The sequence below is a fragment of the Lepeophtheirus salmonis genome, chromosome 6 (assembly GCF_016086655.4).
Source record: "Lepeophtheirus salmonis chromosome 6, UVic_Lsal_1.4, whole genome shotgun sequence".
NCBI lineage: Eukaryota > Metazoa > Arthropoda > Copepoda > Siphonostomatoida > Caligidae > Lepeophtheirus > Lepeophtheirus salmonis.
Genome location: NC_052136.2, coordinates 10,557,944 through 10,702,122, shown reverse-complemented (window position 1 = coordinate 10,702,122; position 144,179 = coordinate 10,557,944). Strand labels below are relative to the sequence as shown.

The 144,179-nt window shown below is 28.7% G+C and overlaps 1 protein-coding gene across 1 annotated transcript; it reads left to right on the top strand.

Annotated features, from left to right (window-relative positions):
• The first annotated feature begins 30,811 nt into the window (after window positions 1–30,811).
• Window positions 30,812–93,158, top strand: LOC121120870 (FMRFamide receptor). The gene is made up of 7 exons (XM_040715765.2): window positions 30,812–31,006; window positions 63,335–63,453; window positions 75,832–75,964; window positions 78,512–78,659; window positions 87,121–87,312; window positions 88,956–89,380; window positions 92,168–93,158. The coding sequence occupies exons 2-7, from the start codon at window positions 63,361–63,363 to the stop codon at window positions 92,482–92,484; spliced, it is 1,308 nt and encodes a 435-aa protein (XP_040571699.1). The 5' UTR covers window positions 30,812–31,006; window positions 63,335–63,360; the 3' UTR covers window positions 92,485–93,158.
• The last annotated feature ends 51,021 nt before the right edge of the window (window positions 93,159–144,179 follow it).

The window sequence follows — 144,179 nt, the reverse complement described above, 5'->3', positions numbered from 1 at the left end:
CCTCTCAGAATGTAATTTTAATGGATATCATTTTCAGTTTTGCTAGATGCTTTAGGTACTTATTTACAACTAATTGCTATATTTAATATTTTTTAAAAGGAACAAGATGCAATCAAGTCACTCAATTATCACCTTCTCGAAAACATAAATCAAACGACTTATTAGGAGAGTCAATGTATGTCGGCAAGGATAACAAAATCTAGCACTAACAAATAGAAAATCGAAAGAGTTCTGCCCTTCTTAGACAAACACATTTCGAAAGAAGTACAATATCTCCCATCATTTTTAAGAAGTAAAATAATTGCAGATAAAATATTATCAGCTTTTGAACTCTTGATCAATAATTATATTATTGATCACATTGTAAAATGTACAATAACTGAGGCTCTTTCTAAACTTTTGTATGACGAAAAACACTCCAACTAATTGCTTTAATGTAGACAACAGTAATTTGGTCAAGAAAAATGGGGATTCATCTCTTTTGGAACACTATGCCTCGCGACCAATATGATTGGCATTTATCCGATTTAATATTCGTTCCAAAAGATACCAAAGACTCCAAAACAACAAGTTTGCTTTGTTTTCAATTATGTGGGATCGACTCGTCGAAAATTGTAAGTCAGTGTACACAGGCCAGGTTGATGAACAATTAATCCAAAAATGAGCTAGGTATCTCTTTCTTCTATATACGGCAATAAAGAATTATAAATTTGGTATCAAATCTTTGTTACGGTTGATGCATCGTCCAAATACTTGTAAATTGATATCCTTACTAGGAAAAAGGTTATCAAAAACCAACTTATACATCTCTATCAGAATATATATGTAAAGCAAGAAATGTTACAATAGATAATTTCTTTATGGTAATGTCTCTTGCAAATGAATCTCATAAAAATAGGACGAGTATTTTAGGAATTATAAATCGTTCATTACTGATTTCAGATAAAAAATCAAAGGCATTAATTATTTAATAATTACACATTTCTACTCACTCAGTAATGTTTTGCCCTGATTACATTATAAATATATTATTACTGAAATTTAAAAAAAAATGCAATATCATTTTTACATACATATATGTATGTATTACTTGAAATTGAAGTTGGATTGTAACAAATAAATTATTTAAAAATTTATCGGCTTTCAAACGCGTTAAAACAACAAATACAACATAGGAGAACTAGAAGGTTATGAATTAAGTTGTGGATACTAACTACCACCAAAGGAATTATTGTTGGAAATTATAGTCAGCACCTGGCCGTAATGGACTAATATCTCAAGCTTATTGTTGGGAAAACCTCACCAAATGCATCCTTACAAATTTGTGGCCCTGCTTCAACCGATATTCTCGCCACTGTACTATAAAATATGGGTTTTTGTTTAGAGAAAAGCCTACAAAGTCACCCAGTGAAATGTTGATTCCTGGAAAGCCTCTGTTGAGAAGGGGTGGGCTGATATGTCAAACTACTTTGTCATTGAGGTGTGAAAGGCCTTTTAGCCCAGATTGGAGTCCATGGTAGCAGCAAAAGAATACTATTTTGAGATAAACATGTCGATATTATAAGGTATAGTTGTAAAAAAATAAATACTCCTGATTGTATGTATATGTTGTTCCTGATAACATAAGCTTTGATTTTTCTATCTAAAATGGTGTTACTTGCTTAAGCAAACTGTATTACTAGGTAAAACATAATAGTTATTATTTGGTTAATATTGAAAGCACTAAAAAAACCCAAAAAGAAATAGAATTGCATTTTTCATTGAAATTGTTGTATACATGGTAATCTTATATGTTGTAAAATGATTAAAGAAGGTAGAGTTTAATTTACAATTCTTGATGTATCATTAGAGTATTTTTAATTTGAGGTACAAAATGTCAAAATTTCTCTCTTGTTTGCAGATTTTGACCCATTTGCTCTTTTTTCGTTACTTTTTTAATTCTCAGTTATGTATACAGGTTGCGTAGTTAGTTTTATATTTACGTAAAACAACTATCAAAGTGTATATTTTCTCTATAGTTTTTTTAGTAAGTTAATAAAAAAAATATATCCGTGACTATTTTATGTTTTTTTTTGCAAAACATGCTCAATATGCTTTAAATAAAAATTTCATAATATTTAAAAAAAAACCCTTAGTAGCTACAATTTAAAAAAAAAATGGAACCTTTGACATTTTTAAAAGTAGTTTAACAAAGTTTGTTATTATTTCTTTATATTATCCGACATATAAAAGAACAACAAGAGATAAATGTTCAAATTTTAATACTTGTAGACATATTTCGATATCACTGATAAAAATTTTATCATGTATAATAGAGAATTTTATTTCTTCTTTAATTTTTTTAGTCATTCTCTTTGGTATGTCGTATGTGTTGTTTTAGTAGTAGTCAAGGAATAAATGTACTATTTCTCAAATTTGCATATATATATTTTTTTAAACTGATCATTTCTATAAAAGGAAGTACTCAAAGGAACTTATTTCTTAAACTTTCGAAATTAATGGTTTTGTCAAAATCACCCAAAAATAATAAAATCTTTTTCATATTCTTGATGTATTTATAAAACAATTTTGATCGTTTAAACCTCCACTAGTTAACATCTTTTTTTTATATAGTTAGTGAACACTATAAAATGATACCCCATGGGACAAAATAGATATAGATTCAAAATTACGGTATTTAAATTTGTAATATTTCCAAAATATTTTATATATTTTGCATGTTTAAATGTCAATGAACACGCTTAAAAACATTCTTTCTACAATTAGACTTAATAAAAAGATTTAATTTGTTTAACCAAACTTTCAGTTTCACAATCTCTTCCTTAGAATCTTTTAGCTCAACCGCACCACAATATTTGAAGATGCTCCTAAATGTGGTTCCTTGTCTTGTCTTCCGGAAGGATTGTTTTCTTTCTCAGTATATACCTCGAAATTATAAAAATATCCTGAGGAACCACATAATAGAAAAAGTTTATTGTCCCATTTATGAGGTTTTGCTGGGATATAAGGTTTGAAATAGCATTTACATTTATTGCCGCACATCTTCTTATCAATACGAAGGCTCTTTTCAAATGGAGTCTGAGACTTAAGTTTCTCTGAAATGTTCAACGACTGGGCGGATTTTATATAATCTGGCATGATTTTCATAACAGGCATAAGTGACATTTTGGTTTCTTGCGAAGTGAAGATAACGTCTTATTTTATAAATGAATTCATCATAAATGTTTGTGGTTAACAACAGTATATAGGTTTGAGCTCCAATACATGTATTTTTTTCATATTTGAAACAAAATAGAGAATTGTTGCACATGTACAATATCTAGTCTACTTAAAATCCCTCTAATTGATTTTGTTGCACATTTGTTACATAAGAAAAAAGGCCATTAAAATATTATATATATAACAAAGTACTAAAATAATTAAATTTAAATAATTATAATAGAATAGATAATCATAATTTTTTTTTAATGATTATTATGAATATAATTTAAAATTTAGAGTTAAGGAAAGTGTTATTTTTCTTTTGAACTTAAAAAAAACAACAACTCTAAAGTTCCAAATGAAAAAATATTGACAAATAATCGAAAGGAATTGTTTATGGCTGAAAAAGAAATCTGATTTTATTTCATTCAATCAACGTTAAGAACACTGATTAGGAAAAAAGAAGCCGAAATATTGAAAGAGGACAGCAAAAAAAATTTCCTAAATTTATAGTAGGGAGGTAACTGCCGTGATAATGACATATTCTTAGTTAATATTATGGTCTGATAAATAATAAAATTAGGCATTAAAAGAATAAATTTTTTAGAAGAAAGTAAAATTAAAGTCTTTTATTTGTTGGTGCCATTTCAACATCCAAATACACAGGAGATGTATACTATTTTCCTTAATATTAATAAAATTTGGGGTTTATTAAAACAACAAAAAAAAATACATAGTTGTTTATGCCCTCAAAATGTGTAAAATAAACTGATGTATAAAAATATGTTGTTTTAAGAAATGTAAGAGAAGAAAAAAACAATTAATGAAAAATTAAGAATGATATAGAAACATAAGCTAGATTAAATAAAAAAAGTTTGTTCTGAAAATATAGAGATATAACAATTAAACTTTAATTATTTAAGTTATAGACATTTTAATTAAGTTTTCACTCCTTTTGCATTTTTTTATTGGCTCTTGTACTGCCTTTACTGCCCTTACTACAGAGCAGACTCAATTTTTCTCTAAATATCAAAGTGGCACTGTCCTTTTTACATAATTAAACTAGACGAATCACTTAGTCATTTCATTATCATGAGCGAGCACCAAGCACAAAGACAACTCATCTCAAAAGCGCTAGATGCTGTAATTGGTGTTATGGACATTTGTAAATATTTTAAGAGACTGGTTTTGAAATTGGCCAAGGTGAATATAAATGGAAAATACCTCTCTAGGATAACAGAAAATGGAGTGCATAATGGAATACAAAGTTCTTGTTAAGTTTGGAGAGGAATATAAAAGAACATTACACTAAGTCGACGAATCATGTCGCCGGGATTAGTTTCTTTCACAAGGACCCCACGCCACCTTCTAAAAGAGAGCATGAAAGCCAGGAGGCTCAAGAGGTGCCAGAAAAGCCTCTAGAGGGTCAAAGTTAATGGATAGGTTATGAAAATTTTATAGGATAAGAAGATCAACTCTACAACTGCCGGAACAACCGCTGGCTTGTAGAAACAAAAGAAGAGGTCCAAAAGGTTTACCATGCCAAATATCTGGTCCAAAAAGACAACTATATGGAGGGTAACTACGTTTGAACTCAGAACGGCGCCCCCTCACACGTCCACCAAATATCAAAAGCTGTGCATATAACATGGCTCTATTATGGTCTAAAGTTATATGAACCTTTTCCTCACAATATTTGAACCCACTGGACATTTCTCTAAAGGGAACTTTGGAGAGCGAAACTACCAGGGCTTCACAACCAAATTTGGACATACTGAAGTCCTCCATAGTGGTTACATGGTACAACATGTCATAGGAGATTATCATTAACTTCTACATGGCATTTTTTATTAATTTTCCTTTTATTGGTTAGATGGAGTTGCACTGATTAAGTTTACGTAAACACTACATTAATTCATTTACTCAATCTAATATAGGAATCTTGTCTGAAATCCATGTATATAAATTATAATTATTTCTTTCGGAATGACCTGTGTGCAAACTTAAGCACATTCAGTTCAAGAGAATGATTCTCTTTCAAGTGCATTCATAATCTATTGAGCTATGTTAATTCTATAAAATATAATTAAATTTTATCATTTTAATTTAACCCTTTACAATAATACATTTAGAGAATACAAAATGAATAAAGTAAATTTTAAAACATTCAAAGTTATTTATCACCAGGTATTCGTATAAATAGAGTTATAAAAGGTATGAAGAGTGTAATACTTTTTATTGTTGCAACCCAAACAGTGTTGTCAAAAATCATTATTTTGAGAAATTATCGAGTATTTGTCATTTAAAAATTGTTTTTCCCTTCTTTAACCTATGTATTGCTAAGTTTATAGTTCCGTATAAATGTGTGAAAAACAGTCACACGTATAAATGTCAAAATCAAACCGGATCCAAGAAAATGAGGATCAATCGTGCCCTTATATTGGAGTAGATAATTAATAAAAAAACATATAAATAACATTTTTTGAAACCTCAATACTTAATTCGAAATTTTATGAATAAGGACCTAATTTTTAAAGCAGTTATCATTACTATTTCATTCTTGAGAAGATAATATTAAAGTATAGAGTACGTGTACTTATAAATGACTGAGAGTAACTTAGACAATTTGGGCGAGTTATAAGTGTAAGTCCATGTTTGTGATTTTTGCCTAAGCATCGTTGCCTGTCTCCAATAATCTGCAATAATTTTCGTTTATTTTCGTACATCTTTATGGTAAACTGAACAGATTAAATACAAAAATGGGTTGTTGTGAATGGAGAATATTTTCAGGCAAAGTTAGAGCTTCACAAGATATAAGCACATGACTATTTAAATATATATGTATATATATCTGGATACTTCTAGCCACACCTGCAAATAAAGTGTGTGAAGGGTTTGTTTGGTAAAAGCTTGCGATCTAAGTGGTAGGAAGCAGTTTTACGATCCAAAAGATCGAATCCCTCAATGCCTCTGTTATAGAATTTACAATTGTTAGACAAATTTTTCGTTAACCTTTTGTTCAGTTAGACTATCAATGGTATTATGTCACTCTTATTATCTTTCAAATTATCATCAAAGCGAAAATTTGGAAGGACCATTACTTTGGTAACCTCTTCATCACCTATAAATTAAGTATCACAGTATGTTAATAAATAGTTTTAGTCCTCTTCATCAGGTCTGTCTATTTCGTCTGAAATGCTACAAATTTGGTCGCTATTAGTGTTTTTAAGAATATCTAAATATCTTGTTCGTTATTTTCTATAATTTATCTAGCTTATGAACAACTCTATATTGAATAATCAAGTATTCATAAAAAATATATATGTGTATATGTTTTACTTCCTAATATGTCCACAAAAAAAGTGTACTTTAATATGAATGCTTCTAAAAACAAAAGATATATGTTTTTCTGAAAAAGTATTTAAGCCTGATAAAAAAGAGAGAAAAATTTCGTTTCAAACCTAGAGAAACATTATTATTCAAACAATTTTTAACTGGCATAACTTTTTTGTTTTTTAATTAAAACATAGCGAAATTTTCAACTTTTATCTTTTATGCTATACAAACATTAAAAAAACAATAAAATATAAAAATATCAATACATGATGAGAATATCATGTATAAAAGGACTGCGGACGATGTAGTGAGTTAACAGATCTTCCAAACTAGCCATTCGGAGTGCGTTCTTCTAAGGGTGGCTTTGCCCTTGGAATATTTATTCAAAAAGTTGACTATGGATATTCAAGGATTGAGAAGATTTTTACGATCTGGACAACACCGGATCGCTATGGACGAAGTTTATTGTGTATACACATAAGAAACGAATATAATATAGAATTGTACATAATACATTGAAAACAACTCTAACCTACTACTCTTGATAAATATCAGAGACACGAACCGAACCTTCGATGATTATGAAGATTTATAAGTGGTTTTAAATATTAGATGAATAATTTATTGGGCAAAGGAACTTGTATATCAAATAAATGACTTCTATCTAATAGGACTTACAATACTTGTAAAATGACCATCTTTATGCATATTATTAATTTGTTCTACTAATGTAACCTAAAGCCTTAAGCACATTTGCATTTTCTCTATTTTCATGGTTTTCTTTGTACTACTGTTCTAACATATGTGTATAGTTATTTGAATAAAAAAATGATGGTGTAAAAATAAAATAAAAGAATATCATGGGCTTGAAAACTTATATAGAACGAATATAAAGTCCCCTGATGAAATATTTCTTATCAATTTTAGAGATATACTATTACTATTTTAAAATGCAAAAAACATCTCAAATATCATGAAAAATAATGGAATAACGATTAAATGAAAATATGGGACACTAATCTCCCGTCGATGCAAAATGTTGAAGGTCTTACAATTTTCTTAATCTGTAAAGTAACTAACCAAACGATCCATAGATTGTGAAACTGAAAGTTTGTTAAAGCAAATTAAATCTTGTTAATAAAGTGTAATTAAGACGAAAACAAACATTTCATGCATTTTCATCCATATTTAAAATTTGCAAAATATATGAAATATTTTGGAAAATATTACAAATTTAAAAAGCTTAATTATGAGTGTATGTATTTTAATTTTGTCTCATAAGATAAATTTTGTTTCCTATTTTGATTGTCATTTTACAGTGTTCAAAAACTACGTAAAAAAGTTGTTCACTAACGGAAAGTTAAACGATCAAAATTGTTAAATATATACATCAGGGAATATTAAACAGACTTAAATGTGTTTGGACAATTTTAACAGATCCCTTTAGATCGAAAGTTTAAAAAAAAGTTAATTATAATATTTCCTTTTATTTAAAAAAAATAAATTTATAATTTTCAAAAATTGTACAAATATTCCTTGGCTATTAGTAAAAAAATAAAAACAACATACCAAATAGTATGACTAATTTAATAAAAGAAGAAATAGATTTGTTTATTAAATATGACAAAGTATCCCTTTCATCAAAATAATATTTTTTTAAACGAGAAAAAATGGATCCCCAAGTATCAAAGTTTGTACAAATATCTCTTGTTATTCTTTTATATGTCGTAAATCATAAAAAAAGAATTACAAATGTCGTTAAACTAAGTTAAAAATGTAAAAGGTACCGTTTTAAAAAAAAATTATAGCTACTAATGATTATTTTTAAAATACTTCATATTCAAAATAAAATTTTATTTATATCATCTTAAGAATAGTCTGCAAAAACAAAAACAACTAAAACTTCAAATAAATAAAATATACTCTTAAACATTACTATATACATTTTTTTTATTACATTAATGTAAAACTAGCAGCGCAACCTGTAAGATTAACTGAGGATTGATGAAGGAACAAACAAAGAGGAAATGGGTCAAAATCTGCAAACAAGAGATAAATTTAGACATTTTGTACCTCAAGTTAAAAATACTGTACTGATACATCAATAATAATATATGAAATTCTATGTTTTTTCATCATTAACAACATATAAGATGACCATGTATACTACTACATTTTCCATGAAAAATGTAATTCTATTTATTTTTAGTTTTTTTACGTGCTTTCCACTCAAAGTGTACATACTAACCAAATAATAACTATTATATTTTACCTAGTAGTACAGTTTACTTAAGCCAGTCGCACCATTTTGGATATAAATATCAAAATTTACTTCAGCAGGAACAACATATACATAAAGTTAGGAGTATTTATTTTTTATGATTATACCTTATAATAGTGGCATGTTTGTCCTAAAATAGGATTCTTCTGCTGCTACCATTGACTCCTGCCTGGGCTTAAAGGCTTTGCACACTTCGATGACGTAGTAGTTTGACATATTAGCCCACCCCTTCTCAACGGAGGCCTTCAGTGAACCTACATTCCAATGGGTGACTTCGCATGCTTTTCTCTACACGAAGCATCATATTCTATTCACCAGATCAGATAGAGATCGGTTAATGCAGGGCCTCGAGTTGGTAGGGATGCATTCGGTGATGGTTTTCCAACAAAAAACTTGATTTGTTAGTCTATTATGGCCAGTTGCTGACTCTTGTTTCCGACAATAATTCCTTTGGTGAAAGTTAGTATCCAAAACTTATAGTTCCCCTTTATTTCACTTTAACAGACCACACTAGTCAGGAAGTATTTTGTGATGATTTTGGCGTGTCCTCCACTTTTTGTCTTCCTATAAAGGATTTTGCCGCGGTTAATGCCCCTATTGGCCTTTCAGAGAAGTTCAACAGAGCAATTCACAATTCCTGTTAACTCCTTTACATAGTGGTGGTCACGGCGAAGATTTGCAATTTGTTGCCCTCCCCAAACCCATATGTCTCTATTGTTATTATATGTTGTTTTAACGCATCAATAATAAAGTTGAAATTTTTTGAAATAATTTATTTGTTAGAATCCAACATCAATTACATGTAATACATACATACATATATGTATTTGAAATAATATTGAAGTTTCCCCTAAATTGCACTACTAAAATATTTTTAATGTAAACAGGGAAAAAAGTAACCGAATGAGTAGACATGTGTAAATATTAAATAATTAATTCATTCGATTTTCCCCTGAAATCAGTAATGAATGTGTCTCAAAGTGACAGTTGTTGCAACTAAGATAAAGGGATGATTCGTGTTTCTAGTAATGTTGTCACGACCCCACATTTTTGTAACGGATCAGGTTCGAAAATAGATATTTCTGCTATGGTACTTTTCGATACTTTTATACTCTAACATTTAACAATGTGTAAATACTAAATAATTAATTCCTTCGATTTTTCATCTGAGGTTAGTAATTAATTTGTCTAAAAGTGACAGTTGTTACAAACAAAATAGAGGGAGAATTTGTGTTTGTATTAGTGTTGTCATGATACCAACATTTTTGTACTGGTTCAGGAACAAAAATAAGTAACTTTGCTATGTTACTTTTCAAAACTTTTTTACTATAAACATTTAACAAAAAGATCCGTTAAGACCTATTCATTTCAGGGGGCGTTTGAAGGATTTTCGTATGAATGGGATATATTTTATAAGTTTGATGATTTTTTCTATAAGAACAGTTTCATTCTGGGCTGGATCATAAAGGAGAACACTTTTTCGACTGGGGGGAATGTTCAGATATTCGAATGGTGACGTTATGTGTGAATAAACTGTTTTAGGAAATTGTGATAGTGAACTAATAAAAATTTACATTTTTTATTAACTATGGTCACAATTGATAAGAAATGGCATATGATAGACATTTTTCATAAGACAAAACGCTTGAGAAAAAGTATTCTTTCAAAATCAATGTGTGAGAGTTGGATACCCAGTCGCTCCCTGAGAAGGGAATTTACGTATAATTTGTATATTGACCTCAATTTCATAGCCATATGGATTCATTGATTTACTGAAATTTTAACCTATACTTAATTTGTGCAACTCATTCTTAGCAATAGGGGGAAAATGACATATCAATTATTTAAAATAGCATCTTTTTTTTACTTTAAAAAAAGTCACTCGAAAGAAAAAGGGGCGGGGCCTCACATTTCGTTTTTAAAAGGAAAAAAAATTTTTTTTTGAAGCCTTTCAAAAAATATAATTGACAAAAAGGACTCCTCATATTAATCTTTGGACATTCCATGCTCATCTCCAAACTTTCTGTCACTACATTAACAGCAAAAATAGTAAATTTAGCCTTCCATTTTTTAAAATAGTTTTGCAGTAATATATATTTTTTAACCTGTTAGAAGTGATAGGTTAACTACACATAATAATCAATTCTTTAGTCGACATACAATATTTATTAATTAACTTCAGTTAATCTATCATTCTTTTTAGTGTAGTTAGTTCTATATAATATATAAAACTACAAAATATTTACGTAGGCACTCCAATACTCAAGGCTCTAGCTTCAATCGAGAGTTTTCTTCAATTCATAATTATGGCTTCCAGTAAAAGGCAAATATTTCGAAAAGTATAAGACTTTCATACTAAATTTAAATTAGAATTGTTTTTGTGATACTTCATGCTACTCAAGATTAATTTTTAAGTATATCTATTAATTTTTTTTTTTATTTCATTTTGAAATTAGCTGGATAAAAAAATGATCCTCTCGTCGATTGAGTGATTAGTGATTTTTATTTTTTTTCATAGTGATTTTTACGAATATATTGATTTCATATAAATTATCATACTTTCTACGAAATTTTAGAGACAATTATCAAGCTATTCTACTTATTAAGGCAAGAGGGTAAAATAAAGTTGAAAAATGAATATTAACCTGATATTTCAGATAGTTTTTCTAAATATAACAAGAACATAAGAGGACATGATGTTTTTGATACAATAACAGCTGTCTATGAAGTGAAAATTAGATGAAGAAGAGGGTAGTAGCCTATATGTAACAGGTCAGTAGTGTTTCTACTTTTCAGGTCTGGTCACTCGAGAAAACTAAAACAAATCCATATCAGTCTTGTTTATAATTTATCCATCATATTACCTGGTCTCTAAATATGTTTGAAAGGTGAGTATATACAACGTTGTGAGAAACGTCTTAATTTCAAGGGAAAGAAGACATTTAGATGTGCAATATACAATGTAAGCAACGTTAACCTTATTTCAATATGTTTTCATAATTAATAGCTATTATAAAAGGATTAATTAAATTCTTTCTTGAAATTTTGTTTATGTAAATCCAATTAACCATATCCGAATATGTTAAAACATTTTTTCAAGATTTATTCTAATAAGTTGATAACAATGTTGTCTCCGAATCTTTTATCTCTTCTAAAATCTAAAAGCTAATGCTATTGCATATAGATTAATCAATAAATTTCATCCTATTGGGGTCCCCGTGATTTTTTATAAATGTAATTTTACTTGAGTCATATATATTATATAAACTAAAGTCTAAAATTATAACTGTAAAATTATAAAAAAGTTTTTTAAAAGTATCATATCTCGTGTTTATTATTACTTTATAATTTAGTCTACCACATAATCTAATGATAAAAATAAATTTTTTTAATCAGGAGCTTACTTTTCAACTTCATTTTTTACCAATAATACAAAAGTAAAAAGTCTTATACAAAAGAAATAAATAACTAATAGAAACAAAGTTTGTATAATTATTTTATCAAAATAACCTCCATATTATAAATGTTCTAAATAATTATGACCTGTAATACGTTGATACAATTTTTGTCTCTGGAGTAAATAAAGGAAGTAGTGATTATCGATAACTAATAATGGAAAAAAAAAATACTGTTTCGTCTATATTATAAAAAATAAATTGAGGAAAAATATTTTCAGCGTCCAACCTCTATTTATCAAAAAAAAAAAAAACGGAATATTTTAAAATGAATTTTATCCTAAACTAATGATATGACTTTATTAAAAAACTATGCCAGAGGAAAGGTGAATAACAATAAATTTGTATGATTCAATATTATAGCCACTACTCGACTTTGGAAGCAGGAGCAGGTCTTGATAAAGAATCTCCTTTGCAGATTCTGGAATTCTGAACTATGGACATCATATCGGATTTTGTGTTGCAGGAAGATTTGTTTGTGTGTCACTCAACTACACCCTACATAATGAAGTCAATGGGTTGAAGTCTGATGATTTGGAGGCAAAACACTGGATCCAACAAAGTCTAAAAATATTCTTAGATAATCTTATGATCTGCACTTTAGACTCTTTTTAAGTTCCTTCCTGACTCTTCAGACAAAGGAACTTGTGTTGTCAGATCCTATCTCGGATATATTCTTAGAATGATGACGGAATACATACGAAATACTTCTACCAAGGTACGAGCGTTTTACATATCTATTTATATTCTAAACTCGGACAGAAATATCTCACTATAACAATAACATATTAAATAGATACATATATAACAATCCCTCTTCTCTTCAAATAACAAACAAATATTAACATGTCAGTGTGTACAATCCAATATCTTTCTTCCTTTTTCCTTCTTCCCCCCGTTTCGCGCGTCTACGTTTAATTTATTATACAAACAACAAACAAAAATCATACTCATAATAAATTAACTATGTTGGAACATTACTCTCTGTCTCGTGTTCTCTCGGAGTCTCCTTTCCTTGTGAGGTTCCATATGATTTGAGGATGTTTCATCTTTTATTTTTAGGAATTTCCTGTTCCTGACATAAATATGAACATTTTCTAGACGTATTTAGTATCTGTCTTTTAATAATCTTTCCAAATTTATCCCACTACTTTGTTGTAGGATTCTGTATTCGAACTCGACTCCCAACATTCAATGTACATAATTCCTTAGTACGGATGTGGTAATAGAATTTGGATTTATTGTGGATGTTATGCAATATATTTGGAATATCATGTAACGATTTCTTCAATACACTACTGTGTGCTTGAATTTTTGATCTAAGGTTCTGTCCATGAACTGCAGGGTGTATTTCTATACTCTAATAGCCCATCTCTAAACTCTTCTAAATCAATTGTTTTTGTTCCACATTTATTAAGGAGGTTCTTCATATTTTTTACAGCTGCCTCAGCCATTTCGTTACTTTGTGGATTGTAAGGATTTGATGGAGACCAAACGATGCCATCTTTCTGTAAAAATTCTTGTAACATATGGAATGAGATAACTGCACTTAAATCGGATCTCAGATTCTTCGTGTATCCAAATTTAATAAACCATTTTGAAAATCTCTCAATAATTTTCTCCGTACGTGGATCTTTTTTTTATTCTTCAATTACTGTGTATTTTTATAATTTATCCTGATATACCTGGTAAGATTTTCCGTTTAACATTAACAAATCTGTAGACATGGATTCAAATAGTAGTTGTGGAATGCCATCCTGTTTAAACTCTCTTGCCATTGTGAAGGTGCTTTTCTTTGACAAGTTTCACAATTTTCAATAATCATCTCAATTTCATTATTCATTCCAGGCCAGAATATTGACTCTCTCGCCCTTCTTTTGGTTTTCGTCATTCCTTGATGCCACAAATATAGTTTAGCAAGGATGTCTTTTTGGCACGCTTTCGGGGCAACTATTAATGTTTCTTTCAATACTAAACCCTCCTCAACAACAAAGTCTTCGATCATGTTCTTAAATAATCTTACGTAATGATTTATCTACTTTTCCATTTTCTTTCAGACCCCATTTAACGAATTGCACGAGTGCTCGGTAGTCTTCTTCTGCTATTGCTACATACATCGTATCTCTTCAATGATTGGATCTACAAAACCAATATTTAGGATTTTATTCTGTATTACAGCTATTCCAATTATGGCTAATTTAATCGTGTCTTTCATTCCACTTTTTAATTCTTATTCTTCTTTTCCAGGATAATCTACTGGAGCTTGTGAAAAAGTATCTGCAATAATATGGTATTTTCCTTTCTTAACATGATACCTTGAAATGGTAATGTTGAAGACACATTCTAATCTTTTCTACTTTGGTTTTTTCAATTTGGTTTAAAGAATAGTTTTAAATATAGTGGAGAGAGAATGATGACTGGTTATTACTTCGAAGTGCAGTAGTCCACAAAGGTAAATATGACATTTTTTAAAGGCCCAATGGATGGCATGGGCTTCTAACTCGATCATTTCATATGTTGATTCTGCTTCAGTGATAAATCTCGAACCACATTCAATTAGTTTCCATCTTTCCCTTTGTCATTGTATTAAATTGAATCCAAGACCTTTGGTTCTTGATGAGTCTGTCTCTAAACGTGTTCCTCTCAAACAGTGGTATTAGTAGCTTATGTAAAATATATTTGGTATTGTCCATTATGTGTGAGTAAACTAACTCCCATTTGAATTCAATCTTTGTCTTCAACAAGTATCTCAATGGTTCAGCCACTTTGCTCAATTTTGAATAAAAATATGTTCACTCATTAGCCATACCCATAAATGATCTTAATTTTGTTGTGTTTGTAGGAGTGGGAAATTTGCGAATGACATTCAATTTATCTTCGTTGAAGGTAATTCCATATTTTTTTGATTTTGTAGCTGACAAAATCAATTTCTTCTTTCGCGAATTGAAATTTCTCTAGAGCTAATGTGATTCAAAATTCCTTGCATATTTTTAGAACTCTTTTTACTCTCTTAATATGATTCTCAAGATCTTTGTCGTCAACGCAGATATCGTCAACTACATTATGAACATTTGGGATGCCTTCTAATGCTATGTCATACCGACTATTGTACCCGTCTCCCGTAGAAATAAATCCCATAGGAACTTTCTAGAAGTAATATCTTCCGTATGAAGCAATAAAAAAAGCTAATTTCTGGCTTCTCTCTTCTAGGGCATCTGCCCAAAACCATGCACTGCATCAAATTTTGTGAAAAACTTGGACCACGGATTGCTTTCAGAAACGGCTTCCTTTGGAGTTTTCATAGGATTAACTAATCTCTTAACCAGTGAGTTTAACTTGGTTACGTCAACTTCTAATCTCACTTTACCATTCTGTTTAGATACAACAACAATGGGATGACAACAACCTCTTATTTCATCTTCTACTTTGACAATCATATCCTTTTTGACCATATCATCCATCATGTTTTTCATCTGTTCACTTAGCTTTACTTGTCTTGCAATATGTAGTGCAAATGGCTTCGTATTTTCCAATAGTTATATTTTCATTGATGGGAAATTCATTTTTTTTCATGTATGTTCACATGAGAATAGACTTGAAAAATCCTGTAATAACTGATTTTCCACTTCTTTAATTTTACTGTGCATTATTATTCCTACACTCTTGATGCCTAATAGTTAATCATTCCATTCTTTTTAGTTGTTGCGGTAAATCAGGATGGAGAATGCTAAGATGGATACATGCATTCTGAGAGATGAAAAATTCGTTCTCTGGCATGTTGTCTACAACATACACAGTCTCCTTATAAATGCGACTTCCAAGTTTCATTATAAGCTGTAGAGCACCAAGAATATGCAATGAAGATCCATTCACTCCAGCAATCTTTCGATCAAAAGAAGACCCTATGGAATCAAATTTGATTTTTGTAAATACTTTAGATCCAACAATAAAAATCATTGCTCCACTACCACGCGTGACTGCAACTTCCACTTCATGATTTCCCTTGGTATCCATTATCTCAATTGGTATTTTGTTAGTTTTTAATTTCTGAATAATTTTCTATTACTCTGACGGAGTTATGCTTCGCTGATTTACACATTCTTGTAAAATGTCCCTTTCTTTTATTGCTCAGGCATTCACTATTCCTATCTGGACAAGGCATCTCATTTCTATGAGGATATTCAGATCTACATTTCCCACAAAATTTACTCCCACTTATGTACAACGATCTTCCTCGACTGATACACCTTCTATGGAAATCCTTCCTGTCAACAGATTTCCTATTTGCATTTACTCTACAAATGACTAAGTCGTTCAAACTGTATGTGAATATGTATTCCAGGGCTTCTTCACGGGATTTCCTTGTATTTGATGATATATCCACAATATGTCGAATTTTTGTAATTAACTCTGGTCAACAACAAGTCCAAAATATAGATATTTGTTTTTCCCTTGTTTTTTTTTTTACACATGTGGGTCAAACGAAGTCTCCAACTACCTAACAAAGTCTGAATATTTGATTCCATCTCCAATTTGATTTGAAGCGAAGAAGACAATCATTCTCATCTTTCTCTTCCGATTCCTGATTGTTCCAACTGTACATAGCTTTACAGTTTTCCTCACTTATGTCTCTCATTTCCATGCGCTCTCCTACCACTCAACCTTTGAGGGCCTCCCTGGATCTTCTCAGGGGGTTGCCTAACTACAAGCTAACAACCTCTTCTTCTGTCACATTAGCGAACATAATAAAGTGGAAATCAATTATCTTGAATGATAAAAACGCTGCTTAATTTTACATCCATAATGTCAAATGATAATTAATTGATAACAGAGAAAAGTGATTAGGACTTCTTTAATTTGAATTTATGTCCCTGTATATTAAATAAATTTATATAAGTTACTATAGCGGTAAAGATTCACAATACACTCAAACAACATATTACTGTGTTAAGTAAATATTAGTATATTAATATAATTAACAAAAAAATATTTTCTGCTAAATAATATTAGTGAAATTACCTTTAGCTATTTTTTTTAATTTGAAATTAAATACAAATGTACAATCGTATTTATCATTAAAGTAAATGTTTCATAGTTTTATTTAATTTCTATTTTTTTCTTTGGAAAATTAAAGAATCAAATATACAAAAATCGTCCTTAAGACTAGACACTTGAATTGATAATTGTCATCAAATAGTTATTAATTAAAGCACTTTCTCAATCCGTTTTGTATTAGGGAGACTTACTTCACCATGATTTTGCTAATCATCGTGGGTATTATTAATCCTAAAAAGTCTATCAATTAATTATTGTATCTTAGACGAAGCGAATCTATCAATCTCACTCATTTTTTAATGGTTATCAATAGATTTTGGTATACAAACACCATGTTTATAATTCATATTTTCATAATGAAAAAGAACTTATTTACACATAGACCCTAAATGGATTTTAATCTAGGACAAATTTTATGGTACGAATTATTATCAACTATAAAAAATTTATCTTAAGTAGCTTTTTAACTTATTTGAATATGAATTCAATCCAATATTTGGTTGGTACTCACATTTATATATAAAAATAAAGTATTTTCATTTTACTCAGATAAGTCAGTTATTGTTAATTTATATACATACTTATTTTTATTTTTTTTACTAGTAATGGGACGATTCCAAAAAGAAAAAATCTTGTAAAAATTCCCCATACCGATTTGTTTTGAATAATTTAAATAATAGTTAAGAAATACTATTTTACTATAACATTTTGGGAATTATAACTAATATAATAAATCTCCTTCATTTTGTTAAAGTAAATAATATTTAGGCATATCGAATGAAGTTGAACATATTCTCTAGACGATTCTTCTTCTTCGGAGCTTTTCTAAGGCAAATTTTTCAAGAGCGAATAATCCCATAGCAAACTTTCCGAAGTCGAGCTCTCTTTGATCCCTTGACAAAAACTTATTCAATAAAATAACAACATCTGCAGTAAGTTCATGTCACTAGAACAATTTTTTCACGATACATTTGTGTTCAATTTCTTTCTTCTCATTTTTCGTCTATTTTCGTCATAAATTATTGTATTACAAGTATGAAATTATAATACTAGAGTAACAAATTCACATTTTCGTGTTTTAAATCTTGAATGATTAATATATACATATTTTTTTTTCATGACTAAGACAAGTAAAAATAATTAAAATACCAGTAATAAATAATAATTTGTAAGAATCGGAATTGCAAATTAAACATTATTTCCCTGATGTCGATTCCGATTTTTGAAAATTTACACAACTTTCCAATTCATGATTTCAATTCTGATTATTTGTCTATTTTAATCAACTACTTTATACCATCAAGATTATTGAATCAAAAAATAAACCCAGAATGTCAACTTTTCTTTTCAATGTTAGTCTGATTTTTGTATACATAATTATGAGATTACATCTAATTTCATTTCGATAAGATGATTATTTAGGAGGCATGCAGCAAATACATATATTTTTTAAAGCAGGGCCATCAGGCCAGTTATACTTCGTATGCCTATTGTAATAAACCTTCTGATGATAAAATATAGGAGGAACATCTTCAAAAGTGATTTATGGTTTATTAACCTTTATTAATTTTGTTTGCGTTGTGATATATCAGATTTTTATATTGGGGTAAAATAAGTTTATCTCAAATAACGATTTTACAAACACAGATGGAAGTTAATTGACAATATTAGTACACACGCACTTATAAAGCTATTATTTGCAGATTTAATTACAATAATCTATGAAAGAAAATATGAAACCCAATAAAGAAATGAACATAAAATGCTGTTTTAGAAATAAAACAGAACTATGATAAATAATGTTTTACTTTTGTAAGAAGTTATAAATTAATAAAAGTTTGTTCTACGGGGTGATTCAGATAAATTGTGATAAACTTTAGAGGCCTCTAATGACCGAAATAGATGGAGTAAAATATTGTTTTTTTATAATTTAAAGGCTACACTTAAATAAATAAAATTTATGATAGTAAAATCTGCCTTTCTTGACTTTTTCTACAACACGCGGCTACTAGCTTTGGCAGGCTCGGGCGACCTCGTGCAGATCCAGCTTTGCCATCTTGCATATAATGGACTTCTTCAGGGCAAACACAGATTAATATTAATAATCAATAATAGGATTGTCGTCATAAATGGAGAGTGTGTATTCATCATCATCAAATAGAGATAATTGATCCAAGATCGACGACAGTTGTTTTGCTGGGTGGTTGAATGGAAATTTCTTCATTTCTATTCCCGACCTTAATGCCTGTAATATCATTTGATACTCAATGTCGTTAACTACTACGTCGATCAATTGTTGCACACTAGGATATGTACAAATTTTGTTACATAACTTTGTGTTATCCTCAAATTCCTCATCCAACTTCTCAGGTGGGTCAAATACCGGAGCTCTTAATAAAGCATCAGCTATCTAATGAGATTTACCTGGAACCCATTCCAATTCGAAGTTAATTTCTCCCTGAAACGTTGTAGGCGTTTATTTGGGATATGCATAATTGCTTTTTTGACCAAACCAACAAGTGGACGATTACCACTAAGAATAAGAAATTGAGGTGAACCGTATAAGTAATACTTTCAGCGAGCAACTACCCATTACACCACCAAACACTCAAGCTACTGTGTTTCTGAATTCCGTTGAAGTTAAGCTTCATGATCCACATTGAATTAGTTTTAAGCAGTTTTCGTTATCTCGTTGTACTAAAGCAAATCCTATTCCATTTAAATTTGAAGTATCTGTTAACAGTTGAGTAGATAACTCGGGTTTAAAATAAAAGGGAATTAGCCTTGAACTAAGCAAGGCTTTTTTTACTCGTTCAAAAGACTCTGTGTAGTCTTCTAGTCATGAAAATTTACAATCTTTCTTCAGCAATGATCTTAAATTAGTAGTCATGTGGGCAAAATAGGGTACGAAGTGTACGAGTTGATTGATAAGCCCGATAAAAGATCTTAAACTTGATATATTTTTTGGAATTGGAAATCTAAGTATAGCCTCGAGCTTCTCTTCATTTGGTTTTACACCTTCACCAGCAACGGAATAACCAGCAAAGTTTACAAATGGTCCATAAACAATTTTTTATGGAAATCTTTACATTTTTCTTTCTACATTCTATTAAAGTTTGACGTGTCCTTTGATATTGAGTTTCTTCATGAGGTAATGAATAAGGATATCGTCAACTATCTTCTTAGCATCGCATACCTTTTCAATTATAGGACCAGAACGAGAACACCATTAATCCAAACTGACATTTAAGGCCATAGGTGCGCGTGTAAATCGAAATTTACCATCTGATAAAAGAAACGTAGTGAGATTCTTGCTCTCCTCCTCTAAAGGGATTTAGAAATAGCCATGAACATAATCCATTTTAGAAAAACAATTTCGAATCAGGCTTGATACTCCGCATTATATCTTCACTTTTTGGAAATTGATGTCTTGGACGTTTGACATATTTGTTAAGACGTGTGTAATCGACTACTAATCGGACTCCTTTGCCAAATTCTTTGTTGACGAAAAATACAGGACTTATCCATTCAGTCGGGTTGGAAACTCGTTCAATAATATCATGTTTCATTAATTTATCCATAAGTGCCTTTATTTTATCTTGTTGTTGTATGTTTATTGGACGTGATGTCAAAGTTTTGTGCGCTTTTATATGTTGAGAGTGATCCAACTCAATTTTCAGAGGTGGTCCAGACATTGGTTTATCGTCTCGAGAGTAACAAAATATATCTTTAAATTCTTCCATTATTTTATCCATCTCTTTATTTAAGCATTGGACTTTGTTCGGTAAAACATTTGGAAACCCTTCTGTGATGACTGATAATCTTTTCAAATCATCTATACCTATGAGAAACTCTCTTTTTATAGACGATGTAATTATAACATTAACCATAATACTTTTCCCTCTTGAATGTGTTACTTCAAGTTGAGCAATTCCCTCACATTTCATAGGATAATTACTTGCATTGAACAACCGTTGATTTGTGGTAGTGTAAGGAAATCCATTTTCTCTTATTTAATAAATAGGAAATTATACTCTTGTTCGACCCTGTGTCCGGCAATTCCATAATCTTAAAAATGTTTCAAGTGTCCTTTGAGACTAAATTGAACTTTCAATTCCATCCTCTTCAAAGACATCGATCCTTTGATCTGATTAATCTAAATTTTTGAGGATAAATAACGTTCCGGACTGTTCACTCTTGAGGTATATCGACTATTGTATTGAATTTTGAATTTGGATTTTCCTTAGTGAGACAAAAGGAAAACAAAGGTCCTGGTTTTCCACATTTGAAACATGCAATTGATTCTCTATGAGGCAATATTTGAAATGACTAGTACTTCCACATCGCTTACTTGCTTTTCTTACATTTTTATATTTTTTGAAGAAGTTATTTCATCTTTTTTGATGGATGAGATATCGGATTAATTACCATTTTACTTTATGTAACTGCCTCAATTACTCGACCTGTGCGCTTTACTTCTTTTCTGGTCGGATTTTCTAAACTTAGCAATTTTTTCTTAGTTCATTGTCTGTAGTTCTATTAATGTAAAGAAAAACGTGGAGATCATCAATATTATTATCAGATAGATTAGCCTGGGCTCCTTTTTGTTCCAAGTTTACAACAAAATCGGCCCATGATTGTCCAGATCCTTAGGAATATTGAAAAAAAAATTAATCTTCTTTGGAATGTGGGGTACAGTTGTAAAAATTCATCTAAAGCTTTTACACATCCATCTTCAACCTCAGAAAAAACAGGATTAGTCCCTTGTATATTAGTACTTATTCTCGCTCTCAGACTAGCATCAATTTTCTTGTAGAAGTGAGTATGTTGAACATGCAGGGGAAATTTATCAATTGAATTTTGAGTATACCGGGCCGTGCAAAATTATTACCGATGATGTAAATATACTTTTTAAGAGGTTTTGTGGCAACCAATCTGATTGTGTCGTATTATTACTGTTAAAATAAACAAAAATCCTTCCTGTGAGAGTGTAAAAACTTCCACACGTGAGACCATTTCCAATCAGGAAACAAAGAAGATCGAAATTGCAGCCCTCCTCCGAGCGGGTGTGCCTCATAACAACATTAAAGAACAGGTTTGGGCCTTGTTGAAGACAATTTACAACGTTTCCAAGCGCTTGGAGGCTGGGGGTGATCTCAAGCATTCCCCTTGGGGCTGGCAGGAAGCCCACTGTCTCAACAAAGCAAGTAAAGGCATTGTTCAAGAGGACTCCCAACAGGTCCATTACCGACATGGCGAGAAATATGGGAACGTCTACATCAACTGTTTCAAGGGCATTGAAAAGGGCTGGAGGAAAGTCCCTGAGGCGTACTGAACGCCCTCTGCTAACTGAACGTCAGCGAGAAGTCAGACTTGAGCGTGCCAACAAATCTTGAATGATATCAAGAGCTCATCCGGACGCATCATCATTTTTTCAGATAAGAAAACTTTTACGGTCGATCCTGTTTTTCAACAGGCAAAATGACCGTGTTGTGAGTTTGGAGATGTTTGGAGATCCAACGGGAAGACCATGAAGCCGGTATGGTTCCCCACTAGCTCAGATTAACAGAAGAGGATTATGTGAAAATTCTGGCGTCCAAGGTCCTTCCATGGATCAAATCCATAGTCAGCAACTCTCCTTGGGGACCCGCCCACGCTTCCACGAAAGCTCAGGAGTGGCTCAAGGACAATATGAACTTTTGCCCAAGGACTACTGGCCCCCTCAGAGCCCAGATCTGAACCCACTAGACTTTTCTATCTAGGCGCACGTGGAGACCAAGGCCTGCAAAAAACGACACAAGAACATAAATGTCTTAAAAGCTGCTGTCAACAAGGCCGACGCCGATTACATCCAACAAGTCTGTGGCAGTTTCAGACGTCGCCAGACCAGTGTCATTGAGTCAAATGGTGGCTACATTGATTAAATTTGATCACAAACTATTTCATTATTCCAAAAATGTATGAATAAATTGTTTCTCAAGTCATTCGAAATGTCATTATTGTCCGCAATATGTTCTGAACAAAAATCGGTAAATAATTCTGCACGGCCCAGTAGTAACTCGTGAAACTTTTGACCCATTCAGCTAATTCATGAGGATTATGATCCTTTGTTAAATTAAAAGGTAGAGAAGAGTTATCAATATGGATAATGCTACTATAAGGTTCGGGTGGTTTATTTGAAGTTGGTTCAGTTGGTTGATCATTCAAGGACATAGTATCTAAAAGTTTCTCCAGCGTCTCTTGATATTTGGTATTATATTCCTCCAATTGGGTATTGTATTCATCTATTTGATCTGGATCTAAGTCCATCAATTCCATATAATTATGCTCCAATGAGTCATAGGTTTTTGGAAGACGAATCCTTGCTTCATCTAGGAATAATTTACCTTCAGATGTATTTCGTGCTAATAGGGACTTACACAAACTGTTTATGCTATTAACAGCTCTGGTTACTTGAGCCTTCCTAATAGATCATCAATTCCTTAAGTCATCAGATCATCTAACCATTTTCACTTATCAATTTGAATAACTTAAAATCCACTTACTATTTTATTAAATAAAGTTATTAAAGATTCTTACCTGTAATTATCAGTAATTACCGACTGCACCATAATATGTAATTCATTGCAGTGATTAGGTTCTTGCTCTAAGGAATAATTCTTCACTTTTTCACCTATTGAGTTACTTCTTTATTATATTATATACACAATAGTATATATGAAATGACTATGCATAAAATGTAACGCAACTTAATATATATAAATAAACACGCAACTTCTCAATGTAGAATCAAAGACAGAATCCTTGTGCCATATAACTATTGCATTGATGCCTCAGTCTGACAGTGTTGTACCTTTAACAGAATGGATCACACATATAATATTTTGAGAAACATTTGATACCTTTTTGTAGGAAACCTTTCTCTTTGAATCTGATCAGAAATTATTCCAGATATAATTTTATGTGTCTCAAATAGTATTATTATCGGCTTCAAATGGCTCACAAATGTCAGTCCCAGCTCCTTGTTTTTTCAACACCAACCACTATTACTCCCTCTGATTTAATCCAGGAAGCTTACTGTATCTTTCCATAGATTAATCAACCTTAGTAAATAAGGAACTATCTCATTTTTAACCATAAAATAAACTTTTTCTTTTTAATTTCTTAGTTATTTATAATGCAGTTGAATATGATTTCAGAAATAACAGGGGCCATAAACTTCTTACAATATTTAGGAAAATAAACTCTCTGCCAAGTCATCGTGGCCTGAAAATCTTTTTGAAAACATGAAAATATATCGTTTGTTTTATTCAAGAATTTACAATTTTTAATTATGTTTTAATTTTTGAAGTATTTTTAAAAATCTAATTTTAGTTTTTTGATTTGTCGACTGGGGTAGTAACATTCTGATGCAATCAGAAAAACAATTATATCATTATTGTCTATTATCCATTATTTAAAAAAACAAAAAAACTGCAGAACAATTTCTAAACTCAAACTAAAAGAAAATAATGATACATTAATATATATATATATAAACCTATATATTGTAAAAGTTTTCTCTTTATTTTTGAACAGCTAAGATAATGAGAAAAAAAGACAGCTTATAACTAAAGAAAAGTAATATATTTCATTTGCCTATTGTTTTATCCTAAAAAATGTAAGTAAAAACAGTATGAATATTCTAACGTACATTAATAAAAGTTTTTAACACTTTCATGGCTGTGAAGATAAATTGGGAATTTTTCAACTTACTATATCTTGGCTCCCACTTTGAATATCACACTAAAAATTGCTTTTCTGTGACTGAATAGACAATTTCCTTCACAAGATAGTTTTTTTTTTTTTGAAATGCCAATTCCATAAGAGCTTAAATCTGTTAAAAGCTTTTGAACTACTTGAAGCACAAGGTGGCTTCAAAAGTAATTGTTTACTTCCATGAGAAAAAGTATGTAGTGGATGTATAAATTAGTAAGGAAAATGAAAGAGTTATCGTTTGTGATTCGACTGAAGTAACGTTAGTTTTTTAAGGCTAATAAACCGGGCATTGTAATTGTTATTAGAGCTGTGCTCAGTGATGGTTCCATCTTTACCCCCACATTTCATCAAGGCTTGACTTAAAATCAGGCTGAGTTCCTGAAGGACCTCTAGCTACCTTCGATGGAGGGGAAGTTTGTATTGCACAATTAGGTGCGTGTGAATGACTCTGTCCCTTGCCATGTCTTCAATAAAACTCAGTCATTCTTGTTTGAGAGGGTTCTTTTTTTCGTTACTTCTGAAATCTGGCCCAACAATAATCACAAATTTAAACATTTTAGATTACTATCGGTGGAGAATCCTTAGAGATCAGTTAAAAATGTTCCTACAACAGTGATAGCTCGCTAAAGGTTAGCATCACGCAGAACTGCAAGATTATCCCTAGTAATCGAGGCTGCAACACAATTCAGACCGATGATCACAAATGTTATTTTTGCTGGAGGAGGTCACATCAAAATAATAAAGACAAAAGTTATCAGTAAATTTTTTGTTCAGAGATAACCATCACTGTACGATACAATATTAATCACTATAAATCATATGCAGCTAAAAGTACATATCTTGACAGCTGGCGATATTTTGATATCAGATATAATATGTCTGCTAGCAGCAAAGCTCATTTTTTAAACAACATTTTCAAACTTGATTAGTCAAACACTTTAAAATTCTTGATATAATTATTTCGCTGTTTTTATTTAAATTATATACTAAGAGATTTTATTATTATTTTTTTTTAATATGAAATGCAGAATTAACATAAATTACGCTAGTGAACAAAACTGATTTTTTTATAATGTGTTAAATTCAATATTCGATTCTACAAAAACTTGACACGTTGATCACAAATTTATAATTGTCTTTACACCAGTAGTTCATTTGAAACATAATTACTACAGATTTTGTTTGTAAAAGATACGTTGGTTCAAAAAATGTACCGTTTATCTCTAATATGGATCTTTTTTTTTTAAAGCTAAAATTTATGAAAGTTAAATGCAATATTTTTTAGAAGCCCAAGGTATTAAATAATATTTTTTAAAAAGAAGAAATACAAAAATTAATATTTAAATAGTAAAACAAAGAAGTTTTTATAAATAATTTTATGAGCAAATACACTTTTCTAGATTAAACTTAAATTATTCACACATCAAAGGAACTACTTTGGAGTAAAAACAAATGGAAACCGAGGTGATATTTCTTTTCAAACAAAACCATATAAAATATTGTATCAACGAGATAAAAATGATAAAGAAACCTATATTATATGGTTTAGAGAGTATAGTTTTTATAGTAATAGAGTGTCATTGCACAGCTTTTCAAATGACTGAAGGACGTTTCAACGTTTGTAAAAAGAGAACTTTCCAATTCTTCTGATCCAGAAAGAAAAGAAAAATTAAACGTTAGTCCCCTCTACCACATTAATGGACAAATGAATATCATTTTCTTTTTTTTATATTTCATACCTAGCTAAATTTATTTGTATTAAACCCAATATTTAATCATATTGATTTGCTTTTTTGATAGTTCATTTCCATTCTTAAATAATCTTTTTGTAAGAAGTTGAATAAAAAAGCAAGACGACAAATTCGTCATGATCATAACATTGGTCACCAAGAAGGACAAAATGTCCAATAACGAAGTACCTGAACACACATTTGTACATTGAAAGCCCCATAAAGTCTAAAAACAGCCCTGAACAGCGCAAAGAATTCGTTAGAAGTGATTGAAATAGCTCTAAGGACATGGTTAGGATGGATATATTGCTGCCAAGAAGTTATATTCTTAATCTTAAGGATTATTTTGTGTGTGGTTTCCAAAACTTGACCATTTTCGGGTTCCTCACACAACTAAGGCATTTTTAGTATACTCCATCAATTTGGGGATTCCAAAAATAAATAGAAGCCCAGCAGAGATGCAGTATTGAGAAGGTTATAGACGCTTAAGGAAACTTTTTTGATTGTGCTGTAAATTCAAGATATGATTAGCTATCTAGTATTTTTTTCATTAATAATATTTCTAATTAACTATTATGTTGCATTTTTTGTGATAAATTTCTTTTATGCCAAAATTAATGCCACATCACTTCAAAAAGATTTAAAAATTAATGCATTCGTTTTAATTAACTTTTTCGCCCAATTTTTTTTTCTGTTTGAACATCTAAGCATTGTTTTTGTCAAAATTAAAGCTAGTTATTCATAAATGTTTCTAATTATAAATTTGTCTGTATTATAAAACAAAAATAGAATAATATGTGGGTTTGTATAGCGAATTAAACGTTTTATTTTTGATAAATTAATTGTCCTAAATCACCTATATTTTGATTATAGATATTAATATAATATTTAATTAGACTTTTTTTTTAAATCAAAGTTATATGCGCTTCCTATTGAAATTACAACTTTTTTTTATAAAAAAACAATCTATAAGTTCAAAAATTTGTATATGTATTCTTTGATTATAAATTAAAAATTAAATACTTTTATAGTAATAGCTTTGTCTTACGGAAGAGACTCGTTCATTGTATTCCAAACAAGAGTTTGCAAGTCTCAAAATTTGTAAAAATATCCCTTTTAATTTATAATATATTGTATTAAATATATAAATTGTATATAAAAAAATTGATAACTATTAAAAAAATTTTAAAGTGCATAGCTATGCTCAAATAAATGAATAAACTTTTAACAAAATTTCAAACATCTATACTCAAACAATTAAGTTTTTTAGAAAAAAAAAAAGTCTACAGCTATTTATAAAAAAAAAAATATTTCATAAAAATATTCAATTATATAATTTAAAAAAAATTAAATTTTAAATTAGAGAAAAAAAAATAAAGATTAAGTTTTCTAATAAACAACAAACATTCCTTAATTTGGGGACTTCAGCCCACCCTCTGTGGACACCCCTGACTTATGTTACACTTGTAAATTATTCCTTCAAAATTTAATGTAACCCTTTGAGTGCCTACAAGTATCCCAAGGAGTATGCTTACCCCCATTGAGAAACACTGATCTATATCATCATGAGCATTGTTTGAAAAAAAAGGTCAAATAAAATTATATATTCCCTGAATAAATAATATTTAAACTTGTTTTAATAAAAAAGTAGGAAAATCTAAACTTTGGTCTAAGGCTAACACACATAAATATTCATAAATCGAAAATTTTAGTATTAAAACTTTATTTAGGCATAAGTTATAAACATAATAAAATCCATAAAGTTTATATCAAAAAGACATACATTAGTACTCTTAGCAATTTCGGTCAAATAAGAGAAAAATAAATAAATGACAAACCAGCCACTTAAGTCACTAAAATATTTATATTTTGTTAAAAAAGAAAAGTAGTATTTGACTACAAACTAGCATATTTTTCTTTTCATTATTTACTTACCCGAGGTAATTAAACGTAAACACTTCCATATTGCCGAGACTCACTCAAAAGCCAGATTCAATTTTAAACTTATATTGTGTTTAGAAAGTTGTTATCAGAGAGTGAGTTAAGCTCTCCGGATTACATTCCAAGACCAGTGTGAGGTCGTCGGCTAAAATTATTTCTAAGTTTTGTTTAATTATCTGAGACCTATTATCTGGTCATTACTTATTAGTTTGTTATGTAGGTTATTGGCTACCATAAGAGTTAGGTTAGGGAGAAGCAATCTCCTTATTTACATCCTCTTGTATTATGTAACCAGGATTAGCCCCCCATCTCAATTTTGGATGTAAGCTACATGACAAATGAGAGTAACAATCAAATGCACAAAATATATATCTGATTAGTTGCCGACGTAAATAACCTAGAGAGACCTAGTCAAAAGCTTTCTGAAAATCCATTTAAGATACTATAAGTCTTTGTTTCTAATTTTCTAATTTGCGGATAGATTTCTGGATTACGAGAGGAATTTATTTTGCTAGTTTTGTTTTTATAAAACGTTCAGAATAATGTTTGGGAGTACATTTGGCAATCACATATTTAGTATGCCTGCTATTATTTTAGTTGAAGAGTTATTTAGAGTAATTTGTCTTTAACTACTTATAGCTAAAATATATTTTATTTTTTCAGGGACCAAGATCAAAGTCCTGGAATGATTGAGCATCGGCTGAAATAACAATTTTGTTTTAATAATATAGAAGGTTAATCCTATACAAATCCATAGTGTTACTGATTGTTTTTCATGAGCACAATCAATTGTAACTACTCAATACTTATATTAATTCATATATGTTCTAAATAAAGAAAAATTAATTACAAGAATTCCAGAAAAATAAATAAATATGTTGGGATTAGTACTTTATTTTTTAGAGCGCTCACTAAATAATACAAGCAAAAATCATTTATATATACTAGTGTTTGTATTCAATTCAAATCTTTATATATACATGAAATACACATGAATCATGAATTCTCGTACATAACTGACCAATAAAAAAACCCAGAAAGAGTGTTCTTCTTATACATACACATTCCAGCCATAATTCATTAATACTACTACAGTATTATAGCTTATATCAAAAATAGGTATATGATATACATCATGAAGCACTATATACAATTCACCCTGTATATACATTCGATGCTATATGCACATTCCTGCAACACTACTATGATATTTCTTTTATCGAAATATTTTTATGATAAACATAGTAAAACACTCACTACAGTGCACCCTGTGACTTATTTTCATATATTCAGACAGACAGAAAGACAAACTTTGGTTTATTATTATGGATGTTTTTACTGGTTTAAATTTAAGTTTTATTTTTATTATGTTCAAGATTGAATTGCTCAACGTGCAATTTGTCGTCCTGAAATTTTGGAGACTCAGGCAAGCTCTTTACCTAATTTTTATATATTTCCACTCCTGAAGGAATATTCTTAAAAAATGAGGTTGACTTTTCTTTTTCTCCTAACATATTCCCGTCATGTGAGATTAAATTATTCGTGATTAATTGAGTTCTTAAAAATTCGATGGTGTTGTAGATGTAGATGATTAAAATACTTTTTAAAAATAAATTTTTAAACTATGAAAAAAATTATAGCTAATTTTAGTTTTTAATATAACCTGTTAACAGAACAGCGTTATTTATTTTAAATATATACAGATGGGTAGCTCTTATATCCCTCTCCCCTTCTAGGACTTGCCATGTTTACACTTCATTGATAAAGATAGACATTCGTAAGATATATTGGTAAATAATATATAATTTGATAAACGGAAGAGCTTTTTTTTTGTATCAAAACTTTTATATTTATAAAATATATGCATATTTTTCTGAACGATATAAATACAATCAACGACATTCGTGATTCTTCCTCCACTGAGCGAAAAAGACAAAAAAAAATATAAATATTTTGCGTGCTTTCAAGAAGGAGAAGCGATTTTTCTAGAGGAAATGAATGGTTGGAATGGGGGGGGAGGAGGGGGAAGAGAGGGGGCTATCAACTACTGATATAGTAAAAAATATTCTCCGTAAGAGAAGAAACTTTGACTCAAGTACCAACAACTAATTAAATATATTTTTCAGTACAGAATTATACGTTTGACTGAAATATTGATGGACACCCATTTATTGATTTTAACCAGTAAAGAGCCAATGGGGTATTCATAGATCAACTCGTTATTCAAAAATCAACCTCTTGTAGAGAAGGTAACATTTATTAGAATAAAATATTTTTTTAATCTAAGAGATTTTAAAACTAAGTATATATATTTTTTAATAAAACACCATTTACAAAAAAATTATTAAACAGAAGCTATATTTTTGAGATTTTTGGAGTATCACAATTCAACTCAAATTCTATAAGCTAACAATTTTAATAATAAAACAATTTCTTTGTCTACAGTACTTTATAAACTAGGTATATATTTTTTTTAAATAAAACACCATTTACAAGAAATTATTTTTACAAAAGCAATATTTTAAGATTTTTGGAATATCATTATTCAACTCATCAGGACCCTTCGAAACATATTGAGAACATGTTGCCTCAATTAAGCAAATTTGTAATACTCATTGTCATGTCACATTTGAATATACATATACTCAAAGCTAAATTAAATTGAAAGGTATCAAATAACAATGACTAAGTATTTTCAACACTGTCGAACCAATATGTAAATTTTCTGCACATATTATAAAAAGAAGACCAATGACATTTGCAACACGTGACAATTACACAGTCTATTTTTCATACACATCAAAAAACTTAAATTCATAATATTTACATCATAATTGCATTATAATATAAAGATTCTTGTGGAAAAAAATAGTTATTTTAAGCCTTTCTTTGGGATATTGGATAAAAACTGTTTCTAATTGGTAAAATCAATATCTTTAATGATCATTTTCTTTTGTAATAAAAAGTTATTTTTTCCAATCTTTCCTCTAACTAATATTATTTGAATTATGGTTAATTTTATCATTACTTGTTATAATTTCATGAAAATTCAAAACTCACTCTTTAAGGAAAGAATGAGCTATTGTAACACATAGTACACAGGGAAAATTTTAAACAAATGCTGAAACTGGCAATTTTTTAATTTTTTTATAATTAAACTTCAAATGAAGCATAGTTTTTTGGAATGAGTTTATCCGATCGATAATACGGATCAGTCATTTATTATAATAATCTTATTATACTTAAACTTCATACTATAACGTATTGAAATTTAATAAGTCAACATCATCTAAAAATATGTTATTTATTCGTCAAAAAAGATTATCTAGTCTAACTATATAATATGTTACTCAAATTTTATAATTTTATTTCGCCAACTTTTTTTGGCTACTGGTACAGTGACAACTTTTGACAGTCACCATTAAATGCCATTTTAGAGGTAAATTATTCACGGATAAAACATTAAATAAAATTCGAAAAATAGAAAATGTGTTAAAATTTGGTTAATCTAAGTTCAACCAGCTCAGAGTAATTGAGCCAAAAATATAATATTGTTCTTTGTCTGTTCTACGTATTCATCTATATTTGATAAATACATATTTTACATTATTAGCCTTGCAAAATTAACACACATGGATAATAAATTCATTGAATTTGATTTGCAGACGTACAATGGCTATTATAATTTTAACGGATCGAACTATTTTTTATTGAATGATAGTTATTTTTTTATCAGATAACAAATAATTTGTATTTTTTTAGACAAAATATAACTCATACTTAATATAACATTTTGCAAGATCTAAATATTTTTACAAAGATACATTTAGCAAATTTACGATAAAAAAATCTTTTCTTTGTTATTCAATCAAAATGGCAACAAGACTTATTAGAAAATAAACAAAAAAAATAATATTTTGAATAAATTTATTAACCATTTTGAAACGATACAGTATTTTTTCCTTGAGTAATTCATTTATATATATAACGTAGACTTTATACGTAAAAATTTAATGAAAATGTTTGACTAATAAAGTAACAACTTACAAAGTTATATTTCATACTATATCAAGAAAAAAGTATATTCAAAACAAAATGCCTATAAAAATTCTCTGTCAATATGGAATTTATAAGTAAAATTACGTTTGATATATATATATATTTGTAAAATAACGATTATCCAGTTGAATTTAAATATATACGTGATTTTGAATTTTAACTGCAGGTAAACAAATTCTTAAAAATATGAATACTTTTGTGTTTCACTACTGAAAATCTTATAGCTTTTAACAATGGATAAATATGTTTTAGTAAATTTTTATATTACACTTCAACTAGATAAATAGTTATTAAAGTTAAGGCTCTTATTTTAAGAATAATGAGTCATAAATTAATTCATCGTTTCAATTATGTATTTTAGAAACAGTACATTGCTGATTCCAAATAAACTTAGGACATGCACAACACCAATTACTTTATATTTTATAAAATATTTATGGATATACAATATGCAAATTCGTAAAATTTTAAAGTGATATTTCATATTCTTTAAATTTCATGACGGTTTGTTTATTGTTTTAGTTAAAAAAAAAATATGACGCTATCCCCATAATTGATTTTTTATGAAATAATAATTAGCTACATGTATCTGTCAAACCAATGAAGTAATATATTTGAAAAATTATAAATAGGCATATTTTGAATTGTTATATTTATAACTAAATTGAATACATTCAATACTAAGTAAAATATATCTATTTTTAAAGTTGTAATTCCATCTCAAGAAAAACAAAAATTAGGCAAAGTAAACCATGGGAAACGATAATGCCAGTTTTGCCAAAAAATGAAAGGATTCAAAATTTTTAGGGATTATATATGTTTAGAAGATAAACTTAGAAAAAATGTTATAGGCATTCCAATGGATTCAAAATTTAAACTTATTTTAATAAAATGGGTTATCACACATAACTCATTTTGAACTACTTAAAAACATACAAAATAGTTATTACTTATATATTGAGCATATGGAATGTTCAAAATAACTTCATTGATTCATAATAGAGATATGAACTTATAAAGTTAGAAATATTAAATATCCTCAAAATATGGGATTACTTCTCTCTATTTACTATTATGGTGGGTTGACCTAGGCCACAAAGTACTTATGAGGGTTTTTTTTATGAAAATGATTCATTTAATTATTCTTTTTTTTGCAATTTTTTTTATAGAAAACTAATTTTTAAACTTTTTGATAAAATTTGGTAAAATATGTACTTATCTTTGAAAAAACGTCACCAAAAGGTCACCAAGGTCAACTTAATCCAATTTGCACTTTTTGTTTACGTTTGCAAAAATATAAATTTTTGATTTAATAGCTTTTTATTGTTTTTCTTTTTGATTTCTTCTCTTTTCAATGTGACTACTGAGGCATACAACAGTAAATACAAAGTCATAATTATGTAACTTTTACTGTGTTGAACACACGCAATCTCATCAACAACTTATGAGTACTAATTTGTTTATTCAAATTGTTAATTTTTTTATTCAAAATAAAAAAATCAACGTTTTACTTTAAGAATAACAAATTTTATCTTTTTGAAACTCCAAATTCAGAGTTGTTAAGATTTTTTTTTAAATAAGTTTTTATGCTTTCTTAATTTATCTAAATTTCTTACAAGTTTTTTTGGTAACTAAACTAATATTTACTTGTGCAAAATGAATTAAATATCAAAAATATAGTACAAAATTAAAATAATGTAATTATTATTAGAGTTCAACTGTTTATCATGTATATAAATAGGCTTTATTGTTAGATATTATTTTACCAGTTTAATTGTCTGTATTATAAAAAGTTGTTAAATAACAGAGGGTTAAAGACGTTGATCTATCCCAAAATATTTTTTTAAGGGAGACAAAATTAAGCAATAATACATATTTAAAGACATAAAAGAAAAATGACGAATAAAAGACGCTAGATTTTGACAATTTAGAGAGTGATTTCCACCTTATTTTTTAAACAATGGTCATGTTGTAAATATTTTACAAGTATATTTATTACTAGTTTAACTTTTTTATTGAGATATTTAATTTTTTCCCCAAAAATTGATATTATAAACTAAATTTGACATTCATTCGATGAAATTGATGTTAGCTCTGACAACACATTCACAACGTCCCAAGAAACGTCTCACTGCCTTCTTGACCGCTCTACAGGGTAAAGTAAGAAATTACCTCCTAATCACAGCTTTTAGGGATCTTGTGATTCTGTGTTTTCTGAAATAAAGTATTCTAAAATGTTCAATTCCGGCGATTTAAAAGACCTAATGCTGTGCAGGATATACATCCCATTCTTTGAATCAAGAAAATTGAGTGTTCTTTTGCCTGTGTGACAGGGTGCTCCGTCTTGTAAATAAAATAATAGTCGGTCTATTATAATGCTGCAAATCCAAGAAACACGTTAGTGCGCTGAACATTAATATTGACCTTTGCGTTGACCTTCAATCCCTGCTTAAAGATTAAAGGATACATAATGGTACCATAGCTACCACCATAACTTGCTGTAAATACTTGGGTTTCATGATCCTAATAATGTTTTACTAAAAATTTGGTCAAACATTAATTGTTCTTCGATACATGATATATATCATGATAAAATACAGCAACCACTCAATAAGTAACTAATTTATGCAACATAATTATAACATTTGATTAACTTTATAAGCACTACATCTGTATAAACCATTCAATGTGAAATTATTTATATTAATAAATTATACTTCTCATATTATTGCTCAAGTCTATAAATCTTTTACTTTTTTTTTACAGTGAGATTTTTCTTTTACCTTATTATTATTAAAGTTTTTTAAAAATCAGAATTTGAAGATGTTACATATCATATAACATTTTTAAATAACAAAACTAGTACAAATTTAAAAAGAATTTAATAACACAGCTCAATAGTTAGCAATGGATGTTTTAAATTAATCCTACAGTTAATTATTAAACTAACTGCAATATCAAATAGAAAAATCTTCACGACGATTTTTGACCAAATTTTGTCTGGTAACAAAGCTCAAAACTCTGTGTGGATGAAGTTACAGATATAAAATTACATTTTTGAGTTTTCCCATGGAAAAAATTGAGGCATAACAAATTTGAAAAAAACCTTTTTTCAAATAACGATTTAAATTATTCTGCAAAAGTTGTATTGTAGTAAGAAAAATATTCATTGTTGAACAATGTGAACTTTGATTTGACTATATCGATCAATTTTGAAACAAGTACAAAAGTCATTAATTTAGAACTAAATAAAGTATTTTTTTATACATATAAAAATTTCTATACATTTGGTGCCTTCAAAATGAACATAAATCAAAACTTTATTTTTAAAGTGATCTGTTGGAGCAAAAAGTAAGGAAAAGTAAGGAAGTTTTATACGTTCCATATCTTTTTTTTGGTAATGTTCGAAAGAAACCTTGACAATTTTACGAAGGAAAGATTAAAATATTACCTAGAAGCTTTGTATCATTGAAACTTTGCATAAGTTGTATTGTAGGAATACAACTTTAGCAGACTAGCCATAATCTAAAGTTGATAAGCAAATTGCTCTAATGTACAGTTATTTAGATTCATTAACTAATAGAAGTCAAATATATTTATGTTGATCTACCTTTTTTTTATTGTTTCGCACGTTATTTATTGGTTTTGTTGATTATAATTAGATATAATAAATCAGGACTTGACGGAAAAGCCTGATTTATATCTTTTTTTTAGACTGCTTCAACACTAATGAATATGTCTGTCTCAACACCAAACTTTATCTGTATTTTAGTACTATGTATTGAAGTTGGTTTGGAGAAAAATATTTGACCTAATATAAGATTAAAGGAGAGAGGGGAGAAAAGATTGATTTGCAACGCAGACCTAGGAATGATCCAACAATAAAATTTATACATAAATATATAAAAAATTGGGACCAAAACTTGAAGCGAAACATAATTACAAATTTTCGCATGTTATTTTTAATTAAAGGGATTCATTACCCAACTGAAACAACAGTGAACAAATTTTGTTTTTATACCTTGCCTCTATGTGCAAAAATATTGGTATAACATCAAATGAGCAATAGATCCCCTTCATGTCGGTGTCATGAAGGCTGTACAGACTGTTGGCATCTCCATCAGGACTATCTACAAAATCAATAAATCCTTTACAGGTCATATGATCAAGAGAAATAAGAATTTATGTAGTAATAATATGACGGACTTCTGGCCATCCTCCATGGGACTCTTCTCCAGCCCTGACTTCAATCCCTTGGAGTTTGCATTTTGAGACATCTTGAAGAAAAATGTCTCCTGCACCTCACAACAGAATTTTTATTATGACACCGTTGTACGTCATGTACAAGCCTTCGTTATCAAGAGCTTCCAATCTGTTTGCCGGCATGTTCAGGATATTATTGCTTATGAAGGAGTACATCTTTAATAAAAATATGGCTAAATTTAGTTTCCAAACATCTGTAATTATGAGTTGTCTTTTTTTAATTTCGTAAAAATTACGTTTTTGTTAATTTTTTCATGCAGGTTTGGGCCCCATTGACAATTTAGACGCTGGAAGAGATACAAAAAACTATATCACTATAACTAAAGATGAAAATTACATATATATATATAAATTATGGGATGTTGTTCTTTTGACATAAGACGTTATATATATCATATTCTGAAAGGATTCTCAATTTTTTATCATAGTTTTGTATATACATTGTACATACATTAGATCATCTCTGAAACATTAAGCCTAGCTCAGGCTGAGAAATAATTTAGAAAAACTCCTGCAAGTATAGGATTTGTGAATCAATATGCCAATATACAAACCTTAATTGCTTTAAATAGAGAGGTTAATTCAAATATATTTTTGTATATTTAAAAAAATTAAATAAATTCTTACTCAAAATTAATACTTTATAGATCCATCGGAAAAACATTTCAAAAATTAAAGAATACCTCATTTTTAGATTTCAGCAAATCAAAAAATAAACTACGTAGATTTTATTAAAAAAATTAAATCAATTCTTTGTACAACTTTGATTTCTCAATTACTTTTACGTTAATAAACCTGGTAACAAAGTGTTGGGTATAATTTTGATAAAAATCTAAGGAGTTACTTAACACACGTATTGATACTACTCTGTTAATACATTAGTGTCAATGTGACCTTATCAGATTCGGATTAAATAAAATATTTTACAAATTATTAAAAAAATTATCTAATTTGGACTTGTGCAAATTGAGAACTAGCAATTTAACTTGAACAAAACTTAAATTTCTGGAAATTTATTTTTGTCCAATAGAAAAAATCGAATAACTTATATCATCTACTTTCAACGTATCATTATTTACAGGAGATTTCTTCACTTAAACTCAATACTCAGCGATTTGCAGGGACACATTTTATAAACATGTAATTTAAAAAAATATATAAACGGCATAATTACAAGTACTTACCTTCATAATCTCAAATATCATCACCGTTATTAACCTCAATATAATATAATTTAATATATACATATGTTTAAGTATATTTTTACAAATAAAATAACACTATTTATAAACTTTTATATGGCTTTATTCTTCTGTTAATCAAACATAGACTTAACAGCATGGATATTTGTGCATCATATAATTACAAAGAATGTTTTTTATAAAGAAGCGGTATGCATCTACGGTAGAAAAATGATTTTATACCAGTGTTGTGTCCAATTGTATGGAGTTGATAAAAAAATAAATGTTTAAGAAAATACTGTTAGCTTTTTGTACAAAAAAGCTTTCAAAAATTACACAAATAAAAATTGTCCAGTTTTCAATAATACTACCGGATGGTTCATTAAAATCTGAACACTTTGTATTTTATCTTCAACAACATATAATTTATTAATCAAAAATAGAATTTAAACAAAATTAATACTATAAATAGATGTTTAACTGAACTTTCTTAATCATAAGGATAGCCTCCCTTCACGGCAATCATGGCTTCCAGGCATCTGCAGAAGGCCTGACACATACTGTAATTGTACTTGATTGATATTGCGTCCAGTGCTGGGTGATATTAGCTTTAGATGCCACGGTATTGGGACCACGGGTACTGCAGATTTTCCTCTCGACATACATCCAAAAGTTGTAGTCAAGGAGGTTGTCATTAGGGCTGTAGGGGGCGAAAATGTTTTGGCAAGTAGGAAATTTTATTGGCCAACCAATCCTATACCTTTTTCAGGTGTGTGCAGACGCACCATCCTCCCGGAAAAGTGTATTTCCATCAAAAGAGGTTCCTTCCTAACAGAGACCCCAAAGCCCAAATACATGGCGGAGAAAGGATCTATGTCGTATGAAGTGTCCTCATTGATTTAACAATGTCTCCAAAGCTTAATTACCTGTCATTCGTCTGTTCCTCATACTTCTCCAGGTCCAGGTCTTCTCGTCGCTGAAGAGGATGTCTGACAATTTGAAAATATACTCAAAAGTGATGCACGGTAATAAATGTTATTTGAGAGGAATTTAGGATAGGCTTATAAAATCTGAGGTGTCAAAGATCGCAGCTAAATAATGAAGGACGAAATATGACATGATGAGTCAGGTATTACCTTAGTCAAAAAAATAACTTACTCCATGGCAGAGCTTTATCAACACACGCCTAATTAAAGTCACATTCATAATATTTTATTTGTATAGTGTACTTCCCTTTTATTTTATTATTTAATATTAGATTCACCACTCTTGTTGTTAAAAATGAGTCCTTAGTATATATTTTATAGTGTGTAGTTGTATGAGTTTATTTTTATATCAGATTTTTTTACATATCATACGGGGAGAAAACTGGGACCTAGAGGAAGACCATTTACCATGATTTACATTGTATTAATGTATGGAAGCATACATTAATACAATGTAAATCGTCTTTTTCAAGGCCCCAGTCTACTCCCCAATGGCCTTTTGAGACAATCCCGCTCGGAGGGGAGCTACAATTTCAATACTCTTATTGTACTGTATGCTCATGGTGGCGACCACGACAATGGTTTTTAGCAAACTACAGCCAATTATGTGTTCTACAACATTGCTCATAGTTAAATTGTACAAAATGAATTTTAAACTCTTAAAATTGGCATATTAAAGATGAGTAAATAATAATGATTACCCTGGTATATACATCTGTGTTATCCTTTATTATTATGAAATTCACACTCGAAGCTATTTAAAATATGTATTTTTAAAAGTAGCAAATACAATTCACAATTAAAACGTCAAATATCCATAAGGAACATTGGACTTTGATCAACATAAAAAGTTAGTTTATTTGAGCAATATATTTGTAGAAATTTAGTGGTGGGGATCAATTGTAAATAAAACAATAGGAAATGTCAAAGTCAAATCAGTATTTAAAAAATATTAAAAATTGGAAAGAAATTGATTAAAGGGATTTAAATATGCATACATTGATATGGAAATTCATACATTGCTTATATTATCTAACTTATGGCTTAAAAGAAATAGTAGTTTATTCTATGATTTAATTACACCCTCACCTACTTTCTTTAACCCATTCTAAAACTTAAAGGGAGATTTTCGTAATAAACAAAAATTATTTGATTATTTGTTATGTATTTTTTTTGCACGATGTGTTTTCAATTCTTGTTGGTTCAATGATTTCATTGGTAGATTCCATATGATACTATAAATATAAATGTTCATGTATAAGACTATTTACAGTGATGAATTATATATGTATACTCATTGTCTAAAATACTAAATAGAAACGAATATTACAGTATGTAGAGAATAGATTATTTATTAACAAATAAATTATAATCTAAAAAGACATGTCCTATACAGAATAAGACATTTATCACTCGTTTTCTATTTCCCCTTTTTCGTCTTCATTTTAAGATGGATATATAACAAGATAAAAAAGTCAATATTTTTTTCATTGGTTGTGCACGATGTATTTACAATTTTTTTTGGTTGAATGATTTCATTGTTAGATTTCAATTAAAAGCAGTAATTACCTGATAATGATATATTGTTTTATAAAGAATGTTGAAGATGGAATACAAAAAAATTTCCGATGTAAAAATAATTTTTTCAAGGATATTTTTTGGTATTTTACCATTTGCATCCCATTTCAGTGTGTTTTTAGGCACTGTATAACCTTTTCCTAGACATTATTGATAAAAATATTCTATTCTTAGATATGTTATCGAAATTAAATTCATATTATATTCATTGTTATTTGAATAATTTAGTGAAACATACTTGCAAATGTTGCTAAAAAATTACTAATGAATAATTAATACCAAATTTTAATGCAATTATTTTATATATTTTTTACTTTATATATTTTGTGTGAAAATCTTCAAAGCAACTAGCATATAATTAAACATAACATCTGTTGCAATTAACTTTCACGATGACATTGTATGAAGATTATTTTCACTATATGACTCTTAGGGAAGTCAAAATTTTATAGATCTTTGTGTATGATAATAAAAAATACAGATATATTTTGGCAACTTTTTTATATACATGTATCCACTGACAGAAATCATTGTAAAATCTTTAGTGATTTATGGTCATAATACGTTTGAATTATGAAAATAAAGATGAATAACACCTAAAAGTACTTATATATTTCAGATTACTAACTTAAATATTTTTTTGATACATATATTCACGAGGGTTTGACAATATTACATCCTTAATGGTTAGCACCATCGTATCTAATAATGCCACAAGGCTGCGTCGGAAGCGTTTCGAAATCAAATATAATTCAGCTCATAATATGGCAAAATGAGTAATGATAACCAACAATTTTTTGAACAATAATTCAAACTATTGATAATCTCCTTGCCCCTAAGATATTGATTACAATGTGTCATATAACTAATTTAATTATATAGAATTTTTCTTTGTAAACGTGTATTGCTCATAAATTCAATGTTATATACGTAGATAAAAGTTCAAATTAAAATATCATTAACAATTTGATCTTTTTAAATTGTAAAATAAGGTGTATTCTTTAATTTTTTATACGATATAAAGCTATTAGAAATATTACCTTACAATACTTTACTCAATATTTATATGATTGCTAACATTAGGAATTGTAATCAAGATAACAAAATAAATTCTTTAAATGCTGCATCATTTATTAACTCTCATTTTCATCTATATTGTTCGTCCAGTCAAAGTATGTTTCTAAATCGTGAATATACGCTAAATTATTATTTAAAAAAATGCTCTAATGGGTAATTATTATTATATTCAAATATATTGAGTAATTTCTTTGTTCCACAGCTTAAATAACTATAACAAATGTTGGTCTTATGTGGTAGGCAAAAATCTTCTTAAATAATGTTTTATTGACGCAACTCCAAAATCTTCAATATTACAGTATATATTTTATATTAAATTTGTTCAAACTATAGTATAATGAAAATTTTATTTTCTCTGTATAAGTTAATGTTTGTTAGTGAAACTATGATAAAGTCGCTAAAGTAACGTATTTTGGATAAAAATTAGGGATAATTTGTCGTAGAGAATATATGTAATATGGACTTAAATTTAAAAAAGTGATGCAAACTAGTTTTTGTGTTTTGACGGTCCACTACTTTTCAATTCCAAATTTGAAAAGCCGTTTATTAACTCCAAGTTTTTTTTCTCTTCAAAATAACAATTATTTGAGGGTGCAGTGAATCAGAATATCAACAATTTTAGAATTGGAATTGATTGTTCTTGTTAGCAGATTAGTCTTTCATTATATGATTCTGACTGTGAGGCAAGTTGACATTTATTTCCGTTTTTATAAAAGTAGGTTTATCATCCATACGAGCACACACAAGTTTCAAATAAAATTCAATGTAGTACAAAAGAAACAGGCGACGATTTGCTTCGAAGTGCTTCTTCCACGAACAACTTTTGTTGGAGTTGGCTCGTCATGGAATACCCACACGATCGATTGTTGTTTTGTTTTGGACTTATACGAATAGATCCATGATTCGTCACCTGTGACGATCTTATAAACGTCTTTTGAAGCACTGTGAGCTTATTTTTTTAACATTTATTTGCACCAATCGATACAACCCTTTCTTTGGACTATTTTCAAATTATGCGGGATCCAACAAGAACAAATCTATTTTACAGCCAGGTGTAAATGCAATATCGAATGTATGCTGGTGGAAGAAATTCCCAAGGAAGCTTTAATCTCCCGATATGTCACATGACGATCTTGCATTATCACTTCACGCACGGGCTCAATGTTATCTTGCACAACGGCCGTTTTTGGACGACTTTCACAGAATTTGTTTTTGAGCGAGCGTCAGGCACGATCGAATTCACTGAACAGTTTTTCAGAGTGATATAAGATGGTGTTTCATTACCTCTATACTCGACGCAAGAAGATTCAATGCTGAACCAGCCAAGCGCAATACTACCCAAAAGACGTTAGTAGTATACACTTACACCTTATACAGTTAAATATAATATGTATTAGATAACATGATATTTGTGTTTATTTTCCTACTACAAAAGCTGAGCTAAGTCATTTGAGCTAAGCTGCTCTTCTTAAATACATTCTTCAAATTATCAGGATAATGACTTTAATTTTAAATTGGTCTTATTTTTATTTTTACATACATGCAGATTATATTTTATGCTTCAGTGGTTATGACTGTGATTGAAGTAAAAAATATATAACGAATAGAATTATTTTTTACCATTATGTGTAATATCTTCTAATTCCTTACTATAGTAGTATTTGGATCAAATAATTTCAAGTTTTGTAGTGTATAGAAGATGTATAATTTTCAACTTGAAGCAATACCTATGATTCAACAAGACTTTTACAATACAGAATAAGACATCTCCCACTCTCCTTTCAACTTCTGTTTTTATGTTTATCGTGGGAATAAATTTAAAACAAGGATGCATAAAAAGGCTTCATTGAAGCCGCAATAAATTACGATATAGTTTGTTGATTACTCCAAAAAAAATTATGTATTTGATAAAGTTATAATTTACATTTGAGGTAAAAATATGATAGAAACAAGATATATCAATGATATTCTATATTTTTGGGTATATTAACACGTCCAAAAATAACCAATGAGTTTATTATGCATTTTAAAATAAATAAAAGTTTTATAATATGGCAAAAATTAAAAAAAACAACAAAAAAACAATATAAAACACTTAAATATTCATAATTATAGAAAAAAGAAAAAGTTAATAATATTGTTTGTATAAAGTATTATATTGTTCAAAGATCGTTAGCTTGAAGTGTTTTTTTTACTGTCAAGTATTGTTATATTTATAGCAAATAATATGGTACTTTCATATATATTTCCAAAATTAAGAACACCTAAAAAACAATTCACAATACGCTGTTCAATGGCATTTCTGATTATATTCTAGAATATCATTCTTTCTTTGTTTTTTTGTAGAAATATATGAAACTGCTAATTATATTCTATCTTTAATATGAAAAATAAAATATATATATTTACTTAAAAGACAATTAAAAAGTCGAATAGAGTCATAGTGTATTATAATATGTAATTATATTTCATTAATGGAACTCTTTCTGACAAATTAAAAGAACATTTACACCATTTATTAAAATTTATTATATATTATATAATCCTTTTATTGTAAAAAAATGACACTTTATCAATAATTTTTTTAGTATTTGTTTAAGCTTCATAGTCATAAAAAAGTACAATCTAATTGTGAAATTGGGGTTTGTTTTTTTACTTTTTAAATAAAACTTGCATTTTAATGTGTTTTTTTAAATAAATATTTTTCAATTTATAAAAATAAACACATTTACTTTCATCTTCTTAAAAATATTTGTTGTTTATTTTAATTTTATTGACTTTCAACTAGATCTAAGCTGTTAACTTCACAAATTTCCCAAATTACATAAAAATTACTAACCCTTCAACAAAATAGTAAACTTTTATTATAATTAAGTCTTCCTTCAATGCTTGGAGGCGCATCAAAATGAACACACTCGTGAACAAAAATCAAAAGGAAGAATTGAGCTCAGTTATACACTTTGTATTAAAATTTTTAGTATATATTCATGATTATTATGTATAATTTGAAAAAAAATATTTGGCTTTTGATTTTTAAGTTACTGCCCATATTAACTTTAAAATAATTGAAATTTGCTGCGTCATCCAAAGATTAATCAAAATAATTTGATAATAGAAATTGATAACTATTGACCAAAAAATTACAAATACACTTCAGACTCATTTTTAAAACAACTATTTTTGCTTGTTTCAGTATTCCTACACTTCTGATATATGTTTGGAAAAAAATCTATTTTGTTACATAGTCTTACTCTAAATTTGTTGATCCCCATGAGTAATTTGTGTAAATATTTCATACATATTGGCATTCCAATTTCTTCTGTTATTTTAAATTGCGTTGCATCAAATAATTTTCTTCGCAAAAATTTGCATACCCGCAAAGAAATAAAAAAAATAGGTGTATGTGTTTGAAACTTTTATATGTAGAATCAAGTTTACACAGAATAAAACTTTATTATTAAAAACATAAAAAATGGTGTCATTTATCTAGTTTCATAATATATATCTCCAAAAAAGCTAGATTACTTTTTACAAATATAATAATATTAAAATATCCCTCAGTTACTTTGTATTAAAATAATGACAATGTTTTTTCATATTATGAGCATGGTTAAAAAACTTTTTCCATATTAGATTTTACAGATCTATGTATGCAGATTAATGAACAATTTGAGCTTTTTCAATGGTGCATTTCATCTATTTAAAAAAAAAAATTGTGATTATAATAACGAAAATATTTGCTTAATGTTTATATTACCCTTAAATTCATTGTTTTTGTGTATTTGTTATTAAAAAATTTATATTACTTAATCAAAATCCATTAATTTAATTTATAAGTATTTAAATGAAATAAGGAAAGTTTGACTGAAGCATTTAAATTTTTATAAATCTGTATCAGGAAAAATCACAGGATTTAAAATTTTTATAAAACAACCGTATGCTCCTTCTTCTTTTTTGTTAATTATTGAATAAGTCGTCGTGGTGTTAACTTCTCAACCTAAAGTAAGTATTTGCACCCATCTTTGCTGTTAATTATTTTTAAACTGTAATCATAAATAAATTTAAATTTAACTATGATATTTTTTATATTGATTTTTCTCGCCTTTATAGCAGTTATTCATTTTTTCTTTTCTCCAAAATAATCATATAATCAGCAGCTTATATTAACAACGGTTCCGTATAAAATACCAAATGCCTTACTCCTGCCTTCTCCTGTGTTCGTTTTTTCCTTACAAAAATTTCTACTCTAGGTATTTGAAGTCATTCCTTCAACTTCAAAGTTAAAAAGAAAAAAATTAAATATATAATTAATCGTACTTATAACCATACTAGTAAAATTTGATCTATGGGTTGGTCCATAAATAAACCTTTTCATTCTAATTCAAAGCTAATAAAGAAGAGTCAGCCATTTTTATTCAAAATGTTGATTTGATTTTTTCAGAAAGCCCGTAATGAAAGGGCGTCAATGATTAGCCTTTTATTTCCATTCTCAACAAATAAATAAAATTGAACAATTATACCAAAAATAAAGATACGATATCAAGTTAAACATGGGTATTTTTTGTACAATGACTTTTTCAACTGGGAGAAGGTTTTTTGTTTTAGTCCGATTTAATTTATGACAAAAGTTGTACAGGTTACAACAAAATAACTTGTTCTTTTATCGTGCGTGGCAATCAGGCTATAGAAAAAGTAGCCGGGTGGATGTGGTTTCATATTAGAGGGAAGATTCTTAAGTTGTTGTTTTTTTGTGTTTTTTTAATACACTCAGTCGCTGTCATTGGTTGGACTAGTGAGAAATGTGCATTTGTCGAAAATAAATACGACAAGTAATTGTCTGACATTATTTTCTATATAATTAAATTAATTACAATTTAGTTTTTGATTTTTAATTAATGCTATTTAGGATATTTATTTAGTTGCTTGAATTTTTCATATAAAAAAAAACTTTTATTAAATTCGTTTTCATAGTCTAAATTTTATAAAATTCTTTAATTGCAAATAGTGCTGGAGAGCTTGGTCCTATCCAATCTTGTATTATACAAGTATTTGAAATTTTTTAGGGTTTGTTGGAATGAAATAATTGGAATCGGATTTATTCCGCAAAAACTAACATTTCTAAAGATCTTTGTAAAATTGCCAAGTACTAATTACTTAATCGATCAATAACCCACAACTAAAGAAAATATATTACTTATTAAATATGGCATATCTAAACTATCCTTCTAAAACTTCTCCAAAAAATTTATTTATAGAGAAACTTTAATAAAACTTGTGATATTGTCTTTTTAAATAAAAAATATATGTTGCTGCCCCTGTATAGTAAAAACTGAAATAGATTGTGATAAACATAATTTTCGAACTATGTACTTTAATCATCTTTTTCAATAATAAATTTTGTTCTAAATGGGATATGACTGGAAAATTAAATTAAGTACATAATGAATTGTACTAATCCAAAAAAAATAGTAAAATAAAGCTATAAATATATGTATATATTTTCAAATAAAATAAAAATGTTAGTAAATATATTTAGATCTTCAAATTAGATATCTTATGCCCTTCTAAAGTCAAGTATGAGGCAAATAACTACCACTTATTAAACTATTTAAGGGAATATACCTAACACAATGTTCATAAGACTTTATTAAATAAAATTGCTTCTTCATCGTCTACAAAAATTATATCAAAACCTAATCAATATTTATTTTTTAATTTATCTTTCCTATGCCAAACTACTCAAAAAGATTGTATTAGCTGCATTTGAGTAATCAACTATAATAAAATCAATTATGTCGTTAAACTACAATTATGTTAATTGTTTCTACTTTTGAAAAACTTTTTCTCTCTATATATTCTAAATAATTTTATTTGCTTTCATAAATCAATTTTGAAGTTATAGATAAATATTATTTTTTATTACCTACTACTTTAGTACTTTGAGTACTATCCGAATAAAAAATATTTTTTTACTATCTGAAAGGGGGAAAAATTACAAAATAGTTGTTTGAGTATTTAGGTGTAAGCTTAAAATTGTCATATTTTTATTATTATTTTTCATTATGTGGACCATCATTATTAAAGCTAGCTAGAACTATTTTTTTCTCAAAATTGTGTAAGGATTATATTTACATTCTTAAACAAAGTATCGTTAATTTATCTCTCCAAATTGTTATTTTTAATCCTTTAGAACAAATTGTACTTGAAGTAGCACAAAGGTATCGTCACAATAAACTAATGTGAAATTGATGAATTTTATTTATAGAACCTATGGGAGATAATATATGCCCCTTAAATCAAATATAGATTCTAAACTAAAATTATAGTTCTTGGGTATTTTACCTCATCACGTATACAAACCAATATTTAATAGACATATGTAATCAATTGTAATCTTTTTGTTTCAATTTTTGGGATGAGGTAAAATACCCAAGAACTATCATTCTAGTTAAAAATAAATTGGGATTTTTTCCTTTTCTGGATTTTCGTTCAAGATTGTTTTTGGCATGATTTACCATGTATGTAAAAAATACACAAATTGAAGAGTACAATATTGTCTTCCTATCAAAAATATTCAAACAATAGGCCGCTAATTACTGCAATCACATACTTATAATCAACATCCTTTTAATAAAAAATACAATTAATATAGTTAAAGCAAAATAAAATAATGTTTAGAGGTAGCTCAACGACCTCAAAGTTTTGAGAATTGCCGATTTTATCTTAGAAAGTGACTTATTCCTCAATTATATTGTAAACGGTTCACGATACAGCTTCTTCAAAACAAATTAATTTACTTTAAGACATATTCATATTTGTTTTGAGAAAAAATATTCATGGTTTGAATTACAATGTAAAATAATTATATAGAAAATTAACAGATCTAGAACGTGTTGTGTGTTATGTTTTTGTATTTCCTCCCTTTTCCTTCTGCAAAATTAGACACTTTGTTTTTGTTGTGTCGGTCTTTAATTTAAGATGTAAAATCAATCCCATCTTTTGGTCCTTTATAGGTATCCCAAATTTAAAATACCTCTCTATTAAACATTATTGCACATCTGGGGTACTTTTGTTTACAATTTAAATCCATTGGGTTTAGAATTATCATTGTATAACACTTATAAATTATAATATTTGAAGAGAATTAATTAACCAATAATACGACGTAAAAATATTTAGTTTATTAGTAAGTTAATTACATCATATGCTAATTACAACAAGGATATTAAGAAGATATATAACTGAAATATTTTTAATAAAGTAGGATCATAGTTTATTCAACAAAAGTAATGTACCTATCAAAGTGCAGAGACAGACACTTTTGAAAAATCAACACAATCTTAAAGTCAGGTAAATCTTTATGGCGTATTTTTTACCGAATTGACTGGAATTACTAATCTTCATCACTAATGGCTTTTTGATTTTTCCTATATCATCATTTTGAATGAAAAATAAGTATCTGGGAATCATCAAATATTAATATTAAAGAAATATCAAGTTTTTGGGGAAGAGCATAGGAGGAAAGTACATCTTCTTCCGAGGTTCCTACTCTTTTTAAAGATTCTAAAAAAGGTGGCAAACGATAGGCACAACTTATTATGAGCCTAGAATTATAAATAGAGAAATACCATGTCACCCTGTAGATAAACGACAATAAATTATCAATTTTATAAACGAACACCTCCAATAAATTCTTTCAAGATATGATTATGGATAATTTTTGTAACTAGTAGTAATATTTCTTGGTGGTACTACAAACTGTGGAATTAAATTCATGTTACCCGTTTCCAATGCACCGCGCTAATTGGTTGTATAAAATGTTGTATAGTTAAAAAGTTTAGTTATGAAAGTATCAGTTTAAATGAAATTTTAAAGACTTTACTACAAAAAAAGACAAACAATATCATTCAGATGCTGATCTATTTTTGGGGGTAACGTGAGGTTTTAAATCAATGAAAGGGCATTAACAATATCAAAACTTTGTAAGAATGTCTGCGCATTCATTGAATATATTGGCCTGTGTGTTTATATATATAGATTACTTAACACTGGACATGCATCCTCGTTCATAGAGCCTGGTAAATAAATCAGTCTTACGTTAAACAACAATTGTAAAGTGAAGAATTAATTATTGTTGAAAAGTGATTAATCATAAACGTTAAGAGAAGTACTTATCCCATCTTTCATTAAAAACCCTCATTTATGGTTATGTCATTAATCATAGAGCTGATGAAAGGTTAAGGATTATGGAAGGAAATTTTAATTTTTCGAAATGTAACTTAAAAAAGTGCTTCAAGTATGAATTGGTTTTGTAAAAAAAGAGCTATTTTTTATGTAAAATTTTATTATATTATTTTCAGATCTAATATCAAATCCATATATCTTTTATTATTGAGTATGGAGACAGAACCTCCCATTTAATTTTATCGTAGGAATATATTTTTTCAGAGAGTATTTATGACAGTTATTATTATGTCAGTTCCTTCATAGTTCATAAAGAAGAACGTCTCTTGCTGAACCTTTTTTCTTTTTATATCAACAGATTATTATACAATAAGAAATTAAGTAACTCATTTTTCAAATAAGAGATAGAACCAAATAATTCTTATATACATAACAGCAATTATTATAATTGATAAGTTGTTTGATTTTAAAAGTTAAACGTTCAACCAGATGTGGAATTAATCCCTAATATATATAAATGAAGTAAAAAATAAGGTTTTTTTCTTTTTCTATATTTATGTTTAAGATTTTTTTATGTTGATGCTCAAAATATGTATACATATATCAAATTTTGTCAAATTCTATAGGGATGGGATAATAAAAGCATATGCGCTATTAGATTATTATTAAAATTGAGAGTTTTTTTAAGGTAGTAGTATATAGTATACTATATAAATAGTATGTAGTTTATGACTCTTTTGAAAATATGAAAATTTAATTTATATTTGAAACGTTTTTTTATTGAAATGTGTAATGAAAATAAATATATAGGTACAAAAAGAACACAAAATTAATTGACATACAGATATATATATATTTACTAAAAATAATGTATTTTTTCATTTTGTTTAAGAGGTCATAGAGTAGAATTTTTGTCATAATTATGTTGACATTTAACATTGATGAAATATTAGCTATTCTTATGATGAAATAAAAACATATTATTACTTGGAAGTTATGAAAAATATCAAAAAATTTTATTCTCCTCTATGACAAATATTCAACATATATCTATTTCAAAGATTATAAATGGTACAAATTCATTACTGCTAAAAGTACAAATATGTATGTAAAATGTTTATCTTTGCAAATATAGTACGAATTGAAGAGAAAAAAATCAAATACATATGCAGATAAAATTCCTTTTATATTTTTATATAGAAAGAGGTTATCAAAAACTGATAAAAAAACATTAAACCTAAAGCATACTCGGTTTTTAAAAATATAGGTTAAATTTCTTTTTAATATTATTTAACAATGACCTTATTAATTAGGAAAAATAGAATGACTATCAAATAAATATATTTTTTTTTGCAAAATAAACAATTTGAAGATATTTTTAAATGGTAAATTTACTGAAATTAATGACAATACAAAATTTATGGTTAATTCACTTTTTAAGGCAAATGTTAGGATTTTATTACATGAACATATTATGTCGAACCATTTTTTTCTATAATGAAAATAGATTCATAGTGATGAACCATAGATTCCATGGTGAGTCAGATTAATTTGATGGTGTATTTCATTATATCGCTTGCAATTTTATAATGATTAATGTGCCAATTCATATCCATAAAGCATAAATATATTGTCTATCATTCAACACCATTCAATCCATCAAGATTTAACTTAAATATTTGCATTCCTAGAATTATCCACCTTTAGAAATGAGACGACATTTTTCTTTGTTATGAACTATAATTTACTTTATAACAGCGTCGCAAACCCATTCTAGTCTCCCTAAATTTTCTGAATCCCTTCTCAAAATGTATCAAATCTTATATATTTTAATGTTTTTGTTTGTTTTTGGTGTTATCACTCATGATATCCAAAATAGTCTAGCAAATAAGTCTGAAATTTAGAAAATGGATATACAAAATAACTTATCATATTTCTATGATATTTTTTGGGGTTCCTACAGCCTCATTAGGACCCTTTTTTTGACTGTTATAAAACCTCCTTTCCATTCTCTCTCCCCTCTTTTATTATTCATCTGTCTCTTTAAACATCCCTTTATCTCTTTTCTTCTACCTTCATTCTTTGTTTCTACTCTGTTCAGCCCTGGAACACAGACACCCAATACTAGTTTAGATATATATATATAATAAATCTATTTATATATGTAATTTATATGTATAACGATGTTGATAATTTTTAGGGGTAAGCCCCCCACACTAAATGATGAAGGCTAAACACTTATGGTATAAAAGCAATAATTAGAGCTGATAGCTCGTATATGGCATAAAAGTTGTGATAAAGACTATTTCAGATGATTTTCTAAAATAAATATCCTCTCAAAACCTCTCGTTTAAATTTTACTCTTGAAAAATTGAAAAAATAAAATGTATACCACTAAATAAGATTAACCCTGTATATTGAATCTGCAGATTATTACCATGTTTATGACAAACTTAGTGTTTTAATAAATTTACAAAAATAGAAATATTTGTATTTTCAAATACATATTTGCTGCCTCATACAATAAAAAAAACAATGGTGCTTATGTTTTCATATATTGCCATATAATTTAGTACGTATCCAAGAAATGGGGAACATAATTTATTTCTATTGGGTATATAATATATAAGACGATTTATTTTTCTTATCAAGCAAATGTTTATAGATTGAAATATATTAAACTTTCTAAGTCAAAGTAACATCAGGTATTAAGAAATCATAAAAATATATTTAAAAAAAAAAGAAATATTAAGTCAACTCCTGGGATAACTTTTTAGCCATATATCAAATGAGAACATATTACATTATGAAAATAATTAAATAATATCGGGTTTTATTATCAAGTTTTAAAAATCAAGGATCGAATTTTTTGAAAGAGTTAGTTTTCTTTGAACAAAAGTTTTGTAGATCATAAAAAAACTAAACATTTTCTGTTAAAAGTATAAAAGCTAGTATTAAAACATTACAATATCTTGAGACAAACAAATGTTGCCCAAATATATTTAGAAAGCCATGTTTTAACTTGATAATAAAATAGTTTTGATTTTATATTATCTTTCGGCCAAGATTTTTTATAAATGATTATTTTTTTATATAATCTACATAATTGTTTAATATACAAAAATGTTTAATTATCATTAATTGTAGAAACAAAAAAAAGTGACCAACTGTAGATATTAGCTGAGACATTTCGTATGTATTGCGTTTTTTGTGGCTTTATATCATTCATTACATTTGATACAAGGCCTTGAACAGCGGTTAAATTTTTAGAATCTGTAAAGATGATACTTTGAATTGATTCATAGTTTATTGTTCAGCTAGAACTCCTCGTAATTAACTTTAAAAACTTATGGATTGTTTAAAACATTTTATGTTTTAAACTTTTGAAAATAAGTACAATCATATACCTCATATTCATTTTTTTTACGTTACAAGATGTAAAGTGGTTCCTTCCAAAAAAAAAATACTTCACACTAATTTATACCTAATGATATATAACAAGTTTTTAAAAGTTAGCTTACATCTATTAAGTATCTTCTAGTCTTCAAATGCTGAGCAAAAATTAAATAGTTCAACATAATTAAAAACAGATATCATTTAGAATTCTTTTATAAAATTTTTTAAGAGGTATTTAATTTTAGTGTTATACTCAAACAATGAAATTCCGAACCTAAAAAATAATACTTTAAGTAATACTCAACTAATGGTTATAAAACTTTATGTCATAATTCATCACCGACATGGCTTTGTTTTCCACTTACATATATTTAATTATTAGTTGAGGAGTCTTGATATTCAATGCATATTTTTATAGTGATTTTTAGTATCAAAATATAAGAACTCAATAACATAAATTAATTAAATAGTTTGATTGAATAAAAAAACAGTTATAATCTTTGAAATTTTAAATTAAATACATTTTTTATAATGAATTTTTAGGATGTATCATTTAATGTTCAGTCTTCGAAAAAATAAAATATGAAAATCAAAAAAAAAATGTTTTCGTTGGAGTTAAGAAAGAGTTCATTTTAAAGTAGGATGCTTCATAAAAAAATGCGAATTTGATGGTGCAGTTGTTTGAACACAAAAAACATAAGTAAGTAATCTAAATGTTGTAGTAAAAAAATACATTTATATAGCATATTATCGAGGGTATTAAACTTGTCCGCATAGTTTATCCATTTTCACTAATTTACAATTTATTTTCTTCCTTTATTAAGAGTTTCATTGCTCTCCGTTATTTATCATAAAACCGTAATGCAAGTAAGTCCATTGGTGTTTAGTCACCCTAACATTAAAGTGGATATTAACATAATATATAACTTTATTTGCCCTTAGTAATTGTTTGACAAGAATGATGCATTAAGCAACAATGAACATATTGGATATTTTTTATTATTATATTGTATAACTATGAATTAACCATCTAAAATAGTAGTTGGAGGAAAAAATATGTGATTTCGTAGACTGTAAAAGATATATTATTATTGCTAAACTAATTGATCTCTATCAAAAGGGACATGTTCTATAAGTAATAAAATATTTCTCACTTTTTTTCCATTTCCGTTTTTCATATTCATCATCGGGATGAATATATGATAGAATCACATCAAAAACATTCTTTGAAACCTCGATTATCAATTACATAATTTTCTAATGAATCAGAAACTAATGAAGTATCATCATTCAAAAATTGGATACGGGAAGTATATTATGCGTTAAGAATTTACAAAGAAAGTGAAGTAGAAATAAAATATACACAAAATATAAAAATAATATTTTATTCGTTGCTTTAGATAAACACAACCGGAAACTGACATAAGGAGAATATTACTTTGTTGTGAAAATAAACTACAAACTTTAAATAAGTGATGATTAGATTTGAATGATTTATTGTTTTTTTATGGATTAAGAACGACGTCCTGAAATATCTTTAATAGGGAGTCGGAATGGAATCCCGAACAGTGGCTAATATATAGAGTTTGGGATATATAATTTAATCCCTTTGTTACTTTTCTTCTTCTTCATTGTCTATCTTTACTCACTCCTACTGATTCACATCAATCGACAATCATCCATTTCATGATCCTCTTATCTCTTCCTTTCTCTTTTCACAATCAAATCTAAGTAAACAATAAGGAAGTTTTCCTTTGCCCTCACTCCATTCTGTAGTATCGCATACTCTCGCCTATTCAAGTTTAGCTCTTGATTGAATCCTACAACAACAGAGACAATGATCATCATCATTCATTCTTTTTCAAAGTGTCATTATATTTTTTAACAAAAATTACATCCTTATTAATTAAAGTTTAGGACTGTTATTATATAATGACAATTTTCGAAGAAATGTATTATTTTTCTTACCTACCAGAATAACGTAAATATATCATTATCAAACTATATCCTCTATTGTGCTTTAAAATTTCGTTATTGCCGTTATCATGTATAATATCAAATAATATGTAAATTTAATACAATCTTTTTCTACGATTAGTAACAAAACAAATTCTTATAAATTAATATTTAAAGTGAAAGAGCAAATAAGTAAAAGAAATTTGTCTTTTAGTATCTGATGGGAACAGTAAATTGAGAACATCTAACCAAGAGAAGTTCAGAAATTCACTAAATGATTAATTAAAAAGCATCTTGAACTACAATTTAAGATGCCCTTAATGGTGATATATTAATCTTGGAATGGCAACTCTTGTCTGATGCTATCTTTTTTCTGAATATTGAGGATGGATTGTAAATCAACAGGAACCAATAAATAATTTTGAATCATGTCCCAAGTTTTATATTCCATAAAAAAATTTATATTGAGTGATTTACATCGAATGATTCAATACAGTTTCATTAAATGAAGAAGTAAAGTTTAAATATATATCACAATCTGTCCAAAAAATGGAAATATACGTTATATATATGAAGTTCAAAGTCATTTTAAGCTATATTTCAGAAGTATTAATTGATTTAAGGGAATAATCGTGACCCTCTTGATAAGCTGAAAGTAATTTTGTCACATGGAATCATTCTAATGCAATGACTTTTAGTTATAGTTTATCTGTCAAAATTTACATCCGACTAATTCAAGGAACATAAAAATATATTTTTTTAAATGAGAATGTGGAGCATCAAGATTAAATCAATTTTGAATAAAAATCAAGAAAAAGAGAGTCTCCAAATTTATTTTTACTTCATATTTAGATACAAACCTATATTTCATACACATATTTGAGTAAATTATAAGCACAATATTCTAATTTTTATTTGATTTGATGACACTTGAAGAATAAAATAACTTCGCAGATTATCAATTTAATATCAAATTAAAACATAAAATGAATATGGTGGTCTAGGCGTGCGAAGTTTTTAGAAAACTAGACTATTTTCATGCCTGAAAAAAAAATGAACTGGTTGGGAATGTTTTTTAAAGGAGAAAATGTTATTTTCAGTGTTTCTATAGGATAAATTCAGAGCTAAGGCCATGTCAAATTATTGGAAGGGATTAGGTGAATTAATAACTTTTGGAGAATAACATCCACCATACTGAGGGATATAGTAAAATGGAAAAAGAGACCCCTCTACTTTTTTTTCTCAAAATGTAGGCATAATGAAAAAATAAGAATGACGTGTCAGAGACACTGAAATAGAAATACAGATTTACATTGAAACATAATAATTTAAAAAAAATCTAGATGTGGCCCTATCTAGACATTATTAAATTTATAATTATAAAAAAATAAAATTAAAAAGTAAGTGGACTTCTATACTAACTAATATTCTAGATTTTATGTATAAGATTTATACATAAAAGTATATACTTAAAAGTTTCCTGATTAAAAACAAATCAATTTTGTGTAATTAAGAAAACTTAAACTAATACATAAATAAGTTAATCAGAATTTAACCAGACAAGTATGTATATGCAAATAATAAAAATCATATAATGAAAACTAAATTATATGGTCATTTAATACTTGCATCTTATAAAATAAAACTGATTATTTTTATTTATTAATTTCGACCAGTGACGATAAACAAAACGTATAAAGGTCGACTTATTTTATAAAATATAAAAATTATCATTTTTAATATAAGTGATGCATTTATAATACAAATATTAAAATATCAAAGACAAAACCATAAACAAAAAAAAAAAAACGTGGCAGTACAGAAGAAAAAACAAAAACATTAAGTGTCACACAAAAAAAGAATTAAATAACAATCTCTTGAGATCAGCCTCACATCCCCTGCAAAAAGCAAAAAGATATTTTGTTCCAGAGAATAATTTATCTGTAATAAAAAAATACTTAAAAATGTCACTCTTTGGTTTTGGTAGGTGGATGGTGTTTTGAGTGGAGAGTCTCGTTTTGTAGAACAAATAACCTTTATTGAGGGTTGGGGAAGATACGTTAATCTTTTTGCTTAAAATTCGTGGTAATCTTTAATTGCACGTCTAGGAGACAAATTGATAAGGCCAAGTCGTTTGATTTTGCATTTGTAGTTCTCGTTATCTCCCAATGAAAGAAAAAAATGACACAAGCCTGGCTTGCACCTTTTCTAAGGAATCAATCAAGTAGTTTCTTGAAGGATTCCAGATCTCATATCTTTACTTTAAAATAGGGAGGACATAAAATTTATATATTTTTACCATAAACAGGGGGTCACGAGTTTTGAAGCTTCTTGTAATAATTCCTAGGTTAGGATTGACCTTCTTTATAATGTATTGTATATGCCTCTTAAATCTCGAGAGATGTAGATTCCTAAGTCCAAGTAATAATCTACCACCTTGAGACTTGGGTGGATGAACTCTTTTTGGTGAAAGGAAGCAGGACACATTTATAAATATTTATCTGCATTCTCCAAGTTACACTCCAGTTAATATATTTGGTATAGACATCGTCGACAGCGTTTAAATCAGAACATATGCTTTTTGTATCATCCGCGTATAAGAATGTGTCTTCTGAAAAATTATTTACTAAGTCGTATCTACACCTCCTCTTTTCTTGGAACCCATAAAGCGATCTGCACGGGAGATAAAGTTCTAATTAGTAAAAATAATTTCACCGTTGCTATGATCATCAAGCCGTGTTTCTGTTATACATTCAATCGCAGGCTTGAAGTCGTCAATTATACAACTTAAAAGTTCTACTTTATTAAAAATACTTTGTATGTTTATATAAAATATGGTTAATTTTTTTTGGGGACGATGTGAAAAATTCCTTACCTTCTCATTAATTGAAAAAGGTAAGGAGACTCTTCGTTTTTTTAGGAAGTCTTCTTTTATGGTGTTGTTCAATTCTCTTTGAACTTTTGTGAGGAGTGGAAAAACACGTATCTCATCCGACTTATGCTTCAACAAAATATTTTCAATACTTTCATCATAAAAACCCGCAATGACTGGTGGATTAGTAACATAAGAGTTATTATTTTTGATTCTGAAAACAACTTGAAGATCATTTGTCTGAATTTGAAATTTGTAAAACGTAAGTTTTTTAATCTCGGATTCTTTAGAAAGACCATGTTTGATGACTTTTCGTCTACTATTCTCCCTCACGTTCATTTCGTCCATTGACCAAATCTTTAGATTCTTGAGATCAACAGAGTGTTTAATCCTTTATTTTTTCTATTTTATTTTGTTTCTCAGTTAAAGATGAGATAGACGATTCTAACACAGAAAATTTGTGAGTGAGTGTTTCAATTTTATCTCGTAGTTGAGAGATTTCTCTGATAACTAGAGAAGTGCTCTCCATGATCGCATCTGATATTATATGTTTTATGTGAGACATAAAGGAATCACGTTTATTAGGAGATAGAGAACAGATATCATCATGAAAATTATTATCATCGTTGTTATAACCACTACTTTTCCTCCCGCGCTTGCCCATGACGAACGAGGATAAGATAATAAAAAAATAAAAAAAAAAAAAAAAAGACAACGCGCAGAGTATTGATTTCAGTGAAGAGGGATAAACAGGATTTACCTTCGAAGTAAGGGAAAAGAGAGAGAGAAGCCCGACAATTATTAGAATCTGAGGTCAACTTCTTGTCAACGATGACACACACCAGAATATTAAAATGGTTACGTAAAAGAGTAAGTCTTGACAGTATATAAGATGAGAAGATCCAATCTGTATTGGAATAATAAACACCAAATAAGAATTAAATATTTATAACAGGGAGTTACACACGTCTTAACACAACGAAAGAAAAATGAGTATTATGTTTTTTTTTTTTTCTTAATGTTCCTTTTATGAGTCATATTCAGAATAAGAAAATATTAAAAATAATATTAATACATTTAAAGCATCTAACCTACGAATTGTCTTGGAAGTCAAAATATATTTGGTATACATTATGGCTTTTTTTTAAAGTCATAAAAATTATTTGAAATTTTTTAATCCGTCAACAAATAAATAAAATATTTCTAATTTTTGATTTTTGCTAGAAACTTTGGACAAAATCGACTGTTATTAAAAAAAATATTTTTAAATTAAATGATGAAAATACAACCAATCTAGAAGTTTTATACATAATTTAAGTTTTTAAAAATAAAAGTTTTTATTTTAGAACATTGAATCAAAAAATGATTATTCATAAACTATTTTCAATTATGTACTTCTGAAACGGTCTGATTCACGTATATCAAGAATCTTTTCTAGTAACAAATAAATTTTCATCTGTACCTTCCTTAAAACCCTATTTTTTATATGCATATTTCAATCACTTATAAGTTTGTATTATAATTTCTAGGATGGCTTAAAGTTTCAATAATTGTGAATTAAAGTTTCATATCTTTATTTCAATTTTAAGCCCTAATTCAAATCAAATATGGTCTTTCAATCAAAATTTATAAATTTATATTTTTTTTTTGTGACTGGGTGAAGTTATTACTTTTTGTTTTCGATGTAATCTTGGAAATCTAGTTTTGATGCTAGAGGATATTTTTGGTCTAAACCGATTTGATGTGTGCTCAATTTTATACAAGAAACCACATAGATCAAAATTAATATTGATGAAATGTCAACCTTACATACTTAACTTCCCAATAAAACAAGTTATCTCCTTGTAACTAGTCTATTGGATAAAAAATAACATATATGAGTCAAGAATTGAATGCTGTGAGTTCACAAATATATTGAAGATGCACATAAATTATCATACGCAAACAAAAAAGCATGGAGTACAACTTCTTATGATAAAGTAGCTTGTCATCTCTCCTCTTTTGTTAAAATAGAGGGGATTAAAGTTAATTATACAATGCCAAATAATCTAATCGATATGAATAAATCTTCCATTTTGAAACAATTCCCTTGTCTATTAAAAAACTCAGCAGTTTATCAAACATCTTTTTAAAATAAATGTTATGACACTTCAAATCTTTTTTACCTATCAATAGAACAATATTTCATATGGACTTTGCTTTGCAGTCAAACAATTTTCATGCAATTCTATAAACGACTAATGACCTTCACAAATGTGACCAAAAAAAGGACCAGACATACAAACAAACAGAAATTCTTGTCTATTTACAATGGAGGAAATCAACAAAGAAAATCCATCTTATCATGAACATGAAAAGGATCTTGAATTTGCCAAAATGATTGTAGAAGTATTTTTTACACATTAAGATATAGACAAACTGGCTTAAAGAGACAAAACAAAAAAATGTAGCTTAATGCAGAAAACACGAAACTTTACAAAATTACATAGTCGTACAGATCCCTATGAATGCGAACCCAGATTACAATGTATCTAAATACAACAAAAAAACCAAGTACAGGAAAAAGGAAATCATTGTTGAAGATCCATGGGTCAATACATAATTATTCCTTATCAACTACTAAATTTACTTGAAATAATCATAAAATTATGCCAGAATAGAAAAAAATCCGTTCCTCCTTCTAAAAAGACAAATAAAAAAATATATCGATTGGGTCAAAAATATAATTTAAACATAAATTAAGCAAACTTTTGAACAAAAAAACATTAGTTTTATTTATCGTAGATTTGGGGGATTTTCTAAATGATAAAAATGACTTTTAAAGATAATAGTCCCAATTTACTATAATTTCAGACATTTTTGAAAACTGACGACTTAAAAAAAAAAAAAAAAAAAACTACGATCAGTTTTGTATTCTGCACTAAAAAAATAAATTATATTCTTTGCTTCATTTCCTTGGTAGATATTTTGGTGTTCACTAATGTTATCATCATTTCAAACCCTGGTAGGTGAGGAGCAGATTTTCTATCAATACTTTATAAACAGATAAAAAACACAAATTAAAGAATTTAATACCGATAAAATTATAAGGATTGTGAAGTTATTTTATCACTCATGTTTCCAATTTCTATTAGGATACGTGAAACATTGACTTTTGTCACATATAATATTTTTTATTATTTGCCTATGACAAACTCTATCTTAAAGCCTCCTTCATATTTGTAAACGTTGATACCATGCATTCTAAAGACCTCAGTCTATTCTTATAATGCCTCTTTATCTCAGCCTTAACAACATTTAGCACATAAATATTCTTCTAAATCTTAACAATTAATTGCATTGTTTGAAAAATACTCGGAAACTGATGAAGGATTCTGCTGCAAAAATAATACATTAATTATTTTCATGTAAAATATATTAAAATATGATACACACAAGAAATTACAAGAACAATTGGATAAACACCTGAGGAATATAACAGAGGGTTAAGAGTTCCAAATTTCTTCAGAAGTGAATTTGGATATAATTAATGTTCAATAAAGTTGTTAAAAATTCCATAAAATGGAGTAGCTTGTCATTTCAATTGGTCTTTTTGTATATATATATATACATTTATGCACATTTCCATGATTAATGATACCAATTTCTTTATTCGTTTCTTTCAAAATATATAATTTTGATAATTAATTATGTATATCAATATGTTTACTACTATGTTTTTCAGTACAATAAAAAATAATTATTGTTCATAGGCTGATTTAACTCCTCCTGCAGACTTATTTTCATAGTATATTTCCTTCATATTCCATTTTCAAATATTATAGGTGTTATTATTGATTATTTCTTGTTTTGGCTAGTTTTTGATCCAAGTTTTTATTTTTGAAAAAATAAGAAATATGATATTATAATATACATTTAATGATCAATTTAAAAAAAAGGAGTGCAAGCAAAATTTATATTTATATATGTACTCTAGATTAGATCGTTATGACATAAATTCAGATACTTTGTATTGTTTGGATATTTTTATTCATCTAAACAAAAAAAAACAGCCATCAATTTGCAAGAAATATAATTTCCTTTATGAACGCATAAGATATAGATAGTAAAATGTCGTACCTTAAAGAATTTAAAAGACAGTTTTTGTAGTATTAAATCATACATAGATAACATATAGTTTCCTATTTGGCATAAAGGAACTCTTGAAATATATTTGATAATAATATATTAAACATATGCATGTAATATGCGGTTCCACAAAGTATAACTATTACTTGCAACATCTTTGGAAGAAAAATATTCATTACGTGAGGCAAGTTAGAGAAATTTTGTTAAAGAATACTTTTGGCGTGAAGTGGTGTTAAAAGAAATATAATTAAATTATAAAAATCATCTATTTCGATTCAACTTGATAGTTTAAAAGAAAAAACATGTTTTTTTTTTAATATTTTACAAATTTTCGAATAAAAACGCGTCCCTGAAAAACCTTTTTATGTAAAATTAAAGGTTCTTGTTTAAATGAACAAAATCAAAATAACTTGCAATAAAAAATTCAGAACTTTATTCATTTTCGTACAGTTTAAAGTACACTAAGAAAATAATGAACTTATAATCAATTTATTCTATTATTTAATATTGATAAACTATTCAAAGTTTCATAATTGTTCTTTCTTTTAACAGTGAAATTAATAAAATTTCAGACAATGAGTCTGAGTAGATTTTTATTAATTTAATCAGTAAAATATAATAAAATTAAATTCAAGTCAATTGTGAATATAGTTTTGGTATTTAAAACATTTCTGCGAGAAAAAATGAAGAAATACAATTTTCATTGATGCATATGGGTCTTTTTGATAGAAGGTACTTCCAAAGTACTATAAAGCATACTTATTGAGTTATAATGTTGAAATAATCATGATTATCCAAAGTTGTAAAATGTAACCATCTTATTTTTGAGATCAATATCATTATACCATAATATCATTAAGTTCTATTATTAATCTTTGTTATGTTGTCTTTTTACAGATTGATTGATTGTCTCAAATCCCACTATGCTAGACAATATTTGGGTTTGTCTAATACTACTCTGCGTGTATTTTCATTCTAGTGAAAGCTTTGATAATAATACTATTGACGTCAATGGGGTGAGTGGTCAAAATATTGATTTACATTAAATATTTATAAAGCCATCTAAAGATAGAACACTCATATATATTTTTGTGTTGTAGTGTAGGAAAGTCATTAAATTAGGAGTAATGTTTTCATTTATGAAAATCCTTAATTTGTTTTTATTTTCAAATAGAAAATAAAGTTTTATAGTTAGATTCACAAGAAATTTAATATAAATAAAGTTATAATTTTTTTCTTGCCAAACAATTTAAAAAAATAAAACATAAGCATTGGGAAACTAACATTAATTGTTGAATAGTGTATTATACTTGTCTTTCATTGCTTTTTTTTCAAAATATCATAAATAAATAAATTACTATCAATGATACCACAAATTAAATTTGAGTCAAATCTGTTTTGTCGTGGATTGACTATTTTAAGAAAAGCTATAAATTCTCGGCATATTTTGGTGTTTCGAGTTTTTATAATACTCTTTCTTTTCTTGAGGAGAGATCATCTAAAAAAAAAATTAACCAAGTGTGTTAGTATTTATCATTTTCTGACTATGTTTTTGTTTGATACGAAGGTCATTTTATTTCTCTCACAGCTGCTGAAACTGTATTAAAAGGTTATGACAGCTAAGCAACTTTTGGCTCAAACATTGTTCAAATTGAGAGGTGTACTATATTAATTTTTCATTTCCTTTCTTCTACATACCCATAATTTACAACTCTCCTTATACGTATGAAAATTAATTCACAGGATGTTGAGGAATCTACTATGGAAAACATATATATTTTTCATTATTATGATCTTTATAAGATTTAATTTATTGTCTTCTCCGTGTCAAATGCAACACTTTTTGAAAAATTACAAAAATTATTATATTTCATCAAATTTGGAAAATTTAATTCATAAATACAATCAAAGGACACCATATTTGCATTCACAATCAATATAGTCGCCAAGTGCTGAACTTTGCACAGCAGTCCTTGACAAAATTGGCTCCACATTGGCTCAAGTAGTGATGATGTCGGTATTCAGTTGGTTGTATCGGACTTTAATCATATCTTTGAAGTACCGAAAAAAATGAAACTGTGGGGAGATCAAGAGGTTGCTTCTGAAGTTTGTTAAAGAGGATTTTGAACCCATTCACACGCCTTACCCGGTAAAAAGGCTTTGAATCCAAAAATGACTTTGAAGTAGGCATTTAGGTTTCATTGTTGTTCAGCTATTAGCCCATGGTGGTCTGGCTACTATCAAATTCACAAGGAAGACCCTTGACGGTTCTCTTGCATCTGCTGCCTTCAACTGCTTCAACCATTACTTTTGGCCTCTTTGACTTTGATATGGACCATGTGGAATTTTTTGGTGTTACATTTGCGATTACCCAGTACACAGTAGAGTGATTACAGCCCTGCACTTTAGAGATCTCTTATGGTGATTTTCCTTGCATGGATAGCTCCAGAATTGCAGCTTTGCGTTGCTTCATGTTCTTGGATATGCCCCTTGTTTTATGAATTGACTTTTTTTTATTACAGTTTCTTTATACAATTTTTTCATTTAGTTGTAAGTGTGAAACATCAAAATATAATCAGGCGGACAAAGGCACACCATTTCAAAAAGTGTTGCATTTTATATGAAAAGGCCCGTATTTCAGTAATCGACATGCATAAACTACTTTATGTATTTATTAAAACAATCTAAAAGTATTTTAGAGAATAGAAATATGTAATACATGTATAACGATCTGTTTCATGATAAGAAAAGATGCATAATTCACAAACATTTATTGTCATAATATACTGAAATAAGAATTTTATATAAACTTATTTATGTAATAGTAATATTATGGCTCACTTTTTCATAGTTTAATAAAATAGACATTTTTGCCATTATTAATATGTAGTATATCTAATAATATTTCAATGTTGTCACTGAATAGGGTTTAGTGATATTTGATAGTGATTTAGATATTAATAAGTGATGTTCTATTTATAGTACAAATATATATATTAATAATATAAGTAGGACATTACATGTCATGTGTGTCGTGGATTTGCCATTTATTACTACATATTTTTATAACTTATAAGTTGTACATCTTTATTACTAAAATTACAGTTGTACTAACACCTCTCATAGCGAACTGAGTGTATCAAAAATAAACAAATTATCAACGAATTTTTTTGCAAAATGTAACGCTTTACAGGTGATAAGTTAATTAATCTATCACTATATTTATATGAGTTTTCTACTCTACATTCAACATTTAAAATTTGTTTATGTTATTAGAGTCATGAGTACTTTACTTAAAATCATAAAAAAGTTTAATATATTTAATTTGGCACTGCTTTACTCAAAATACTAGCTCAAATCGAGAGTGTTGTTCAATTCCAATCATAACAAAAAATAAATATATCTGTCAATCATACATCTCTTCTTAAATCTGAATACTACTAATACTGCCAAGAGAATAATTAATTAACAGGCTCTTATGATGATCCCAAAGATTGTTTTATTAATTAGTTATCTTATTTGATAAAGAAATATACATATATTTATTAACTATTCCCAGAATTGTTTTAACCGTTCCAAATAGTTATTGGCTGTAATGCGATAAAAAAAAGGCTGAATAAACACTCTAAATATATGCTAACAAATAACAGTAAGTACACACTAGAACGACGCCTGTATTACATTTCCCTTCACGGACTGTTTGTAAAAGAGATAATCCTACCGAACTTTAAAAAATTGCAGATCAGCAGCAAGAATAAAAATATCAGGCTATATTTTAAGCTGCATAATATAGTTACAGTACAGGTATTATCTTTCTGGTAAACGTCTAAATAATAAATTTCATTTGTATGACCAACTATTTAAGCAAATATTAGTTTTCACTGAAAATATATGAACTGATGCTGGATAAAATACAAACATTACCCTTCCGAATTTCGTCTAGACATAGGTTTCAAATGTTTAATAACGTACATATTTCTTTGAAAGTCTAGAATTTGGACCTTAGTTAATACTTTCTAAAAAATGATATTAATAAAATAACCATCGTCTTTCTAGACTTACTTAAAAGAAAAAACTGCTGTTGCATATATTTTTGCTGTTCATGTAATGTCCTTTTGACGTTTGACGTATTTTTTTCATAAATTTATTGGTAACATAACTGATTCCAGAATGACTTACCTGGCCATTCCAGATGACAAAGGATATTAGATCATTATTAATCACCATGTGGTCTACATAATGTATATTTAAATATTTAATGTAATTTGGTAAATAGTAAAAGTCATAAAATTTCATCTGAATATATAAAAATATTTTTTATCATATTTGGTATTTAATAAAAAACAGTAAAGTTGTTTTGACATCAACAGCTAATCTGGTATTAAAATACCTAAAAAAGATATATAAAATAAAGTTTTTCATTAAAAATTATCTTTGTAATAAAATTTTACCACTTATTTTTCTTGAAGACTTAGAAAAGTTATTCAGTGCCTTCATTTGAACATATTTTTTTAATTTCCTATCAATCAATTAACAAAATAAAAATTTATTCACTTTTTCTGGATATTTTGTTGGTTTTATATAAAAAATTGACAGTCAGCTTTGAATTTTTATAAAATATGTATAGGGTACATCGAAAAACTCCAATTGAAATTGAAAAAGGCAATATAAATAATGAAACGAAATATTTTCACATTGTCACATACAATAAAATATAGTGTTTAATTTTAACTGCAAATAATTAAAACCTTGAAATTTAAAGTTTTGTTTCTCAAAAAGTACACCATCCTTCGATTTTAAATTTTAAGGGATTATTTAGAAATGTGTGAAGATTAAAATCTCTTTTGCTATCCAAAGTTGAAGTACTACAGAATTATTCGGGCTTAATCATTAAGGGTCCGACAATTTGGAGCGTTCACCAATACGAAACTTACCTTAGGTAGATTTATGAAATATTTTACATAAATATCAATTTATGTATTATCAAAATCTATAAAAAATTACAATTTTGGGTGATTCATAACCAAGTCTATATCTTGGAATTTTTTTTTTAATTCGAACCTTGTATACTTATGGAGTTTTGTTATTTATTTCCTATTTAATCACATGGTCTTTGTTAGCCTTATAAATGTGCAAGTTATATTTAATTTTAGTACTATTTTAAAATCACTTTTTTTACTTCATTACTTTAAATAAAAAGGAATTAAATTAAATAGAAAGTGAAATAAAATCAATTATTTAACTTTTAAAAATGATTCACATAATTCATATTTACATGGTTTTAGACCTTTCTCCCAGAAGTAACCAGGTTGCTGCTGAACGCTTCCTATAAGAATCAGTAAAATTATTTTAAATGGGTGAATTCCACTTTAAATATCGTAGAATTAAAGTAAAATTTAATAACTTTAGAAAATTAAACGTAAAATTTAATAACTTTAGAAAATTAAACATAAAATTTAATAACTTTAGACAATTTAACGTAAAATTTAATGAAAAGGTCTTAGTTTTACATTGATAATCATATGTGTTTTAACCCTGCAAATTATTTGATGAATTTTTAAACATTTCTTCAATGATGATCATGTTCTAATGAATATATTTATATATATATATATACTTAATTTCATGAAATACCTAATTATAAAGGAGATTTATTTATGCATTTTCTTTTGAAGACTGTCTAAATCAATAAGTATTTCGAGAAATTTTGTTAATATACTCTGATATGTACCCTTATATGCATGTATAGTATGATTAAAGAGGCTCTCAAAAGCAATGAATATGCAAATTCTTTTGTGTATCAGTGACATGACATTACGTTTTTGATTTATGATTTTGTGCATATTTGTAACAATATATATATATTGTTATTTGTTCTATTTCTTAATATGTTGTAAAGGGTTGTAACTAGAGTGATGATTTTGAGAATTTCAACTTATCTGCTATGACGTTTCGTTAGATTAGCACAAAAAAGCTATGATATAAAAGAAATGAAGTCATTCCCACTCCATATCTAGCAATGGTATAGGCAGGAATTACTCTCCTATCTTCATATATATTTATAATCTAACCACTCTTTACTCTTAAAACTTTTGTTTCTGAAGGGATGTAAATCGGGGATACCATACAAGAATTTAATCTATGATTCTTAATGGCTTCGGAATCTAATAGCAGGGTTTAAGGTATTATAAGTATTGAAACCAAGTTTTTTTCAATCATCATTTTAAGGATTAAGAGTATCCTAGATTGTTCAACGTTTCTTAAATATTTTTTAAACTCCTTACAAGACATAATTTAAGTTATAACTTTATCCCTATATTGAATTATTTTGCTTAAAATATTCGTATAATTAATATATTATTATACTAATAAAGATTTATATGTTTTATTAAAAATTGATGTTCAAAAAAGCTTTTTAATGGTGTAGACATGAGAAGAGTTGACTATTAGCTGATTTGTTATACTTATGGACATGTAATTTTTGAAGTATATGTTCATACAATTTTTAGAGTGTAAAATAAAATATTTTTCTTACAAAATGGACAAAGAGTAGATTAACAGCACTTAACATTGTTGTTGTTGTTTTTTCCATAAATTTGTATGATTTAATAATACCAAAGTACTTAAGTTATCCTTGTTTGGACTTATGTAGCCTGTAGGTAAATATATATTATTTAAGTACTCAAATAAGATCCTCAAATATTAACAATAAGAGGATATTATATTCTTTTACAAAGAAGATAGACATTTTATAAAATTACTTTTTCAATAATATAAAACTTTTTTTGCTCTATACTAATGTGATGGTCGATTTGCAACTATCCCATAAGCTGTGGCTTATAAAAATAGAGTTTTTCATCAATTTAATAGACTTTATTCAGTCCTTTAATTATAATGGATATAACATTAGAGATACAACTATTTATTGGCAAGTAATTGTAGCCAGCAAATGTGTAGATTTCTCAGTTATTGACAAATTTGGTTAATAATTCTTCTATTTACATTTATTACTTTAGTTTATAAGAGCAATTATATTTCAAAGAATGGTACAAAAAATAAGTGTATGTCAGCATGTTTAATTAAATGGATTCCTCTTCCAACAAATAAAAAGTAACAAGTAGAATGTTGTGCATGGATAGAGCATACCTGTCCGTAAGACTTTATAATAGGATTTCTTTTCCAAAACCAGTTGTTTAACCTATTCTACAATTAATAGAATTATTTTATCATATACAAATGCTATATATTTTATAGCCAATCTAAAGAATAACAACAATACCCATTCTTTACTAGGAAAACAACTAGTTTAGACCTTCAAAATTACAGTTAAAATGAATAATTTAGTTAGTATATCGGAAAGTTGGTTTGTTAATTTTTATTAATAGAAAATAAATACTAAAATCAACTGGTTTTAAAACAAAAATGGAGCTGAAATAACTAATTTTGTGATAAATCAGGAATTTGTTGTGAATATTATACAAAAATAGCATACGTAAATCCAAAGAAACAAGTTTACTCAGAGTCAAACTGCAATATAAATATTATTGAACTGAAATATATGGAAATAAACTGGTTTTTAACATAATTTCCTCAAATATTATTTCCATTTATTTAGTTTGTTTTTAATTTTATGTAGTATTTACTGGAATTTTAATGAAGAATCAGCCGTTAACCATAATTCTGAATAATCAATAATCGACTAAATTGATTACTACACATATAAAATAATGAATAGCATTTCTCTTCAGTCGTCCAAAATCTAAATTTTTTATTTTTTATTAAATAATATACGAAAAAAACCATTTCAAGATTAGCTTTGGCCTTTAAAGTCTTTTTTTTAAAATAATATTTTTTAGTATAATTTCGATTCATAGTCATATTTTAAAATGAATTAGCTATATAGATGAAAAATTAAGTAACTTTTAATTGATAAAGAACATACAAGCATTCGAAAGATAAAATATTCATTAAGTTATCTTGAACACAGTTCTCAAAAACTGTGTTTAAATATACAAAAAAAAAAAAAATCAAGCAGTAAAATGAAAAATAAATATATGGAAAATTCTTCATTTTCTTTTTTCTCTTTAGCTTTAATTATAGTTAAAAGTTTAAAATAAAGCTAATATTACAACTACAAAATATTTTTTATAAAAAAAAGTTTTATTTGGATTTCTTTTTCAGTGTAACTTTTAATTTTTTACAAAATAGTTAACAAAAATCAGGGAAACATTTTAAGAATGTCTTTTGTTAAATTAAATATAATTATGTCAAGTTTCAAACTAAATTTAACAAGTAATTAATTTTTTTAGGACTAGGAAGTTTAAATATGTTTCATATCCAATATATTTATTAGACGTTAGTATTATCGAAAACTTATATTTATACTAAATTTCTGATTCTTTACAGTCTTTTATGTTTTCACTACTTCTTAAAATTAGTAAAATAGTTTAGTTAAGTATAGGTAATTTTGAAAAGCAAAATTTTATAATATCTATTAGGTCAGAAATTACATTTTCTGAATATTAAAAAAGGAAAAATTTCATAAAACTGCAATTGTATTAAATACTTATATACCCAATAGTCGTAATAAGCATCTTATTAATAGCATGCAGGAATCCCAAAACAAACCAAGAAATAAAACAAACATTGCAGTTTTATCAATAAATATAATCGTACATCAATTGGTTGGTATATGATATACAGTTTTCTATTAAATTTAAAAAGTTTTAAATAATCTGATCAAAAAAATAATGACCTACAAAGAATTTAAAATAGAGCTTGATAGTCACATTGCTTCAAATAAAATTTGGTTCATTTTATATATTAATAAAGATGAATATGATGATTATTTTTAACAGGTTTGATTACAAGTAAAAATACAGTTTTTATTAAGTTTTAAATGATCTAATCTAAAAGACAATGATGAACAATGAATTAAATGTAGAGTATTTATTCGGATTTTAATTTAACAGACATTTTGTTTTAAAACAATATTTAATATTGGGAAATATTTGGGACACAAAAGGCTCCCTTTCAACTTTCATTATGAGTTATAATTTAAATTATGAGTTTTTTCTTAAATTTAAACATTACACTTTGGAATAAAATAATTATACTAAAACTTTTAACATTATCATATTACGTTGGTAGATAATTAATTTTTTTTGTCCATTTTCCTAATTATCACCGATATAGGACATTGTGCACAAATTTTACACAGATTTTTCTCTTAATCCTCCGGTAGTAAATATTCTTTACATTACAAAGTTAGGGAACTGTGTAGAAAATAAATCCCAAAATAAAAGGTATTTACTACATTATAAACAGTTAAAATAATTACGTCATTTAAATTTTGTATAATTTTCTTATCTATTTCATACCTTTTCCACACATAAATATCAGTAAAAAATTTGAAATACTTTCATAAATATAAGACATCGAGCCAAATTAACAATATCAGCTCATGGTTTAAAATTTGCTTCCTTAAAGTAGAAACATTAAATTTATATTTTCGATGTAAGTTTATAAGAAATGTTTATAAATTTATACCAATTTAAGGAATCAAATTAGTAATTATCAGTTTTGATGAGGTTGCGTCTAATATACACTATAATAAATTAAATAATTGCTTGTAATCTAAATTAATGTTTCAGGAATATAGTAAAAATTTTTGGCGATAAAATTTTCATTTAAATAGCATTGTTATAAAGCTCGGGTTGTATAATATCCAATTTTACAAATTAAGGGTTAATACACGATATAACTGTATACACATATTATATTTGATATTTCATAAGTTTAAAGTTTATTTAAACACATGAAACATATACGCCCTGCACCATCAAACTAAAATATCTTATTTGAAAAAATGTTTGATTTATGTTTATAATAATTGAGCTTAAATTACAAAAAATAAAAGAAATATGTTTCAGAATATTATTACTTCACATAATTAAACAAATTCTTTTTTTGGGTTATTATGTATATATACAGCCTCATCGAACTAAAAGACGCTCATACAAAAAGAAATTGTGTTACATACATCTTTTTAGACGGGTGACTAGATATTTTGTTAAAGTGCTGTACTCTTTAACTTTCTATGACCCAAATTATGTTGGAATTATTTTTATAAAATTTTCTCGCATATATAAAGTATCTTCTGTATAACTAACCATATTTAGTATAAAAATAAAATATTTAGATACAAACGTGAATAAAAGGGATATTTCCCAAATTTGGTACATCAGGCACACATACATAAAACTATATGGTCAAATAATTCACATTGAGCATACAAATGCATAATGTAATAATATGTATTTATTTGTGGATTATATATAAAATAATGATTGCATGAGCACATGGCTCATAGGATTCAAAGCACAAAATTGATAGAGTGGATGAGGTGCAATCAAAACACGTACAATTATATTAATATTTAGATGTAACTGATATACCAGGTGTGTTTTTGAGCAATACACAGTATCCGTATTGTTAAAAACGTGTACTTAATCCCTATTATAAGTTTCTAACAAATGCATACAATGTCATTTGATTAATAAGTTTATAAAATGTGCCAAATTAGGCACATTGGGTTGGTATTGACAATCTTATGAACTTAGAATACTTTAAGCGCATACAGCATACAACTGTTGTTCATTGTTTTGGCAGCTAGCCAGAAGTTTTTGGTGTCAATTTAGTAAATTATCACTTTCAACAATGTATTTATTCCACAATCGTGGAAATGGCAGTGTCTTTGTTGCGATCAACAACAAACGAGAAACGTTAACATTGCAAACTTTTCATACCTGGACATGTCCTTTGTCCGTAGAGTCATGAAGGAACCAGAAGATTCTAGAGGTAATAGCAAGACACTGCTCAATGCCACACTGAAATGAAAACGTTGATGGCTTTTCTTTGAGCTATTCTTTTGCCTCCGAGCTCACCAGACCTCAATCACATAAACTTATTTGTGTGGGGTGCAGTTAAAAGACACACTAATAGATCCTCCAACAACAGAAAATATGAGTAGGATATACAGGATCCGGGAGGAATTCCAGAATCTGCCAAAAGAGATTGTCATCAGGAGTTGCTCCCGTTTTCTTGGTCAAGTATATACTTTTATTCGCCCCTAGGGCCATTTTATTGAATATTGAGTAAAAAATTGATTCAGCTTTTATTAGGAATTGGTTTTTTTTTAATCAGATGATTAGTTACGGAGAAAATCCATTTTTTTAATCGTTTTTGTTGTTAAATAAAGGTTCCATCTTGTATTGATTCATTATCATATTTTTATGTCTTTATTGCAAAATATGTAAAATATGACACCACGCCTTACAAAATGTATTATAAAGGCAATTACGAAAATATAGATATATTAATTTATTTCCAAAGTAACAAAGAAATATTGTTTTTATATAATATTTATGTGTTACCTATTGGTGGTTAATTGCATTTGTAACTGTTTTGTGAATGACTTGATTTGTAGTCTAGTCGTTCACGTTTCCATCTTTTTATCCCGTATGCCACAGCAAAAATACCTATTTTTCAAAAAAAAAAAATCAAACGATGTTGGAAGATTTTATTAGTCTACGTCGACCAAGCAAATCTCTAGGAGGAGCTTGCATGATTTATGTTCTGGCAATACTTCTAAACTCAAGTTCTAATTTGTAAAAATGACTCATAAGTACTTATTTGATGGAATATGAATTCTATATTAATCGCTATTTTGGTCTATTTTATCAGTCCAGCACATGCAAGAATAATTCATTCCTATCATATGAGGACGCTCAATTTCAACTTTCTACTTTTCTATCGAGGACTATTTTTTCACTTTTTGTAGTTGGTATATCGGAGTTAATATTATAAACCATTGTCTTAGCAGCATTATCTGTCCAACAATAATAACAATTGTCCATTCATACTTTTGAGATTTTTTTAGGGATTTAACCATTTTTGAATTTACTTTGGATGTTTCAGTGCTCTTCAAATTTTTTTCACCTTTATTAGCCACTGTATCATTTTTCAATACATTCAGCATAACTCTGATGCTAACATACACTAAAATTATCAATTAAACACCCACTATCTTTATTTGCTGAGTTGCATCCGATTCCGGATAATTTTTAGTAAGAGTGATAAAAATTCCACCTTCTATCCTTTGCGTTCTTTTAGAATTTATAATATCTCTTGTACTTACTTTCAAACGAGAAATAATCTATTTTCCTTAATACTATCAGCATGTATAAAATATATTTATTCATTTACTCAATTTAGGACCAACCAATTTTTTCAAATTTGTAGTCTAATTTAAGCAAAATTGTCCGAGAGAATAAAAATATTTACAATAAAATATGTGTACTCTTCCTCTAACCAAAATAATACTAGATTTAGTATTAAAACTAGTTTTGGTATGAAATTGAGAATAATGATTTTGATCATGAATTATTTTGAAGATAACTACCAAGTGGTCCATTAAAATCTGAACACGTAAAAAATCAATAATTAATGATGTTGGTGATCGAAATTAATTCAGATTTCGATATATTAAGTATGAACAATTTTTACAAAAAAAAAAAAAAATATTGAGCTCTCTATCTTACCTACAAATTGAGACAATGACACTTGAAAGGTATCCACAAATTTCTATTTGTGCACAAGCAGTTGGGTGTCGTCAGGACCACCGTCTCCGCCTTCAGAAAAACTGAAACGGTGGAGGGGAAGTCTGGCTATGTCAAAAAGGCCAAACTGGTCCTGCAGGAGTGAAAGAAAACATCCAAGGTCAATACCCTCAACGGCATGAGGGCCCCTGCTAGAGCTGCTAGAGATATCCTCATATAAGACGGTACAGAGAGCTATTAAAAAGTGCAGAGAAGGGCCTTGTGAGGGTGAAAAGGCCACTTTTGATACTATACATGAAAGAAACCGATCTCCTCCTTATGGCTCACCAATAGCCCTGATGCAAACCCCCTCACTACACTTTTTGGTTGCATGTAGTAGGAAATACCTGCAGTGTATCACATCCAAACACTAAGGCCTTCTAGCCCACTGTCAGCCAGCACTAGAACGCCATGACAGAGGAATACATCTGCAGTTGGTGCCAGACCTTCCGTCATAATCCTGGAAACCATCATTCCAGTTAAGGGCAACTGCCTTAATTAGTACAAGACCTCAGACACACATCTATTTATAGCATTAATTTTTTCGATATTATATTGTCAATTATTAAATTATATCTTGATGAAGTTTCAAATTCAATGTTTTCAGATTTTAATGGATCAATCGGTAAATATAATCAAATTAACATGATTCAATATCTAAAAATGCAAAATAGACTTGTTTTTATCCTTACTCTTATTTTAATTTTATTGACATGAATATTTATCTAATTGTAGACAATAACTAATCAGCAAACTTCTAAGGACATCCCTTTGCGAAAAAATAACTGTGGTGTTTGGAATGAAACAGTCGAAGAATATGTGGATACTTGTGCATTCTGGATGGAAGGAGTGGTCCTCACAGTTACGGGTAAATTAATTAATCCATTAAGTTCTTCGAGTACAACATCTTACATGATTTTGTCTAAAATTGATAAATATACTTCATACATCTTATCAAATTATATTAAAAAACTAAAAATAAGAAAAAATATGGTTTCAGTCTTAGAATATACATGTAAAAAAATTGAATGAATAGTTAAATACTCGAATATTTACTTGCTACAAAATTATTTTGTTGTTCATATTACTCGCAATATGTATGCTAATTGGATATTCAATTAAATGCAATTTTGTATTAATTTGTTTACATTATGCCATTAGTGAAAATAATAAGTAGGGTGGTAAAAGTTTTTATAAATTTACTTCTACAATGTTAAAGTTCTGACTATTCATTTATTCTTATTTTTTTAAATAACATACAAATAAAGTTTTTACACGATTTTGAGTTTCAATATTTTCCCAACAAATTCATTAAAAAATTAAATAATTTGTAAATTGATTAATCTTTAAAATACGTTTTCTACTGAGTTATGCAGGAAATATTGGTAGCTAATTATATAAAAATTTAATTTAAAAAACCAAAAAAAATATTAAGATAGTTGTAATAATGATCAACTTCCCTTGTAACACATGGGCTAGAAATTTCCAGGGCTTAACAAAGAAAATACGTTATTTGTACAAACTCTTTTCAAGCTCTTGATTTGTTTGAACGGTATTTTACCCATCAAAAAGCAGATTAAATTAAAAAAAAACAAAAAAAAATCCATTATTATAGGAAACAACAAAAGTAGTGTCACACATAGAACAATAATTCATAAACTAAAGAGTAGATTGTCGTCATTAAATTTGGAATAACGACTTTTGAAGGTTGGTAATAACAGAACATGAGGTGAATTAAAAAAAAAAATAGATCCATCTACGTTTGAGCCCCAGGAATTTTTTTGCCCAATGTGAAATGTATGTATTATATATATGTATGACTTAAATTATATACGAGACAAAATTTGATATACATATATATTTATATCTCTCATGAATTCAAAAAGAGTGAAACATTTTTTTTTACTTTTTTGCAATGTTTTAAGTATGATAAACATACCACCAGAAAAAAATAATAATATAATTATAATTTTTTATTTATTATCACAATATTAAAATGTTTATGTAACACTAAGGATAAATAAAATTTAAGTTCAAAATGCATTTATTACTAATTAGGAGGCTACTAAGAATTTCATTTCATAACACACATTTTAGAATTAATCTACCATTAAATAATGTACTTACAATTTGCTAGACAGAATTATATAACCGTTATTGATACTAAAAGGATTGAAACAATCGTGAAACATGTAAACTCCGGTATTTTAGAGACTGAAATGCATGAAGATTTATCCTTAAACACATATTACCCCAATAATTATTGCAGGTCATCTTTTTTTTAATAGTAGAGACCATTTTTGAATTGTTGCTCAGGGGCAACGTTAAGAAAAAAAGGGTTAAATGCACAATATTTAATTATTTATGCAGTCTACTCGTTAATAATTACCTCATAATTATTTGTTGTTCATAACATGTAACTATTTAGTGTATGTCATTTCTAAAACTCACATAATTATAATGGTTTTCCCTCCCAGGGTTTTTATTATTCACGTTCATTAAACAAAACGTCACATATCACATTACATAAGGTACAAAAAAATAAATTTAATAAAAGTACCGATTATGAATATATTTAAACTATCTGAAGTTTTTTTAAATTATTCTGATAATCTTTGTATCGTAAAGAAAATGAGATTTTTTTTTCTAGACTGCAGTAGTTCATAACTCAAACTGTAGATACACTATTTTTAAACTAAAGACATCATGCTTTACTCATACCAACAATAGCAGAGTTTTCAATTTTTAAAACTGAAGAGACTTGTAAAATGTGATTTTTTTGAAAATAAGACCCTTAGCGTCTCGATAATCGATCAGGACTTATTATTGATAAGATAAATAAAAAATTTCCTTTGCAGTATTCCTACGATTATTTTTCTTTTTTAACTCTATAATAACATAATATCATATTTGATAAATGAGTTAGAGAAACCTTGTTTCGAGGAGTTTGATAAATTATGGATCAAAACTTCATGAATGTGATGGGAAATATGGTACCCATTACTTTTTTTTTTTTAAAGTTATGCCTCAGGACATTTTCACTTATAATATTTTTCCTTAACGCCATTTTGCCTCAAGGATATTTTGTCATAATATATAAATAAATGAAGTTTATACGCCTTTATTGTTTATGTTTGGTTGAAATCAAAATATAATGCCAAAGTTTCTTATAAAGATATAATCAGTTTGTTACTTTGAATAAACAAAATCCACTTCTAAACAAAAATACAAAAATATTTGATTTTGACTAATTTTCAAATAAAGAAAAAAAAATTTGTCCTTAGAATTGTGGATTTTTTTTTCCAAAAAAGTAAGAGAACTAAAAAAAAGGTAAAGATAACTAGGCAATAACTTAATATGGCTAAGAGTACTATTTGTAAATTGAAAAACTAATAAAACTGTTTTCTTTTCGTAGGTTTGATTGGAATTTTTGGAAATGCCCTAAGTGTTTATATTCTCAGCAAGCCTGATATGTACAACTCATTCAATCAATTATTGATTACACTCTCCTGTTTGGACACGGGGTTTATTTTTTTTGCTCTTCTGGATTATTCTATGGCAAGGTAATAGCTCAGTTAATATTTTTGGGTTTCGTAAACAGGTATATACTTTATGTTCTATAAAATATTTTGATAAATTACGCACTATTTGTGTTTTATATAAAGGAGATTTATTTAAAGCTACGTTTCTGTAAGAATCATAAATGAAAAAGAAAAAAAAAGGTTCATATACTAGGGTGGTCTGAAAAGCTTCCAACCTAATAAAGGTATAAGAATTTTTTCTCAAGTTATTTTAAATTTTCAACATAGTCTCGTTGTAAGTCACCACACTTCTCCAATCGATACTTCAATCTATGTAACCTGTCCAAGTAATAGTTGGCTTTTGTCTCTGCAAATAATAGTTCACGAATATGATTGCTTCTTCATTTGACAAAAGAGTGCTCTTTTTAGATGATAGCCTCTTAATGTGGTCTTCGTTTTTTTAGTCTAGAGAATGAGTCCCTTGGAGAAAGGGGCAATGCGGAAAGTCTTGTCAAAGCTCATTCCTGCGCCAAGAAGCGCGAACATATGATTTATTTTAGCCTCGATCTCAGTTGTTCTTGGTCTGAGGAATAAACTTTTTTTCACAAAATTTTTTTCTCTTTAATGCTGCACCAGATTGTATTAAAAATAAATCTGTAAATTATGTAGTAAGTGAATGAAATATTTCTAAAGTTTCATTCACAATTCCTTGAGAAACGTTGTATATAATTAGTCACATACCCATAAGAATATTTTGTTTATTTTTAAGAACAAGTAGTTACGTCACAAAAAGCTTGTTCATCACTTCTATGTTGAACATAAGTACCTGGATACAAAACGGGTGCCCCCTAATTGCTAAAAAACCTATAATATATATATGTTTTTACGAGTAATTATCCCTAAAGTAAAGTTTTTGAAAGTAATGTGCGAGTATTTTTAAGATTGATGTTCCGGCTACAACTATTACCCGGACTCATCCCACTTGTAATTGTAATAAAGGCATATCATAGAACTATATGCCAATGATAACAGTAGTCATATATATTTAAAAAATTATTGAAGTTTTATTCAAATAAGAATTTATGCGCCACAGAAAATTTAATTGATAAAAAAATAATGGGGCAGTCTTTTTTTTTAATCATAAATAATAATTATTTATGGAATATATTATAGTTCCATAAATTTCATTTCTGTTAAATGATCACCAAAATAGTATTATAAATTAGAATTTATGCCAATAAAGAAAAACTTATTTCAATAGACTATAAAAATATTTTTATTTCAAATTAAATTAAATTAATCAATATCATTAATTAATGATTTTGTCAATAAGACTTTACTAAATTTTATTTAAAAATATATAGTTCTAAAGCAAAAATACCAACAATAACATCAAACAAAAGAAGAATCCTACAAAAATTGTACTATAGAGTGTAGTGCTACAGAATTTGTTTCAAATATAAAGAAATACATCAATTGTCAATTCAAATATGTCTACATAAACGTACAAACTTTTGTCAAATTATATTTGGATTAAATATATGTAGAAATATGAACAACAGGTATTGAATTATTTCTACCTACTAATTTCATAAATACATTTTTATTTATGGGAGTACTCAAATCTAAAACTAACTGTGATAGGAGAGCTAAATTCTAATTTACCCATAAGTTTGCCAAAAAATGTAAATGAATTTTTTTGAAAATTAATGAACATTGGTGAGGTTGACAATATATTTCTACATTTGATTATCCGAATGAATAACAGAAGTAAAAATCATTATGAATTTAAATATACATATGTATTTTGGTTTATTTCATTATTATTACTACTTCCTTGAAGTGTATTCCCACACCAGAGACTAAGCTATTCTTGTCATAATTTATGTGCTTCATATTTTTATACCCCCTTCTATTTAAGTTCTTAATTTATAATGATACAAGAGGTAAGTAACAGCATTGCACAGAGTTATTGCCGTCGGCTGAAACATATAGAAGATAGCTCCACAAGAAATACTCAGTGTGAATGATCTTTTTTAATGAGCATACTCAGATGTTACATCTCATAGTTTTATTAATTTTTTATGTGCTATATACATAAAAGAGCAATTATATACATATGCAATATTGTTTTTATGCATGCACATGCTTGCAATGCTTCATTGATACGATTACATTGTTATGCCTTAGATCAAAAATATATACAGGATGTTAAGACCAAATCAACATATTTTCAAAAACTTTTTCATTGTTACTGTGGCCACATTTTTTGGATGGATTCACTAAAAAATTAGCTTTAATTGTTTATATGAATGTTTAAAAAGAGTTCAGGTGATATATTTTGCTCCAGCATCAGTCACATCCTGGATACGAGCCCGAAAGGAGGAATGTTGTTTTTCTTGGGATATGTGATCGTCACAGGTCTCAAGGTGTTAAATAACAAGAACTCGGTGGCCAATTGCGATAACCTCTTCAAGAAATAACACGATGACTAATGATTTTGTAGGGACAGAATTGGATGGTTTAGATCAGGACAAATTTACTTTCAACCAGATGGCACTACGTACCACACAAGCAACGAAACCATTGTTCTTTTACGGAAAAAGTTTCCGAACCGTATTATCTCTCAAAGTAGTGATCAAAATTGGCCACCGAGATCTTGTGACTTAACACCTTCCAACATCTTGCTTTGGGGCCACGTGAAAGATAATGTATACGACAACAGCCCAGCGTAGATTCAAGACCTTATAGATGGAATTTGTGAAGCTATTGAGGGCATACGACTGCCACTTTGCGATTTGGTGATGGAAAATTTCATATGAAGGATATGGTCCTGTACGCGTAGCTGTGGCAGCTATTTGGCTGATATTATTTTCCGTTATTAATGACATAATTTTATTTTTACATTGAAATATCCAATCATTTATCTCAAAAAACGCCATTTTGTTTTGAATATCAAAATAACAACTCTTATTGGAAAACCCTTTATTATCATATGCAATCCTATTAATGAGTATCAGTACCACTAAAAACATATTGGTTACAAGTTATAACCAACTATAGTAAAATATTGATGTGCAGAATATATAAACTGTTGAATTACAGTTCAAACAATTTAAACTTATTTTTAAGTTAATCTTGGAAAATAAATTTAAAAAAAAACAATTTTTAAATTACAAGCTTCATTAATTCTTTGAAAATATGATTATTTGCGCAGACGAGTATTTTAGTGAGAAAAAGTGTTAGAGTGAGTACCGAGTATTCAGGCTGGTAACGTGTATTCAGACGAGTAACGAGTATTCAAACGAGTAAGGAGTATTTAGACGAGTAACGAGTATTCAGACGAGTAACAAGTATCCAGACGAGTAACGATTATTCAATCGAGTAATGAGTAAAGCTCTTAATTTCTCAAGTGTTTTTATTTAGAATCTCAAAAATACTTATACAGGAAAATTTAGCTCGTGGTACATCACCATAAATATTAATTACATTAATGAAAAAAATGCAATTTATTTCATCAAATGTAAGGTTTAGAAATTTATAGCAAAATGATATTTTTTAAATATTATTTCAAATATTAAAGAATCGTACCGGCATTTTCAACTAGAATTGCATCAGAATCGGCATTACGAATTTATTGCAGAATCGTCTCATCACTAATAATAATAATAAAAGAATAATATAATAATTTAGTCACATTATCAAATTAAAAATATTATAATAAACTAATTTTGATTACAAACTAACATAATTACGAGAAGCAACATAGCTCAAAGGAAATGCATATGGGAGAAATTATTCTCCTGAACTCACTGTTACTCGTTCCCTCTTAAACAAGGAAATGTAGATTATGTAAATGGACTTCAAAGAAATTTTCTAGGTCCGATGAAGTAATTGTAATAGCGTAATGTTTACTTATACTTTATCAATTCAAACTCTGGCTGATTAACTAAAGGAACATTCACCTAGAAAATTGGAATCACAAAATAAATAATTATTTTGTTACATACCTGCCAAACATATGTTTTATATCAATGACTATATCCTAGTGTTCGATATAAAAATAACTTATTATAAATTAACAATTAGGAAGGAATTTGTAGATCTTCTGATATTTCATGATACATTAAGTTTATACTCTTGACATGATAAATGTTGATTATATTTATTGCATTGTACGTATATATGTAAATATAGAATGAATGCACTTATAAAGTCCTTACTCATAAATTCTTTATATATATATATGTTAATCATTAATATGAAAATGATTTACAAATACACATTTCAATGCTCAAACGTAGCATATAGCTAGCTAAATTATTATAATTTCTTGAAAGATAGTTTATTGAAGTCTGCTTGTTATTGTTAGAAAAAAGTAACTAACTATATCCAGCGTTGTATAGAATATGTCCAAGAAGCGGGTACAGTATTTTTTAGGTAGCAATCTGAACATAATTTTTTTTAGAGGTGTTATCATTACTATTTAATTTTTGAAGACATAAAATCTAAGAGTAAATAATAAAAAGTGAGTGTGCATAGGAGAAATGGAGAGAAACAAAGAAGGGGGATTGTTTAAGAGCTACTAATGTAGGTTGTTGTTGAGCTGAAGGTAGTCTAGAAAAGATCAATATCGGGGTAACTCCATCCGATATGTCTTTGCTAAATACATTTTTTCAGGAGTATAAAAAATCCTAGGGACTTAAAATTGAAGCAATCAATGGTTATATAACCTTATAAAATATGAGAGACAATATTTAAATTCTGGACTTTGGCACTTGAAGATGAGGATTTCTCAATAATGAGCAAATGTATCAAATAAAATAAATAAGAAAATTGAAATTGCTAGTGTCGTGGGCTAACAAGCATGGAAATTCTTGGGAGGAGTTGTCGAAGTAAAAAAAATTACTCCTAAATCCCAGATTTCGACAGACTGTTTTATTTTCTACGATCGCTGTTTCGAATCTATATTGAATATATTGAATCTCTCTGTGAATATTTAACTTTTTTTAATCTTTTATTTTTGTTAAGAATGCTCATGATAAACTAGATAAGTATCTGGTAAAATGATTGTGGTAAAAAGGTTGTGGACAAAAAAGTTGGAGCAATATTGTTGCCTGGTAATATCGTTGTGTACATTTTCATTGTGAGACAAACGCGTTGTGCGTAATATAATCGTGAAGCAATATGATTGTGATTATTTCATGGCAAGACAATAATATCACATGAAATTTCTTTGCAAGATAAAACTATTGAAGGATGAAGAAACATGCAAGGGTAGAACACTTCGAATCTATAATACACCCTTGCCTACAGGATGTGAAGGTGAACTGCTGGGCTCGAAGGAAGTTAACATTATCTGCTGCCGCTTCGCTGAGTATCAAGGTACCTATCGAGGTACCTTTCTAATCTCCTAAGACCCCCCTCTCAGTGCCAGTCCCCAAGAGAGTTTAAACTCCGCATCCGCCGTGTTTATAAGCACCAAGGAATCCGTCTAGGTATACCGCAGCCCACAGATATGTAGGCGAACCCCCCTAACATATGACTTAGGTCTTGCTGGTGGTCTGGCTATGAGTATGTATATAAATCATCTAAATTAATTTAATAATTAAAGTATTTTCATTAAAATTTCTAGACCACTTGTGTAAAGACCATTTTGTAAGACAAAGTTTCTGGAAAGATATTAAATATGCTTTTTTCATAGATTTCATCTTATGGTAATTGTAACTAACTCATATTATCTATAAGTACTTTAAAGTTACAATCGTTTGAACAAATTACTTCATATAGATTTTCAGATTTCACCTGCACAGCCTGTGGGCAGTTAATATTACAGAATGTTTGAAGGGTTCCTTGGTGCTTATAAATGTGGTGGCAGTACAGTTTACTCTGCCTTGAGGCACAGCAGCTTACATTTACAACTTGATCAGAATAATGAATAAAATGGGGAGTTGAATGTAAAAGGGAAATTTTCATTCAAATATATGGTGAAATTGTTTCTTGGAGGAAAAATGACTTCCATGTAACTTTCCTATTGAGAAATATCGGGGGATTCAAATAAAATATCCGCAGAAACATGCAGATTTTATTTCAAATTATATAAGTGTTTGTTCTGCAAACCAAACATACCATATGAATTCTTTTAGAACTATTGGATCTTGAAAAATCCAAGAAAATGGATATCTTTGTAGTTCAAAAATTGGTACCCTAGAAGAAATGAAAAAAAAAAAAAAAAATATTTAAATCTTGATATATTTTTAGTTATAGACTCGCCCACATTGCAGAAGAAATTATAAAGTTTATCCAAGGTTATGAAAAAAAACCTGTAGCATCAGTGTAGCCTATTGAATTTTTCAAAAAGGTTCCACAGACTTGGTACTACAGATGGTATATAATATACAGATCCAAATGTCAATTTGAAGAATCAATTGACTTATACGCGTCAAAAATGCTTGAGGTATAGATTAGAAACCTCCTGTATTTTAACGAACAAGTCACATGAAGATCCTAAAGAGAGAAATAGTTATTTTTGTCATAAAGAGCAGGAGACCTCGTTTCATCTATTCTATGAATATATAAAAAATAACCCCAGCTCTTACGATGGTAAAAGAAGAACTCTGGATAAATTTTGATGTGAGACTGAGTCCTTCAGATTGCAACATTATAGCCTGCTTACAGTATAATTATAAGTGGAAGATTGATTGGCTCATCTCCAAATTATATTATACACAAAGTGAAGTACAAGAACAAAGATGTCTCTTTCTGGCTCCTTGATTACGTTTCTCAAGTAGTTGTAATCCTCAACTCCTTCTCCGTCGATGGAAAATTGGATATACATATCAGATCTTAGGATTTTCTGTTTTTTTTTTTTTGTATTTCTCTTACTGTTGTTTACCTAATTTTAATTAAACATTAGACCAAACATGCTATCTTAAATATAGCCAATGAAAAATACCGAAATTAGGTTAAAAAATTTAACTAAAACAATTTTTTATAAACTACAATTATATAATAGGTTATTTTTTAATGTAAAACCTGTTTGTGTGCAACATTTTTTGTTGCTTCTGTCCATTTGATGTAAATATAATAAAACCTATACTTATACCTATACTTTACCATGTAAAAATACTGATTTTGTTAAATATAAAGCAATTTTTCAAATGTTGGACCTTATGATTTATTTATTGTCATTGCTAACTTACCATGTTCCTTCTTCAACCATAAATATAAAAAGATTACAGAAACATACTAAAATTTACTTGCTCATTCTCTTCCTAATTCCCTCTTTAATTCGAATTTAATATACGTTCTTCCTTTTTCTGTTACTAAGTGAGACTACCATCACAGACACACATAAAATTATTTCAATTATATAGGATACAAGTGTCGTTTGTTTTTCTTCTTTTTTCTTTTATGTTCCTTTAAAAAGAACGTGATAATAATCTTTACATTGATTGATAATTGTTTTGTTTAGAAGAAGTAAATATATATAAAAAAAGAATGTTAGTCCTATAATATTTGATTTAGCAAGGGCGTCCGTAGCGGGTGGGCTGAAAAAGAAAAAAACTTTTATTTTTACATGCAAATTTAAAATTTAAGATTTTTTTCAAAAGAAATTTCCAATATAATTTAATTTTTTTCCGAAGAATTTCATTTTTTATTAATAGTTATGAATTTTCCGCAAAAATTTAATATTTGAAGTTTTTTCCTATAAATTTAATATATAAAAAATGGAAATTTTTGTAAACAGCTGTGAATGTTTGACAAAAAAATAATATTTTTTTCTTTTGTTTATAAGTTGTGGATTTTTCATTTTTTTCCTAAAAACATAATGTTTTTTATATAATTAGTGAAATTTTTGTCCAAAAGAATTTAGTTTTAAATTGAATTAATTAATTTTTTTATTATTTTTTTAGTGAACACCTGTTAATTTTTGAAATTTTTGTCTAAGAAATTAAATTCCAAATTTTTGAATGTTCTTTTTGAAAAAATCCAAAAACCTAGCAACTCCCAAAATATAATCCTGCGGACTTAGCTTAAAAAGATACAATATTCTCCACATAAAAAAAAACCACTCAACTCCTTGAAAAGCCTAGTTATTTTTTGTTAAAAATATTTTTTAGACGTATTTCCTTATACTCCCGTAGTACGTGGACAGTTGAAATATTTGATGTTATGTATCTTTTGCAAATTTTCCTGTAAAAAAACTTCTTGATTGATATTATCTTATATTTTGTTAAAGGAAAGACGTAAAAAGTTGCTTGCCTGTCAGTAGTACTAAAAGTTAGTATATAAATTATTAAATTATTTCCGTAAAATTAAACATTAATAAAAAGATGAAAATTGCCAACGTTTGTGAATGAAGAGACAATTTTTCTATTAATATCTTACAAATTTGTAGTGTTGTGATACTATTTAAAAACTGTAACATTTTTAAAAGACCTCAATTTCAATGTTTTTGATGCTTAATAACTTACATAATTGTATATATATTGATTTACAGAGCTTACAAATGGAGAACCTCTTTTTACATTCTTCTGTTTCCGTACTTTGTCTACCCCTTTCATCAAATATCATTCTGCGCATCTATTTTTGTTACCATTGCCTTGGCTTATGAACGCTACAATGCTGTCTGTCATCCCCTACACTATCGTAATATCACAGCTCGATATTCTGTTAGAAGAAGAACACTGGGGTAAGAGCTGTTTTTAAGCCACATAATAAATTATTTAATCTGTTAGCTTTTTATATTGCTTTTTTTTTTTTTTTTTTTGCTGACAACTCATGTTTGTTTACTTTAATATATATTGATATAAATCTTTTATTTCACTAGAAAATCTTTTTTGTGAAAGTTTTTTTTTTTCCGTTGTAATTTTATGGTTCACTAACAAAACTTTATCTGGTATAAAATAAATTGATTTTTTTTTTTTGAAATATACATAATTTAAGTTATAAACAAATGAATTTCCTTCATTTTTTTATGCCAAAATGATAGCTAAAGATTGTTAGTATACTTATAAAAATGAAATGCGTTTTATGTAAAATTCCTTAATAATATTTAATAGAAAGTTTGTGGTAGATTAAACTAGTTAACTAAATTACACTTTTTTTGCTCTTAGCTTAAGGTGGTATGTTTCTGATTTTTTTAAACCTAAAATTTCAAACTGTTGCAGCCAGAGGAATGTTTTTTTTTAAATCATCTATATTATTTGGTGCTATGTTTCAAATTAAAATATCTATACAAAAGTTAAGATTATAGTTTGAAGAACAAATTAAAGTTAAAGTCTTTACTTCCGACTCTAAATGAAATCCAGTTAATTAACCTTCAAATATGAACAGATTTTTTAAACGCAATAAGAGAACTGTATAAAAATAACCCCTTAAAATAAAACGTATTCAGATATTCTATCCAATTTGTACCTCGTAAATATCGATTAAATTGTTTCAAATTTTTGCATAAATAAATAACATCATGAAAAAAAAACCTATTTTATAATAATCTAACAACATGATTTTTTTTGTTTACACAAGAAGTACTTAGTTATTCTTATAATATAACATTAAATTGTAAAAGATGAGAAAAAAAAAATGGAAGAAATCAAAAAGGAAAAACAAAATAATACATCCTAAACAAGGCATTATCAATAAAAAAAAATGAATTGTATATAATCATAGTTAACGTTTCACGAGCATACTGAGATGTATTTAAAAATAAAATGTAGATTCAAAAGAATAAGAACCATTTTTATAATTTTTGGGGTGAAAAAAATCCCAGTTCACTAGCAAAGGGTTTAGTATTTTTTATCATTAACAACTTGAGTCCTTGCAGATATTAAGAACTCATAATTAAAATTGAAAAACTTTTTATTTTTTGATTAAAGCCTGAAAAAGTTATTTAAAGTCAAGTATAAATTTGTTATCACAAATCATAAGATATTGGCACTACCAACCCTCAATTGGCTAGTTGCATATGTTTAATCGTTTAAGTTTTTATACTTGTTTGAACTCCAATTATGTTTTCAATCTATAGTAAGTACTATATATTTATGAAAAAAGTTAAAATAATTGTGAGAAAGTTTGTTTAAAATGATCCAATATAGTTTCAAGTTTTAGCACATTAGTCCAAGTCAAGTCTTGAGTCCTTGATTCTGATATAGAATCATTTTATAACTCTTCAAAATACATATTCCAGTTCAAGCATGTACATCGTTTACATACATTCAACATGTTTTTTGGTTATTGCATGGACTTTTAATATAGTTTTTCGGTACAAATTTAATTTTAAAATATTTATCAACCTTATCATTTTATTTTTGTATTAATATTTTTCATTAACAGATACTTGCTACCCGTTTGTCTCGCTTCCTTTCTAATGAATATTCCAAAATTTATGGAAACAAAGTTGGTATGGAAATCTGTGCAGTCGGAGGACTCTAATAGCACATTTACAATAATTGATTATGCAGTGACAGATCTACGAAACGATCCTAACTATATTCGATTTTATATCAATTGGACATGGCTTATCATGACTTGCTTGATTCCTATTGGATCTTTAGTTTATTTTAATTCAAGAATATTTAGAGGGATTCAAATGACACATGAGAGAACAAGAAAAAAGAATAAACAACGAGCTGGCGAAATGAATATGGCAGCCATATTACTTTGTATTGTGTTTCTGTTCATGATATGTCATGTTCTTCGGATTTTACTCAACGTAAACGAAATTTTCATGTTGGATGACATTATTTCTTGTGGAGATGGTGAGTTTAGTTTTGTATATGTATATGTTTGGCTTGAAATTATCATAATCTTATTAAGTAAAATTAAATGCATTTGTACATACATGATATAAAGGGAGCCGGGATTAAATTGTTGCCAAAATATTTTTCTACAAAAAACAACACAAAATAAACATTTTTTAACTTTTTTATTGAAAATCAAAACTATGACGAGCATATAAGTATAGAGTAGCCATTCATTTGATATAATCACCGTTGGTATCAATAACAGCCTCAATACGGCCTCTGAACCGTCCGCAGGCTCTTCTTACCATCTCATTGTCCATGTTGCCGAATACCTCCTTGATGGAGTCCATCAGGGTGGGTGGCCTTGGTGCTATGGAGATGTCTCTCCATATAGCCTCAGACAAAAATAGTCCAAAGGATTAAGGTTGGGAGAGTTAGGAGGCCACAAATCCTTGGTTACGACGTCATAACAGTTCTCGGTTAATCACTGCATGGAGATTTTGGACACATGGCAGGGTGCTGAGTCCTGTTGCCACACCCAGGGCCTGTCTCCGGCCTTTATGGATCTGGTAGGGTCATCCTCAACCATCTTCTTCACCTTGTCGACAAAGTCAGTGTCCCTGACCTTCATGTCGGCGCCCTCCTCCTTGGGTGCCCTCTTTATGGTGGCATCAACATCCCAGGTGTTCTTTAGCTTCTTACGGATACGCTAAACAGTCCGTAAATTCACTCTTAAGGTTTAAACAATCGTTGAATTGCAGATTTCACCTCCATTATTAAACAATGCCATGACTACTGCGGACCTCGAAAGCTCTTCGTTCCACTTATAGCACTTTATCTCCTCATATGCTGACGGCATGATGCTAACTGAACTACATATCGTCAGCTGACGAGAATAGCTTTCCTATTAGGTAACCGGTTTTTTATTTGATAATGTCGTCTTCAAGTTATCAAGGTTTAAAGTAGGCGACAATTTGATCCCCACTCCCTGTATATTTTTTTGTGTTTCTTAAAATTATATTAATTGAAATATTTAACCTTAATAGTATTCCTTAACTTTTTTTATTATGATTATTGTCATATCTTTATTTCAAACATTAAATCGTATCTACAAGTATATAATTATAATTTGCCTCATCTAATAAATATTAATTATTACAAGGTAAAAAAAAATAGAAAAAAATGACCAATACGAGTACCATATCTTTTTTCTTTTCTCCTCCTCTTCTTTACGATTAAATACTATTGTTAAATAGAAATATCATCAACATATTTCCTAACCTTATCCAAATTATAAACATATTAAATTAAAAAATAAATGATATTTTGCAAATTAATTTCGTGTTCTGTAATGAATGAGTTGAGTATTCCTTAGGGAAGGTCAGTAAGTTAGTTATTTTAGATTTGATCAGGGATGACCAACATGTAGTCTACTTCTTCCTCAATTTAATCATAATTTTTTGCTAAACTTTTTGACCATTTTGTTTCGAATGTTTGTTTAGAGAATTTTGTATCTTAATCTCAGACTTTACACAGCCACCAGAGAAAATATCAAAGTAACTAAGTACACCATTAATACTATTTACTGAATAGTGGAGGTTTAATCTGTTTATAAACATATACTCCGCTTATCATTAGTTGGAGTACCAGGGTTTAAGTACTACTATAAAGTAAATGTTGAAATCTCATAAGTATTTACAATTAGTGATACTTTAATCGAAGAATGCCGTCATCTCCAAATTTTGGGATATTCCTTACTTCTAAGATGTGTCTTTATAGATTTTAGTTTGAGTTAAATACATTTGTACAAATCAACTAATAGGTTATACGATAGATTAAAAAGCATGAGTCTTATAAATACTTTTATGGAACACTCTTCACCTATTAGTGGCTATTGTTCTTGATTTGGAACAAGATTTGAAACTATTTTTCCAAACAAACTTTCATGTAATATACAAATATTCATTGTAAATATATTTTGAGGATTTGGTGCTTTAAACATTAACAATAATACTGAATACCTTTTTTTATTTCTTAAATATGTTCAAACATGGGAACCATGGCTATATTTATGTATTTCTTTTTCGAAGTAAAAAATTATTTAACTCTTATTTATTTCTTATGAAAATCAAAAAAGTATTAAATATTACCAAATTAAAGCTTTCTGCACCAATTTTATGAATAATTTATTTGATGATTTATGAACAGTTTATAAAATTGTTTTTATGGATATATTTTGTTATATGTAGCCATGGGTAATTCTTACATAGTAACAAGTAACATTTTAGAAAATTTAAACAATAAATAAAAGGGCACCTATCTGTATATTTAGTTAAAATTGTATATTTCGGGTAATTGGTATAACCCAATTTTAATGGTTGATCACAAATAAAAAGGAAAAAGGCTACTTGCAGGAAAAAAGTCGCTTTGTGTTTAAAGTAATATGAACAAATAAAGATTTGTCTTGTCAGCTTTTCTTTAAAGTCTTAATAGCTATCAATCGGTAAAATGTGAATAAAAAGATATTATTATTATGATTTGTTCTTTTAATTTATTTAATTATCAATTCAATTTTTAAATTTAATAAAAAATATTTTTTAAATGACCTTTACGCAATAAAAAAAAGTTTTTTGATTTTGTTATTTAAACTCATAAATTTATTGACATTGTTCAGTCTTCATATAGGATATTTCCATCCATTCAGATCTCCCTATTTAGATGAAGGGCATAAAAAAACATATATATATAAAATATTAAATAAGATAAAAATAAATTAATTGAATCCAATTTACATTATTTCAGATTTCACTCCTCCTGCTTGGTTCTTTTGTGTTACTTCCATCAACCATTGGCTTTTGATTGTTAACGCTTCATGTAATTTCCTTATTTACTGTTCCGTTGGAGTCAAATTTAAAACAGCCCTTGCAAAAATTTACAACAATAAACTTTTTTCATTTTTTCGTCGCAAAAAAACTACCGGTGACAAAGTGGAAATGAATAATCAGTCTACTCCAAATGCAGAGGAAGAGGAGGAATGCCAATACACGATGGAAGAGCAAAGCCCAAAAGATCAAAGTGACAACTCTTCTCCTTCACTAATACGGCACATTGAATTGTAAGGGATGCTTAATGCATTGTATGCAAGGGAAATGAGTACGTGAGCAACTAAACCAAACCCAAAAGATGATTTCATAATTATAAATGATTTCGTGTGATCCGTGGCTCCTGAAACAAAATAATAGTAATCATTGTTGATTATTGTCACATATATTTTTATTTTTAATGTGTCTTCATTTTATGATAAAAGAAACAAAAATTGAAGAACTTCTTTTGAAACTAAAAATAATTATAAATTTCGTGTTAAATTCAAACATTAATTATAAGTTTTTTAAATGTGTAATTTTAATGTAACAGTTTTTGTTTCTTTTAACGGTAATATTTGTGTATTTATAATTATTTACAAATAAAGGAAATTGTCGTAGCCCATGGAAATCACACTCGGACCAAGTTTTCTCTTGAACTTAGTGTGCGTAGGTTCGGGCCTGGTTGATTCCTAGAGAAAGAAATATACTTTATGTATATTGACTTTATACAAGATCACTAGGTTAGTTGGATTAATTGTAATACGATATAGTTTAGCTATCTTAATATGTGCAACTCCATCTAACGAATTAAAGGAACATTTCAAAAATAAAGTATATTTTTAAATTGATGTAACTCAGTGTATAAATAATATATTATCATTAAAATGTTACCCTTAATATCTATTTGAAATATATGTAATTTGACCAAATTTTATAAAAAATTGATTTAATTGGTAGAAATGTAAATAGTACATGGTAAAATAGGGAAGTAGCTAATGAAACTCACATTCAATTATTCAAGTTGTAAGTCACTAATATGTAAACAAGGACGTCTGCAGGAGATAGTTTCGAGGTGTTGCAGTCCCCGTCCCCCCCATTTTTTCAAAGGTATTTAATCTTTTTTCTAATAAATTTAACTTTTGAATTTTTTTTTTCAAAGAATTTTATATCTGAAATTTAATTTAATTCTTTCAAAAAATTTTTGTAAATAGCTAGGAATTTTTGAAATTTTTCTTGAAAAAAATAATTATTTGATATAATTTTTTTTTTTAATAATTGTAGATTTTCGAAATTTTTTCCCAAATGATTTAAATTTTTGAGAATAACTGGAGATTTTGGTAATGTTTTTTTCATATTTCTATGATATTTTCTAAAGAGCTGTGAGTTTTCGATTTAAAAAAAAAGGTAATTTTGTAGATTTTTATAAAAAAATATCCCCCCCCCCTCTACAAAAAAGATTTATATATAATCCTGCAAACAAAAATTGTCTTGATACTCTTGACTTTTTGAAGAAAATTTGGAAGAACAGCTTAGCTATCATGACGTTTCATTAAATTAGCTACAAGGAACTTTGAGAGAGGAAATATACACAAATTTTGAAGTCCTGTTAACAAATTATAAATACTGTGGATTTTTTTTAGAGGTGACAGTTTTCTCTTTTTGGAAGTCCGTAACAAAAAAAAGAATTAAGTGATAAAACAAGATAAATTTGTAGCGCCACAGTGATTTGTATAATTGTAAAATAGACAATTCGGACACGGGGCTAAAAGTATACACATTCCTCCGTTGAATAATTAAAATTCTTTTTATAAAAATATTATATATCCCAAAATAAGATCTCTACTACTTCTTATATTAATTTCTAAAGTGACTTGAAGGGAGATATAAATGTATATTTTAGTAATCCATGAATTCATCTATTCATTCATTATCTCCCAAGTATTTCCTGTTGGGTATGAGAGAGAAGATTTTACAAATTCTTCCATATTATATTAAACACAAAGTGCTTATTTGGTTTTTGAAGAACTCCAACAGAACGTGAGAATTGATGCATAAAATTCGGGAATAAAAGAAAGACTCAAAGTGTGATTTTCACGTTTATCTATATGAATGAGGGATGTGCTGCGAGCAATACTCGTAAATTGGTACTCCAGTTTTATGAAGTAAATAGGAGGAGACAAAAAAAACTTGACTGGTGTGCGTAAAAAGCCGACTGTTACTTTTAGCTCGTCAAAACTTTGGATTTCTGTCTTTTTTTTTTAAAAGCCCCATTAACAAGTTAATTTTCCAATACTGACTTCCTTTCTCTGTTTAGTTTAGAATTTATGATTTCCCTAGGGTAAAGTTATTCAACGTAAATTCGAATGTTGAAATCAAATTTTCACTTTGCTAGCAACAAATTCGTTTGGTGTATCCCTTGAAATTCAAGCTTAAACTTAATCCCTTTTCCTCTTACAGCATTTCAGTATTAGGGTAAATTAACTTTATAGCTATCATTATTTTGTTTTGTTTAAATAGTAGTTAAAGGCAGAAATGATTCTCATCAAGGATCTAAAAAATTATCTAATGTTGAAATAATTATTTAAAAATAAGATTTTTTTGAGTGACAAACTTTATAGCGAGCAAAAATTGTTAACGAATAACTTGAGTAACGAGTATTCTTACAATTAAGGAATAGTTATTCGAGTAACAAGTATTCAGGAGAGTAATGAATAGTTACTTCAGGTTTTTGTTAGAAATTCGAAAATACTCATGCAACAAAATTCAGCTTGTGGTACATCACTAATATTAAAAGAACTATGTTTATCAGTTAAAATGTCAAAATACTGCTCGATAAATATATTTGGACCAAAGAAATTACTATGACGTCTTATTAATGAAATATTGCAAGCCTGTGCAAATAGGCCATATGAAATATTAATGGTATTTTTTGGTATCTTATAGGATTTATTTAGCATGTTACGTGTATATAGGGTGCATTGTATATAGAACATCCTGATACAAATATTACATATATAAAAATTTTTATATAGTCATATGAATGAAATATTGTAGACTTGTGCGTTTAAGAAAAGCATTGATTCTATTTTTTTTATTGGTCTATTATTATTAGATTTGTAAAATAAAATAAAAGCAATGTTAAAAAGAAGTTTGGTTGTTTTTATTTATGACCACTCCTTTACACGATCTACTCATCAGTCACCAAACGTTTTTTTTCTTCACAAGCTTTCATTACTATTCTTTTATTCTTGAGGATGGAAAATGTTATATGAATTGAATATTATCAAATTGAATAGCTACATGGAAATGTGTAGATAAAGAACAAAAAGTAATACTGAGGATTTCATTAGGAGTTATCCCCAATTTTATTAATGTAAGAATTTGTCTTTTAGCTTGGGACTAATTACTCCAGCCAATGTCAGGCGGCACTACCGCTAATCTAATAAATAAAGCAAATTCTGCATGTATGTTTGAATCTTTTTTGTCAAGTCGGTTTTTATCTAAGAATTCTTAAATACTTAATCCAGCATATAACAATGTAATTGAGCGTCTGCATCATTTAGAAAAAGAAAAATGTATCTCTATATATAGAGATATAGAACACAAAAAGTATCCTTCAATTTTTAATAGCGTTAGGTTTTGCCTTTAAAGCCTTATTTTTTTATATCACTTTTTTTTAGTAAAATTCCCATTGAGAAAATAGTTTATTGGGTATTTATATAGAACATATTACACTTTTTGTTAAATCTCTATAGAGCCTCATTCTCTCTTCCCGACGTTATTATCTTCCTGGACCCTAGCTGGGTGACAAGTTTAGTAAAGAACACCTCACTGTAAATGTATGAAGCTATTTTGAATACAAAAATCCAGTAAAATGAAAGATCATATTTAAAAGTTAATTTATTTTAATTAATTTATATAATGGCTAACACATGAAAGAATACACGTGTTTTAAAGTATTTACCTATTGATAATCGGATAAGTAATCGGATAAACTAATATATATATTTTTTCTAAAATTTTCTTGCCTCATAAATATTTATTACTTCATACAATTCAAAAACTAATTGACAGTTTTTTGGAATGCAAATCTTTTTAAATTGTTAAATAAGGTGTGGTGTATCTTTAATTTAAGCCATAATATCAAGCATTTAAAAAAAATATATTAACTTATTATAATTTTACTTTTTGTTTGATATGCCCTTCAGCAAATTTTTACAAAAGGATTTTAAAAAAATACACGAGAAATTAAAAAAATAATAGAATATTTATTCATTGTTTATAATACTTCCATTTACAAAAATAGATTGACATAAACAACTAAATTTTGAAACTTTTAAATGATAGTTAAAGAAATATAATTAAATATATTGTATAAATATATCAAGAGTATTAGAAAAGTTAAGTTTTATCAAGTTAGGATTTATTTTTTAAACTTTTTATAGATTGCAATAACTATAAGACTTTTTATAGAACTTTACCAGGGGTTTGTTAATTTTAACAATCATCAGTTGAATGAAATGTAGTTTGAAATAAATTCAAGAAAAAACATTGGTAATGAAGAAAAAAATACTTTTTTTCATCCTTCAACGTAATCATTCCCAATAAATTGAAAAAAAAAAAAAAATTTTTGTTGCCATGACCTTAGTGACCTTTTTACCGAAAGTGACATTTTTAATTCAATTTTAACACATAAAACCAGCAATAAAATGATTAACCAACCTAGTCGAAGATGATACCTATAAAAAATATATAATTTTGATACATTTTTGTAATTTTTTCCTATTGATGTGTCATATAAATTATGTTTTCTACTTCCTTATTGCAAGAAGACAAACATTTCATCTTAGCCTAGCGAGAAGGACGAAAATTATCAATAGTTGGAGTCAATAAAATCCTTGAAGCAAAAGAACTGCAAGTTTAAAAAAAAGGGCAAGACGAAACTTAATCAAGAAGTCTTCTTCATTAACCTTTGAAGCTTATAACTTGAATGAACAAACTAATTAAATTATAGATAACTAAAGTGAAAATGATATAACAATATATACTCCAAAAGATAGCAGAAGAAAAAAAAATACTTTAAATCTTTCCGTTTATCTTGAATGAACTAATGTTTCCCACTGAAAATCAGTTTTTATATTAATAAAAGCAGTTTAAACTCAAGGACACAATGTGAAGAACTTTCACTTAATAGAGAAACAATTCGTCAAAATAAAAGAAAGCAGGGACTCAAAAAAAAATAACATATATGATTTAAAGCAATTTTCAGTTCAGAAGATACTCTTGTCATACATGGGATAATATGGGTGTTCTATTATTTGTGTTACTTTCAGGAAATGAATTTATAAATTATTATCGGTTGAAAAACATTCATCTGGGACAGGAGAAGAACAAGTGAATGCTGTATTTAAAGTAATTAAATAATGCGATATTGGGCACAAGATCAAAGCAATGTGTTTCGACACTACAAATTCAAATACCTGTAAAATATGTAATGGAACTTATGTTCTACTTAAAAAATTACTTGCCAAACAATTTTTACTATTTGCTGGTAGACACCATTTAATGGAATTAGTTATTGTAACTGTTTTCCATGATTGTATGGGTTCCATATCCTTACCAGATACTATTTTGTGCATACTGGTCATCAATCCACTAAACTAACTATAAACCTGAAACTCCAGATGAAGAAGTGGCTAGTCTTTTGGAAGGCATACGAGATAGTACTAATCTCTTTCAAAAGATAAAAAATAAAGTAAAAAGTCGTTAGCATTTTCTAAAACTTACAATATTAAATTATATACATCTATGCGATTTTTAAGAATATATAAATTTACTAGATTGAAAATAAAATTTCTCAAAATGTTATAATTTGAATATAAAAATTTTACGTCTAAATATGTAAATATTTACGTACATACTTTTTCATTTATTTGAAATATCATCAAGAATAAGAGCAAAAATTTATCCACATGATTATGTTCTTTGTAGGTACTATCTTCGACAAAGATGACTTAAATATTTATTGCTGGTTTTATGTGTTAAAATTAAATTCAAAAGTTAACATTCGTAAAAAGGTCATAAAAAGGACACTAAGGTCAAGGTAACAAATTTATTTTTTTTGGTTGAATTTAATGTGAATTAAACTTCATAGCAAATTCTTATATTTTTCAGTCAAATAGTTGTGTAGTAATATGCATAAGAAATAAAAAAAAGGGTCATGAGTTAAATTTAAATCAACTTCAATTAACGTTATTAAAGACAGATAGTAAATATATATTTACCAAATCCAAAATTACAACAGATTTTGTAGCAACATAACACTTTATTTACATTAAAAAGTTGAATTTTATCACAAAGTGTTATTAAAGAAATTCAATACTTTATTAGTATTATTTTTTATATGGGTGAATTAATAATTAGAAACTGTAACTGTAAAAAATAAAATAAAATTTTATAAACTGAGGAGGATATATTATCCCCAAAATACATATTTTCTTTATCCTTTATTCCAAATTTACATTTACATATTTAAAATAACTCAAATAGCTAAAAATATAATAAACTAAAAAAGGAATGAAAATAAAAGAAATGAACATAAATACTAATGGCGTTTCATCTTTCTCAAGGGGATGATGTTGAGTCTTCTTAACAAAAAAAACTTCCCAAACCCATATTTCATAAGCTCTCTTAGGAAAGTAGTATTGAGTAAACTCAACTTCTTTATATTTTTCATCTTATTTGCATTAAGATATAAGGTTAAATGGTATTTCATCACCTCTATATCGTTCATTTGCCCTTTTCTTCCTAATATCAGCTTTTTTCAAAATGCTGAACCGGCTCCTAGTGTAGTCACTTTTTCCCCATCTCATTTGGACCTAATAGGGGCGTTCATGATTTTTTTTTCCTCCAATATATCAAAAACTCCCAACGCCAGCATTATCACTTCTTCAGTTTTGATGAACTCAGAAAAAACATTCAATCAAGCATCTATTTTTTATTCTATCCAAAGGTGGAAACATAGTCTTTTAATTAAATTAGTTATTAAACTATAAAACATGTTAATAGATAATAAAACTTATCCTTGTGACATATTAATTGATGAGGTAGATAAATAATTAGAACCCATAAAATATTAAATAAAATCTTATTAGTTCATTTTAGAATCGGTCAATAATTTTGATATTTATCAAATACCGTACCACAAAAATTGTATGCAGGAAGTATATGCTAAATTGATAATTAAAAAAGAAAGTTAACCCAAAAATTAATAGACAAAATCTATTACTAGGACGGCTATTGGTAAATACTATAGAAAAAGACTAGATTATATGTAAATTAAAAAGTTGAATTCATTGTAGTTATATAGTTACTTGCAGAGTAATTCATGAAACCATCTGTTTCGCAAGAAAAAAAGTCATCTTATAGCCAGCTAAAGTTGTACATCAACCGATGGCGTGATCTTCGTTTCATAACTTTATTTTGTCTATATTGATAAGAAAAAGTGTTATTCCTTCAAAAAAAAAAAAAAAAAAAAGGGTTTTTCTTTTCTTTCATATTTCATTACCTCATTTATTTCATAATATCATCTAGAAAAATATCTCTTGGAGCTACAAATGATAAAATATATAAGTATATTTTTATGTTTTGAAAGTACAAACATATATAATGATAAACTATAGGTAAAAAATTATATAAAATGAATGAGTTATTTTGTAGGAATACTATTGTACTTACAAAATTTATACCATACAATCATATTATTACCAAGATGAAAATAATTATCTAACAAAGACTTGTTTGAGTTATATTAAATATATATACAGAGTATAATAACATCATTGGGCGCTTTTAATCTATCTACGTTAAATTAACATAAAGTATTCATTTTGAAGATTTAATAAAAAAATTGAACAACAGATATAACCATTGAAAGTTTATTTCACTCAAAAAAAAAACCTTCATTAGCCTTAGTGACGGTTTTGATTATGTTCCTGAACTGCCAACATCTCTAGAACCTTTATCATAATCTTAATTAATACTTTCCTGGACTTTTGGGTGGCTTTAGGACCCCTTTTTTCACATTCGACTCAAGGTAGCTCTAGATTCAGGTCAGGGAGCTAGAAAACAAAATATACTTAGACACCTAGTTGTAGCAGTACCTCTGAAGCCAATCCTAAGTCATCTTGGAGGTGATGCAGCAGGCAGAGTTCTATTGCCAGAGCCATTGTCATTTTTGATACCTCATCATTGCTTATATTTCACAACAGTGCATCTGCATTCTAGCTTTTTTTAAATTAACTGGCTTTAAGTTTTCGGTTGTTAACTCCATGGCGGTGTTTGGCTACTAAGTTACACATTTGTATTATTTTTTTAGGTTAAAAAAACAGTGCATAATTTTTTCATCATATTTGGCGTAATGTCTGGAAATCTGTAGTGCCGGCATTCGTTATTCAGCCTGTATTTATTATAAACATTTTATTATTTTTGGGGTCTTTAGAGAAACCAGTTCAAAAAACAGTGTCAGTTTTTTATTTACAAAAACCACTTGGTAGCTACATTTGATGTGTAGAACTAGAGATTTTTTTTTCAGTCAAACATGTTGGTTTTTATGAAACCAAAAAGTTTGTGAATATATTATTCTATTCCTTTTCTTTTATGTTGTATGCAACTTTTTCTTCACTTCTCAGAATTTCCAGTGATAATTCACTTTTAAAGGTGAATTCATGGATGTTCCGTTTTTATTTATAAAACAATGTTTAACTGTTGCTCTGTGTAAACAGAAAAGGTGTCGTTGAGAGCACTTCTTTGTACACAAAAGGATTACGTAGTCGTTGTGCCACCATATGCTTTATATCTTTATATTAAACTATGTAGTTTATCAGGCCTTTTATTATTATCAACTATTCATTGTTTTTACTCCTTCCCAGATTTTTGAAACAAAAATATAAGTATTACATTATTATAGACCTTGTATGTTGAAATTTTCTTAACTGTACGGAAGAGAATAAAAGAAGAATAGCCCGGATGGTACAGGTAAATCCGCACAAAGTTCAACTTTATATAGATCAAGAACAAGAGGTTGTGTGATGAATGCGCCAATGTGTCAACTGTTGCTCCACCATCTTTAGTTGTTTGTGATTGGGTTCAATAGAACAAGCAAGAAGATCAACGAATACTGAATTGCGTTACGCAGGGACACAGTACAACGGACATCATCAAGATCACGAAGTATCCTAGCAGGACTGTCTACGACGTCTTGGCAACCTTTGACAAAGATGGTAAGACAACAAAAGCCCAATACAAGCCTTGAAAAGATAAAATTCGGACTTCAAGGTTCCTGGATGGACTGAAACGATCGATCAAGGCCAATCCGACCTTCAAGATCAAAAGTTGGTCAAGGATCGTAATGCCAACCCAATCACAATCCAAAGGGCAATAAAAGAATACCTTAGATTCCTCTCTAGAGTTCGAAGTGTGAAACACATCTAGACAGAGCAAAATAAGGAGGACAGACGGATCAAGGGGAAAAAGATGCTCAATGGCATAAAAACAAAGGGTGGCTTTAAGTGCTTCTTCTCCGATGAGAAGATTTTCACTATTCATTGCTCAACCAACCGTCAAAAGGATTGGTGGATCTGCCAAGATCCGGATGAAGTGCAACCGGTGATAAAAACAAAGAAACCAGCCTTAGTGATGGTCTTGACTATGATCAGCAGCGATGGGAACGTCATGCCACCTTATTTCTTTGCAAATGGGCAAAAGCCAACAAGAACACATACTGGAATGTCTTGCAAATCGTTCCCTTGAGGATTCAAGTGGCTGATAAATGGCTATAGACGTTCCAGCAGTACTCTGCTCCTGCGTACAAGTCCAAGCAGGTACAGGACTTCTTAGCACTCAACACGCCAGATTATTGGCCACCATCATCCTGGCCAGATAATACTCCAGATCTGAACCTTTGTGACTTTTACTAGTGAGCAGGGTAGAAAGTGAGACCAGCAAGACCTATCATCCTTCTGTTGACAACCAGAAGGTCTCAATCACGAAGACCATACCAGCCTGGATCCGCGTAAGGTCAGGCAGGGCTGTTCAGAAATATGAGTAGTTTATTAATGACATAATAAGCTTTAAAATAAATATATAAAAAATCCATCATACAACCTCTTGTTCTTGATCTATATAAAGTTAAACTTTGTGTGGATTTACCTGTACTACCCTGTACACAAAGGGATAATGAATTCTAAATTTCTTAATAAATTTTTTATTTCAAAATCTTTTTACATGTTGATTAAATTTTGCTTGTTTTTATTAAAAAAATGAAGTGAAATACTTTTTTTATTAAGCTTCTATTTATTTTATTTTAAATAACTTTGACCAGAATAGTAGTAGGATTTTTTTCAGTTTTTCAAAGGTATTGACTTTATTTTGATACTTTTCATTTGAAAGTTTAAAGAAACGCGAAGCATTTGGGGAGTGACAGATAATGGAAAAGTATAATTTGAATACATTAATCCCAAAGATTACTAACTTGCAAATACTACTAGAAATGTTTCACATCCTACGTTATTACAAATCAAATGGCTTTTAATCTTATTAATAAAGTTTTCCAGTAGGGATCATACATATCATATCATATTTTGCCGTTTAAAATTAAATTATCACAATTATCTAAATGTATAAATATATGCATTGCAATGCAAATAATAATAAAACTCATATATGATTTTTGCCAAAATGTTCTAAAATATAAATAAAAAAGTCTTAGTCAGTAGCATTGTTCATGTAATTAATTTAATGATAATAAATATAAAAAAACAGTATGGAACTTGTTATCTTAAAAGAAGTACCTTTCAAATTGCTCATGAATATAATAATCTTAAAGAGCTTTAAAATCAAATAAAAATAAATGAAAGATTAAAATTTAATTTATGTCTCAGTCTTCATCGGAAAAGTAATCATTAACTTTAAAAATTAGAATTCTAATTTGCATAAAATTAGCAAATGGATTAAACTTATGCATCTAAATCTTGTGTTGATTAAGACTTATATTTATTTTTATCCATTTCTGGAAGATAATAATTACATAAAAAAGAATAATTCCTAAATTTTTTACAAATGTTATTAGTAAAACAAAGAATTTTGTTGCATTCAATTGGGCAAGAGAAAAATATTACTTTTGTAGTTGTAACAATTATTACTAAACTATTTTATTTTTTATTTTCTTAAATCAATTATTGGTTTTATAAAATTTAAAAAAAATATCAAATTAGTTTTATTAATGAAATTTATATCAACCAAGAACTTCGAAGAGTTAAGTACTGTAATTTATAACTCATAATTCAACCAACACTTAAATTTTATTGATTAATCCCATATTTCCAATAGTTTTCTAAAAGAGACAGATAAATAGGTTTTTTGATTCTCAAGGACTTTTGGTATAAAAACTGAGAAATAGAAGATTATTAATGCAAAAAATATCTTAATAGTGTTTTATAAATACTAGACGTGCTTTAAGTACTTGTTTGAAGTTTTAGGGTACAAAATTTGGGTTTCAGTAAATGGATCTTACTCTCTCTGTTACGTCATTTTTATTTCTTTATTTTACATATCAACTTGTTTGTTTTATTTAATAATAAACAATCACCACTTCTTTTATCCATCTCCCCCCATTCCCCCGCACTCAATCGCCCTTTTTTACATTACCCCCTCTGACATCAATGCAACACCTCCAGGAAGGCAGTATCGCCACTTTGGTAAACGCTAACCTCAGCATATATTTACTTAAATCATTTTTTTACAAATATCTCGAGAGTCGAACATACAGGGAGAGACTGCTTATTCTTTTATTTCAGTCTAGAGACATCAAGACATCTGTTTTAGGATTTCTCGGAAGTGGTTCACTAAGTGCACATGGCCATTCACTTTTTGAGGGAATATTAAAAATCAGTAAAAAAATCAATTGGCTGGTAAGGTCACCGTCTATATAAAGATTGCACTTTAAATAAATAACTTTATTAGTAAAGATAACCCAAACTAAAGGTCAATACTCAGCCTTTGCATATAACTGACTTTAGAGTGGCAATTATCCTTTGCTTGAGTCAGGATCAATGTATTTGGCATTTTCTTCATCTCCGCAATACATACCAAATAAAAAAAGACAAAAACCATGACAACAAGTTTACTAGGCGCAGAAACAATATTTTGGCCCTTATGACACATGTCGTTCGTACATCTTTATTTGAATAGGGATATAATGTACCTTTACACAGTCTCTCAGATATTTAGAAACATGAAATAGGATAATTCCTGAAAATGAGATCTCAAATTTTTCAAAAACTACAGGGTATAAATTGCAATTTTTTTGCAATTTCAGAATTTAATTTAGTTTTGTGAAAAGGGCTACCTAGTAAATCAAACTTTGGATCTTAAAATATAAAAATAGTTCTGCTAAGACTATTTACAATTAATTTATTGAGGATTACGATGCCTAGAAAAATATTTGTAAAAAAAAATCTACCAAAAAGCTGTAAATAATAGGTACATTAAGGGGATTGTGTGGTTTATGCAAGATAAACTTATATATCAGATCTTTCAGAAGCCACAATATATTAGCTAACTACAATACATTTTCGTTAAGTTTTTGAAACACATCATAAAATTTCTTAGGCACGTACCATCCACCAAAACTGAATCGAATTACTCATTTATGAAAAATATATCAATGGATTACAAATCCTTTGGAAAAGATAATAACAAAGGTTAATAAAAGCAAAAACCCTAGGTTGTGATATGATTTTAAGTATTTATATCAGTCATGTTCGGTCTATAATAATTATAAAAAAACATACCCTCGGCCTCAAATCAGATGGAAGAATCTTCTAAACTAAGATCATACAAGATTGAGTTTACTTACAATATATCACTTATTATTACCTTTTCTCTTATGTCAGGCAATAATAATATTTTAGTCACACGACGTGATTTTATTTATAATTCTTGAGAAAATAATTGGGTTTAGACTCAAAATTACAATAAATTATCATTTCTGGTACTAAGCAAGATTATATATGATAACTAAATAAAGAGCAAAAAACCATTGGAATTTTTAGAAATTGATGAACTACATTCTCAAACCAAAAAAAATTCAGAGCAAGTTGTGACGCTTATGGACGAGCAACGTAGAATTTCAAAAGCAGCAGAATCTTAAATTTGAAGCTCATACGAAAAAATATAATCTTTGTAAATCTAGTATATCTAATATTTATATCAAAAATATTTAAATTATAAAAAATAGCTGTTTACTCATATATATCTATATGTTTCAAAATGACAAATCTATAAACCTTTACTTCGCAGAAAGGGGGAACTTTTCTTAAATAACACCAAATAAGCGGTACTATATAATTTATGCACATTCTGTGCCTTGACAATTGAAAATTCAGAACAACTTTTCTTTCTTTCTTGGTCCATGGAGCAATTAGTTAACATAGTAGAGGGGATAGACATATATAATGGAGCTGTAGAATTAAAAAAGGTGATTGGTTGGTGTCACAGCGTCAAGTCAACAAAAAAATTCAAAATAGAAGCCTTGACAGCAAAAATTACAGTCAATCATGAAATGACAAGGACTAATAAAAGAAACAATACATTAAGGGGTGCAAAAGATGATATCAATAAGAGTTTTGATGCGAATAAGATTTTATTAAATATATATAAAGAAGTGGCATGTTGAAATTTATGTATCAAACTTTTTATTTTATTTTGTTCTCTTTTTTTAAATAGTAATCCTGGAAACATTTTCATTAGTTGAAAAATTGAAGAATGATATGGCTTATAATCTATAATATGTATTTTACTTAAATAAATTTAGATTAGAAAAAAACATATTACTAACTTTTTGAAATATCATATAAAAGTTCCTTGTTTGTGAGTAGTTTCACATAAATGAATAAATTGTAATTACCTTAACTTACACTCATGACACGAGAAAATTCTCAGTGCTACTCTTGGCCTCTGAAAAACACATGCAATAGTTCCTACTTCATACTTAGATGTTGTACCTTCAAGTATTAAATCCCAATGACAACAGCTTTGGAACACAAAAAATCATTTTAAGATTACAAACTAGACAAAGTTGATCCAGCTGTATCGGTCATATTTTATACATCTTTAGTAATGGCCATGTCATAGTTTAATATTTTCGTTAAATAAACAAAGTAATAGTTATTATATACTTCTGTTTTGTTTCAAAAACGACAAGAGTACAATTTCTTGTTGATTCTTTATTGTATATTGCCCATCTTAATATTTTTTTAAAGAAATTTTGCCTAAACTATACGCTTGTAATAAAATATTACTAAATAATATTGCAATAAAAACAGTATTTAATATACTACCAAATAGGATTTTAATATTGTAAAACAAAACCTGTATTGTAAGCAATTTATTTTTAAAATAGTCGATAAATAATATGATAATTATAGTTTTGGAGTCTTAAGAGATAAAAACTCTTTGGTAGGATTAACTTATTTGTCTAACTAACGATTGATATTGTATTCTTTTTGGAGGAAAGCCTACACGATACAATAAAGGTAACAAAATGCCCCTTTTCTTTGCAGTTCCTAATTTTCTCTGGAAAACTTTAAGATTTAAACTTTTTATAAAATGCATTCAGGAAGTTATACTCATTGTTCATTAACTTATATTGACTTATTTTAAGGGTTTAAAAACTTTAGATAAAGCATTTGTAAAATCTTGCATCTGATCAATATTTGGATTCAAACCAAAATAGTTTTCTTGAAATAAAATAAGAAAAAAATATACATAAAAGCACTCCTTTGAAATCAAAATAAAGTTTTGAAAAAAATAACTTTTTGAAATGAAAAAAAAGGTTGTAACTGTAAAAATGTATTTATAACTACAATTCTGTTATATATTAGAATATGGATTTTTGTAGAAAAATATTACAATTTTATTATCTTTGCACTATACAAAAGTCCCATGACTTGTAATTTTCGACCAAAGGTATGTGAATGAGTCAACATAATTGAGCTACATGTTTAAAAAATTAATTATTTACCACAAGATGTCGCATTCTTCCTTAGAGGGTCTTTAGTGCAACTTAAATCTATAAACTCATTGGCGAAAAAAAAACCTCTACAAATACCATCTAAAAATATATATGTAAAAGTAATGGTTGTAGCAACACTTTGTTTACTCGCTGTTGGCGTTTAGTTCTCTTGAATAGTACTCTATAACTAATTATACAGCTCCATGACTTCAGCCTTTTAATTGAATAAATAAGGTGAATTCTACAAGGAGAAGAAAAAGCTGCATACGTTATTAGAAGAAATGACAAAAAATGATAAAATAACTTCATCTGCGCTATCATAAAAAGCAACATCCTACATGGAAAAATACATATTAGTAAAATAAGGATTCTACTTTTGCTAACAGTCATGTTGTTTGACCCACTTTCCTTTAATGTAAGTGTGCTAGTTAAGTTCGTTCTGACCTACCAGGTGGTACATTGAAATCTGACCACTTACTAGTTCAATAGTTTGAGTGACTAAAATCAATTCATATTTCAATATATTAAAGCATAAATAATTGATTACAAATTTAAACCAAATTTGAACTTTCCATCTTACGCAAAAGTAGAGATAATGACACCTGAACGTGATCGACAAATTTTCATTTGCATGCTCGAAGCAGTTGGACGTCACCAAGACCGTTGTTTACACCGTCAGCAAGTCCGAAACGTTTGAAACGAATAAGAGCTCTCTCAAAAAGGCCACAAAGAGTTAATTAAAAAGTCCAGGCCAATCCCTTCAAGTCTATGAGGTCCTATGCGAGAGATCTCGAGGTTTAACAGCAGACTGTCTAGAGAGCTATCAAAAAGTGAAAGAGAAATGTGAATGTGGAGAAGCCACTTTTTGCAACAGCAATCAAAGAACCCCATCTCCTCCATTGAAAGAATGTTTTTTATGACTTTTCGAGTTCTTTTCACTCTTTTTTGACACTTTTCACCCCCTACAGTCCAGATGCCAACTTCCTTTGACTACATCTTTTAGGTGGATGTTGAGGGAAAGGTCTGCAGTGTCCGTTATCTTTACACCAAGGGTTTCAAGGCCACAGTCTGCCAGCAGAGGGACGCCATGACAGACGACTACATCCGCAGCGGGTGCCAGGTCTTCCACCACCGCCTGGAAGCTATCATTGCCTCTAAGGTGGATACATTCTGATTAAAAGAGCTAGGACAAATATTTATTTTTAGTATTAATTCTGTTTAAGTTTTATTTTTTATTAAAAAATTAAATGTTGTTAAAGTGAAAAATTAAAAGTGTTTAGATTTGAATGGATCACTCAGTATTTAAAAAGGAACAATTAAACGACTCATGAAGAGTCGTTCTTGTTTCTAAACAAAAGTTGAACAATCTATTCAACAAAAGTAACTGATTTTTCTATTACTAATACTTAGTTATATTGACATTAGAAATTATTTGAGTGTTTAATTTTTACATCTGTATACAGATTTGAAACTTTTTTAGATTTAGTACTGAACATAGCAATATGCATCAATCCATGCATAAAACTTACTTTAACACCAAAAAAATGAATTTGAACAACAAATATATTGACACATTGTAATAGATATATATTTTTTGAAAAACTAAGAAAACAAATTTTCTTTGTTTATGGTGTACATTTTTTTTCTCCTTAAGAATAAACGACATATAGTAATGCAAATTAATAAGTTTGCATGCAAACTTTTCATGACAACTTTGATTTTAATGTAGCAATATCTGCCAAAACAAATATCAAACATTGGCATTATATTTGATTACAAAAATAATACATATCATAAATCTAAAATTATGACAGATGGAAAATTAAGGTTTCTAAACATGTTTTGCTTTGGTTTAATATTATAATTTATGTAACAAACATGATTTTAAATTTAAAAATTCTGTCTTTGAATCGAATGGTTGCCTAAATTTATGGAACAAGTTTCAATGAGTGCTATTTAACTCGTACTTTATAAATATAAAACTTAGTGGCATTACAATTTGAAAGTTTGGTATCTGGCTTTTATAAAGAGGGCAAACATATTTTAAAACATGTTTTTACAAAATCTGTAACGCCCAGAAGATGCCATAACAATAAATAATAGATAATCTCATATATTTTAAACTATTTCGTATGTTATCACAGATCAATCACAAACGATAGAACGGATCACTCTGGAATTTAGATGGTAGATATTTAATATAGTGCTAGATCTATTTTTTAAAGTTGGACAAATTCAAAATTATCATCGATAACGAGATGTGTTTTGCTGTTGGTGATGACTTCTTAGCTTTTTTTTGTTTGTACCATCACCCTCCATCCAGTCAAAGTTACAGTGTAGTTGAATAATTCAAAATGAGGTCAAATAAAATCAATAAAAAATCTTTCTAAATCTATGGCGTATGAAAAGAAAAAAAAATATATTATAATTTTTTTGTCTTTATTATAAAGTCAGGTTGGTAAGTTAAAACTCATGAAGTAATAATATAATGTGATAGAAAATAATTAAATAATTATAGATAGGGTTTTATTCAGTAATATAAATTATTACGTTTTTTAAAAATAAAAAAAATTTATTAATTTTGTCTGATTACAACAAATTTTATTTGATAAATTTTCTTAAGTATTTAAAATAGAAATGTTTAGGAAAGAAGGAAGAAACTCCAAAATGTCAAATACTTTGACAATTCTGATGATGAAATAATCAATAAAATTGGTAAATGGTAATGATTTTTATAATGAAAATGAACATAATTAACTAAAAAACATGTTGATCTCTCATAATCCAATCAAGTACTCCTTAAACTTTGTAATTCATAAAATTTGACACATTAAGCATTTTGAAGTGATAAATTAGAATATATTGTATTATTACTATGCCAAGCAACACAAAACATTCATTTTTGTTTTTTTCAAGAATTAGGTATTTAATATTGTTACTGTTATTTGCATTTCTTCAAAATGTGTTGTTTTGATTTAGTTAGTACAAAATAAATGGTTACTCATCTAGAAATATGGCTTTAACAGCTTAAGAAAGACCAATGAAAGAAATTGCATCACTACAGTGGGATACTAAACGTATGGGTACTTTCACAAATAAAATTTTTAATGAAGAGCGGCTGACTGTCTCGATCGGTGATGGGAATGAAGCTCCCGGGGATTTAATCTTAGAAAACACACACTGGCCGACACTCAGGAAACATTATATGTTAGCAAAGCATGGAAATGCTGAATCTATAGAAATGTTAAAAATCAGTTGTATTGAGGGTGTTTGACACAAATGCCTCTACACAGTCCATGCTTCTGTTGCTTAAATTTGTTTTCAACGGGTCTTCGGACAGTTGTTACTCTGGGCAGTATGTCGTTCTCATATTAGGGAGATGATGCTGACAGATATTCAAATACCTGAAATAAAAAACTTTGAAATCATCAAAAGTATCCTTCTTTAAAATATTTCTAAGCATTTTGAAAGTGTGAGCTGCCTCAACCAAGAAAATATGTCACTCTTTGATCTAAGTTTATTGATGATATTAAGACTATGAAATGAAGCAATTCAGTTTTGCAAAAGTTTCAAAAGAATACATATACCACAACCGTGGATATTCCATGGAATTAGTTGTATCTGTAGAAGAAATCCCAGCAATATACGGTACACAATCCAAGGGTATCAAAAGTGTAATAACTGATATATCTTGTCATCTGTGGTATTTTACCACAGAATTGTTACAACTTGCCCTCATCAGTTATTTAACTCCATCAAGTGAGCGACAATATAAGGTTAAGATGCTCATGTTAATAAAATATTAACTTGGTGACAGACAGGACATACATACATATAGCTTTGGTACAGGCTTTGAGAGACCTAGCTTTCCAATTGACATAACACTGTCTACGACACTTGTAAATTTGGTTTCATGCTACTCATGGCTAAACTTTAAACTGTATGGCTATACTAATTTCCTGACTAAAAAAGTCAAGGAGTAGGTAAAGTTGTCATCTTATAAGTCTTCCAAATCAAAGATCAATTCCATTAATAACTGTTCAGAAAGATGTTTATAACTTTAATGGTGTTGCAAAATGGAATAACATTTTTAAAATGTTTTACAAGTAGTAAAAACAAATAGATTTACGCAAGAGAAAGCTAATGTAATAGTAAGTAAACATGAGAAGCTGTGGCGATTATCACTTTGTAGATTATGTATTTACCTTTTATTTGTTTATTTTGGACTTTAGCTTCCAAAAAGGCAAAATTCTAACATTTTTTTATTAACATCGGAACCAAATAATATTCCCATTTGTTAACATTGATTTTGGCCATGTAAATGTTAAAAAAAATGAAACAATTCTACAAAATGATTTTCTATGAGGTAAAACACTTTTGCTACACCGCTTAAACGAAATAAAATCATTCTTAAAAGAATGGGGGGGGGGTGATGCACCAAAGTGTTTATAAGTTTTGAATCCCAGTGAAGTGATGCTATTTCTTTCACTGGGCTCTCTTAAGCCCTTAAATCCATATTTATAGATTAGTATTTTCTTACTAAGTAAAATTACAACAACATATTTTTGTAAGAATTTCCAGTTAATTATAATAAAATTAAACACATCATTAATTGTACTTGAATAGTATGAGGGGTTTCTCATTTTGTTATCCCAAGCAACTTCAAGATAAGGTAATAATTGTTAAATATTGTAAAATTTAAGATACACAGTTATCCCTATATTAGTATATAAAGTTTTTAAACTAGTCCAACACAAAGCTTTAATTAGATCAACCTGGAGTAAATTCGGGATTTGCATGAACTATTTTTTCATTGACAAAATGTCACTTTATATGGTAATTATTTTCACTCATGAGGTAATAAACTTTTTGTTCCTTTGGCAGACTATACATTTTCAATTAAATTAATAGAGTGTATTCATGGAATCTCCATAATAAGCTATATAGTAATATACAAGAAGGTGCATCAATAATAGAAAACATAAAATAACATAAAAATATGTTGTTTTATTTTTTACTGTGTAAGAAATACATGGTTACTAATCTAGAAATATTGCTTTATTGACTTAAGAGAGCCAAGTAATTGAAATTGTATCACTTCAGTAGGATTTTAATCTTATGGGTCCTAGGGTTCATCAAACCTCAAAATATTTCAGAAATGTTTTTATTTTTATGGTGGAATAGATAAAGTGTTTACTTTTAAAAAAAAACTTTTGTAGAAATTTTATAAATTTTGATTTACATATACATGTCTCAAAACAATATAAAAAATGGGAATATTACAAGATTTATGACTATAAATTAAATAAATGAGACAAAATTAATTTAAATCATAAGAAATAAATTTTAGTTCATACTTTTTGCACAATACATGAGCCATTGAATATTATTATTTGTTTGGATCATCACAGCCACTTGCATTTACTAACTATAACATTAGCTTTCTCTTGGGTAATTCTATTTGTTTCTACAACTTGTAAAATATTCTAAAATTGGTATTCTAATTTAGCAACACACGTGAAGTCCAAGCTTAGTTTTACGCCTCTTTCTACATAGTCATTAATGACTTTAATGAAATTAGCCTAGCATAAGTTTGGTCCATTTCTAGATAATTGATTTATAATCTGATAATTGTTTGCAACCGGCAACTTCAATACGTGTTAATCAATTAAGTAGATTGGGGTGAAAGAGGAAGAAGGCAAGAAGTTCTTGGGCCAACAAATAGTAATCTCTCAATGTGATATTTGAAATAAATGGTTCCAGTCTACAAAGATAATATATTGTGTTATAAAAGGAACTTTTTGATTAAAAATAGTTTTTTCAATCATCCAATAGGCCTTGTGCACTGCACCACGACGTTTGAGGCAAAAATCTTGTATGCTGAGGGCATTTTAATACAACACTCTCAGTTCATAAAATTCCTTGTAATCATCACGCTGATGTTGTATAGATACTTTTGACAACAAATAGTTATATTAATCAAAAATGTAGCTTGGAATTTAACAATATGTGCAGGTGTCTAATACCACTAAAATACCTAGTTGGCGTCATTAACAAAGTCCCATATCTAAAAATCATTAAGTTAATAAGTACATTTTAGCAAATTTCAAATTAGGCAATGAATTGAGAAAAAAAATTGTTATTAAAATGGAATCAATTATTAAAATATTTTTTTTAAAAACTCTAGAGCTAAATTAAAATTTATTTTTTTATATAAATATTCTGTCAAAAAATTGTTCATCAATATTTATGTGGGACGACAAATGTACATTTGAAACAACTCCCATTTATGATAGGAATTCAATGTACTTCCCAGAGAAATTTAAAATCTCGCCTCCAGAATGAAAGTCTATACCCAACTATAACAAACTATATAATTATTATTTAAATTTGTACCTAAAGCCCCCCCCCAATTGGCCAGATGGAATTTGACAAATTATGTATTTGGTAAGTAAACATTAAAATACAATAATTAATCCTTCTGTCCATGGGAATTGAAGCAAATATATATAATTTATTTTTTCTTTTAAATCTTTAGCAATCTCGAGCGAGTGGTCTCGAAGTTGAATATTAAATTGGAGTGTTCATTGTCTTTATGACAATATCATAATGTTTATCCCAGAAGGATTGCTCTGGCTGATCTAAACGAGTTTGTGTGGACAAAGTTGAACGAAGAGAGATAAGAAGATAGTGTGAGCGGAATAGAATACAAAAAAACTATTTTGACCGGTGTGAAGGCCAGGTTTTTGGATTTATTTACCTAATTTCGGGTTAAAACAACTGAATAATCTCATCTTCCGTGGTTTGTTCTCTTCTCTTATGGGAACAAAGCTATTTAGAAAAAATATTGTATCAAAATTTTATTTTAATTTTTTTAAAGTTCAATTATTCATTTTTTATTTCAATAATTATCTAATAATTCTAGTAGTTATTTTGATATATTTTATCATTTTAAATTGACTTTGAGTGGGGATTGTTTTTATTTTTTTATATCAAGATAGTAAATGTATGATTTGCCATATTCTGATGGCGAAGTAATAAAGGAAAATAAAATATATTTAATACGGCTCTTTCTCCAAATCTAACCAAGTATCAAAGTTACGCTTAATGATTTCGGGAGATAAGTTTTTTATGAGCGTGTTGTCCAATGAACTTTGCCTCACAGTGCCTCAAAAGAGTAAAAATACACTGAAAAATGAATATACCAGTAGGTAAAATAGTGCAAAATCTCAAGACATGGGAGTTTTAGAATCAAAGAAATCATTTAAGTCACTCATTAATTTTAACAAGAATGAAGGGAATTGTAGTAGATAAAAAGAAGAATTGCTGTTAAATTGAAACAATTTTTTAGAGTCAATACCTCTAATTAAAGTTTTGAGGTGTCAAGTAGATTATTTTTGAAATTAAAATATTCATACTTTACTTCACTCTTGTTAGACTATTTGTGATAAGGGTTTGGTAATTGTTTTGTTTAAATCAATTTAAAAAGCTTGGAAATAAAATACAAAAACGTTTTCATTTGTCCCAAACCATTTGTTATGCTACAAAATGTATCCAAGCTGATAAAATGCTAAATTTTAGTTTTTGCTGTTTTTCAAGGGATGTGAGGATGTCTGCACAGCTCTATTGTAGCTTTTTTGGTGTTCAATGAAAATGCCTTGTTGCAATTGTCCTTGATATCCTTTGATAATAAATGAAAGATATGAATGTTTCATTGGTTTGGTTCACTGATTAAACCCAACTGTTTTTTTAATTCATTAAGGCAATAAAAATATTACAAATTACATTGTTGAAAATACAATATGTAATAGCATTAATATTGATTTTATTTTTGATTTTATCGAATACAAAATCATTAAATGTTACTATAATGTATATATATATAAACTTAATCGTTCACCTATTAATTTTTTTATGTCTCTATTACCTTTTTTAAATATTATTAGGGTTGTATTGCTCTTAATATGATATATTAAAACGTTCTTTAAAAATACTTAATAAAATATGTCACGAAATTAAAATAAAGTACCTCATTTTTTCAATTGAATTCTTTTTTATCTTTTTTACGTTTTTTCCTTTAATTGGTAAGATATAGTTTTACTGATAAAGTATAAGTTAATATTATAGTACTTCAATTACTCCATCTTACCTACGAATTGATATTAAAGTCTATTTACATCATGTATATTTCCTTCCGTAAGAACAACCAAAATACAAGGTTACACACATTTAGTTCAAAAAAATATTTGCTCTTGAACTCGTTGTACATTAGGCAACGCCATTTCAGAATTCAACTTGTTTTAAGTTACCCTTATTTACTTTTTGTACCATAACTGATTAAAAATATTTTTTAGTTGGATCTAATTAAAGTATTTACTATTCTTATTAGATTATTAAAGGTCGAAATTAATTGATGATGACGTCATTTAACGAGGACTAACACTAGAACTACGATGCTATAGCAAGTATTTTTGCAAACTATTGGTTCCAAAAATGAAACCATCTTTTTTTTAAAGTAGAGAATCCATTGAAAAATGCCTTGTTAGAAATTCTGACTTCCCTGCAGAAAATTCAAATTTTCTTCTTAGATGATATTTTTCAGTATTGGGTGCAGTAAAAAAATATTTTAATTCATTTATTGCTACATAAATCAAGGGTTAATGAACGCAGTAAATTGTTCCAGTCATATACAATAAAAAAGAGCAAAAAAAAACTAGATCTTCCTAAGTGTCTTAGAGAAGAGGAAATGCCATCTGAACTTCACCAACGATTTTTAGTCCACGCACTTTTGGATGGTAAAAAGAAATCAACAGAATAAAAGTTGTTGCCATAGGTCCAGACGAACTACCCGGACATGAACATGATGTTCTAGCAGGATGGTTGCGCTTGCACACACGTCCAAAAAGGCCCAGAAGGGGTTGGAGGACAACTTGCCTTGCTTGCCAAAGAAAATATGGTCCTTTAATGACCAGATGCCAACCCATTGGACCTCACTTTTTGGGTGCATGTTGAGTCTAAGACCTGTCAACCAAATATCAACAGCCTCTAGGACACTGTTTACCAGCACTAGGATTCCATGTCTGAGAACTACATCTCCAATGAGTCCAAGGCCTTCCTCGGCCCATTGGAAGCCATCATTGCTGCCAAGCGAGCAACAACGATGATTAGGGTAGCCAATACTTCACATTTCTTATTTTTATTTTATTGGCATGTCCCATTTTACTGTTTGTTGAAATACATCTTGATAAAGTTCTAGATTGAAAGTGTGAAAATTTTGTGTGCATGTCTTTAACATCTGATGAGATTACACCCAACACCATAATTCAGGCTGGAGGAAACATGGCTTGGCTGACTTGTTCCATTTCTTTAATTAATCTAGCATTCTGTAACTTGTTTTTTCGATGAAAGATGGATCCAAAAGTAAATGCTTCTTGTGGGAGAGTAACCACATCGGAGTAGAATATATTAACCATTTGTTGTTTTTGGTATTGTTGTCTCAAGCAATTACCATGTGATATATCTACTTTGAAAGCTTGAAATCTATGAAATTTCAATATCGTCACTGAACTATAAGATTCGAAGCTATTTCATTCTAAGAAAGCTTATTAAATAACCGGAAAATTATTTATAGCCGCATTGTATAATTATCAGAAATAGTACAAGAAGCAGTTATTGCTTGAAATTTTTTCATCTATATATAAAACGAACATATTTAAATGTTGTGTTATTTGATTCCATTGAGAATTGTATTGGAATAATTAGTGAGCCTGTCAATCCCTTGTAACAGTGTCGTAATAACATTTGGATTTTTTATGGATGTTGCATAATATATTTGGGAAGGCATGAACTAACTTCTTCAGTTCACGACAGTGTGATGGGATTTTTGACCATAAGTTTTGTTCAGAGACTATTGGATTTGGAGGGTATCCATAATTGCAGGTTGCATTTTTATTATGTAATAGCCTGTCTCTAAACTCTTTTGAATCGATTGATTTAGTTTCACATTTATTAAGGAGGTTCTTCATATTTTTTTGGCTTCATCCACCATTTTGTTGCTTTGAGGATTGAAATGACCTGATGGAGACTAAATGATACCATTCTATTTCTAAAATTCTTTAAATATATGGGACAAGAAGACTGTACCTTGATATGATCTTCAATATTCCGAATATTCTTTGGATATTCAAACTTAATTAACCATTTTGAAAATGTATCAATAATTTTCTCTGTATTCGGATCATTTTTATATTATTGAATTACCATGTATCCTGAACATGTATCCACACATACCAGGTAAAACTTTTCTTTAAAATTAATAAATCTGTAGGCATGGATTCAAATATTACTCGTTGTATATAGTGTCAGGTTTCAAACTCTCTTTACATTGTGAGGTTTGTTTTTCTTTGGCAAGTTTCACAGTTATGAATAATCATGTCAATATTGTTGTTCATGCCAGGCTTAAAAATGGACTATCTCGCTCTTCCTTTTGTTCTTAGTCATTCTTCGGTGCGTCGAACATAGTTTAGTAAGAATGTACTTTTTGCCAAGCGTTCCGGACGACAATCCATACTGCTTTTAAAACTAAACCGTCCTCAAAAGATAATTTTTCTATCATGTTGCTATATAATTTTACTTTTATCTAGACTTCATGATCTTTCAGACCACATTCCACGAATTGTATTAAAAATGAAAATGAAAAAAGCTTCTGTAATAATATGGTCCGTTCTTCCATCATACTTTCAACTGCTAATACTGAAGGTACATTCTAATCTTTTGTACTTTGGAGTTTTCGATCTGATTTGATTCAAGAATAGTTATTCAAGATAGTGGAGAGAGAATATTTATCGGTTATTATTTCAAAGTGTATTAGTCCGCTGAGGTAGATATGCCACATTTAATTAGTACATTTGATGCCAAGGGCTTCTAACTCGATCATCGTGTATATTGACTATGTTTCAGTTATAAGTCTGGAACCACTTTAAATTATATTCCATCTTTATCCATGCTGCTGAAATAAATTAAGTCTGAGACCTTTGTTCTCGATGCGTCTGTCCATAAATACGTTTTTCTCAATGGACCAATCAGTGATAGGATTTGTGGTATAAGTAAAATCTCTTAGAACTAACTCCTATTTGAATGCATCATTTCTATTCAACAAGTATCACAATATTTGGACCACTGTGCACAATTTTGAGGTAAAAGTTGTTAATTGATTAGCCATACCCATAAATTGTCTGAGTTTTGTTCTATTTGTAAGAGTGGAAATTTTTGTGAATAGTATTTATTGCCTCAGAGCTTCTGGTGTGTCATTTAAGTGGCAATGCGTTGTCTTGATAGTGTAAACGGACTTTCTATAGGCAAAGTCTGGCCATCTCCGGTGGATTACCAGCTTCAATTTGGTCAGTTATTGACAATATATGTATAAATTGACTGTTTTGCCCAATAGGAGAAGCTCATAGTAGAGGATTTCTTTTAAATTCTACCAACCAGAATGTATAACCTTTTAGGTTGTTAATCCGGGTTTGGGGGATCGTTTGAGCTGCTTCCATGTACTATGACCATGATTTTTTTTCATTTGTTGTTCTCGTATGTGACCTATTTTTCATCGTTAGTCACCATACGCTTCAAAAATGGATCAACTTTCTTACATTTCTGCATAGAGTCACAAACATCAATTCGATCCAAAAGGTTCTTTTCTGTCAATAGTTTGGTACCCATCCATTGACCTTTTTCTTAAGACCAGCCTTATGACAATGGCTTTCTAACGGTTTTCTGGCTAATTTTCAGTTCCTGGCCAACGGAATGTGTGCTCAAATGCCGGTCAAATTCGACAATTTTCTTTGTTTTATCGACATTTTCGATGATTGATATACCAAAACGTGCCTCATCTTTGACGTCCATATTACCAAAACGGAATCGTTAGAACCACTGAATTGCTACTTAATTTTTTTCATTATTAGGCCCATAAACAGCTCAAAAAAATTGGCACCTGATCTGCCTTTTGACCTTGATAGTAGTAATACTGAAGAATGTATCGATGCTTAACTTTTCAGCATACTGTTAGCTTATTTTTTTCTATGGAATGTATTAATTATGAATTATAGCTTACTAAAAACATCGAGGGGAAAATGCTCAGAATTTATTTCTTAACCATATATTTTCAACAAGCTTGCCATTTTTAGGGATCATAAATGTAACAAATACAAAAGGTAAAAAAAGTTTTTTATGTTGGGTTGCGGTTAATAATTCGTTATATTTAAAAAAAAAAAGATTGAAGTATTTTTCAAAAACAATTTAATAGATCAAAAAATACGATTTTTTATATGTAGATTTTCTTTTGATGTTTCATCCTTCACCTTTCACATCAATATATGTATGTGTATGAATGATAAAATTTGCATTATGTAAATAAGTATATGAGGTTTATCTTGAATTGAAAATTAAAAATATGTTTGTTAGTCCTTTTTACTAATTACTTTATTTCAATAATATAGTAAGTACATTAGTGAAATGTTTTTTTCACAACTTTAAATCCCCGAATACTTCTTGAATACATTTTATGTAAATATTGAATAAAATTATGTCTTGTAATTAGATTCAATTAATAAATATTCCACGTAAAATAATTTCTAATTTTTGAGTTAAGATTATGTATATAACTTTTTTTTTCATCTAAACTTAAGAATTACATAAAGACAACCTAAATCTTTAGTGTCTTCAAGAGAACTAATATACATATTGTAAAATAAGAGATTAATTTTAAGATTTTGATCAACTTTCTACAATTTATTGAATCGATAAGATATCTGTGACTCACCTATTGAGAAATATGTATTTATCAAATAAATACAATATGCGAGGTAATATCGCTTTTAGATAGCAAACAAATACGGTAAAATTTTGTAAGAATGAAAATGAATTTAACATAAAAACATGATTCTGACTTTTTCATTGATATATTTATTTAATTTTTCAAAGGGATTTCGTTATGCTGGTACCAAGTAATCCAACTTTGGAAATTTCTGCCCATTCAGTCTATGTGCTCTCTTAAACCTGTTAGCCTTGGTTGCTCATGGAAGCTGTTACAGATGTCGTCAATAGAGTCCTTCTCTCAAACCTTAAGATACCTCCTCACACTCTATCAATGATATTGAGAGCTTTGGCATGCTGGTTCATCGAATTGGCCGGACTTTCGGTGATCGTGGTGTCAACATCCTCCAATTTTCCAGCTTTTCCTTCAGCCAGTGAACTTCTCAAGTCTCTCGCCTGAAGCCACCGTGCTTATTATCTAGTACAACAGACTCTTGGATCACCCTACAACCTTCATGATCTCCTTGCCATTGGGTGTGGAGCAAATCAGAGACTCTTTGCTTTATTGCATCCATACTGATAATTGATGACTTTTGAAAGAGTTTTTTTATTAATTGGAATAATACCTACTTTTAAAAATACAGTTAATAAATATATTAAAATATTCACACTAAAGTAATGAAGATTAATTTAAATTTAAAATCACAATTTTACTGCACGCACTGTAGTAAAAATATTATGTATCTATTAAAATAATTGATACACTTATGTATGGGAAATGGTGAATAGAACTCCACGGATATTATTACAGGAAACTATGCTTACCAGAAAATACCAAATCATGAATGATTTTTTTTGTGGGTACAAAAAACATATAAAAACCTACAAAATTACGTTAATGTTCCCTGCATAAATTCATATCAATGACCTTTATGTGTTATATTTCATACATTGTCTAAAAATAATGTGATTTGTATCATTTTGGCATATTTTTTATCTATTAAAAATAAATTCATTTCCCTTGTCAATGTGCATCCAAAATGTTTTACAATTATTTTCACTTTAAAAACTACGTACATACATTCATTTTGATTTAATTGCTATTTATCAAAATAGAAATATTATATAAGTACACGAAAACATGCTATAAAAATGTTTGTTTACATGCAACAACCCCTTAGTAACATTTTTTTTTTTTGTGGTTCTTTTAATATCATCATTTTCAGAAAGTGTTGCATGCATACGAAGAAAATAATATCATAAACAAGAAATGCATCCTTTGACAAATATATGTGTTTTTTTTCTTAACTCAATAAAATTTATGAATTTGCAAATTTGCCTCCAACATGATTATAATATAGACTGAGTTGTTAAAAATATGATTAAAAACAAGTGCAATATTTTTTTAGTTGCAAACTTTATTATTTTTCTTTAACTATTAAGAAGGGAACATTTAACTCTAAAGTACGTGTCAACATGAATGAGGGAAAGCAACAATGAAGATTTGTTAGGGATTTATAAGTGTATGCCTTTTTTGGACTGAGAGACAAATTGAGGATCGACGTTTAAATTCTTCTTTCTTGTAGTATTATTAGATACTGAATAAGATTGGGATATGATTCCTTCCTTTTGTGGCTACATACAGCTAAAATAATATAACATAAAATCTTTGTATTCTTTACTTTTGTACATAGAGACAGGTTATATTATTTACTATTATATACACTCTTTGTATGTACATTATATTAACGCAACAATATCGTCTTTTCAAATTCTGGAGAATTTTATTTTATAATTATTGCAATATTTGCAAAAAATAAACCAGTTAGCAAGGTTATTTTTTAACGACATTATTCTCCATTACTTTTTTTTTGTTTTTTCAAGTACAAAAAAATCTTGGTAGATTGGTGTTCCTTTTTATTTTACTAATAAATAATATAAACAGTGTTTTCTAATTGTCTTTGCTCATTGCTATTTGTCAATTTTTTAACAAAAATATAAGATGGACTTCTCATCTAGACAAATTTTGTCGTGCATAAATATATTTTGTTATGTAGTTAAAAAATTATTTTTTTTAAATATCTTTATTTATATTTTATTTAATATAATACAGCATATATAATATAATGTCTGTAGAAATACCTAAACGATCGCCCGCACAGAAGGGTTATAAACATTAAGAAGAAATAATCAGTATGATGTTCTGCTCGCTTTGGCCCGAGCAACGCCTGGTAACCACTTGCCAGTATATGTACAAAGGTGTTAATCTGGTGTAGAATAAAAAAAAAAAATTAATATGGTAACGCTAACATTTTGAGGAAAGTTTTGGAGGAGGGAAAGAATAATACTCATGACGTTACCTTAAATCAACAAGAAAGGAATGGGGAAAAAATATAAAATCAGATATTTGCTAGAATTACTCCGATTTTAGTCCCCAATTACACTCCAAGTACAACAAGGACTTACAATTACAACGCCACAGCATACCTTCAGGGTTACGCTCCGTCTTTTATGAACACAACGGACGTTCCATCAGGTTTTGAATATATTTAGAAAAGGATGTTCACTACTCAGGAATTAAATAATAACGACAATTGTTTTGGAAAATAAAATTCTTTCTTTATACTACCCATTACTCATAAGCAGGACAGCTAAAAATCACACCGGTTTTTCATATATGTATATAGTAACTTTTCTTAAGGCATGTTACCAAATGTGACGTACGTGCCTGCCTATATGTGTATATATTAATTAAATGCAAATGTATGTATGCGTGTCTGGGAATGACGGCTAAATCCATAAATTAATTATACTGTTTTTTTTTGGTAGGTTCTTAATACCCGAAATATGGTTAGGGTTAAAAGTTTTTTAAGCCATTGCTGCCTTAAAATAGCATTTTTATAAAAACGAAGTTTTTAATAAACAAATGATTACTTCATATAAAATTAAAAATTAAAACTGTAACATTTTTAAAATTATTCTCTATGCATGTTGGTATGTATTTTCTCACACTTCCTCTAAAGGTGATTATATGGTTAAGGGGGAAAAAGGAAGAGAGAATAAGAAAAATGATTTTTTACCTTAATGATAGTTGAGTTAACTACAGTTCAACGGTCAATGATTAAATATGTTTTCTTCTCTAAGCCTTATGATCTCTTTCAAAAAAAGTGTGCAAAGATACATAAAAACATTAAGCGAAAGTAATTCCTTAATTTTTCTTTGATATGAAGAAAAAGAGTTATTGATTATATTAAATGTATTAATATCCTGTGCAACGCTGGGCATACCTACACTAGTACAGGGTTGATATTTAAATATAATTTTATTCAATGTGACTGCCCTCTGCGGCAATGACTTTCTCAATCCTGGCTCTGAAGCAGCTTTTGTGCCTCCATTTTCCACATTTTCATCCGAGATCCTCCCCCTTTCCTTCTTTATAGTGTCTTCAGGCTGACCACGCTATTTTCATGCTGTGAGTTGACATACATCTCCAACTTTCCACAGAAGAAATAATCCAACGGATTGCAATCGGAAGAGTTGGGGTGCCAGGTGGGGGGCAGAAAGCGTTAAAGTTGGTCCTGTTGAACTCTTGCCCGATCTTGGACATGTGGCAGGGGCAGAGTCCTGTGGCCACACATTGGATTCAGGGAAGTTTGCCTGCACCCACGGAAGCAAAGTGGACATGAAGCACTCCATATACACAGTGGAATTAACCTTTTTTCCCTCTTGAAGAAGAATGTTAGCATGACCTTCCCTATATAGGTGATGACGCCCAAGGCCAACATGGAGTGGGAGTTTTTGGACTTGTATACATATAGGATATTGTCCTTGGACGTGGAAAACCATCTGTCATTTTGAGAGTTCCTTTTGCGTTCAATAGTGAATATTTTCTCATCTTAGAAAATGATGGTGTGCTCTGCATTGGACAACTTGAGCCTAGAGATCAGAGTCTTGCTGTGGGCTAACCTGACCCCTTCTGTTCTTCAGCAAAGACAACTTGAGAGGTCATACCAAGCTCTCTTTTGAATGGTCCTGCGAACCTCACCTTTACTCCTGGTCAGTGTTGTCTGATTCAAGGATAGATCAGGGGTTATGGTCGTCTTAAGACCTGCCAGAAACTTAGGAGTGACTTTACAATCACTTCTGGCACTATGTGTGGATCTTCCCTTCTTTTCCTCATTTTCGAACATGGTGTAGATATTTTAGATAGTGCTTCTGGTGCATCTCGGAAACTTGATGATAGCTACTGATCCATGGCCTACACGAACGAGTTTGATAACAGTTGATTTTTTGGTTTGCACCGTGACTCTTGATTTATCTAGGCAACCTTGTACATGGTGCTTGGACAAAAACTGCCATTTTAAAGACAACATTACTCTATTAGCTGATGTCTGATCCGTCTGTTTTTGGTTTTAAAAATTTTCCCAGGTCATAGGCTTCAGTTACTGTTAACCACTTGTAGCGATAGCATCATTTGAAATGCCCAAGAAAATTCATTATGTTCAATGAGAGGGATGCGCTGCTGTTCAGATTATGCTTAGTGATCACATGAAATTATGCAATACTGACATCTGTAACCTTCTGTCAATGCCAGTTAGAACGGTCAGAAGTCTCAGGAAGTAGCTGAAGGAGTCATCAGACCCGATAGACATTGTTGACGGGAAGAAGAAGGAGGGAAGAGCACTATGATTGTCCGGGACGTCACCTTCATCAACAAGGTCCGAGACATAATCGACGAGGACCCCCAGCGTTCCATGAGAGCCATGGCAAGGGACTTGGGCGTGGCCGAGTGGACCGTGAGGGCTTGTGTGAAGGAGAACTTAAGGTGCAACTCCTACAGGCGTCAGCTAGCCCATCTTCTGACTGAAAAGACTCAAAGGTTGCGGCTGCTCTATAGCTTCAGGCTGCTGAACATCTTGAAGAAGACAAAGTCGCCCAACATGCTCTGGTTCTTCTCTGATTAGAAGAATTTCGTTCAAGATCAATTTCTCAACTCCCAGAACAACTGCTAGATTGTTGTGAACAACAGAGACGTCCTCAGGGTCATGAATACCAAGTTTCCGGCCACTCTCATGGTCTTTGGGGTCTTGTTAAGTGAGGGTCATGTCATTCCGCCCCACATCTTCGAGAGAGGCCTCTGTTGTCAGCGACAGGCCGTGGATGTGACAGCAGGACTCAGTTCCGGCCCACAAAGCTAAGCGGACGCAAGAATGGCTGAAAAGCAATACTTTTGCGTTTGTACCCTTCTCCTCTTGCCCCCCCCCCTCATTACCAGATTTGAACCTGTTGGATTACTTTGTCTGGCTCTACGTGGAGAACATGACCAACCGCTCCTACCATACCACCAAGCAGTCTCTCATTACCTGCATCAAGGAGAAATTCAATGAGATATAAGCAGTGCAAATCCAAAATGCCTGTTCTCGGTTTCGTACCCGCATTGAGCAGGTTTTGACTGCAGACGGCGGCTACATTGAATTGATAGCTGCTCTATATCCTAATAAAGATATTCATTTTTATGTTATCACTAAATATTATAAATAAGCATGTAATTGTTGTTTTTTTGAAGCGGCCGACTTTGTCCACGCACCCTGTATATATATATATATATATATTCACTCTTATTAGTTTATTGTGGTAGTCTTTTTGAATGTAACTATCGTCACGATACCATATATATTAAAATATATGTACACATATATCTTAATATGCATGATACATGTGTTAAGCCACTTTAAGTTGATTAAATAAAATCTCCAGGAGAGCGACTTTTCTCCCGAAATTTGTCGATATTATTACAATCTAACATAAATTGCGTGTATACTTACAATAGTTGTGTTTAATTATTGTTGTATCAGGCCTTATTTATTCAGCCCTGCCCAATATTAGAACCGGTGCTATCAGTGGTTGGGTACGGTCTTTCAGTCCTTTGAACTGTAAGTATTTGAACGGATTTTAAAATAGAGTAAAATGACAACATCAAGTACAAGACTTAATAAGTTGTAGGACTGAACTGGACCGCACCTAGACTTAACTGGATAGGAATGAAGTCCTTAGTCTTAAATATGGACCAACACAACAGTAATGGTAACCCACTTTAAGTAGGAAAGACATAGGATTTTGTCACATGTTCTTATAAAGTGTTAGTTTCCCGCACTATTACTGCAAGTCAGGGTTTCAAGGAAATTAATTCAATAATTTAAAAAAAAATGTACAACCCATCCCTACTACATTTTTACATATAACACTTTCCAAATATTGGAAACTAATTTTAATCATTACAAAGGGCACTTGAAACACGTCGTTTTTCATAATTAAAAGACTTGGTATAATTCATGTATACTTGATAGTGTTCAAAAATTGAAATGCTAGTGAGTGTTACATAGATATTCCAATTTTTTTTTTTTTTTTTTTTTAAGCTTGAAGTTTCAATAGACAGATAAACATAATAAAAAATAACCTTACACATCGTCGGACGCTGAAGGCCCATATTTTCATTGAATTGTAATAACATTATTTTTCATGATATTTAAAATATTTTGAAATCGTTAGAAAGAGTACTAATAGATCTCCTAAATTTATAAGAAAAAATGCATCATTGCACTCAATTTTCGTGCAATATAAGTCTACTAGCTATGCTTTTTTTTTTTTTTTTTTTTTTTTTTTTGATAAAAGTACATTTTATCTATAAAATACTTTATAAGTATGGATAATTTTTATTTTTCAATGCTTTCTAATATTTGTCTAAGATAAGGAGTAATTGTTGAAAATTTTGCTCTGTTTTGATGAAAAATGCAAAAGTCATAAAAGTTTAAAATTATTGGGGCACTGGTGCCCTTCTGGATTTCAAAATATGTTCAGGATCAGATAAGAAAAAGAAATTTAATATTTCCACTACCAATATTAGTGACCTAATTTTAAGGGACATTGAATATGTGTCAAATGACTCCATACTGAATTTATAGTTGATGAAGAGATTAATACAGAAACGAAATAATCAAGTACTTAATTGACTCCTGAAACAACTTTCACGTCGTACTAAATGATGAAAAACCACAAGGAACAAAATTAAGAAATAATAGACAATTGAAATGGACAAGAAATGTAAAATTGAATCAAAGAGAGCTTTGTAAACTGGATCTTAAAATTCGGGGATAACAAAGTTAAAATTATATTTCCAACGTATAGAAGTTCATAATTTAAAAAAAATTATTAGTTGTTTTGTCGAACGTCTATGCTTAACAAAATGAACACACTTTTTCAGTTATTAATGAAGAAATGAATGCATTTCTGGATATCAACTTTTCATTGCCATTAATAAGCTACCAGTTATTACAGAATATTGTAGAGTCGACAATTTTATTGGCAGTAACAGATTTTAAAACAAATTAATACCAAACATAGTCATCTAAAATAATTTAATAAAACATCAAAGATTATTAAAAGGATGGGGTAACAATCCCGTTTGTAAACTAAAATATTAAATTGGTCCAGTTTAAAAGTCCATTGTCCAAGTATATCTTGCAATTGTTTTGTTTAACCCCGCAGGAAGAGGAACCTTTTCTGTTCTCCAAGCGTAGATAATCATGAGTGTCTTTGCAAATATTGCTTCCACTTTAAAGTCATTTTTTACTCTCAATTTAAGAGCAATGATCGAGTCTGACGCTTAGAGCTATGTTAAACCTGTCGGTAATTATATTCTCCAACATCAACAATAGAGGTCTCCCTCGATCACAGAAATAAAATAGGTGGAACGAAGATTCTACTGCCTCTTTATAGGTTCATCGAGATACTTCGAAATCTTCATTTTGCTGATAACCTTAAAGATGATACTTGAGTGGCACAACATACAAAGTAAGATCACAGATAGTTCATCGGCATGAAAGATTCGCCAAAATTTCATCAAATGAAAATGAGCAAAGCGTAAATGAGCATATTATTAAGTTTAGAGGGCGTTCATATCTATGATGTAGTAAATTAAATCTAAGCCCATCAAATGGATTTTTAAATATTAGTGTCGTTGTTCCAGTAAAAAGGTTTTTTTTTATATCAAATGGATTTGTAACTTGCAAAAAAAAAAAAAAACAGACATCAGAATTCAATCTTGAACTTGGTGAAGAAGTTGTTCTCGAAATGAAAAGAGCATAAAAAGAACTTATTGCACTGTTTACTTAGACAACTTTTTCTGTAGTCCTTCTCAGAGCTGAGACCAAGTCGAGTCCAAGTCATGTCCTGAGTCATTTTAGTACATGTCAAACTCGAGTCGCAAGTAATTTTTTTCAAGTCAGACTCGGGTCACAAGTCATTTTCAAGTTATTTTGTTTAAAGGCTCGAAACTGACTTGTTAACATCACACTATTCAATGGAGAAGAGGAATTAGTCTTTTTCTAGGTCTCTCTCTGTGGTCTACTTGTGTAAATAAGTCCAATGATGACGGATCCTACTTTTCATATGGCATACACTTTTTTTCTCCCCCGTTCAGTGTATTATGAATTTGGTATTTTTTAATATGATTGATCGTTTATTTTTTCATGAGAAAATAGAGAGTGAGAAACAGACGCACGCTACATAAAATAGAAAAATAAATTAGAAAGAGAAACTTCGGTACGTAGTCTCTCCTCACCCTCATTAATATTAATAATGGCCAAAATATAATATTAATATCTGTGCTTCCAACTCCCTCTCGGGATGGAATATAGCAGACCTAGTTCGCAATATGATTCCATCCATTCCATAGATCCCTCCAATCAATAATTTCTAAGCAAGAGAGAATAAGAAGCGCTACGAAAACCCTATAACTTTTAGTACTAATAAAATAACTAATAAGGATTGTTTTGGTGGATCTTTTCCAAAAAAAACAACACATCTGGATATATGGATCTGAGTCCACTATTAGTTCTGTTGAGTACATGTGTTTAAGACATTAATATATCCAAGATGTTCAAGGATCTCATCTACTTTGAATAGGTTGTTGTCCCGGACTCGGTGGATGCATCTCATTCGATGGAAGTATCAGTCATTGTACAAATGCCCTTTAACGTCCAAATCTATTACTTTATCATCCATTTGTTCAAAAACACATTTGTTGCTCTAGATCTTGTAAGTTGTATGGAATCATTGTATACTTCAATAAAATCTAAGAATATCTTTCGTGAAGATCAATAATACTTGAATGAAATGTACAGAGATGAACAAAGCAGCTTATCATCCTTTATCTGCATCCCTTTCATTGAAACTCCTTCCAGGTCTACCTTATTTCGTCTCCTAGTGTTCTTAAAAAACTTTTTAATTCATTTCAGTCCATAAGTGTTATTGATGTGTATAACGAACAAACAACTCATATCTTTGACACGTAGTCTATTATTAAGGCTGTATCATTTCTTTAATTCCAGACACTTTATCCTCCATTCCATTATTACTTGTGAGTCTCTTCTGTTATTAGAAAATAAAGTAGAAGATGGTCCCGGACTATTAATTGAATGTTATAATGTTTTCTAGATATATTTATCAGCAAAGAAGCAAAACATTTTCAACTCTCCTATTACCTACACATATGATTAAATAATTCATGGGAACCCTTACATGATAAATATGTTAATAAATTATCTGAGATCTTATAACTTTAGTAGACTTATATTAGAAAATATGAATTTCGTTTCACATATTTCAAAATTTAATGAGTAGGGAGTCATTTTTGAATTACTAAATCACTATTCATCATATCTAAATATCACTCGATCTTGAGGATTTAGGATATCCACATCAATTTTCTATAAATATATTACGGATTACACTAAATGCTTACAATCTAACAAAACTGTATATGAGAACAATTATTTCATTATTGATTGACTCTATATAATAGATTACGTTCCTTCACAATTGTAAAGTAAATTAATATGGCATTAACACTACACAATTATTTTCTTACTTACCAATTGTAAATAATGGTGTAATGCCAATATGTACTTATTTATGAGCTTCATTGATTTAAAGTTATATTTTTATTTTGTTTCAATTGTATAGCCTTATAATATATATTTGATAATTGATTATTTTACTACGATTTATACTTATTACAGTTATAGACTTTTGACTAGGTATGTTATAAAAATGTAAGATTTTTGTTGACTACTCTCATTGGTAATAGGTTTACTCATAACTGTCTTTCTATTGAAATCCATCGATATCCATCGACTCTTCTCTTCTCTCAGCCACTTCATCGAGTAGAATAAAATTATAAGGACTGCAGTAATCAATCATTTTCTAAGATGATTTAGCGCATAAAACCTGACTCCATTCTGTATCTACTCTTAAGTCCTTCAATCTACCATTCCTTGCTTAGTAATTAGCTTTTCTCTACATTCAGTGTATCAATATATTTTTCTTTTTTAAACTTGTTTATAACATTAAAATTATATAGTATTTAATCCCCTACGAGTTGCAAGTCATTTATATTCAAGTCATACTTAAGTAACAAGTCGTTAAATTAATAAGTCGAGTCATGAAAGATCCCGATTGATAAAAATTTGATTTGATTTTCTAGTCCATTCCTTATGGGTCTGAAAAGGTTTACAAAATTCCGATTTATACATTTTCCGTGAAATTATACTACCCAATACCTTGCATTTCCAACATACTTTAACATGAACAGTATTGCCAAAAAGAGAAATTTCCATTGATCATTAATTGCTTCAAAATCTTTTCGCCTAACCTTTAGCATATCATTTTTTACTTTGAAGATTCAAAGGTACTCGATTGGCATACTCTTTTCCGTGATTAATATTTAAATGAGAAAAAGAGTCCTTTTATATGAGTTTTAATAACTTAAATATCATGTAATTCCACAATATGTACAGGTATGGGGTATTTATAGATTAAATTAATTAATTAGAAGCTGTTTTTATATGACAACAGCAAATTGAAACAACTTATTAATTTCTTTTCTATTTAATCTTTATTTATTGTTAGAGTCTCTCATTTCAGATTATTAGTTTCATTGGTTACTTAATTTCATTCATATATTTGGACTTCACATTTGTACATGTAAAATTAAAACATATCAAATTATATTTTTGAAAGTTATAATGTTAGTGATAGTAGCATTTATGAAACAGATAGATATAAGTTATAAAACATTTAACGTCTCTCTCCCGAGTACTTTTGTTTGTAACATACATAAATTAACATTACACTGAAATTTTTGTCAAAAAAGAAATTGATATCTTTACTGTAATTATAAAAATTATATCATTTTGAAACTCCAAACTCATGCTATTAAGATTATTTTAAAATAAAGACCGATTGTCTATAGATGTTTTATATTGAAATGAGTATTTTTAACAAATTGTTGAAATAGTTAAATAAAATATACAAAATTTAAATAGCGTTATCATTAAAATAATTCAACTGCTTATTATGTAATTAAGTAAATTTTATTTTTGGGGTTTATTTTCACTAGTTTGCTAACTAGGTTATAAAAAAGGATATTTAGATACGAAGGGATAATGTATAACGATATAAAATGTAAAGTTGTTTAACATAATTGTTTTTACATGTATACGTGTATAAATTTTGTGTATGTGGAACCCCTCACAAACGAGGAAATTCTTGTGCTGTCTAAGAATATCAGTAGTATTTTTAAATTTAAAAAAACCTTCCCTTTCCTGTAGAGTAAAGATACATAAATATCCATAAGTCAATTTTTTTTTTGAATATTTACCCATATACGAACATAAAGGTTTATTGTTATAATTTACAGATTTTATAAATGTAAAATAGAAATTATCTGTTTTTTGAATTTCCATATGGGTCCTCCATAAATTTCAAAACCCTTTATTTTATTTTGTTTGATTTGGGAATGTTAATCATCGATTACTCACATTTCCAATGGGCTTTTAGATATTTTGAAAACCAAAACACATATCTTGATTCTATATAATATATTTTATGAATTGAAATGTTTAAACTAACAAATATATTCGGTAACATAATTTTGGGTATAAAAAAGATTACATTTGCAACACAACAACCCAAGAGGACAAACAAAAATGATAAACCAACAGATCCTGAGATTTGATGAGTAAATCAGATCAAGAAAAGAAGATATCATAGGTGAACAATATTGATTTGTATTATTTTTGCCTATCGATGGAGCGGAAGTTGATAATTAAAACTGCAACAGAGTTCTTGATTCTTGAGCTTCACATAGTATATTATACTTTGGAAATAAGAAACCTAATATTCTACATTATATTATACCGTTACAATGAGCTAATCCGAGGGGCTCAGTGTTACAACAACGTTGTATCCTTATCTCTTCATCAACCATCTTATAATCTGTGTATTTTGTTACACATTGGTGGAATAGTTGAAACTAGGTTTCCAATTATTCTGGGCATAAATAACCATTTATCTCCAAGACAAAGGCTGTCGAAGTTTCACTTCGCAAAAGATAATGAGTCCTTCTTTTCACAAATAATACTCATGGCTTGCTTAATTATTTTGTTTGAAATGACATATTTGATTGGACGACCGAGATATTTAGGCTTTTAGACTCTTAATTACCTAATCACATAGAATACTGCGAAGTGAGATGAACAATTAAAAAAAAAATTATACTAATTTGGGTCATACTTTTACACCACAAATGCATTTGTTATAAATTGATTGAGTTAATATGGAAATATTTGTATTTTCTAAAGCTTTAAATATTTTAACTTATTGCTGAAGGGCGTTTATAGTTTCAAATCTTAACTTCTTTTCTAATAAAAGTTGACATTACCTTATAACAAATGACTGTTTTGATCACCTATTCTGTCGATCTTTCCATGCAATAGTATCCTACATCACGTGTATTAACAGTGTCATAGAAATGTACTTATACAAAGAACAATAGATTCGGATTATTTTCATAAAAAATAAGTTTACTATCATTTCAGAAAAGTGGTGAACAAATATTTACCATTAGAATAAGATGGTATGTTATTGATTGATTTGACCTGAGAAAACAGGAAATTTATAACCCTAATATAGTCGAGTACTGTGTCGGTCTAATTACAAAAGTGGAATCCTACTCAAAAGCACTTCATAGATTGGAGGATCGATTTGCAGTATAAAAAGCTGAAATGGTCCAGGATTGGCCATAATAGATAAGGGACAGAGAAAAAACCTCTACACCTCATGCCTCGGTCCCTAACAGTTTACCCTGGTTCCACCAATTGGTTTGCATAATAGAACAAATTATTTTATGGGAAGAAACAACAATGTTGCAGATGCTTCAACTTTGGACATATTGCAAAAGATTGCAATAATAAATTGAAAAATCCATCAGAATATAAATTATTTCTAAGGAGAAGAATGAAAAGAAAGGACGTTAAAGAAAATCGATCCCAATTATAGAAGAGGTTGTTAGTGAAAAGAAAAGAAACAAGAAAATCACAATGTACCTACTCCAGTACAAGGGAAATATAGATATATCAATCACCTCAATGGAAGAAGACAACACAGAAAAAACAGACCTCAACTCCAGAAATTATTGTATACCATGATAAAATTGATAAGAATGTCCAAGAAAATAATATATTAAAGATACAATGTATTAATGGGGCTCATGCAAGTGAGGGAGAGAAGAAGCGAGAACAACGAAGTTTTACAACGAAAATTATGTCTATGATAGCTCAGATGAACATCTACTCAAAAATATAGTAGTGAAATCATACAAAATATGCACGGAAAATCCACGAGCAGAACTCATCACATCCCTCTTTTCCATAAAGTGTTGAACGTTAATTTTCAGTTGAATAGATTGGCTTTAAATGGACTGTCCGATCACTTCTTCATAGAAGATCTAACAGTGTGGCATAGAATCCCTAGGAGACCTACTCAGTGGAAGCTGAATGCCAAACTTTGTTAAGTCGAGGATGTAAATTAAGCTTACGAATACATGATAGATGAAATTTAGGAACATGTTTACGCTGGTTGGACAATGGAAGAAACGATGAATGGTATATATAGCTCGGCTAAAAGTATATTAACTAATACAGGGTGAAACAAAGGCCGCAAGGAGAAGACACCTTGAGAATGAGGTAAGGAAACTTATTTACAATAAAGAAGACTGTTGATTGAGCGACAAAATAGATGGATTAGTGGAATACAAAATTGAAAGTTCCAGAATAAGAACACAAATTTAAATCGAAATATTATTTCTAAAAATCTAAATTTCCTTCAGCACATCGAGAAAACAAATGTTCAAGATATAACAAATTAGATATTAAAATATAGATAAAGCAACAACAAAATAATAAATGGAAATATATTCAGAAATTTTATCAAAACATTTTTACATCCAGAGTAAAACCAATAAAAGTTATTTTATCCTACCAAAAAAAAATTATATAGAATACAAAAGGAGTATCTCACCTATTTTTTATAACATCTGAAATCTGCTGATACATTGACACAAAACTTAAATCTGACAAATCACCAGGTCTTTCTGGATGTACTGCCGAATTTTATAAATAATTTCCGAAACTACCAAAATATCTAGCTATACTTTTTAATATGCATTTTTTGGGAAAGGTCTTAAAATAAAGCCAAAACGTTGACGCATAATATTATTTCTTAAAAGGAGAAAGGATAAATAAAAAATAAAAAACTAGATTCCACTAGCATTGTCAGAAACTGAACAGAAAATTTATTCGGGCTGCTTAACAAAAAGGACAACCAATTTTAGAAATAATTATCCCTGAAACTGAGTTTGGTTTCCAGTCCGGACGTCAAATGGAGAATGCGACCATATCCTTGCAATCTATAGTTGGTCAGGCAAAAAGGATTGATAAATATCTTGCGCTGGTATGTCTATATTTTCATTTGATCGAGTACAACTTAATCTTTAAAGAGCTTGCTATTATAAATTTTTCCTGCTGTGTTCTGCTCCGTTGTAAACAATAATTTAAAATATGGTGATTCATCTATTGATATCGAAAACATAGCTAAAATATGGTAAAAATGAAGAGTAAGAAAAGAAGATCCACTAAGTATTCTATTATTTCTTACTTCTGTTGCATGGCTCAAGAATACAATCGATACATGTCTTGAAGGGATTGAAATTGGAGGAGAGAAGTTGTCTAATATTTTATTTTTAGATGATTGCACTGTCATCTTGAGTTGAAAATTCCCCTCCCCCCCCCCCACTGATGCAAGAAACCTTCACCAAATTCTGGATAACATTGTGGGAAGAGCTGGTCTGAAAATAAACGCATTCAAATCACAAATGCCTAATAATATGTTGATAATACCTCAGAATTACAAGTATTTAATAAAGTTGGGAAAATAATCCATCCTTGGGAACTTGATCGCTATCAACGATGCTAAAACTGAAAATACAAAACTAATTGACGAGAGTATTAATTAACGATAAAAGAAATAAGCAAACACAGACTACAAACACTAGTATATAAATGCTGTTTGAAGGGTTTCTCATATTCGCACCTCGTACGATGAAACACATAGTCAAATATGGACGCAGAAGGGGTGGAGCTTATTTTTCTATTTTTTTAATCCGAACGATCAATACGAGTAAATTGCACCAAAAACATCAATTGTTTGCATGATCGACATTGGAAGTTTTCTTTACTGGGTAACATTTTAAAAACTCATATTCTATTTGTGCAGAATGAGCTCTATGAGAAAATTTCTGTCCATAAATTTACAATATTGCATATTATTTTATAAATTTTACTCTGAACAAACTTATTGAACAAATGATCGAGTTATAATGGCAAAAAAAAAAAAAACTGTGTCAAATAAATGTACTTATACAAACAAAAAGGGATCCAGATTATTTTCATTAGAAATAAATTTGCTATTATTCGATAGTAAAACTGGTGAACAAATATTTACCATTGGGATAAAATGTTGTGCCATTGATTGATTTGACCTAAAAAAAAGTATATTTATAGCCTGAAATTTTTACTTTTGATGCCACCACAACGCAATATTTATATTATAAATTATACTTCGATAGTAAAATATATTTACATAAATGTATTTAAGTAGACAAAGTTTAATAAAATCAAAATTTTAAACTTAAGAACGATGAAAAGTAATATATTTCATAGATTTAGAGTAAAATAAAAATAACATTTAAAAACAAATACTTCTAATCGAAGGGCCATATTTATTAATTTAATTTAATTATTTCATCCCGATGTCAATGCTCTTAAAACAAAACAATAAAAATATAATACGGACATTGACATCTAGATTTACATAAATAAAAGAGCCGAAACATTCATTCAGGCCTTTGCATTACCTCTTTTGGATGATCCTTTCACTGTGATTATATTAATTTCAAATACTTTATCTTAAGCACTAGACTTGGAACTTTTATGTTTTTGTATTACATTTATAGACAAGTGGGTTTATTTAATAACAATTATATAAAAAAGGAAATACATTTAAATCAATGTAATTGAAGAATGAATGGATTAACCTATTGTTAGTAAACTTGGATAGTTTAGAGCCAGAGATTAATAAAGATGGTTATGATGCCTTTGCGGTGTTTTCATTCCTAGTAAATGCATTCCCTGTAAAATTCATCCCTGGACATTTAATTTCCGCTTTAAAGAGGAATATTTAGGGACTTCATACAGTTTATACGTCTATACTACTTCGTAGTTTTTGTGTGGGGCTGAAGAGGTAGGGCAGATTGGTGGGCACCAAGGTGGCGAAGTTGCACAAACATTATCAAAATCAGCAGAACCAAATTTTAGTACTGCCACTAACTAGGTAAAACACAAATATTTTTTTGACCAAATTTTGTTAACGTTTACCTCTAGCACAATCGCAATTTCTATACGTGTATGAAGCTAAACTTTTTTTTTAGATTTAAAAAAAAATCCTGTACTTCAATAACATATTTCTATAATCAAATAAAAATTATCTAATTTTCTTTTTTCTTTTGTCATTTAATTTTCTTTTTTCTTTTGTCATTTAATTTTCTTTGATTGTATCAAGCAATACGTGTTTGCGCCTAGACCGTTTATTAAAAATAATATACATTATTAAACTTCAGAAAAGAAAAAAATAGTAATTGTTTTTCCTTTTTAGTTGTTTTCTTTTTTTACAATTTATCATCTTTATTTAATAATACAAATTTATAATTATAATTAAGTTAGCAACTACTTTACATATATAAATACAAATATCATTCGTCAATTTTGAAATACCAACTACTTTTTTACTTACTGTTTTTTGGTTTTGTTTTGGAAGGGAATATCTTGAATCTTGTTGCAGAGTTTTTTTCTTAAATACAATACCTTTGATACCATGTATACTTTGATATCATTTCTAATATGATTAAAAAACAATTTTAATGCTATGAGTTCTTCATTTAGGTACTACAAATGTGCAAAACATGCCCTTATGGCTGCATCTACACAAGTTTTATAGATCTTTATATAAATGATCCAGTCACAAATAGAGTCCCCTTAAGTAATTCTTGAACTTTATTTTTGCTGGACATATCGATCTGTATAGAATAAAGAAGCTTAGACATCCACCTTGCATTGTGTAAGGCACCAGGTCAGATGAACTATCGAAACCTTTTTCCTTTCCCTTTACTTATGTAGATAATTACTAGAATTAACAGTTCTTTATAATCTCTTTTAACAAAAGTCTTACTGAACAATGTTTTGTAAAGCTGAAGAATATTTTCTTCTAGCTTTAGACCAGAGAAGGATAATTGAGGTCCCTGATATCAAAACAAAATAATGACTTAGGCTAAAGAATAATTAAACCCAACAATCAAATATTAACAATACTACTAATGAAAAAAATGTGCCCTGTGAATGCAAATTCGATAATCTGTAATACTTAATTGAAAAAAACAACAAAAAAACTACGCACTATGAATAAAAATTTGACATATGTACTATTAATTGTACTTGTATATGTGTTTAACTGACGTTATTACAGTACTATGGGATGGGGCGTCTGATTTTGACAATGATTTATGATTTAAGACTGCAACACTCTCAATATTGTTATTTTTCTAGTGAGACTATAAATACCATATTCACATTCTAAAATAAAATTTACATTAAATTAAAAGGATAATGTATAAAAAAAGGAAGAAAGATTTTTCTTTTTTTATTTTCTGTACTGAAGTTTCATAATGTCTATTATATTTTATAAACGGGCTAGGAACAATCACTTATTGCTCAAGGTTTAAACATTACCCATTCCTAATTCTATTCAAGATTTAGTATGACGTCATTTCTAGTGCATAAACATGATATATTATTCCTATCTGTCTCCCATCCATTACTTGAATCACTTATCTCTAATGCCGACTGCCCCAGTCTCCCTTTACATCCCTACACAAAAACTACACAGTTGTTTAGAAACATAAATCGTATGACGTCACTAAATATACTTATTCAAAGTGGGACTGAATTTTCCATATATGAATGTTATGTTACTGGGAATGAACTAAATTGGAATGAAATTACCGGCAAAGCTTTGAATCTACATTATATCACAAACAAATTTTACCATGTACCCGAATTATTTAATCAGATTGTATGCAATTTTTATTAAATTTTTATAATGCGCTGTTAAGGATTTACTCGTTTATTTATCAATCTTTAATCAAAGCTTAGTAAATTTAATTTGCTGATTTGCTTCAAAGTCGTTCCTTTGTTTTTTCTATTTATATCTTTGATTCTTCTTTTTTCATTTTTTTAAAATCTAATGTTTTGAATACAAAGAGATAAATTATCACTTGTTAAACCCCAAATTTATGTGTAAAGATTTTTTTTAATAAATATTTATTTTATCTACATAAAAGTATTTTAGCATTTTAATGGATATTTCTAGTGAAAAATGTATAGAATTACTAAAATTGGAATGGTGTCATTATAATAATTTAACTACTATTTAGCAACCACTAAAATGTGCTTTATTTTTCACCCAGTTCAATAACCGTACTATAAACGGAATGTTAACTAAGTGTATATCAATACAATACTCTTGACCCCATATTTGCTACAATTATTGTAATCATCTCATTAATCATGGTAGCCTATTAAGGATTCAATACAACACCTTCGATTACAAACATATGTATTTATTTTTTATGAAAGTAAATATAAATGATGGATTAGTAATTGATTCTAGATTATTGGAGGAAGGTGTCTATAATTTTTATATTGTATAAGTACATATTTCTGGCAGTTACTATATATCCTGTTTGCACCAACTTGAGTTAACCCTTTACTAAAGGATATAAATTGATATACTAGGTGTGTTGAAATTCCAAGAATGTGATTTTTATGATTCCTAACTGAATTTCAAATAAAGATACTGACATTAAATTTTTGAAGAATTGCTTTCATTTATTTAAGATATTCTGCTGTTAAAATTTTGTCTGTAGCATGATAAAAAAAATCACAAGTCGTTTTCTGAAACAATTGAAAATAAGGGATCTTCGTACAAAAATTGTAAAGTAGATCGAGGCATATGATCAGCTCAAAGACATTACCGAGAGATTCAACGTTAATGTCGTTTTAAGGACATTTTGAGGAAGGGGGAACATGAGTTTCAGGAATAAAAGAGATCAGGGATGCCAAGAACTTCATGAACACCAGCCAAGATCTAGCCGGGTAGCTCTGATTTAAGCGAACCCTTCATCGTCGACCAGAAGGCTCTGAAGGGAGCTTCGAGTTCCTGAAAAGACCATAAGGGATTTTATAAAAGATGACTTTGGCACCTAGAGCAGCATTTTTAACCACGTCACACGTTAAATTCCTGAAAAAAACATCAATGGAATTTCAACGCATCTCCTGCATTTAATAGTTACAAAAATGGTCATGTAAAATCAATGGTAATATCTATAAGTTATGTACACATTTGATATTGATATATAGCCGGTATCCTTGTAATTTTTGAGTTAACAGTTGAGTTATCGATACTTTTATAATTACTTTTTGTGAACTATTAACTGTTTGTCAGAAGACATCGAGTATAAAAGAGATACACCAGTCCAAAATAAACTCCAAAAACATTATACTTTAATTTTTAAATTCCTAAATTGTAGATTATCTCTCAGTTACATCCCTTTAAACCCTACAAAAAAATAATTGAATTAGATCTTTAGCCACACAATTTTTAAAATTAATATTTTAGCAAAATATAATGTTTTTTGTCTTATACCTTTTTGTCAGATCTCTGAAAAAAAGAAATTCAAAAAATAAAGCGCACTTGCTACTATAGTCATTAGGTCATTTAGATTATGTATCGTTTGTATATTTATTCCATCCATTTTGTACTCGTAAATATAAAATAAAACTTTAAAAATACTTATATAAATATATAAGATCCAGAAAAAAAAATCCTTATTGAAAAGAATCTTATTAGTTTAAGGTTTTAGTAAGATATAATTTGATATGCATATAGTAAAAAAATATTTTTGATAATAAGTTATATTCATTACTTATTTCAAATTTTGGAATCAGAATAGTACCCAACAGTTTTTAATAAGGTTAATAATGTGTATATTAAAGAAAATAATACTTACAATAGAAGAATTTCGTTATTAACGTTTTACAAATCAGTCCTCACATTGAAACAAAGAATAATTCGTGAAGAAAAAACGACTTCTAAAGAAAACAGCCAAAAATTGCTTAATTTACTAATAAATCCAAAGCAAGATATCATTAAAATATGTAAAAAAACTGATTATACACATCCAAAAGCATAGAGACCAATTACCCTAGTGAACACAATAATTAAATCGAATCGTTGAAGCTAAAAGTACAATTAACTAAACAGTTTGGTTTCCAAAGGGGAAAGTCTACAGATTTGGCAATTGGTAAAGTGGTTGATAGGGTAGGAAGAGCCGTTTATAATAAAAAAGCATGCCCTAATCGTTTTCTTCGACATCGAGGGAGCATACGACAAACTTCCTTACGGTGCCATGTAAAAATCATAAGAAAATAACTGTATTGGTCCATACACAATTATATGGAACAGACATTACTTGCTAATCAGATAAATCAGCTGTTTCCAACAAGGAGTAAGTTTCTTCTTCAATCCAACAAAAGGAAGTTCTCAAGGGGGCAATTCTTTCGTTATTCGTATGGAACTGCACCATTAAGCACATTATTCAACCTAAGCCGCCCCGCCCCCCATTACTTACATGTTTGATATAATTCAAAAGTGAATAAGCGAGATGAACTTTTGTATATTTCAAATGGATCTCAAGTGAATGGGACAAAGACTAATTTGGGAACGTAAAGTGAGTTTCCCTGAGATCAAAATAAATGATAGAGATATAGAGTGGTGGATCAATACAAATACTTTGCTGTTATAATTGACCGACGACTGGGATGGGGTCCTCATGTTGATCATATCGTCAAAAAAACTAAAAAGGTATTGTTAGCTGAAAGAAACTTAGTTGGTTCCCAATGGGGGTTCCGGCTTCTATACGTCAAATGGATTCAAGAGACATGCATGAAATCAGTGTTATGTTATGGTCACCTCGGATCATAAAAAAATATATTGATGTGTATATTGATGCGCTCAACACCAACAAAAGCAATGGAGATTATTTTAATATGGAATCTTTACACCTTAGTATAAAAAGACATATGACGACAACCAGATTAAGAATTATGGATGATGTTCCAATCACATGGATTTTACAGTCAAGAACAAAAGCAGGATAAACCCTTCTACAACAAGATTTAGATAAAATACTCCTCAAATTTAGTAAACTCTTAGAAAACATTCTTATAAAAATCCTTCTATTTGGACTATGAAGGAACTGCATCTTTAAATCGTCGATTTGTAAATGTGTTCACTGAGGGATCAAAAATTGAAGATAAGATTGGGTATGGCTGGTGTATGTCTTGGGGGGACGAATATATTCTTGACGGCTATGGAGGTTTAAACTGGTATAATACAGTGTTTCAGGTGGAGTTGGAAGGAATTTTTTAAGCATTGCGATCTCATGTTGGGATAAAAAGCATTCAGGTTGTCCGGTGATTTTTCATACTGATAGTATGGCTTCCATAGATTGTCTGTCAAAAGAAAAAAGAGTAACCAAGAAAGGAAATTGGGTGAAATAGGCAAATTGAAAGGTTCTGTAAACATGTCATGGGTATAGGGCCATAACAATAATACGACCCATGAATATGTAGATGTACTAGGTAAAACGGGAGGTAAAATGACTGAAAAATCTACTTTGGAAGTCCTACTGGTCACAAACAAACTGAAATAAGAAAAAAATTAATTATGTTTTGTTGAACTTGTGCCGTTGTGATCCAAGTTGTCGGCAAACAAAATAATTTTTCCCTTGTCTTTGTGAGGGATGGGCAATATATAAAGAGAGGAGAACATCAATTAAAAAGGTTTTAAGTTTTGTGACTGGTCATATTCCCTTGAAGAAACATCTAAAGAGGATGAGCTTGGTGGAGTATGACTCATACAGATTGTGTGGAGATGAACCAGAATCTCCTGTACATCTTATAACGAGATGTGATGCCCTAGAAAGCGTGGGAAGTAATATATAGGATTTTAGTCGAGATCTGCAATGGAACAAGAAATACATTTTATTTTTTTATTGATAGAATTATTGCCACGGGTCATTTTGGAAATGTTTTTATAGAGGTTTGTGATTTTGACAGTAATTGCGCACTGTCCTGAAAGGACATTATGTGTGTTGATTTTTACTTTAAGAGAGGATCTTATTTTGATTGTGGTGTGTTTATGTTTAATTCATTTTTAGTTTATGGTTTGGTTTGGAAGTGGTGTTTCTTTTAAGTCTTTGATATAAGTATTCCTTTTGAGATTTTATTTTATTTCTAACAGTGTGATGATTTCATTTTGACATGAAATATACCTCAACTTCTGGAATAGATGTATAACAGTGCAACTAAGAGCACTAAAAGTATAAATGAACAAATTGAATACTTTTTAGCTTAATATTTTACACTATTGAACTTATAATCTAAAATAGATGGGGAGATCAAAAATGTTAAATTTTATACTAGATAGATTGATTATAAATTTGTACGGTAATATTATCCTACAAAAACACATCTTCCATTTCCCCTTTTTGATATTAATTATTGGAGTAGATAAATAATAAAAAAAAGTATTCTTTAAACCCTTGATAAACAGTTTCAGAATATTTTATTTCCTTAGAAAATAATGAATTACCTTTCCAAAAATAATATATATATATACAAAGAAAGATAAAATAAAAAATTAACCAGAAGGGTGCAATATAGTACAAGGATAATTTAATACTTTGGATGAATTAGTAGTATATTAAAAGAAGTAACATTTTGTTAAATGTGCTGGGAAGATATTTAATGCTTATTATTTTAGTAAGGATGTTAGTACAGTCACAAAAATGGCCGAAATAAAAAGATGTAATGGTTCAAAATTGTTATATTTAGTACAAATATACAATGTGTATCATTTTTTTATACAAATAATTTTATAAAACTTTCCTACATTAGCAAAAAAAGATTTTGTACAAGGTCATCATATTTAGTATTATTAGTTTAGAATTTGAAACACATTTAAATACTACAAAAGAGTTTACTACAAAACGTTGGGAGATTTTATGTGGCCTTGGCATTTTCTTTTTAAATCAAAGAACATTTTTACACCAAAGGAAAACTTTTTTCACGAATAACAAAAATTAGTAATCACTGCATTTTTTACAATAAACTGTAAATAAACATTTTCAATAACATATTCTTTGCAAGATATCCAATTCTATTTTTATATGCTTAGACTTAAGCAAAGAAGTAGTATAACACTTACTTTAAAAAATAACCCTTGGATAAAGATAATCCGTTCCTAATTTTCGTCAAGCAACATTTTTATTAATTATAAAAAAACCTAGGTAGTAAAATAAATAAACTGTGTAGAAAAAGAAAATGTATTATATATCTACATATATATGACTTTAGTTATGTGTATTTAGTGTTATGAAAGTGCAATTGGCTTGCACTAGAAAGGTTAGAAACATACAATTCCGTAATCCAAAACA

Excerpts from the sequence above, each read along its gene's own strand:
- LOC121120870 (XM_040715765.2), top strand. The coding sequence starts at position 63,361 with ATGCTAGACAATATTTGGGTTTGTCTAATACTACTCTGCGTGTATTTT. Across the intron at positions 78,660-87,120 it reads CTGGATTATTCTATGGCAAG|AGCTTACAAATGGAGAACCT; the intron begins GTAATAGCTCAG and ends ATTGATTTACAG. Across the intron at positions 89,381-92,167 it reads CATTATTTCTTGTGGAGATG|ATTTCACTCCTCCTGCTTGG; the intron begins GTGAGTTTAGTT and ends ACATTATTTCAG.